The sequence below is a fragment of the Saimiri boliviensis genome, chromosome 13 (genome assembly GCF_048565385.1).
Source record: "Saimiri boliviensis isolate mSaiBol1 chromosome 13, mSaiBol1.pri, whole genome shotgun sequence".
Classification (NCBI taxonomy): Eukaryota; Metazoa; Chordata; class Mammalia; order Primates; family Cebidae; genus Saimiri; species Saimiri boliviensis.
The window spans coordinates 76,178,809-76,322,987 of NC_133461.1; the positions used below are offsets into that span (position 1 = coordinate 76,178,809).

The 144,179-nt window shown below is 38.9% G+C and overlaps 1 pseudogene; it reads left to right on the forward strand.

Moving 5' to 3' along the window:
• The first annotated feature begins 4,204 nt into the window (after positions 1 to 4,204).
• On the forward strand, positions 4,205 to 89,067 carry LOC101027418 (ret finger protein-like 4A; annotated as a pseudogene).
• Positions 89,068 to 144,179: the final 55,112 nt, after the last annotated feature.

Here is a 144,179-nt window from a genome sequence, read left to right on the forward strand (position 1 = left end):
AGTTGTGAACAAAAATTTAGTTCTTTTAATGTTGAGAAGACTCAGTTTTCTTAAGTAATCAATGACTTAATAAAAGACATCATTATGCACAAGAGGCTATCTTGATAAAACACAAAATCTTTGTTTCCAAGGCCAATTTCTTAAAAGAAAAAAAACAAAAAACAACTACACATTCTCAGACCAATACTCCAAGATAACCTTGTTATCTTAACAGAGAAGACCAAATTTTAGTTTTGCATCAATGTACTACAAAAACAAATTTTAAAAAATTGTAAATGAGTCTATCTGATCTCAATCAGCTTTGCCCACAGCAGATAAGATTTTCACCCTTTTACACCCTCCTTTTTTTCTTTATTTTTCTTTGCAACTTACATGCATCAAGCAATTAAACAATTCTTTTTTATTGTGCATTTTGATTTTAGGTTAAATTTATGGTTATATGGCCTTAAACATCTAGCAGAAACAATGCAAACCTATTTGACCAACAAACCAAGATGAAAGTGTATATCTGTATTATATTTAATACTGTCAGCTCTAAAAGACATTCTTATTTTATTTTAGCAACAATTTTAAAATTAGCTTTTATTTACCAAACATTATTCCATATTACATGAACTTTAAAATAATTGAGTCGGTTTCTATGTTTCTGAGAATTTTACAAATACTTAATTTGTTTAAGTACTCATTTATCCCTAAATCAATTTGAGTATTTTCATTTGGTGATCTACCATTGTAGGCAAAAAATATCACATCTATATAACATACAAACATATATACATATACATATACATATATATATATATACATATACATATACACATACAGAGAGACACAATGAGATCTTATGGCTTTTTATTTTAAAACTTTTAGTTATGAGGCAAAAGCATAGTAATATAAACTCACTGGTTCATATTCACTTACATTTTTTTTGAATTTTTTTAAATTGTGTTCTAGGTTTTGGGGTACATGTGAAGAACATGTAAGATTGTTGCATAGGTACACACATGGCAGTGTGATTTGCTGCCTTCCTCTCCATCACCTATATCTGGCATTTCTCCCCATGCTATCTCTCCCCAACTCCCCACCCCCTGCTGTCCCCCCCATTTCCCCCCAACAGACCCCAGTGTGTGATGCTCCCCTCCCTGTGTCCATGTGTTCCATTGTTCAATACCCACCTATGAATGAAAACATGCGGTATTTGATTTTCTGCTCTTGTGTCAGTTTGCTGAGAATGATGGTTTCCAGGTTCATCCATGTCCCTACAAAGGACACGAACTCATCATTTTTTATGGCCGCATAGTTTCCATGGTGTGTATGTGCCACATTTTCACTGGCCAGTCTATCATCTATGGGCATTTAGCTTGGTTCCAGGTCTTTGCTATTGTAAACAGTGCTGCAATGAACATTTGTGTGCATGTGTCCTTATATTAGAACGATTTATAATCCTTTGGATATGCCCAGTAATGGGATTCCAAACTGTGTTTCTGATGAAAATGGCACAGGTTGAAGTTACCTACTCAATAAGGGCTGAAGCTTTTTACCAAAATTTGTGAAGAAGCCCTTTAAGATTTTTATTTTTTTCCAGTTTATTTCTCTTTTTAGTCTTAGATATTTGTTTATGAGGGACCCTGAGTCCCTGGAAAGCCCACAGTGGAGGGGAAGAGGGCGTTAAGTTCAAGGGTCTGAGGGGCTGGAGTGGGAAAAGAAATGGAAATGGTTTGCTAGGAGTGGATGAAGAGATGACGGAGGTAGGGGTTTGAAGGGGGACATACCAAAGGATTCAAGAGACCAGGAAGGCAAAATCATAAAAAGGAGTAGACAGAGTTGGCAGAGCATGTCTTTAGCAGGGGTTCAAAACAAAAGGCTTGAACATGACAGAGATGCATGAGAGATATTCTCATGAGAGAAGCAGTATCCAATGGAGAGAAGAGAGCGGCCTCATAGCCAGGTAGGAAAAAGGACTTCCAGCCCAGGGAATCAGGAAATAATCCGAATTCAGAACAAGGAGCCAGCAAAATGACTTTCCAGCCCAGGAGAAAGCTTTCACAGGAAGCCTGGCTTCAGAGCACATACTCATACCTTGAGGATCAAAATCTGTCCTGACCAACTTCACGGGTGTTTGTCCGGAGCAATGGTTCAGGAGTCTGACTTACTCTGAATCTGCAATCAACCAGTCAGGAGTGAGGAGAAAGGCTTCAAAGGTACACATTTAGGGTCCTGAGTAACAGACCTGGGGACCCAGTGATGAATTTGATCTTAACCAAGTCACAGCACAGTAACTCTTAAAGAAAAAATTATTCAGTGATACTTGTTAAAGCCCGGTAGGGAAGAATTTACTCACAGCTATTGCCATACGTATAGGAGTCACTGTAAGGAGGTCTTGCAATAGAAGAGAAGCATTGGGCTCAACTCCCAGTACGGCATGAGCAAGTGAGAACTGATAGCCAAGGACAATGTGGAGCTCAGTGCGTGGAAAATTACTAAGAGGAAACATGAGGGATAAAGGGGATTCTGGCTAAACCAACATAACAGGATTCTTGTTAAAGACAGAAGGTGAAGGATGAGGAACCTGATCAGATATTGAGGATGATCAGATATCAAGGATGGGGGTTCTGGCTAAACTGACTTAGCAGGGTCTTTCTGCTAAAACTGGATTTTACCAGGAAGTACACAGATGGGCCTAGGGAAAGTTTCAGAAACCTGACTGAAGTAACTGAAGTTTAGCCAAGCAAAAATCTCTTTCAGCTAGAATGCAGATTTCTAAAGCTGACAGATTAGACCTTCAAATGTTGCTTTCTTTATTTGGCTAAAGCCACTCAATAACTTGTACTCTGGAATTATAATGGATAGCAATTTTACGTGTGCTTATAAAATTATTCACAAAATTCTTCCCCTTTTCTCTGTTTTTTCTTGCCTCTGACCTCTATGGCTTTCACTTTAAGATCATACTCTGTCTAGACTGTGGTAGTCAGGGCTCTGTTCACTGACTCAGCCGTGAGTGAATCTGCTTGTCTTAGTGATGACGGAAGAAAAAGGCGAGAAAAGAGATGGAGGGCTGGAAGAAACAAAGGTTATCTAAAAGGACATATTTCTATAGAAGTTACAGACATTAACAGTGTCCTTTCAGATAACCTTTTCTTTAAATTTCTAAATATAAATTTAGATGGAATTGTCCCAGAAAATTCTTATTTGTTTTTGAGAAATATTACATAGCTCCTGATCCTCGTACCTCTGCCCAAATATTTGGATACAGGATAGGCTGGCACTAGTGCCAGCAACATGGGGGAGGCTAAGGAAAAGAAATAGGGGCAGGGGAGTTGGCAGAGGGGCACGGTAGGCAGGCTCTAGGGCATTTAGCACTAAGCTTTTATTTATAGTCGACTTTTGAACAATGGAAGGGTTTGGAGCCCTGATCTCCCATGCAGTCAAAAATCCATGCATATCTGTTTGTTTTCAAAAACGTAACTACTAATAACCTGTGGTTGACTGGAAGCCTTAATAACATAGACAATTAACACATTTAAAAAAAATGTTGCATGTATTATATACTGTATTCTTATATTAAAGTAGGCTGGAGGAAAAATGTTATTAAGAAAAACCTAAGGAAAAGAAAACATATTCACTATTTATGAAGTGGAAGTGGATCATCATAAAGGTCTTCATCCACATCATTTTCTTGAACAGGCTGAGGAGCAGGCAGAGGAGAGGTTGGTCTTGCTGTCTCAGAGATGGCAGAGATGAAAGAGAATCTGCATATAAGTGGACTCATGTAGTTAAAACCTGTGTTGTTCCAGGGCCAACTGTTTAGTCATTATGTGCTATTATTAAGTCTTTAGTAAGATTGTGTCAAAAGCTAAAGGAATTTAAGGGGGTGGGCCCAGATTTCTATGCTTAGCATGAGCTACCAGGAGATAAAGGCCTTCCTGGCACTGCTGTTCTCCAGAGGCCAGGGTACCCAGCAGTCTTTTCAAAGGAGCATGGTGTTCTCAAAAGCACAGATCAATATGAAAATAGCATTGGAATAACTATCCTTCTTTCCCCTCCAAATATTGAGAGGAAGGAAATCTTGAAAGGTGAACACTAAATGCTTTATAAGAAAAGACTATGCAGCTGGTAGCTTTCTGTATTGTGCACATGCCCTTTGGATCACAGTCTAAAAATGTCCTTCTGATGTAGGTTTGCAAAACATCTAGACAAACCGAAAATGACTAAAAAGCAAGATCAATCTTTGACCAATCAAGGAAAGAAAGAAGCTGCAGCTCATAAAGATAAACCTAAAGAGCTGTAAGGAAAATCCCAATCAGTTTATAAACCTGCAAGATGCATCTTCTCTGCTGGTTAAGAAGTTAATTCATATGTGCCCCTTTCATTTCATTATTCATGCAACACAAATTAAATGGCTTAGCTGTTTCAATAGAGATTAATTACATTAGGCACAAAGCACATTTCCAGTTCAGGCCATGGTTTCTACTTCATTTAATTCATTATCCCATGTGCAATCCAGTGGCATCCTGAAGATAAAAGCTAATTTCAATCACATATGTCTTTTTCAGCACTTTTTTCGCTTGCAGGTTTTTCTCAGAAAGTTCCTTGCTAGGATAAAACAAAAATAATACGTCGTTTGACCAAAGGGATTTGATCCTAATGGATTTCTCTTCTTTTACTTTTTATGTTTTCTTTTTGTTTGAGTGTCCTCTGATTGAGGTGAAACATGGAGGCATCGCCTGGCCTCATTGAGAAAGGTACTATTTCTAATCTGCAGGAAATAGCTGGAGGAGGAACAGAGGGCTGGTCTGAAGAGCCTGGATTAGGGCTACCATTGATGTGGATAGAGGCCCACTGCCCCCAACCGCTTATGAGAGCAAGACGCTGATGTTAACCAAGGCTTTCAACTCTATGCAATCTGTTTACCTTGGCATACTCCTTGCAGGGTATTTTTCACCTGGCAAGAAGCAAAATCTCATGCACGTGTCTGTACGCGTGTTTTCCACAGATTTCTTCCAAATGGTGACTCTTAGAAGATTAACTGCCAAGAACACTGAAATTTCTTTCTCTGATGCTGTGAGCAGAGGCTGATGTCACAGAAGAGTAGCCTCCAATATAGCATTGGAACATTTATATACACCCAAGTTCCTTATGAAAATGAAAATGCCAGATGCATGGATTGCTCTTACTGAAAAGCGACTGGGAAATTGTTCTCCTGAGCTCCAGGTTTAAGATATACAAAGGATTCAGTATGGGGCGAGGGTAACAGGAAAAGCCTATTCTGTGGGATTAAGCCTTGAGACATTTGTCAGGGACACAGGAATAAAGGGAATGGCATTCTGCAAACCCAGAGGACAGCAGAAGGACCAGAGGAAGCCAAGATCATGGAAACTTTATTTGTATTCAGCTTTGTTAAAAATAAATAAATAAGCTGGGTGTGGTGGCTCATACCTGTAATTCCAGCACTTTGGGAGGTCGAGGTGGGTGGATTACCTGAGGTTGGGAGTTCGAGACCAGCCCACTCAACATGGTGAAACACCATCTCTACTAAAAATACAAAAAAATTAGCCAGGTGAAGTGGTATGTGCCTGCATGCTCCCAGCTACTCAGGAGCTGAGGCAGGAGAATTGCTTGAACATAGGAGGCAGAGGTTGCAGTGAGCTAAGATCGTGCCACTGCACGCCAGCCTGGGCTATAGGGTGAGACTTCATCCAAAAAAAAAAAAAAAAAAAAAAAGGCAAAAATTAGCCAGCTGTGGAGGCACATGCCTATAATCCCAGCTATTCAAGAGGTTGAGGCAGGAGAATCACTTGAACCCGGGAGGCAGAAGTTGCAGTGAGCCACTGCACTCCTGGGTGACAAGAATGAGACTTCCCAAAAATAATAAATAAATAAATAAATAAATAAGGTTAATTTATGTTATCTTTAAATTTTTTTTGACCCTTGACATTTAGTCCAAAAAATTCTTCCCGTATTTTCATTTCCCTATTTTGATTCAGTTTGTTTCTGATAAGTATATTTGGAAATAAAAGTATAAAGTTGCTATTACTTGGAGAATTATAATAAATTTTCCTAAAAGACTATCCTTGCTATAGGGGCAGGAGTGTGTTTTCTTAACGGATTACCTGCTTTTCCACCAGCTTCTAAATTGTATGCTATATATTCCTAAGGAAGGCTGCAAGAACAACCCCATTCCTCTTACTGCTTTGTTTATAAATCCAAAGACTTTTAGACTATTTGGATGCCTGGTCTTGGGGCTTTGAATCCTCTTTGTAACTTCTGCCAAAACATCACAAGAGAAAGGAAAAGATAATAAGAAACCATCTCAAGACAATCAAACCACCATTAATCCCCTACTCTTTCCACACACAATAAACATTAGCTGTAGCTCAATTAAACGCTACAGTTCACAGATGTTCACGATCATGATTGCCCTGCAATAGCATTCTTCTCATTAAGGTGTTTTGGAACCCTGCATATGCCGCCAACTCCTCCCCACCAGGGAACTGGGGAAGCGAGAAAAACACAGGTACCAGGCATGCCTGGAAAATGAAGTGGAAGACAGCTGCCCGCTCCTTCCAGAAAAGGTGCCTCAGCAGGATTTATCATCATGCTTTTTGCCAACACATCACCTCCTGCCCCCTCCTTGAGTCATTAACAGTAAAAATACAGGAGAACTCGACAGAGGCAGAGACCAAAAATGTGTCCCTGGAGCCTGGAGCCATCTGGAAGAAACACAAGATTTCCCCGTGCCTGGGCGCTGCGGAACCGGAGCCAGCTTGGCTTGCACACGGAATGTGCTTTTCTGTCTTGTTTCTTCAGGTACCCCAGACACTTCAAGCTATGTTTCCTTTGGGGAAATTAGTTGCATAACAGGGATATGGAAGGCACTGGAGAGGAATTTTAAGTAGTTCATTTGTATATAAAGTGCCAGTAGCTAGGTAGTTAGTACCCTCTTCCTTGAAAAGCGAAGGGATGGCGAACTTAGTGAGTGAGGTGCTTAAATCTCAAGAGACCGGGTGTGTTCCACTTTCCCGCCCATCAGTCCCACCAGAACTGAGCCAGCGGTGTACCCAGCCTGGGTCCTCCGGTCTCCTGGAGCTAGAGTGCAGCAATTGTAGGCAGTCATAATGCCACCAAGGCAACACACACCGAGATTCTTTGCACTATGAACATGGCTGTAGTTACCATCTCATGACAAGTTTTTCTTTTAACCTGACTTTCAGGCTAATAAATAGCTCTGCCTCAGGAGTTTTTGGCAAAAATGGATCATTGGCCTCGCTGTGAAAACAGCTTTTCTTTTAAAGAAGTAACATGGCCAGGCACAGTGGCGCACACCTGTAATTCTAGCACTGTAAGAGGATCCCTTGAGGCCTAGAGTGTGAGATCAACCTGAACAACAGAGTAAGACCCCTATCTCTATAAAAATAATGTTTTTTCATCTTAAAACAATTTTTAAAAAAAAGAAAGTAACAAGACCACTTCAAGACTAGAGACCTCAGCTCTAAAATATCCAGGGACATCCTGGCCAGGCCTGATCTGTGTTGAGAGGGATTGATTTCTCGAATGAAATGATGTGGAAGCACAGAAGCAGGTCTGGAGCAGGAGCATTGAATTAGGTGTTCTCAATTCACCTAATACCTGGTTTCTGATGAGCCCAGTCACCATCCTGTCTTCTGTGACTGATGGGTAAGACTCTCCCAAAGGAATCATTTAAAAAATAATCTGACAAGAATGGCTCAAGCCCAATATCTTATCAGAGATTGTTTCTAAGTGCAATGAGATGGAAACCTTCCGGATTCTATAAGACCAGATCTGAAAATCCAGTATTGCAACTAAATCTAGGCAAGAGAAAATGCCAGTGCTGCATTAATTTGTTGAAATTAGGGATTGCCCTGTGCTCAACAGAGAATACCGACTCAAGCATTTTATTTTATTTATTTATTTATTTATTTATTTATTTATTTATTTATTTTAATGTTTAAGAGCAAAAGGAATTTTCATGGTAGAAAAAAATCTCAATCTGATCGGAAGAGCTTTGGTTAACTTTTATCTAGGTAGTGTGGAAGTGCTATTGTTCTAATAATTATCCCAATTGCCTTGCAAATAACTGAGAGTTGGGGCAGATTAAAAAGTTATAAGCATCGCTTTTAACTCTGTGTAGCATTTTCCACCCACATTGGCACTAAGCAAGCTCTGCTGTTAGTGTTTCTCTCTCCAAACTCCGTGTCCGCCTTGTCCTGACGCTTGCACCTTCATCCCCAGGAAAAACACACCAACATACGCATTCAAGCAGAGTCCCTTCTGGTATGGCTGATCCTTAAATATGCCTTCCTGTTTGTGTTCTTTTCCCTCTCTCCCTTCTTCACTTCAAAGCACGCCTCCGACCCTGTCCCAGCCCGTCTAGGACGTGCGCAGGCGCACCTGTAGGGCTAAAGATCGTGAGGACAATCACTGTGCTTTCAGCATATTCATCACAGAAGTAGAACTTGCTGCGTGCACAGGCTGAAGGGAAAGACTGCTGTGGGACTGTATCTCCGTAGGCCTCCAGTCTCAGGGACTTGTTCAGAAGGTCCGAGAGGTCAAAATTATTTCTGGGTGAAATAAGCATCTAAAGTCCAAGATAGAGCCGTGGATTTTAACATAACGGAGTAAGAAAAAAGTGGATTTTAATTCTTTCAGATTGCACTTCCGTTAACCACTGCCTGGTAACTTACTTTTAAGAAACTACCACTTGTCATGTTTTGGGGGTAGTATTAAAGATCAATATTCAAAATTATCGGAAAATATTGCTAATATATTCCTCCTTTTTCTAACTATATGTCAGTGTGCGGCAGAATTTTCTTCAACCAAAACAACATAACGCAACAGGCTGAATGCAGAAACACATGTAAGCGTCCAGCTGTCTTCTCTTACATAGACGTTAAAGAGATTCGTCCACATGAAAGACAATGCCACTTTCTCAACATTTTTGAAAAAGTTATTTTTTGATTAAAACATGTTATTTATGTTAACATGAATTTACTATTATGTTAAATAAGTAAACACGTAATTTTTTTTCAGCTTTAATTTCTAATATGGTAAATATTTTTTAATATAACTCATATAAACAATCTCAGTCTTTTTGTTTGTTTGTTTTGTTTTGTTTTGTTTTGTTTTGTTTTGTTTTGTTTTGTTTTGTTTTGTTTTGTTTTTATTTCCCTGAGCCAGAGTCTTGCTCTGTCACCCAGGCTGGAGCTCCGTGGCACTGCAACCTCTGCCTCCCAGGTTCAAGCAATTCTCCTGCCTCAGCCTCCCAAGTAGCTGGAATTACAGGCACCTGCCACCATACCCAGCTAATTTTTGTATTTTTAGTAGAGACGAAGTTTCACCATGTTGGCCAGGCTGGTCTTGAACTCCTGACCTCATGATCCACACACCTCAACCTCCCAAAGTGCTAGGATTATAAGTGTGAGCCACCGCACCCGGCCTCTCAGTCATTTTTAAGAGTGTAAAGAAGTCCTAAAACCAAAACATTTGAGACCCACAGTTTGAGACTGTCTAGTTTGTAGGCACCACTGCAGTTAACTCTATTCCAAAGACCTTCAGTCTTGGCTCTACAATTTCCTAAAATTGCATGAAAAAAGTCTGTGATGGTGTGATGGCACATTTTCTAGACGGAATTTCCCTAGTTCTGTTAAGCCTCAAAGGACTTAGTGACCTATTCAGGTCAGGGACCACAGCTCTAACCAGAGAGCCGGGAGCTACCCCTGCCCCTGCTGCCCTGCAGCACACTAAACACAACCCCAGCACTCCTTAAGGGTAATTGTCAACTCTTGGTCATCTATCATCTGTCAAAATTCATCTGACATATGGTTACAAGGGTTTTGAGAAAGAGAGAAGAAAAAGAATATGAAATTTTATAAATACTGTGAAAAGAACAATATGAGGCCATTTTCACAAAAATAAAGACAGAGAATATGAAAAAAAAGGAAAAATATAACTTTTAAAGTCTAGAGAATTATTCTTTTCTCATCTTCAAAATTTCTTTAGAAACCTCTTTATGTTGCCTTTACTATTAAAAGTGATGACATGAATGCTGGCATGACATTGTGATTCTTCTTCTAAGCCTTCTGGAAGCTTAGAATAACATTTAATGCACGTATATAGTAGCAGTATTAGCCCACATACATAAGTTTCTCTCCTTCCCAGCTATAGCTTTCGTTTTAATTTCTATACTTTGTACATTTAATTTGTACATTTGATCATTGTAATTTGTACACTTTCAATGCAAGTCACTGTGGATTCTTTTCGAAACAAACTTTTCAGACAAATCTGATTGAATTAATTCTTCTTAATGTATTGATCCGTATGAAGGTGGCAGGAGGGATACAGAGCCCGTGACTACTTTGCATTGTCACAGCTTGCCTTCAAGGGCACCTCCTCAGTCAAGCTGGAGGAGAGAGACATTGGGAGGGCAACAAAAATGAGGGTCCAGTGTGAGCCTGTTTCTTGAGTGTCTTTCCTGTAGGAATCCTGCTCCATTGTAACACTAAGATGATATAGTCCTCAACCTCCTTGAAACTCTTGGAAATCAAATGCCTTGAAAGAATGCTCTTGTGTCTTTCATTTGAAAACTATTTATTGAGGGTACTGTCAGATCTGGGCTAAGTCCATCCAATTCATCTAGGGTCAGAAATCCTTGACCTCTAATGGCCACTCCAGCTTTTGACCTGGCATGTGCCATCTGGCAAAGACCACCACGTATTCTCCAGGAAGCCTTGGAATAGAGCGTTCGAGGGGACCCAGTCCTGCAATGGCAGCTCAGCTCCAGTTAAGCTAAAAGCCTGGGCGGTTCTCGTTGCTGTTTTCAACACAGTTCTTCCTGTTTGCTTTGGGAAATAAAACAATAGTTATAAATATTTACATTTAAACCAGAACATTTTGACAACAATTGCGGCTGCTAAATGATTTATGAAACTTGTGAAATGAAATCGAGAAAGCTGGAAGACAAATGAGCTGCTGCTACGAAGGAAGGTTCCATTGGTTTTAATTTAGTAGATGATGCAGGTTTCCCAGAATGTAATTATACAGTGATACTTCTTAAGGGAGTTTGGTTTAAAAATATGATACTTTTAATTGCCATTTGATCATTAGCATTTCACTGTCATTGACCTTCAGCTGACAAATTACCTACTTAGGAGAGATATATTTCAATTTAAACTGTGGAGGGGGTGGTGTACTCCCTGTATCTGGGTCAAAAGCCAGACCGATGGATAAAAACTCCAATCTGGGACTCAGAGAAGGAAATATCTCCATATGACTTAAGTTTTTTAAAAATACACAAGCAATTTTCAAATAAATAAATATACGTGCTAATCAACAATAAAACACCTCTCTTTTTGTTACCGTTAACACTTTGGTCAAAGTGTGCAAATAGCTACGGAGTGTCTGCTGGCCTTGTAAACTGAGAGTTACAAATTGAAATCTTCCTGGCGATTTTGTTCTTCACTGAGAAGCAAGCATATCCTGTGTACTATGGAGTCAGAAGACCTGGATGTGAATTCCTCCTCTGACTCTTAGTAACTGACTGGCTAGGGAAAGTGACTTCCTTTCTCTGAGTCTCAGTTTCATTTCCTGGAACATGGAGAATAGGGATACCTGCTGCATGGTAACCCTGTTAAGTATTTAATGAGATAATTCAAGGAAAGAAGCTGGCAGCCTAACAGAAGCTGGATAAATAGTAGCTCTAATTGCTATAAGGGTAAGAGAGCTTTGAAATAATGGATTTGAACTCATATTTACTTAGAGTCCAGTAGACCCAGGGACTTCCACAGAGCTAAGTGGGTAAGTTAATTGGTGAGATAAATGTTTTTCCACATAACCTTGCTTCCTGCCATCTCTGGGGCCACAGACTTATGCATAAATTTTCACATCCAGGTGGAAGGAAATCTAGCTGTGAGATAGGGATAGATTTAAAGAAAAAAAAAAAAAGAAAGAAAGAAAGAAACTGCTCAAAAAAGAGAAGAAAAGGGCAAAGAGGGAAGAGGAAGGAATTCAGACTTCTCTGTCTAGCTCAGCAAGTACCCAAAGTATTGAAGAAGAGGAATAGAACTGAGCCTAAGCAGTATCTCAAGAACAGAGCCAAGAAAGTGCAGTGACATTCAGAGAAGAATTGTGGGAGCAAGTCTAGCAGAGGCCCAGTGGTGAGCACAGGCCCTGTGTGCCCTGCGTCATGAGGGAGGGGACTGCCAGAGTGGACAGGATCTGTGACAGAGCACACTGTGTCAAGAGGGCCTGCAGCATTGTGTGTGTGTGTGTGTGTGTGTGTTTGTGTACACACATGCACTCACACACATGCATGCATGTGCCCGTGTCTAGGTGTTGGGGGTAGAGCACAGGGTCATGAAGATAAGAGCCTGCTGGTTCAGAGCAGCACAGTGCAGGTAGAGCCCCAACATGACAATAATAGAGAAGCAACAATGAAAGTAAAAAAAAATAATAATAACCTAATCCCAGCACTTTGGGAGGCCAAGGCAATTGTGTCATCTAAGGTCAGGAGTTTGAGACCAGCCTGGTCGACGTGGTGAAACCCGTCTCTACTAAAAAGTACAAAAATTAGTTGGGCGTAGTGGCTTGAATACGTTGGATCCCAGCTCCTGGGGAGGCTGAGGCACTAGAATCGCTTGAACTGGGAAGACAGAGGTTGCAGTGAGCAGAGGTCATGTCACTGCACTCCAGCCTGGGTGATAGAGTGAGACCCCATTTCAAAATAATAATAATAGCTGAGAATAACCAGAAGAAGAAGGCCTGCTGCTGAAAAACCCCAGTCTGGGGGAGTCAAGACTTTAGTAAAAACTCTGTGTTCCAGTTACCTGTGAAGAGACGGCACGCTGCCGCAATGGAAAAAATACATGCACAGGAATGATCAAATCCCTTATTTCTTCCTCAGGTCAGTGGCCCAGACAATGCTTTTGATGAACAGATGATGAGTGGCAATGCAAGGTGAACTATTACAAGGATCCTGTGTGCTGTCAAATGAATTAAGAGGAAGGAAAAATTCCTCTGGGCTGCTGAGGCCAAGACACGCTTCATTTTAAGCTTAGTCCTGAAGATGAGTGGGATTTAGATAAAAAATAAAGAACGGGAATGAGCATGAACAAAAACGTGATGGGGAAAGCATACTTGCTATTTTCAAAAGCCAGCCGCAGCGCTATCAGAGGCAGGCAAATAGGCCCGGAAAAGTAGGTTCCCAGAGAAGGCTATCTTTGAAATACAGGCTGGAGCACTTAATCCAAAGCCAGAAAAATACTCCAACATTGGCTTCAGCTGCCCATCAAACTCGATTACATACAAGAGAATTTCATAAATATATCATTTTTTTCTCATTAGAATTCATTGTCTCTACTGATTTCAAAATCAGAAAATATTTATAGTTAAAGAAAAGAAGAAAATAGATGTTAAAATCGATTTCTATAAAAACTACTGCTACTGATTTTGCCCTAAATGCCTGGCAGTGGGCAAAGAAAGATACTGTTAACATTTAGTAGCTGCTGCGGTCACCTTGGCATAATCGAGTGAACACAGACTTTAATGGCAGTTTAATTAGATTTACCACGGGGAAGATGTCACACAGGAGAGGCGATGCTTCTGTATTTAGAAACCTATATGATGACATGAATAAATAAAAAATGAACAGAAAATGAAACATTGCAAAGATCACAGCAGTTATTTCTCTTCCCTTTCTCCTACAGTTTAAATACATATGGTGCTGTTCTCCTGCGGTGCAAAAGTCTAAGTGCCTTGATTGCTTATGGGAGTTGACGGTGCATATGGAGAGGAGGGTTCCGTGCCATGTTTTATATTTTATGAGCTGGCAGCATAGCTCCAAGAAAGATTTTCAATTGATTCTACTTTTTGTTGAATGAGAAGAGCAGGCAGATTTATCCGCACTATGAAAAAAATGTAGACGTTCCCCTCCAGAAGCTGGAGAGGTAGTAGATGGTCTCTGTGCCTGAGGAAACCAATGATACATCCTAGAGACCACTTTCCCCTAACACTCCAGAGGCTGAAAACTCAACAGACCCAGGCATGTTTATTTTTAATCTGTTGCCCTATAAAGAGGCTAAAACCTTCTTTTAGAGAGGCAGGCATAAAAGAGGAGCATGTGGAAGGAATAATTTGTGAGTCATTTCCCACATAAGAAACATGGTTAGACATCCTGTAATCATTTCCACACCTGTTGTGGGTGCCAAAAAGAATCGACTTAGAGCATCCAAATGCTTCCTGTAGGACATCATTCCAGGACCCAATCCAGCAGGTACAAAACTCTGATCAGTAGCTTCTGGTAAGTTGTTGACACCACCTGGGTATTTTGGAAGAAAATGCATGGATTCAGAAATGATGACTTAAGTATTCCACTTGGGATTCTTCCAGAAAAATTAGGCAGAACCGAGAACTGTCCACACATAAGGTAGACATTTTTAAGATCTCCTTGAAGAACTTTTATCTGTGGAGAGTTCTCATCCTATTTATGTGCTGATAAAATGAAATTTAGCAGCATTTCAAAGAGCTCAGTGAGCCTAATGGCAGGCCTTAAGTGAAATGCCAAGGCTGTGCCTCCCTAAGTGAGGTCTGTGTACCACCTGCATCTGCATGAAATTCCAGCATGGAGAAGGTTGTTGATAATGCAATTTCATAAGCTTCGTCTCAAGTTTGAACATGAATCTCCTGAGAATGGGAAAAACTCGAGAATCTCATTTCAGCCGTGCCCACCACCTCCACCTCTGTCTTCCAGAGGATTTTTATGTATACAGAGTCAGAGAAGCACTCCAAGAGAAATCTGGAAAGTTAAGTTTTAAGAAAGGATAGCAAAGTAGGTTACTTCTCTAGATTTCACAGTAACCTTTTTCCTGTAAGAATGGAAGCCATCCGTTTTAATGATTGCTGTTGCTGAATTGATTGGATGTGGCAGGGCAGAACAAGTTGGCCTTGGATGGCTGATTTGCTGCCAACATTTTTAAGAACATACCATGCATCGGGCATTGCTCTAAATTCTTTCCATTTATGATAGCATTAAATTCTTATGGCAACTTTGTCTGGAAAGTAGGTGCTTTTATTATTCCCCAATGTACACGTAGAAAATGAGATTTCCTAAGTCAGATCCTGCCCAATGCAAATGACGAATCAGAGAGATCAGAGAGAAAGGGAAAGAGGAATGCACCCTCCAAAGCAACACATCTGGCTACCTTCCCTCTGAGTAGAGAGAGAAAAAATATGGGCTTTAAAAAACCCAGATAAAAGTAGGAATCAGAGAGACCTTTAAGTCCTAGAAACAGAGATATCAACTCCTTCCGGAGCTAATAAACATCTAACATCCTGTGGCTGTTTTACATTAATTTTTATGTATTTAGGAATGTGAGTTACTGTAAGGTGGTCAAGCTCCCTTTAGTTACTCGTTTCTATGTATAGAATAAAACACTGAAGCGTTCTCATTAAATACATGACACCACTCTCCACGGATTTATTAAAAAGACCCCCAGAGAAGAGAGTTATAAAATCTGATCAAGTCAGCAGTTCCAGCTGTGAAATTGATATCCATTATTTTCTATTGACTGCTGTGCAGAACTTCAATTTCTGTAGCATAAACAGAATTCCCATTTCTTTTGCAAGGAGACTGCCATGGGGTATAGCTAAAAATAAGCTTCATCAGCAAAATTATTTCATAAATTCCCAGAGACTTTCAGGAAAGTTCCTGAGAGAACGGTTTCCTATGAAAGTATTTCTTCACCATAAATCATTTTTATATTTCAAGTCATTACATTTGTTCTACATGATTATTTTCTCTTTGTAACATATAACATAGGGTACAAGCTCCAGAAGGTGGGGAAATGAATAGCTAAGAGCAAAAAGGCATGTCAGAAGATATCCAAGTCTCCATTTTTCCTTCTGTCTTTCACAGAGTCCTTAAGGTTCTCGCCCAAAACAAAGTAATCCAAATATATTATGCTTTACAATTATTTTTTTCATGATTCCAAAACATAGTTTTATGTTTTCTCTTGGGAGGGAAAGAATTAAGCATTACCCTGATAAGATTTGTAAATTTCTTACTGAGTTGCAGGAAAAAAAAACTAACAGGTGTTTTTTAAGTTCCAGGAAAAAAAAACGTAGTAAGATGTGTTAGTCTGTTCTCACACTGCTGATAAAGACGTACCTGAGACTGGGTAATTTATAAAAGAAAAAGAGTTTAGCTGACTCAGCATTCTACATGGCTGGGAAGGCCTCACAATCATGGCTGAAGGTGAATGAGGGCAAAGTCACATCTTACATAGCGGCAGGTTAAGAGGGCATGTGCAGGGGAATTCTTTGCTACAAAACCATCAGAGCTCATGAGACTTAATCACTATCATGGGAACAGCACAGGAAAGACCCACCCCCATGATTCAATTACCTCCCATTGGGTCCTCCCATGGCACATGGAAATTATGGGAACTACAGTTCAAGATGAGATTTGAGTGGGATGCAGTCTGACCATCTCATGAGAGTTACCTTTTCCCATGTTGATCCATTTCCAAAGACAGTCTGTATGGTACAGATGCTCCACAGAGGTAACAAAAGATTTGTGACCTCCTCTTTCAGCTATGACTTACAACCCTACAAGTCCTAATATTTGCATTTCTGATGGTTTTCTCAGGAAGACTGGAAGGCACTTGGGCTTTCCATTCAAATTCTTTTTGCTTTTGTTTTTCTTCTTCAGCTATTTGCATACTGTAATTTTAGTCTCCTTGGCGGGGTGTTAGTGAAAATACTTCTTTCAACTTTTTTTGGTGGGGGGGGGGGAATAGTGTGATGCTAACACAGAGCAGGATTTAAGTAAAGATATTTTTCAAGCCTTTTGACTTCAAGCCTTTTGATACTGATCCTGCTCATAATTGCTATTTCTCCTGGAGCAGACACCGTTCCATGGTGATTCGTTTCCTTAGCTAAATATCCCCAACAGCATAGCCCTTTGGGAGTGAAGATGGTTGCTTCCAAGTAGAAGTGATGAGCTCCCAGGCCTGTTAATATAGTATGTTTGTTTGTTTGCTTCCTTTAAAAGTGTTGGAAGTATTCAGGGAGAGCCCACTGGACTCCAGTCATAAAATTCATAAAGACTTAGCCCCGAGGTAAAAGGGAAATGGCAATATTTGTCCATGTTTTTGACACTTTCTTGATTTTTGTTCTCTTTATTTTCCAACCTCTTGAATGCTCAGTCAATGTCTCTTTTCTTCGAGATTTGGGACTTTATCTACTCATCCCAATAGAGTCCTATACATAACATCCTCTGTCACTCAACTCCTGCTGGATCCCCCAATCCACACTCCCTGCTGACTCTCTTCACACTGTAACCTCTCCTGCCACATGACCTCAGTCATACCCGCTTCTGTCCTTCCCTTCCCACATTCCCCATCCAGTATACCTGCACCCACACACACAGACACACACATCTGTCCCACTGTACCACACACAGTTTGACAAAGCTCTTATGACGCTACCTGGTTCACTACAGGTCCTGCATACATGTCACTAATTTATTTCCTTCCTCTTTCCCTCTTTTCACTTCTCCAGGAGTCTTCAGATCCTAAAAGAGGATTCTTGAGAAAGGTCATTGGCTAATAAATACAAAAGGAAGTTACCAAAAAATTATATTTCAGCCATAGGGTATAAGCATGTGGGTGGCGCCAGGGGTGTGGGTAGAGAAGGGTCTTTTAAAGCCACAGATTTGTGACTTTAAGAAATAGGACTTATGGCTGATGCAGTGGCTCACAACTGTCATCCCAGGACTTTTGGAGGCTGAGGCTGGCAGATCAACATGACAAAACCCCATCTCTACTAAAAATACCAAAATTAGCTGGGTGTGGCATGCCTGGAGTCCCAGCTACTCGGGAGGTTGAGGCAGGAGAATCGCTTGAATCCCAGAGTCAGAGGCTGTGGTGAGCTGAGATCATGCCATTGCACTGCAGCCTGGGTGACAGAGCAAGACTCTGTCTCAATAACAACAACAACAAAATGGGCTTTTGCACTTATGTTACTGGAGCATGAAAAATTATGAACTGTTTTTATTTTGCTCTATTATAACAGACAATTCAAGAATCTTTAGGGCCAGAAAGCAGCATCACTTGGAATGCCCATTTATGTCCCCAGTGGGGAGCCAGTCTCTCTTCTGAGCTGCTCCTTGCCGGGACGGGGCGAGCAGAAGGGTAATTTTACATAGGTCACGTGTTTTCCATTTATCCTACACTTTGCGCAGTGGTCCCCAGGAAGTATTTTATATGTATTTCTATATAATTTTCTTCCCTGCTAGGCCTCCAGCTTTTCAGCAAAAGAGCTGCTCTTAAGGTCTGATAAGAGGTATAAACGATCCTCCTGGCTCTAAGTAAAACAAAGCAGTGTGATTACCCACTTCACTTAACCGCTCTTACAGGATTTCCGAGGCTCTTATGAAGAAGGCAAAGAGAGGACAGAGGCAGGAGGATGCTTTTCTCTGCTCAGACACTAGCTATAGTCCAAAGAAAGCATGCAAGACTCAGCCACTGCAACCTGCTTACATAATTCCCTTCTCTTATTCGAGACTCCTAAAAGAGAACAAAGATGCTCAAGTTGGTTAAATTTTAAGTACGATTCTATAGGAGTAGGAAGAAACAGCAAGGACAATGCATCGTTTACGGTTTCCAGACTTTCCTTGTTCCTCCTGATGCTGGCTTCTGGTTCCTGTTTTTTTCTTAATTATCTGGATTAGCTTGCATTTCAATTGCCTGAACATAAGGGTATATGCTAACCACAGTGGCTCAAACAAATTGGGATGAATTTTTCTCTACTAACAAAAATTCCTAAAGCAGGTGATTGATCATTTTGATTTACGTAACCAGTGACTCTATGAGGGACCAATGCTCAAACTCTTCTTTGATTTCTGATTTTGTCTTTTGAAAATTGCTTTTTGTCATTGTGTTCTTCCCTTCATGAATAACAGATGTCTGTTTTCTCTTCAAACATTGCCTCCACATTCAAGGCAGGGAGAAGAGAAGGTGCCATATTCAGACACCTTTGACATTTTTAAATTAGAAAAGCCAAAACCAATTCTCAGCATTTTGTTTGTTTCATTAGTCAGAACAGTGTTGCATGTTCACCTCTCACTGCAGAGTGGGCTGGAGGCACCGTGTGTTGGTTTTCTCAGCCTTTATTACGGAGGTTGACAAAGGAGTGACAGCCACCGTACTATACAGACTCATGATCTAATTTTGTGACTCTGATCCTCAGTCCCAATTGCAGTTTCTCATTTCAGACAACTCGTAGAAGTTTTGCCCTGTGCCTCAGCATTCTTAGTTCTGAAATGTACTGAGATTCCATCAAACTCTATAGTACCATATAGCAGCATATCTTCACGGGGAACCTAAACTCTCCTAGCACGCCATGCCATTTGTGTTAAAAACAAGTCGTTCTAAATTAAAAGCTTGTATTGGTGAGGGCATCAAAAATCAAGGTCATCTCTTATAATGGGAGCATCATATATAAAAGATGGTGGATTCATTTCAGTGAGTGTTAGATTTCTCTCACCTACAAATATTTAATTATTCATGAACAGACTACAAGAAAAATGACAAGTAAGTCATCATTTGTCCAAAAAGTGATGAATCGAAGTTGCTACCTGGTCCTGTCCTACCTCCCGCAGTCAGTCAGCTCCTGGGTGCTTTTCTGATTATGTTTATCTCTGACTGTTCTTTAAGCATCACCACTACTGTCTAAGAGGAAGGGATTGCTCCCCTACACCTTTGGTTTTGTATGTCCACCCAGGGTAAGAGCCGATTCCTTTCGGAATTAAGTTCTTAACAATTATTTGCAGATAACTGTTCAATTTTGTGGCATTTTGCTGTTCTCTAATAAGCACACGATATGCTTTTATCAGCCAGCATTTTCAATCTCAAGCTATTTAGGGGATATTTCATGGCAAAGCCATTATTACAAAGAAGCAGAACACAAGTGAAATTAATGCTTCTTTTTCAAGTTGGCTCAAAGGTGATTTCCCTTAAATGTATCATCCACTGCTTATCTAAAATTAATCATAACTCAAGGTCACAGATGAAACAGGCTGTGTTTCCATAGTCCTAAATCTGCTAACAGCCCAAACCAGTAAGCTTTATACTTTAATTGTAGAACTCTCATAAACTCGTTGTGGCTTTCATGTAATAAATCAGTTCCCAAATAGTTTGTGGAAGCCAGATAGTGATAACGTGCTAGGACAGCCTGTCTCGACCGGGGTCCTGAAGCATCACTAGATATTATGAATTAACTTCTCCCCTGTTCTTTCCAATGGTACTAGATGTGTACTGTCCTTGGGAGATTTGACTAAATAATCATAAATATTATTTTTTTATTTTCTCTTGTTCAGACAAAAAGTCACTGTTGGGAAAGTCTATCTGGTAGTTAGTTTCAGGCCAGCCTACAACACTGTGATTTGAGGCAAATCATTTAATTGGAAGCCTTGGGCTCCTATCTGAAAAAACTGAATGGATTGCTTTAGATTAATTCTAAGATGTCTTCTATAGCTATGATAAAAAATTTGCTCTACATAAATTTATTCTAGAAAAGCTTAGGATCGTAGAGAAATAAATTCAATACTGTGTTCAGTCACATGTTCTTTTTGCATCCCACCCAAAAAAAAAAAAAAAAAAGAAAGTAGAGTAAAAATTTAAGAAAAATATTTTCTGTGTAACTATTCTTTTTCTACCCTACCTTCATCATAGCCTCTACCTTGCCCCACATTTGTGCTTGGACATTATAAATGCTGAAAGTACTGAATTCTTCATTCAGTTAAATACTTTGTGCTCTATAAGATGTCAAAGGGTTAAGCTCTTTGATGCTGGCTAGGTTGAGATAAAATTCAGCGCCTGCTCCTCTATCTCCACTGCTTACCTGTTTCTCTCCTCAGGGCTATCTCTCACTCTAGTTGTCCAAATATGGAAAAATTGGAGCTCTCAGTCTCCCACGACACCTCCTAATGTGCAAATAGATGCCTGGAGACATGAGCAGTGTCAGAAGCTACAGGAACTGCCAAATCTTTCTCTTTAAACAAAGCTATTACATTAAACCCCACAACTGAAATAAAAAGGAAATAAGCAAACAGGAAAGGAAGGAGCATCTAATGTAGAAATCATATTTTGTGATCAATTATCTGAGTATTGCCTCCCTGTTTCATTTATTACCCTCGTATTTTCAAGGTACACAGAAATTTGTTAATAAAATGTGAAAATAGTGAGAAACATGATTATAAGCAACTTTTCTGTTGATTCCTGTGCTATTCTGAATTAGTCCTTGCTCTTTGGTAAGTGCAGATACATGACAAGGAAGGAAGGAAGGAGGCTTGAGATGAATCAGGTGGAACCAGGAGCCAACATCACAACCTGATCTCTTGCATTGCAAGTGGGAAGAAGTGTGTATGAAGCTGAGGGTGGTAGGGAGATCTCAAATGCCCACAGATTGTCACTCTCCATTTTATAGATAAACTCTTAAGAATGTTGTAGGAAGGTGGAAAATCTGTTTTGAGAAGGATTATAAAGCTAAATATGAGCTCTGTGGGAAAATGCTATGGTTGATTACTGATAGCTGCTGTGGCTCTGGTAAAGATAGGAGTGTCATGGTTATTTCCTGGTCTTGTAGACTTTCTCATTGGCTGCCCTGAAATGAATCTGACAGCCAACAAAGCAGAAGTAATCAAATTCTGATAATGTGTAATCTTTCTTATATACAACTAATTCAGATTTACATCCTGAATCCTAACAATTATTCAATATGTCACTACAATGTTTACGTATAAAGGTATGTTCATATACCTTTAGTCACAGTGGTTCTGTCACAGAACCAAACTGGGTCCATTTGCCTGCATAGCAGAAAAGCAAACACTGAACAGTGGGATTTTGCAGTGGGAAAGGTTTACTGTGAGTAGACTCACAAGGAAACAGGAGGAAGTGCTCAAATCTGTCTCCCAGAGCTGGGGTTAGGTTGCGTTTTATAAGCCTAGGGTAATGAGATGTGATCTGATTGACTCTTGCAATGAGGTGGTGCTAGGAGTCATGATCTGACTGGATCCTGCTGTGGGGTGACTCCAGGGCTCAATCTGATTGGATCTTGGATCCCACCATGTCCTCTGCTTCCTTATTCAGCCCCCACTTCTTGGTTCAAGTACTTAAGTTCTATACATGGTTGCATCCTTGGTTCACTGGGGCATGCTCAGCTTATGTGCTGTTCAACCTAGGGGTCCATGGTAACTGAAAAACAACTCACAACTCTGTTACGTAACAGTTGAAGCCTCATTTCTTTTTTGTTTGAAACGAGGCTAGCAGTACCTTTTTCAATGAATTGTTGTGAAACTAAATTATGTTGGATATGTGTATTAGTCAGGTTTTGTTGAAATAATGCTACATAACAAGCATCTCTCAAACATTTGTCTTCTGCTCACATTTTGCAGATGGACTCTGGCTCAACAAAGCTGGGTTGGCTTTGGTTCAGATCTGTTCCATGTGTCCAATCAAATTTTTTGAGATTTAGGCTGAAGGAGCAGCAATTATCTGGAATCTGTTCATCTCAGGATGACAGGAGGGCAAGAAGGGCAAGGAGAAATAGATAATGTCTTTCAAAACTGTCACTCAGAACTTTTACACATTATATTGGTTAAAGCTGGTCACATGGCCAAGACCAAAGTCAATGTAGGGAGGCATACAGTGTCCCCTGGGAAACCATGGCAAGCCTGGAGAGAGAATGAAGTCTTATGAAAAAATACATATTCTGTTACAGTATGTAAAACACGTTACACAGTACTGAACATACTTGCCTTGCATACTTCCTATCATTGCTGTTACCAACATTCTTTTTTATTTTATTTTATTTTATTTTATTTTATTTATTTTTAAAGATGGGGTTTCACCATGTTGGTCAGGCAAGTCTTGGACTCCTGACCTTAGGTGATCCGCCTGCCTTGGCCTCCAAAGTGCTTGGATTGCAAGCGTGAGCCACTACGCCCGGCCTGTTACCAACATTCTGTCCTCTGTCCTTTGTTTCTTTACCAATTGCTTTGCTCAACTTTAATAACAATTATATCACTACTGTAAAACAAGTGTGGACCATGATAGAGGGCCAAATCTGAACATTGGCTTGGGTATGTTTTTCCAAGTCAGTGATGGGTCCTTGGAAGTGAGGTTTTCCTTCCTTTATCACAGGCATCTTATACAGTGTCCTTCTCAGCATTTCTTCTGTTAAGGTTTCTTTGATCATGAAGGTTAAAAAGTATCTCTTTTCTCTTGCTTTACATCGCATCTTTCAACAGAAATATAATATTGGCCATCTGTGTGCTATAATGTTTTCTAGTAGACATATTTAACAAGTCTTCAAAACTGTTCAACAAAATTACCTAAAATATTTTCAAAGTGAAAACAATGTAAATAATTACTGTTATTTGTTATTGAGATAATTAACATTGTTTTCTTCTATAATACATAATCAAAACCCAATGTCACAGTAATTCTCTGAGCCTGGAGTACAGTGGTACTGTGTCTCCAAGGGTGAAGTGCAGTGGTGCAATCTCGGCTCACTGCAACCTCTGCCTCCTGGGCTCAAGTGATTCTCGGGCCTCAGCCTCTCGAGCAGCTAGGATACAGGGATGCACCTGTATCCTAAATTACCCATGATTCGGCCAGGCGCTGTGTCTCACGCCTGTAATCCCAGCACTTTGGGAGGCAGAGGCGGGTGGATTATCTGAGGTTGAGAGTTCAAGACCATCCTGGCCAACATGGTGAAAGCCCATCTCTACTGAAGATACAAAATATAGGGCACAGTGGTGTGTGCCTATAGTCCCAGTTCCTTGAGAGGTTGAGGCAGGAGAATCACCTGAACTCAGGAGGCAGGTGTTGCAGTGAGCCGAGATCACACCACTGAACTCCAGCGTGGGCAACAGAATGAGACATCAACTCAAAAAATAAAATTAAAAATAAGTAAACTATAATTCAAATGCTCAGCAGCCACATCAGGCTACTGGCTACATACTGGAGAAAGGGAACTATACATTGTACCCCTGCTCAGTCATTTCTTATTTTGTGTCTTTCTACTTTCTATTAGAGTGAATGCATTTGTTACACCTTTTTCTCTCCCACACTACCTCTGATGTTTGTTTGGATGTTTATTGTACTCCATGTTTAACCAGAAAGTTTTTAAAAAAGTAAACAAACAGACACTATTTAAAGTAAGCATTAAACAAAACACTGAGGTACAAATTAAATAATGTATAGATTAAACCTCAAGTCTTCCCCACAGATGTGCAATTCTACCTCGGGTTTCTTCAGATCATTCTAGAAAGGATTTAGAGAATAGAGCATCTTAGAATGTAACACATACTCAGATGATTTTTAAAGTCATTAATTTGACCAACTTACAAAGCCAAAAGGTCTTTCTATCACAAGGTAGCTAAAGTTTATTGAATCAATTCAGCACAACTTATTTTTTATAGAGCCTACTTAACTGAAATGACTAAAACGATGTTATGTGCCTATAAATAAATCCATAAGAAGCAACAGTGCATGGAAGATAGCAAGATGAGGGAAGAACCAGTGCAGTTATCAAGTGAGATTGGATAGAATAGAAGTAGGGCATCTCATGACCTATAGGATAGGATGTATTCGGTGTCAATGACAAATGGCTGTCTACAGCCATGTAAGTTACCGATGGTAATGATTCGAAGGTCTTTCTTCCTATACTAAACTACCTATAAATGTTTTGTGAAGGGCCGGTTAATTGTGCATGAGTGAGAAATCTGTTACAAGTTTATCTCATATGTGAGACACCATAATTTAATATGAGATAGTTGGGGATAATGTTAAAACTTAAAAAAAAAAAAAAAAAGAAAAAGAAAAAAGCACATGTTATCAATCTGCTCACAAACCAAAAGAATATTCCGATCTTATGTCAGTCTCAGGATATGTGTCAGCATAAAATGTGGACACACAGCTTCCTGTAGATGCACATGAATTCCTTCCTAGTGGAGAGGACTTGGTAGAGCACACCAGCTTCGTTCGGGCACCAGGAGCTTCAAGACTGATTCTTCCATTTACCAGCTGTAGATCCTTGAACATTCAAGTTAAGCTAAGTCTGAGGTTTTCTTCGTTTACTGTTTAAATTCCTAAAATTAATATAATAATAATAAGTCCCTCCTAGGCATGGCTAGGCACTTGATTTATGTTAACTATTGTCGTTAATGAGTTTAGGAATAAGAAAATGTCTTTGGCTACTTCTGAAAAGTCAGCAAAATCTCCTTATTTGTACTTAGAAGAAAGAATAAAATACATACTGAAGTGGAAGACTAGACAATATGACTGAACACATCGTATAGTTTTGTTCATGCTTTATTTTGCCTTGACTGCCAAAACATCTTCTTAAACTGACAGATCCATGAAGATATAAGGGTCTAATAGGTACATTTAAATTACCTTTTTACAAATTTTAAAACTAAGCATTATATCTTATCAAAAAGATGGAATGAGAAATTGAAAAACTGAAAGAAGCAGAATAAAGACATGACATTTATAATCATTCCATGTTGGTGTTTATCTCAGTGGTATCTATGGTATTGACTTATGACTTTTTTTTTTTTTTTTTTTTTTTGAGACTGAGTCTCACTCTTTCTCTGAGCCTGAAGTACAGTGGTGCTGTGTCTCCAAGGGTGAAGTGCAATGGTGCAATCTCGACTCATTGTAACCTCTGCCTCCTGGGCTCAAGTGATTCTCGGGCCTCAGCCTCTCGAGTAGCTAGGATACAGGCATGCACCACCATACCTGGCTGATTTTTTGTATTTTTAGTAGAGAGGGGGTTTTGTCGTATTGGCCAGGCTGGTCTTGAACACCTGACCTCAGGCGATTTGCCCACCTCAGCATCCCAAAGTGCTGGGATTATAGGTATGAGCCACTATGCCTGGTTGATTTTTATATCTCAGTGTTGTTTCTTAACTATGCCAGAGTCATTATTTTGTTGAAATCTATAAGCTATGTGAAAGACACAGATAATTATATCACATATACATCTGAAATGAGAACAGACCAAGAAAGTTTGTCCTATAAAGTAATTAACTGCATTGTCCTTTATGAATTCAATTAAGAATTTATTTCTCAACACACACAGTCTAGTTGATTTTTCTATTTGTAGCCTGTTTTTTTTTTCTCAGACTGTGGTGTAGTAAAGGATAATTAGAGACATTTACATTTATCTTGCCAGCAAGAGCATTGCTTTTGCTACTAAGTAAATAGTCCAATCCAGTATGATTTACATTTGCATAATATCCTGTTGCAATATTAAAAAACACTTTGCTGAAAAACAGAGGAAGGTATTGAAATGAAGGTTTATGGAAGGAAAAGTGAGGTTATGAATAACCACTGGCAAAAAAAAAAAAAAAAGAAAAAAAAAGTTAGCTTATTCTATCAGTTTGCTCCAACAAAATTCAGCCTATTTTTTTTTTCCTTAGAAATGGTTAACACATAATGGAGGTAACTCTGTCAAATATGTGCTGTGTGGCATTATTTAGACACCCAGCTGGCTTCTTAAATCAGTGTTCTGCTTTTTATCTGGTTGGGTGTAATGCCAAGGAGAAACAGTATTTTAAAATTCAATTTTGCCTTCTCAACCTCCTGTGAATCAAGAGTCAACCAAAGCAAGTCTTAAAAAGCTATTTTTACAAAGGAAGTATACATTTCCACCGGAAAATAAAATAAAATTTGCAATCATTGTTAATTCTAATTATAAATTTTAAATATCTCTGTGCCTAGCTTAAAATCATGTTAATGAGATTTATGATTTAATTATACTCATTTGACTAATTCCGACTGACATCAGCCTTACAACTTGAAGAGTATAAGTTCAAGTCACACTATTTTGTTCTCATTTTAAGCATTTAGATGAACTTGGAGAAGCTGTAAGGTGACCAACCATCCCAGTTTTCCCAGGACTGACAGGCTACATTCCTGAGAGGCAAGACTTTTTTTTTTTTTTTTGAGACAGAGTCTCACTGGAGTGCAGTGGCACAATCTCGGCTTCCCACAACCTCTGCCTCCTGGGTTCAGATGATCTCATGCTTCAGCCTCCCAAGTAGCTGGGACTACAGGCACCTGCCACAATGCCTATCTAATTTTTGTATTATTAGTAGAGGTGGGGTTTTGCCATGTTGGCCAAGCTAGTCTCAAACTTCTGGCCTTGAGTGACCCGCCTGTGTCAGCCTCCCAAAGTTCTGGGATTACAGACATGAGCCACCATATCCAAGAGGCAAGACTTTCAATGCTGAAACAATGGCAGACTGAGGTGACTGACATCATAACATGAAACTCAAAGAAAGATCTTAGGAGAGCTTAGTATTTAAAATAAAAGTATTCTGCAAAGTAAGGAAAGGCTGAGTAATTAATTATGCATTTATGTAGTTATACTTTATTAAAGACCTTCTGTGAATCAGTTATTGGGCTGAGCAAGACAGTTCTTGTCCCAGGTATACATGTAAGGAGACAGATAAATAAACAAATAGAGAATTCATAATTGAGATATGCTCAAGGGGCTGTGGGACACAAAAGCATATACTGAAAATATAACTGGTATATTTCCCATATCTGTTTCCTAAGTTTGAATTTTGACATTTATACCTGTTAAAGTTTTATACGTCTTAAATATATACAACTAAATATAAGTAAACTAAAATTTCAGCAACTTAAAAATTTTGCTTTTGTAAATAATAAACTCATTCACTGACTCGTGTATGAAATATAAATAATCCCTGAAGTCAATCAGTTTTAGGGTCAGTACATAATCGATTATATTTCATAAGCAACTTATTGATAAAAAGGTCAATTCACAGAGAAGACATGCTAATTCTTTGTGGTTCCAACCTAACAAAAGAGTTTAAAAATATATGGGAAAAAAAAAAAACGGTGGGATATAGCTAACACCATGCTTTGAGGGAAATTTAAAGCTTTATATGTTTGTATCAGAAAGAAAGGAAGCTTTCAAATCAACTATGAAAGCACCTATCATAAGAAACTGGAAGGTGGGACAGGAGAAAGGTTTAAATGAAGAACAAAGCAAGGAGAAGAAAGGAAATGATTAGGATAATGGCAGAAATCAATAAAATTGAAAAAGAAAAACAATAAGAGGGAACAAAAGAAACAAAAAATTGGGGCTTTGAAAAGAGGAGTACGATTGAGAAACATTCAGGTATACAGATCAAAAATAGCAACTGGAGAAGTTTTCTGGTTACTGGTACAACAGATGAGAAGCTTGGAAATTGTTACTGTATCCTAACAATAAGTAAAAAGCTGAACACACTGAGAGAACAACTTTTTTTTAGATCTGTAAGAGAAGTGATATCGCGAGGTAAACTGCTGCTCCCAAAATGAGAGAAACAGGTGAATACAGAGAATTATGACTTGCTGGGGCAGAAACTCACAAGCAGAACACTGCATGAGAACGGTTGCCTGGATAGGAAAACCTGAACTGTAATTGATGAACTGCTAGAGGCTCACTGTGGACAATTCTGAGAATTAAAAACTCCAGGGAGGCTCAGTGTCTCAGGCAGTTTTGCATTGCTCTAAAGGAATACCTGAGACTGGGTAATTTATAATGACAAAAGGTTTAATTGGCTCGCGGTTCTGCGTATAAGAAGTGTGATGTCAGCCTCCGCTTCTGGTGAGAGTCTTGAGGAAGCTTACAGTCGTGGTGAAAGGCAAAAGGGGAGTCAGCATGTCACTTGGCAGGTGAGAGAGGGAGCAAAAGAGAGAAGGGGAAGGTCCCAGGTTATTTTAAATAATCAGCTCTCAAATGGACCCATTACCATGGGGAGAGCACCAAGCCATTCATGAGGAATCTGCCCCTGTGACCCAGACACCTCCCACCAGTCCCCACTTCCAACATTAGAGATCACATTTCAACATGAGATTTTCAAGAACAAACATTCAAGCCATATCACTCAGTCATATGGGGGCTTCCACACTCTTGTGAGTTTTACCTTTAGGAGTTCAGCCTGTTAGCTAATAAAGGCCAAAGAAAAATTCCCTTGTGCTTCCTTCATGCGGAGGGGACATTTTGAAATAGCCCAGAAAATTATAATCTTCTTAGCAAAATCTGACCTCAGGAGGCAACTGCCTTACCAGAGCCTCAGCCAATGGGATTTTATCAAAGCCTGACTGAGCTGGAGGAAGGAAGAGGTCAAGTCCAGAGATCCTGTTCTTCCAGCCATCCTGTTCCCCATGAGGCAATGAGGCGGGAAGGGCATGCAGAAGCACGTGTGGAGTTCACAGTCCAGAGACCGAGGCTCATTAGAAGACTGAGACCCAATTTAGGACTATAGGTTGCTTCCCCTCCTACACACTGTACCACCACATTACTAAAGGCCTAGCTACAGAAGTTCCTGTAACTGGTATTTAGTGCTCTCAAGAAATAGTTAAATAGCAAACGAAAAGGCAAATAACCTAGTTAGAAGAGGCAAAACGAGCATCAAAAGCAGACTCTGAGTTTTAGGACATTTCCATAGAAACAACCGAAAGTGAAAAGAGAACAAAGACTGAAAGAAATAGGACAGAGGATCCAAGAACTGTGGGGTAACTAATCTATGTACGGGTGTATCAGAGAGAAATTATCAGACGAAATGTTCAGACAATCATGACGGAGATGTTCCCCAAATTAATCTGAATAGCCAAACCACATATTGAGGAAACTCAGAAAACAAAAACAGGGTAAATTCCCCCCTAAAATCACAAAACAGAAATCCCTACACCCTAGGCATATCATATTTAAACCACAGAAAATGAAAGATAAAGAAAAAAATTATGAAGGAAGCCAGAGAAAAGAAACACCTAATCTGTACTAGAGCGAAGATAATAATTACACTTAGCTTCTCAAAATCCGTGCAAACAAGAAGAGATGGAAGGAAATATTTGAAGTGTTGAACGAAAAAAACCCCACCAATCTACAGTTCTGTACCCTATAAAATGATCCTTCAAAAGTGAAAGAGAAATAAAGACTTTCTCAAACAAACAAACAAAAAAAATCAGGGGACTTTAGTGCCGGTAGACCTATCTTGCAGGATATGTAAAAAAAACTTTTCTGAGAGAGAAGGACAATGATATAGTTTAGAAATTCGGATCTATATAAGGAAAGGAAAAGCACTGAAGAAAAAAAATACACAAACTTTCTTTTTCTTATTCTTTATGGATCTAACAGACAATTTGTTCAAAATAATAATGATAACGTATTCAATTACATATATTCATGCATGCATACATGTATGTATGTGTATATCTAATATATATAATTCAATTTAATATACATATATTGAAATGAATGCTAGCAATGACACAAGAGTCAGAAGGGAAGAATTCAGATTATTATTATTTTATTGTAATTTAGATTCTGGGGCGCATGTGCAGATCATGTACGATTGTCACATAGGCACATACATGGCAATGTGGTTTGCTGCCTTCATCCCCCCATCACCTATATCTGGCATTTCTCCCCATGTTATCCCTCTACAACCTCCCCATCCACTGATATCCCTCCCCTAACTGCCCCCTCTCAAATGACTCCAGTGTGTGATGGCCCCTTCCCTGTGTCCACCGATTCTCATTGTTCAACACCTGCCTATGAGTGACAACACATAGTGTTTGATTTTCTGTTCTTGTGTCAGTTTGCTGAGAATGATGGTTTCTAGATTCATCCATATCCCTACAAATGTCACTAACTCATGGTTTTTTTATGGCTGCATGGTATTCCATAGTGTATATGTACCACATTTTCCTTGTCTAGTCTATCATCGATGGGCATTTGAGTTGGTTCCAAGTCTTTGCTAGGGTAAACAGTGCCAAAATGAACATATCTGTGCATGTGTCTTTATAATAGAACAACTATAATCCTTTGGGTATATACTCAGTAATGGGATTGCTGGGTCAAATGGAACTTTTATTTCTAGATCCTTGAGGATACCACACTGTCTTCCACAATGGTTGAACTAATTTGCACTCCCACCAACAGTGTAAAAGTGTTCCTATTTCTCCGCATCCTCTCCAGCATCTGTTGCCTCCAGATTTTTTATTGATCACCATTCTAACTGGTGTGAGATGGTATCTTAATGTGGTTTTGATTTGCATTTATCTAATGACCAGTGATGATGAGCATTTTTTCATATGTTTCTTGGCCTCATATACGTCTTCTTTTGAAAAGTGTCTGTGCATATCCTTCTCCCACTTTTGAATGGGTTTGTTTGTTTATTTGTTTGTTTGCTTGTTTTGGAAATCTGTTTTAGTTCTTTGCAGATTCTGGATATTAGCCCTTTGTCAGATGGGTAGATTGCAAAAATTTTTTCCCATTCTGTTGGTTGCTGGTTCATGCTAATGATAGTTTCTTTCGCTGCACAGAAGCTCTGGAGTTTGATTAGGTCCCATTTGTCATTTTGGCTTTTGTTGCCAATGCTTTTGGTGTTTTAGTCATGAAGTCCCTGCCTATGCCTATGTCCTGAATGGTTTTGCCTAGGTTTCCTTCTAGGGTTTTATGGTGTTAGGTCTTATGTTTAAGTCTTCAATCCATCTGGAGTTAATTTTAGTGTAAGGTGTCAGGAAGAGGACTGCTTTCTACACATAGCTAGCCAGTTTTCTCAACACCATTTATTAAACAGGGAATCCTTTCCCCATTGCTTGTTTTTGTCAGGTTTGTCAAAGATCAGATGATTATAGATGTGTGGTGCTGCCTCCGAGGCTTCTGTTCTGTACCATTGGTCTATATCTCTGTTTTGGTACCAGCACCATGCTGTTTTGATTACTGTAGCCTTGTAGTATAGTTTGAAGTCAGGTAGAATGATGCCTCCAGCTTTGTTCTTTTTGCTTAGGATTGTCTTGGCTATGTGGGTTCTTTTGGTTCTATATGAAGTTTGAAGTGGTTTTTTTCCAGTACTGTGAAGAAGGTCATGGGTAGCTTGACAGGGATAGCATTGAATCTATAAATTACGTTGGGCAGTGTGGCCATTTTCACAATATTGATTCTCCTTAATCATGAGAATGGAACATTTTTCCATCTGTTTCTGTCCTCTCTTATTTTCTTGAGCAGTGGTTTGTAGTTCTCCTTGAAGAGTTCCTTTACTTACTTTGTTAGTTGTATTCCTAGGTATTTTATTCTCTTTATAGCAATTGTGAATGGCAATTTGTTCTTGATTTGACTCTCTTTAAGTCTGTTATTGGTATATGGGAATGTTCGTGATTTCTGCACATTGATTTCGTATTCTGAGACTTTGCTGAAGTTGCTTATCAGTTTCAGGAGATTTTGGGCTAAGACAATGGGGTCTTCTAAATATACAATCATGTCATCTGCAAATAGAGACAATTTGACTTCCTCCTTTACTAATCGAATACTCTTTATTTCTTTTTCTTGCCTGATTGCTCTGGCTAGAACTTCCAATATTATGTTGAATAGGAGTGGTGAGAGAGAGCATCCTTGTCTAGTGCCAGATTTCAAAGGGAATGCTTCCAGTCTTTGTCCATTCGATATGATATTGGCTGTGGATGTGTCATAAATAGCTTTTTTTATTTTGAGATACATTCAATTGATGCCTAGTTTATTGAGAGTTTTTAGCATAAAGCACTGTTGAATTTTCTCGAAGGCCTTCTCTGCATCTATTGAGATAATCATGTGGTTTTTGTCTTTGGTTCTGTTTATGTGGTGGATTACATTTATAGACTTGCATATGTTGAACCAGCCTTGCATCCCCAGGATGATGCCTACTTAATAATGATGGATAAGCTTTTTGATGTGCTATTGCAATCAGTTTGCCAGTATTTTATTGAAGATTTTTGCATCTATGTTCTTCATGCATATTGGCCTGAAGTTTTCTTTTTTGTTGAATCTCTGCAGGGTTTTGGTATCAGGATGATATTGATATCATAAAATGATTTGGGAAGGATTCCCTCTTTTTGTATTGTTTGGAATAGTTTCAGAAGGAATGGTACCTGCTCCTCTTTGTATGTCTCATAGAATTCAGCTGTGAACCCATCTGGACTTGGAATTTTTTTGGTTGCTAGTCTATTAATTGCTGCCTCAACTTCAGCCCTTGTTATTGGTCTATTCAGGGTTTCACCTTCTTCCTTGTTTAGGCTTGGAAGGGTGCAAGTTTCCAGGAATTTATCCATTTCTTCCAGCTTACTGGTTTATGTGCATAGAGTTGTTTGCAGTAAATGCTGATGGTAGTTTGTATTTCTGTGGAATCTGTGGTGATATCCCCTTTATCATTTTTTATTGAATCTATTTGATTCTTCTCTCTCTTTTTTTAATTAATCTGGCTAGTGGTCTGTCTATTTTGTTAAACTTTTCAAAACCTCCGCTCCTGGATTTGTTTATTTTTTGAAGGGTTTTTTGTGTCTTTATCTCCTTCATTTCTGCTCTGATCTTAGTTACTTCCTGTCTTCTGCTAGCTTTTGAGTTTTTTTGATCTTGCTCCTTTAGCTCTTTCAATTTTGATGAATGAGTGTCAATTTTAGATCTTTCCTTTCTTCTCATATGGGCATTTATTGCTATAAATTTCACTCCGGACACTGCTTTAAATGTGTCCCATAGATTCTAGTATGTTGTGTCTTTGTTCTCATTAGTTTCAAAGAACATCTTTATTTCTGCCTGTATTTCATTCTTTATCCAGTCAACATTCAGGAAACAGTTGTTCAGTTTTCATGAATTTGTGCAGTTCTGAGTTAATTTCTTAATACTGAGTTCTAATTTGACGGCACTGTGGTCTGAGAGACTGTTACTTATGATTTCCATTCTTTTGCATTTGCTGAAGAGTGATTTACTTCCAACTATGTGGTCAGTCTTATAGTAGGTGCAATATGGTACTGAGAAGAATGTATATTCTATGAATTTGGGGTGGAGAGTTTTGTAGATGTCTATTAGGTCTGCTTGGTCCAGTTTGACTTTAAGTCCTGGGTATCCTTGTTAATTTTCTGTCTTGTTAATCTGTCTAATATTGACGGTGGAGTGTTAAAGTTTCCCACTATTATTGTGTGGGAGTCTAAGTCTCTTTGTAGGTCATTAAGAACTTGTTTTATGTATCTGTGTGCTCCTGTACTAGGTGCATATATATTTAGGATCCTTAGCTCTTCTTGTTGCATTGATCTTTTTACCATTATGTATGCCCTTCTTTGCATCTCTTGATTTTTGTTGGTTTAAAGTCCATTTCCTCAGAGACTAGGATTGCCACCCCTGCTTTTTTTTTTGCTCTCCATTTGCTTACTAAATCTTCTTCCATCCCTCTATTTTGAGTCTATGTGTGTCTTTGCACGTGAGATGGGTCTCCTGAATACAGCACACCAATGGTTCTTGTCTTTTTATCCGATTTGCCAGTCTGTGTCTTTTGGTTGGGCCACTTAGTCCATTTACATTTAATGTTAATATTGTTATGTGTGAATTTGGTCCTGCCATTTTGTTACTTGCTGGTTGTTTTGTCCTTTGATTGGCATAATTTCTTCATTGTGTCGTTGGTCTTTACCATTTGATTCTTTTTTGCAGTGGCTGGAACTGGTTTTTCCTTTCTATGTTTAGTGCTTCCTTCAGGATCTTTTGTAGGGCAGGTCTGGTATTGACAAAATCTCTTTGCAATTGCTTGTCTGTAAAGGATTTTATTTCTTCTTCACTTATGAAGCTTAGTTTGGCAGGGTATAAAATTCTGGGTTGAAAGTTCTTTAAGGATGTTGAATATTGGCCCCCACTCTCTTCAGGCTTGTACAGTTCTGCAGAGACAGATCCACTGTAAGTCTGATGGGCTTCCCTTTGTGGGTAACCTGACCTTTCTCTCTGGCTGCCCTTAGTATTTTTTCCTTCATTTCAACTCTGGTGAATCTGATGATTATATGCCTTGGGGTTGCTTTTCTAGAGGAGTATCATTGTGGTGTTCTCTGTATTTTCTGTATTTGAATGTTGGCCTGCCTTGCTAGACTGGTGAAGTTCTCCTGGATAATATCTGGAAGAGTGTTTTCCAGCTTGGATTTATTCTCCCAGTCTTATTCCGGTACACCAGTCAAGTGTAGATTAGGTCTTTTTACACAGTCCCATATTTCTTGGAGGCTTTCTTCATTTCTTTTCACTCTTTTTTCTCTTCTCTTGCCTTCTCATTTTATTTCATTGAGTTGATTTTTGATCTCTGATATCCTTTCTTCTGTTTGATCTATTCAGCTATTGAAACTTGTGTATGCTTCATGAAGTTCTTTTGCTGTGTTTTTCAGCTCCATCAAGTCGTTTATGTTCTTCTCTAAGCTGGTTATTCTAGTTGGCATTTTGTCTAACCTTTTTTCAAAGTTTTTAGTTTCTTTGCATTGAGTTAGAACATGTTCCTTTGAGTCAGAGAAGTTTGTTATTACCCACCTTCTGAAGCCTGCTTCTATCAGTTCATCAAATTCATTCTCCATCCTGCTGGTGAGGAGTTTTTTCCTTGCTGGTGAGGAGTTGTGATCTCGTGGTGGGGGAGAGGCATTCTGGTTTTTGATGTTTTCATCCTTGTGCTGGTTTCTTCCCATCCTGTTGAATTTACATAGGTTTGATCTCAGGTGGCTGCTTGGGGAGGTGGCCTTTCCATTGTCTGCCTGCAGAGGCACTGCTTAGCTGCCACGGATTCAGTGAAGCTGCTGCGTACTTTTCCTGCATCTTATATTTGCTCAGGAAAATTAGGCCAGCCTCTGCAATGGTGGTTGCCCTTCCCCCTCTGCCCAAAATAATGTTTTTTCAATAAATGGTGCTAGAGCAACTGTACATCACATGTTTAAAAAAAAAAAAAAAATTCTAGATGCTGACCTTACACCCTTCACAAAAATTACCTCAAAATAAGTCACAAACCTAGATATAAAATGCAAAATTATAAAACTCCCAGAAGATAACATAGAAGAAAATCTAGATGGTGTTTGGTTTTATAATGACTCTTTACATATGACACAAAAGACATGATCTATGAAAGAAAAAATTGATAAATTGGACTTTATTAAAATAAAAATTACAGCTCTGGAGAGACACTGACAAGAGATTGAAAATACGAGCTGGCTGGGTGTTTGGCTCATGCCTGTAATGCCAGCACTTTGGGAGGCTGAGTCAGGCAGATTGCTTGAGGCCAGGAGTTTGAGACCAGCCTGAGCAACGCGGTAAAACCCTATCTCTACAAAAAATAAAACAATAACAAATTACTGGGTGTGGTGGCACACACCTGTGGTCCCAGTTACTCAGAAGGCAGAGGTGAGAGGATCACTTGAGCCTTGGAGGTCAAGGCTGCAGCAAGCCTTCATTGCACACTGCACTCAAGCTTGGTCAACAGAGTAAGACCCTACCTCAGAAAAAAAAAAAAAATGGCAAATAAAATACAAAACAATCCAACTAAAAAATGAGCCAAGAAACTTAGCAGACATCTTGCCAAAGAAGATACACATATGGGCCAGGCATGGTGGGCCACACCTGTAATCCCAGCACTTTAGGAGGCTGAGATGGGTGGATCATCTAAAATCAAGAGTTTGAGACCAGCCTGGCCAACATGGTGAAACTTCTTCTCTACTAAAAAATACAAAAATTAGCCAGGTATGGTGGCACACACCTGTAATCCCAGCTATTTGGGAAGCTGAGGCAGGAGAATCACTTGAACTCAGGAGGCAGAGGTTGCAGTGAGCCAAGATCATACCACTGCATTCAAGCCTGAGTGATAGAACAAGACTCGTCATACACACACACACACACACACACACACACATACATGCACACACACACACACGCTTCATAATTGCTACAAAGAGAATAAAATACCTGGGAATACAACTAACAAGGGATGTGAACAAGGAGAACTACCAACCACTGCTCAAGGAAATAAGAGAGGACACAAACAAATGAAAAAATATTCCATGCTCATGATTAGGAATAATCAACATCATGAAAATGGCCATACTGCCCAAAGTGATTTACAGATTCAATGCTATCTCCATCAAGCTACCACTGACTTTTTCACAGAATTGGTAAAAAAAATCTTAAATTTCATATGGAACCAAAAAAAAAAAAAAAAACCCCAAAAAAACAGAAAACAAGAATAAAGTTGGAGGCATCATGCTACGTGACTTCAAACTATACTACAAGGGTAAAGTAATCAAAAAAGCATGGTACTGGTACCAAAACAGAGATATAGACCAAAGGAACAGAACAGAGGCCTCAGAAATAATGTCATACATTTACAACAATCTGATCTCTGACAAACCTGACAAAAGTGAGCAATGGGAAAAAGATTCTCTGTTCAATAAATGATGTTGGGACAACTGGCTAGCCATATGCAGAAAGCTGAAACTGGATTTATTCCTTACACCTTATACAAAAATTAATTGAAGATGGATTAAAGATTTAAACGTAAGACCTAAAACCATGAAAACCCTAGACGAAAGACTAGGCAATACCATTCAAGACATAGGCATGAGAAAGTACTTCAGGGCTAAAACACTGAAAGCAATGGCAACAAAAGCCAAAATAGACAAATGGATCTAATTAAACTTAAGAGCTTCTGTACAGCAAAGGAAACTATCATGAGTGAAAAGGCAACCTGCAGAATGGGAGAAAATTTTTGCAATCTACACATCTGACAAAGGGCTAATATCTAAAATCTACAAAAAACTTAAACAAATTTACAAGAATAAAACCAACAACCCCATCAAAAATGGGCAAGGAATATGATCAGACACTTCTAAAAAGAAGACATTTATGCAGCCAACAAACATATAAAAAAAGCTCATTATCACTGGTCATTAGAGAAATGCAAATCAAAACCACATTAAGATACCATTTCATGCCAGTTAGAATGGCAATCATTAAAAAATCAGGAGACAACAGAGGCTAGAGAGGATGTGGAGAAATAGGAATGCTTTTACACTGTTGGTAGAAATATAAATTAGTTCAACCATTGTGGAAGATAGTGTGGTGATCCCTCAAGGAACTAGAACTAGAAATATTATTTGACCCAGCAATCCCAATCCCATTACTGGATATATATCCAAAGGATTATAAATCATTCTATTATAAAGACACATGCACATGTATGTTTATTGTGGCCCTGTTCACAATACCAAAGACTTGGAACCAACCCAAATGCCCATCAATGATAGACTGGATAAAGAATATGTGTCACATATACACCGTGGAATATCAACACAAGAACAGAAAACAAAACATCACATACTCTCACTCATAAGTGGGATTTGAACTATGAAAACACACGGACACTGAGAGGGGAACATCTCACACCAGGGCCTGTCAGGGTGGAGGGCTAGGGGAGAGATAGCATTAGGAGAAATACCTAATGTAGATGACGAGCTGATGGATGCAGCAAACCAACATGATTTGCTGCACAGTGTATAACTATGTAACGAACCTGCAGTTCTGCCCATGTACCCCAGAACTTAAATACAATAAAAAATTTTTAAAAAGTTATACATATTGCAATTAAGCATTTGAAGATATGCTTCACATAGTGTGTCATCAGGGAAATGCAAATTAAAACAACAATAAGATACTACTTTATACCTATTAGAATGGCCAAAATTCAGAAACTGACAACACCAAATGCTAGTAAGAATATGGAGCAACAGGAACTGTCATCATTGCTAATGGGAATGCTAAACGGTACATCCACCTTGAAAAATGGTTCTTACCAAACTAAATTTACCCTTACCACCACTCATACTTCTTGGTGTTTTAAACCATATGGGTGGAGAATTTATGTCTTTGCAAAACCTGCATGTAGACACTTATAGTAGCTTTATTCAGAATCATAAAACTTGGAAGTAACCAAGATATCCTTTAATAGGTGAGTGGTAAGTAAACTGTGGTACATCCAGACAATGAAACACTTAGCATTAAAAAGAAATGCGCTATGAAGCCATGAAAAGGCTGGAGGAAACTTAAATATTTATTACTAAGTGAAAGAAGCCATTTTATAAATGTGACATACTGTCTGATTTTACACATATCGCATTTGAAAAATTCAGGACTATGAAGAGCCTGAAAAGATCAGTGGTTGCCAGGTGCTCAGAGTGAGGGATGAATCAGCAGAGCACAGAGGATTCTGAGAGCAGCAAAACTCCTCTGTATGATTCTATAATAGAGGATATATGTCATTATATTTTTGTCCAAATAACCCAATGTACAACACCAGTATTGAATCCCAATGCAAGTTATGGTCTTCGGGTGATAATGATGTGTCAGTATAGATTCATTAATTGCAGCAAATGTACCACTCTAGTGGGAAATATTAATAATAGGGGTAAGTTATGCATGTGTGGGGCAGGGTGTATATGGGATATCTCTGTACCTTCCTCCAAATTTTGCTCTGAGCTTAAAATTGCTCTAAAAATAAAGTTAATTTAAAAAAGGAAGATGAAATTACCAATATCAGAAAAGAAAAAGAGAAATTATCAATATCATAAATAAAAGAAAGAACATTACTACAAATTCTATAGATATTAAAAGGATTTTATGGGAACATTATGAACAACTATTTGACAATAAATTTGACACTTAGATGAAATAAAAAAATTTCTTGAATTCCTACCAAAGTTTGATAGAAAATAATTGGATAACTGTTAAAATCCTATATTTGTTAAATAAATTGAATTCACAGTTTAATATCTTTAAACAAAGAAAACTTCAGGCCCAGATACTTAACAGGCATATTTCACTTAAAGACGAAATAAGACTAATTTGGCAAACATTTTTCCAGAAAAAAATATAAAAGGAGGAAGTACTTTCCAACACATTTATGAGGCCAAGATTACCCTGGTACCAAGAGGAGACAAAAATAGTCAAGGAAAGAAACCTCACACCTGCACTATGCAATATTGTAGCCAACAGCAATATGTACCTATTCTGTTCTTGAAATGTTGCTAGCTCAAATTAAGATGTGCTGTACTATAAAATAAACCCCATGTTTCAAAGACTTAGTATGAAAGAAATACAAAATGTTTAATTAATTTTTATATTGATATGATATTATAAATATTGGTAAGATATTAAATAAATTACATTATTAAAATTAATTTTGGCTATTATTTTTTGTTTTTGTTATGTCATTATAATACAATTTAAAAGTACATATTCGATTTTTGCTATGTATCTACTTGACAGTACTATAAACTGACATCCCTCATAAACACTGATGCAAAAAGTCTTTTTAAAAATTAGCAAATTAGGCTGGGCACAGTGGCCCACACCTGTAATCCCAGCACTTTGGGAGGTAGAGGCAGGTGGATCACTTGAGCCCAGGAGTTCAAGACTGGCCTAGAAAATACAATGAACCCCATCTCTATCAAAAAAAAAAAAAAAAAAGAAAGAAAGAAAGAAAAAAGAGAAAAAAAGAAAATTAAATTAAGAAATACATGCAAAGAATAATAGAACCTGGTAAAGTGGGATTTATCATAGGAATGTAAGATTGGGTCAATGTGAAAATCAGTAAGTTTAGTTTACCATATTAACAGACTAATGGAGAAAAAAACTATATGATCATTTCAGCTGAGGCACAAAAAGCATTTGACAAAATTTAAAAAACAAAACATGAAAAACCCTAACCAAAGTAGGACTTAAAGGAAACATTCTCAACCTTATAAAGGGTATATATGAAAAATCTACACCCAGTCCATATGAAATGGTGACAGAATGATTTCCCCTGAAATCAGAAATGAGGTAAGAATGTCATTCTCATCACTCCTTTCAATGTATAATAGAAGACATACAATAATTTTTTAAAATGCATATGTAATTAAAAAAGGTAAATGAAATAGTCTTTATTCACAGATGACAAATTGTCTCTGTAGAAAATCACAAAGACAAGGAATCTACAATAAAGCTGCTGAAACTAATAATTGACTTTAATGAAGTTGCAGAATACAAGGGAAATATACAGAAATCAATTGCATGTCTATATATTTGCAGTAAACAATTAGAAATTGAACATTTTAAATCTAACAAAGTATGTACAAGATTTCTTTAAAACTACACAGCATTGACGAGAGCAATACAAAATGACTAAAGAAATCAAGAAGCATTCTGTGCTCATATATTAGGAGAGCAGTCCCCAAACTTTTTGGCACCAGGGACTGGTTTCATGAAGACAGTTTTTTTCCACAGGGTGGATAGGGAGGGATGGTTTCAAGATGAAACCGCTCTGCCTCAGATCATCAAGTATTAGTTAGATTCTTGTAAGGAGCACACAACCTTGATCCCCTGCATGCACAGTTCACAATAGGGTTTGTACTCTTGTGAGACTCTAATGCCATCACTGATCTGATAGGAGACAGTAATGCTCATTTGCTGCAGCTCACCTCCTGCTGTGCAGCCTGGGTCCATTAGGACCAATGCTGGTCTGTGTTCTGGGAGCTGGGAACCCCTGCATTAGAAGGTTCAATCCTTTCCTAGTTGATTTACATTTTTTTTAAAAAAGTAGAAGATTCAATATTATTATTATGTCAATTCTCCCTTAGTTTACCTACAGATTCGATGAAATCCTGAAATTCCAGCAGGCTTTTATTTTACAGAAATCAGTGTGCTGATTCTGAAATTTACATGGAAATCCCATGGAACTAGAATAGCTAAAACACAAAATACAAAGTTACAGAACTCACACTACCTGACTTACTGTAAAGCCACTGCTATTAAGACAATTTGTTACAGCCATAGCAAGAGATATAAAGATCACAGTAAAAGTAAAGAATCTAGAAATACACCCACAGATAATAGGGTCAGTTGAATTTCGACAAGGCAATTCATAGAAGAAAGATTTTTCTTTTCAGAAACTTGAATATCTATCTCCCCAATGTGATCCTTGACCCTTACCCACCATTACATTAAAAAACAAACTGAACCTATAGAATTTCTAGAAGAAAACAAAAATTCTTTAGAACCTTGAGTGCGGCAAATATTTCTTAGATAAAACAAGAAAGTACAAACTGGAAAAGAACAAACAGATAAATTGAATTTCATCAAAATTAAAAATGTCTGCTCTTCGAAGAATAATGTTAAAAAAGTAGAATTTTCTCCTTTTTTAACATTAAAAGAAAGATGGTTGCAGATGCTGGAAAAACATTTGCATAACACATGTTTGATAAAAGAAGTGGTAACCATAGCATACATTCAGAGCTTTTACAACTCAGCAATAAGAAAACAAATAACCCAATAAAAATGAGCAAAAGATTTATACAGGCACTTCCTCCAAAATGATAAATGGATACAGAAGCACATGAAAAGATGCTGAACATCATTATTCAATAGGGAAATGCAAATTACAGCCACAATGTGTTACAACTAAACTCCTATTAGAATGGTTTCAATTAAAAGACACTGACAATAAAGCGCCTGCAAAGATACACCACAAATGTGATGGTCATACACTGCTAATGGAAATGCAGAATTGATACAATCACTTTGGAAAACAGTTTGGCAATTTATTACAGACTTAAAGATTTACTGATCATATGACCCAGCTACCTCACTCATAGGATTTACTTGAGAGAAATAGAAACATATGTAGTTATCCCCTTAGTAATGATGGGGAATTGGTTTCAGGACTCCCTCAGATACCAAAGTCCACAGATACTCAAGTACCTTATAGAAAATGATCTAGTGTTTACATATAACCTACACACAACCTTTTGTATACTTTAAATCATCTCTAGATTACCTAGATGATTAGATTATAATACTTCATTACCTGTCTGTCTAGATTAGATTATAATATCTAATACAATGTAAATGCTATGTGCGTTGTCACATTTTATCACTTTTTTATTTGCATTTTAAATTGTGTTTTAATATATTTTCAATCTGTGGTTGTATGAATCCATGGATTCTGAACTCATGAAAATGAAGAGCAACTATATTCACAGAAAAACTATACATATTTTTTTCTTGTAGCTTTATTGCCAAAATTGGAAATAACCTACATTGTCATTAACTAGAGGATGGATAAATAAATTATAATATATCTGTGAAATTAAATATTAGTAAAAATACATTAAAAATAAACTATTGTTAGGTTGGTGCAAATGTAGTTATTTATAAGTAATTATAAGTAATGGCAAAAACCCCAACTAAATTCAAAATAGGTAAATCTCAAATACACAGTGCTATGCAAAAACAATTGTAGGCTGAAACAGCTGTACATATGCTATGATTCCATTTATATGACATTCCAGAAATGAAATCACCTTTGCAAAAGTTGTAACAGTGAGAAGATTATGACAGAGAAAGAGACGTGATCTAACCAACCCTCATCTTGTCTTTAACCTCCAAACTGCTCATTCCTGAATTTGCGCTAACTTTGAAAGAAACTTAGTTTATAGTTTAAATGATAATAGCCTTTCCCCAAAACTAAACCACCTAGTTAAAACTATGAAAGGCCATCAGGTTAGGAGGATGAGAGGGGCCTGAATTATTTTAAGACGTAGGCATAGTTAAACCATTACCAGCCATGATTTCAGAGGTCACAGGATTTTGCAACGTCCCCAATTACTTCTGTAAATGACATCACTATGGCAGAACTGAAGATTGACCTTTTGAGATGTCTTCTTAGGGTTTTGCGTTTCGGAGGACCAGATGGTCCCTCTGGACCACAGCCTCCTCTGTGTCTCCCACCCAGAAGCAGACTTAGCGCAGGAGGACTGTTTTCCGTACCCCTATGATTGCATCCCCAACCAATCACCAGCATTCATTCCCTGTCCTCCTGCTGGCCAAATTATCCTTGAAAAACCCCCTGGCCTCTGAATTTTCAGGGAGATTGATTTGAGTAATAATTTCGACTCCTGTGTGGTGTGGCCGGCTTTGCGTCAATTAAACTCTTTCTTTACTGCAATGCTGTGATCTCAGTGAACTGTTTTTTTCTATGCGCTGGGCAGGAAGGAGTCATTGGGTGATTGCAGAAATAACAAAACAGTAAGGACAGAAAACATGTCAGTGTTTGCCATGGGCTATGACTGCAAGTAGGGGATTGGCTACGAACGTGCACAGTGGAAGGTTTGAAGGTGATAGCAATTCTGTATCTTCATCATGGTCTTCTTATACGCATTTGTCAAAATTTATAAAATTATAGACAGAAAAAGATGTTTCACTTTTGTAAATTATAATTCAATAAACTTAAAAAAAAGGAAATATGTAAATGACCATTTGTTTTCTTGCTTGCAGTCTTCCAACATGGCCTTGAATTACGTAACAGACTTTCCTTCAAATTGGTAAAAGTTAAATCACCCTCTTTAGTTTGGAAAAAATGCAGTCTTGGATGACACTGTAAAGAAAATTTTCTTGCAGTCAATGAAAATGCATATATTTCTATTCACAACTCAGTAACTAATTATCTTTATTTGGTTTTTGTAATGTAGGCACATGGCTATGCAATTGTATATGCTTGATATAAATATTAGTTGAAGGAATAAATGAATAATTGCATTAATCAACAATGAGCAAGTTAATGAACTAAAATGAACATTCTGTAGTCATGTGCTCAAGGTACACACTATGGGTGTTTGTTCTTTAAATGAACTTTATAATAAATCTTTGTGTAACTAAATAAGTGATTTAAATATGAAAATAAATACGTTTGTTTTACAAACAAGACTAATGGGAATTTTTAAAAAAATTCCAATAATACATTCAAATATTTTTCAAAACCTGATTCATTGAGATCTCATGACATTTTAGATTACTCTTTATTGTAATTACTCATGAATTTCTTTGTTTAAATAACAGTGAATAGATATCTAAAAATAATAGTTAACATTTAGGGTTACTATGAGCCTAGCATTCTTGTAAGCATTTCACATGTAGTAACACATTTATTTTTAGCATCAACTCTAGTACACAGGTTGCTGTTACTATACCATTTTACTTCTGGAAACTCTGAGGCAGAGGAGGTTAAGAAACGTCTCTAAAGTCACAGGACTATTTAGAGGTGGTCTTGAATTTAAATTAAAGAAATTAGATTCCTAATCAGCTAATCATGACAAATTACTACCTAGCTGCTCATGAGATAGCAGCAATCCCCACACTCATTCTCTATAGTCTACACAAAAATTATGGGAGGAGGGCACACGGGCAAGGAGACCCTAGCTCTAGATCCTGAACAATCCTTCAGTGTGGCTATTTCCTCACTGCTAAAAAAAAAGAAAAAAAAAAAATGCCCTCTGATTTTACCTTCATTTAGGACATTCGAGAGTAGCACTTGCATCCTGTGGACACTCTTCAAAACTTTAGAAGAATCAAATAGTATCTTTCGCCTAAAAATTTTGGAAATTTCCACCTTATTTCTCCATAGTCCTGACACTTTTAAGCTAATGTCCTCCCTCAACAGTGATAGTATTAGCAGATGGTGAGACACAGCATCTTCCTTTATCTCCTTTGCAGAATCAGTATACCTCTGTCATCTCCCCCTGCAAGATAAAGCAAAAATACGCCTTCCTTTTGGCACTGATTCTTAACCTTTCCTTCTATTAAGGATTCGTGTTATGATATTTATCTTCTGTCTTTTTAATCACTGCCTCTTACTAAAAGATAATTTCAATGTGACTTTGCTGACATTTACAGAAATGTTGTCTTCATAACTTTCTTCTTTAGAGCCAAGCATAACCAAGAAGTATAAACTTCTAACTTCTACGGTCTCCCTTCTTCCCTGAGCCCTTGTAATTGGGCATTTTTCTCTTCTTCCCTATTGAAATTGGTCTCCCTCAGGTGAAATCCAACAGTAATTGTTAGTTTCATACTCCTTGGCTTTCTCAGATAGTGCTTTCATTAAGTATCATGGCTTCCACTATCAAATGTCTTCCACTAACAATGTCTCCTCTATTATTTGGCCTCATCTTTTACTCAAGCTAAATTCTACCTTCCATGCTGCTCAGAGGATATGCATTTTAAGATATCTGATCATCCATCTTAAATTAAATTAGCTATTTAATTTAAAACAAAGCATATTCCTATCCTTTTTTTTCTAAATATCTGTCAAAGGCAAAAATTTTAAACCGGCATGAAATCCTTTTTATGACATAGTCCATGGTCATTTAATCTTGCTTATCTTTTCTTTACATTTTTCACGTGGACCTATAGTCCTAGCTACCTGGGAGACTGAGGTGGGAAGATTGCTTGAGCCCAGAAGTCAAGGCTGCACTGAGCCATGATCCTGCCAATGTGGTCCAGGCTGGGCAACAGAGAGAGACTTTGTGACACACACACACACACACACACACACACACACACACAGAGAGAGACATACACACACACACACACACACACACACACACAACACTATCTTTTATTTTGGTCAGCCCAGCTGTTCTTTCCTTAACCCCTGTGGTTTTTTTCCCAACCCTAATAACCATCCTTTTCATCCTATCCCTTGCTATAAATGGGAACAAGTACCCAGAGCTGGTCAATCGTCATATACCACCCATTCTCCCAAAACTATGACCCCAACTGAGTCAATCAGAAGCCATCCCTGAGAGGATTTATGGGCCTGTGAAAGATAAAACTCTTCCCTAGGGTTCATGAGCTGTCAAAACAATTGGTCATATGTATTTCAATGAAGAGTGTACACTGGAAGGTATATTTAAAAGAGGGAGGGAAGAGACAGAACATACGTTCTATTGTCTGAATATGTTGATCAAGGCATGTGTAATACCAGACCCACTCTTTGACTTCTCAGTTATATGAGCTGGTACATTTAATTTTTGGTTACACTTTTTATGTTGGGTTTCAATCACTTGCAACTTAACTCTGTTTATTACACAATATAGTGTACCCATTATTTGGTTTATTATTGCAAGGTCACGGATAGGACCAAGAATTAAAAACGAATCAAGTACTACATAATAATTCAGTAGCTGATTTGAAGTATGTCCTCTGTTATGGTAAATTGTGTGTATGTGAGTTTGGCAAGTGCTTCAAGAACAATAATGAGGGCTAAGAAACTGCAGAGAGTAAAGCAATTCATCGTGACTAGGCAGGTTGGGAAAGTTTCTCGGTATAACAGCATTTTAAGCTGGACTTAGAAAGATGAAAGCAGGCAATACTATCGCTAAGTTTGATATCAAACATTGTATTATTTGCTCGTTTATTTCTGAAATCATTTCCAGTACTGTTTGTTAATCTAAATTTATTTATCATAAGGCTCCAGTTCATAAGTAATTTGTCTTCTTCCTGCTTGTTTTGATATTAGAATAAATCATTTTTTAGTGACTTCATTTTGTTGTTGTTATTGTTTGTTTGGTTTTTATTTTTAGAGAGAGGGTCTCGCCCTGTCACCTAGGCTAAAATGCAGAGGTTCCATCATAGCTCACTGTAGCCTTAAACTCCTGGGCTCAAGCAATACTCCTGCCTCAGCCTCTCGAGTAGCTGGGATTACTGCCTCAGCCTCTCGAGTAGCTGGGATTACTGGCATGCTCACCATGACTGGTTAATTTTTTTTTTTTTTTTTTGGTAGAGACAGGGTCTTCCTATGTTGCCCAGGCTCATCTTGAACTCCTGGCCTCAAGTAATTCTCCCACTTCTGCCTCCCAAAGTGCTGGGATTACAGGTGAGAGCCACAGCACCCAGCCTCCATTGGTGCGTATTGCATATCTTAATTCGACCATAATCTCCTGAAAGCAAATACTATCTTATCATCTCTTTAATATCTACCATAACATTTAACACAGCACTGGGCACAAAGTACTTTCAAAACGCTAAAAGAACGCAAATGCCATGTTTTTGACAGTTTGATTAAACATCAGTATATGGTAGATTAATTTCATTCCTGAATGATGTTGAAGAGTTTCTGTTACTCTCAAACAAAAAACTAGTAGCTTGTAAAATTTCTTTCCCTTCCATGATACTATTTCGAGCATGCAGAGGAAAGTAAATTAAGTGGCGCTTGACTGACAAGTCTAAATTGCGACTGTTTCTTTACCTGCTTTGACCTTTGAGCTTTTAACTAGAATCTTGAGATTAAGTTCATTAAATATTGTAATTTATTAGGAAAATAAAATATTTGGAAAGAAGATAAAAACAGAACAAAATAAAAGCTAAAGGCATGTTGAAAATGATTAGATTGAAGATGCAAGTGAACTAAAGTAGGAGTAAAAACATGTGAGACATACGAAATTATTATAAGACGACATCAAAGCCATTAAAACACAAGAGTGTGAAGTCAAAGACTTAGAAGGCTGAAATTACTTAGATTTTAGGATTACTTTGCTGTGGGAGACATGACTGAAGATCTTTGAAATTAAATGTGTAGAAAATAATTCTTTCCACAGGAAGGGTAATGTTAACCAACATGAGGCTAATCAATGAGTAATGGTAATTTCACGAATAGGATTACTGTATAAAAATATGAGAACATGGAGCTACAGAAAAATTGTATCTTATCATGGAAGACAGAACTATTAAAGAAGAGAGGAAAATTCAGCAGTCAAATACCTGATTATTTATATTAAGGCAAGTCCAGGTTTAACGGGACCTGAAGCTCTTACAACTTTGGGGACACTCTTCAACAAACAACATTGTGGATGCCAAATTTGGTTATAGCAGTGTCTATTTAGAATGAGAAATAAAATCACAATAAATTACAAATTTATATAATGTTAAAATTATAAAATTGAGAAAAAAAATAATGGCCTGACACACCTATGTAATTAATGACTTCTGTGCATTTTTTTGCTGCATATAATTTAATTGCCTTTCCATATGACAAAGATTTTTTAAATAATATTCTCTATATAGAAAATAGAAAGATAATAACTTTTTATGTTAGCATCATTGATCAAAAAATATTCATTATTGATAGTTATGAAAAGTTTCTTTTTGCTTCAAAACTCAGTGTTGGTTGCATCTCATAAATTATTAGCATGGTAGACAAATTTGGAAGTCTTCTACCAAGAGTTTTTCATATATAAGCTCTTACAAATGTAGCTGCTATTTGTACTACTGCTAGAGGTTTAAGCCTTACAAATAAGAACTCTGATAAATTCTACTTTGCCCAATTTTTATCAAAAAATGCATGACGCTTTTATAATTGTATGTTCCTTATGAATACATTCTTGATATGAGACAACTTCTTTTTTTTTTTTTCTAGGTACTGTGATAACAGAATCCACCACTTAAAATTTTATGTAGGAAACGATTAGAAAAAAATTCCCCCAAAATAGCTTGCAACTTAAACATTTCACACTTATTTCTTCTTCACTATCCACTTATCTCCCCTTGATGAGCACTTTTATATCATGATACCATCATGATACAAAGAAGTTCAGCACTGCTTAACTCCTACAGTCACGTTTGTCTTCACATATCATTGTATGATGATACCAACTATGGCTCCATATGACTAACAATAACTTAATTATACCCAGAAGTGACTGAGAACCAAGAAAAATGTCCTATTAAACCCGAAGTAAATGTATCCCCCACAGGGCTGCCCCTTGTCAGTTTCCCCAAATGCTACAGCCACTCCAACCCAGCCCAACAGACACGAGGGAAGGCGTGACGTAAGTAATCTTAATAGATTATGGTTACATTAGGTTTGCAAGTTTTATAAAAACATGTCACCACGTGAACAAATTTCAAGGACATCTAGAGCCATGCAAGCAAAGGATCCCAAAACATAAAAGTAAATACGCCTTTATTTAGAAAAATGCCATTTAGAAATGGACCTTACACAGCTCTCTTTTTTTGTGACATGTACGAAATTTATAGAAAATTCATATTTTAAAAATTGTGAAATTTAACATATAAACAAGAAGCCTTCTACCAAGTAACAAGAAAGTGTTTGCTTTAGTTTGCTAGGATTGCCATAACAAAATGTCACAGACTGGGTGGTTTGAAAAACAGAAATTTATTTTCTCACAGTTAGGGAGAAAGGAAGCCCAAGATCAAGGTGCCAGCTAAATCAGTTTCTCCTAAGGCCTTTCTCCTTGGATTATAGATGGTTACTTTCTCACATGGCCTGTGTACATGTTTCCCTGGTGACTCTTCCTATTTTTATTAGGACACCAGTCACATTGGATTAAAGATTCCCCTTTACGATGTCATTTAACCCTAATTACCTCTTTAAAGGCCCTATATTCACATACATTGGGGGTTAGTTCGTGAACATGTGAGTATGAGGGGGACAAAATTCCATAATAGTACAGAAAACATACATGTACAATTCAATAAATAATCACAAACATACTTATAGCCACCACCTACATCAAGACATGAAACATTGCTATCACCAAAAGACATCTTGACATACCAAGATATTAGCAAACCATAGTCCACTTAAAAAGACTTAAAAGACCAAGTCTTTTCCTAAACATAACATCCTTCCTGACCATAGATGTAATCCACTCTTCTGGGAGTTATTTTCTTTGTAGTTGTTTTTTTTTTTTTTTTTTTTTTTTTTTTTTTTTTTTTTTGAGACGGAGTTTCGCTCTTGTTACCCAGGCTGGAGTGCAATGGCGCGATCTCGGCTCACTGCAACCTCCGCCTCCTGGGTTCAGGCAATTCTCCTGCCTCAGCCTCCTGAGTAGCTGGGATTACAGGCACGCGCCACCATGCCCAGCTAATTTTTTGTAGTTTTATTAGAGACGGGGTTTCACCATGTTGACCAGGATGGTCTCGATCTCTTGACCTTGTGATCCACCAGCCTCGGCCTCCCGAAGTGCTGAGATTACAGGCTTGAGCCACCGCGCCCGGCCTTTCTTTGTAGTTTGCAATCTATACATGCAGCTTTATACAGTGTTGTGTAGTTTGGTATACTTTTGCAATTTGTATCATGGAATTGTGCTCCTACATATTTTTTAGGATCTTCGTTTTTTCACACAATCTTTCATTTGTGAGATGTACTGTAATACACAAAGTTTACTCATTTCTCAGCAAGGACAAGATAGTAAATATTTAGGATTGAGGGCCATGTCTTCTCTGTCACAATCATTTCTGCAATTGTGAAAACAGCATGGACAGTATAAGTGAATGGATGTGGTTATGTTCAAAAAAATATTCACAAAAGCAGGTAAAAAGGGTGCAAACTGTAGTTTCCTGACTAAGATGGTTTGGATCTGTGTTCCCAGCAAATCTCATGTTGAATTATAATTTCGAATGTCAGAGGTGACACCTCGTGAGAGGTCAATTGATCGTGGGGGCAGATTTCTCATGAATGGCTTACTACCATCCCCTTACTGTGAGTGAGTTCTTGTGAGATCTGCTTGTGTAAAAGTGTGTAGCACCTCCCCATAGCTCTTTCTCTTGCTCCTGCACCCACCATGTGAAGTGTCTGTTCCCTCTTCACCTTCTGCCGTGATTGCAAGTTTACTGAGGCCTCCCAGAAGCTGAGCAGAAGCTGCCGCGCTTCCTTCACAGCCTGCAGAACTGGGAGCCAATTAAACCTGTTTTCTTTGCAAATTATCTCAGTCTCAGGTTTATTTCTTTATAGCAATGGAAGAACAGACTAATACATTGACTTCTCTGTAGGATCTTTCATGCCTGATATTGGTTATTTGTACTTCCTTTCTATTTTCCCTGATTGATCTCAAAAACGTTCATTAACAGCATTTGAATATAAAAGTCACTTTTGAATTGGTTGACTCTGGGCACAGAATTTTGAGATTAGCAGTACTTTTCTTTCAGCAAGTTGAAGATATTATTTTATTAGCTCCTGATTTTTATTGTTGCTGCTAAGAAGTCAATGATACAACTAACTATTGCACTTTAAAGGCATTATCTCTCTTTTTTCTTTTTGCTATAATGAAGACATTCTCCTGATCTTTGGTATTCTGTACTTTTAGTGGAATGTCTTTAGATAGGAAATGTTTTAAAAATGATTTGCTAGATATTCAGTGGGACTCTTGAATGCTTTTCATTGTGTCTGGAAATTTCTTAGCCATCATCTTCATGCACTGACTCTGCACTTTTCTCTATTCTCCTTCAGGAACTCCAAATTAAATAGACATTTTCTCTTACTTATCTCTTAAGTTCTCTTCTATGTTTCTACCTTTTCATTTCTGTATGCTGCTTTCTATTCAATTTCCTATGACTTATTTTCCAGTTCATTTATTTTCTCCTCACTGTGTCTGCTTTTAAATCCACCTATTAAGTGACTGAATTTCAAAGATTATAATCTAATCTTCGTTTTCAGAATTTCTAGTTGGCACTTCTTTGGTATGCTAGATTCCTTTTTATGGTTTCCTCTTCTAGACAGATACAAGTTTGTCATTTTTTTCTTTGTACAGAGTATCGTCTATTTTTATGATCTATGTTTCATAAATCATATCTGATGATTCTTCTGTAAGAAGTGTTGATAGATGCTCATCGATTTGCTTTTGCCTTTGATGCTGCCTGCTCAGGGTTTTCCTCTTCCTTGTGTGCTTTGTTAATGACACCTTTGAGAAACATCTTACGAGTCTTCTTTGAGGCCTAAGATAAAGTGGCATCTACACAGAATGTCTACGAGAACGATTCCTTCTCAAACATTTTACATTAAATGTATGGTTTTAAAAGAGTTTTTGGGCCACTCAGGTGATGTCAGGTTGGCTCTAAATCTGCGGAAGTTTCAGCTTTCTTTACAACTGCTCAGTGACAATATCCCTTTCCAATCATCACTTAGAATGAAGATGACTTTCCCGGAAACCCCATGGGGTTTGAGGGTGCAAGTGAGTTTCTTTTTAACTTACCTTTACTTTGAGAGGATGGCTCTCTGAGGTCCCAGTTCACTGTGTAAAGGTTATCTCTTACACTCCATAATTAGCATATTTCTGGGCACTGAATTCCTTCCCCATAAACCATGAGACCGTCTAGAGGAATGGTCAAGTGTATTTAGGTGGATTAATGTCCTCCCTTAGTTCATCAGAGTCCTTCTTTCTCTTGATTTTATCCAGATGATTCCTTTCTACCTCTCATATCTTCAATACTTTTATAACATCACATAATTTTTAACCTCTCGTTTAGTTGTTCTCAGTGGGGGAGTTGGTCTCCATAATCAGACTACATCACTAGAAAGGAGAAAAGAAGGAGAATATCTTCCCCTTAACTTTATATTTAGTTTTAGTAGAAATAAGCCTTGACTTTTTCCCCTTAACTTTATATTTAGTTTTAGTATCTTTCCCTTAACTTTATATTTAGTTTTAGTAGAAATAAGCCTTGACTTTTTCCCCCTGAGTGCAATTAGTAATCTGTTGTGAATTGAGACTGCAAATGCTTAAATTGGAAACCTACCTATTAGAGATTCCGTTTTACTTTCAAAGCTCAGTACCTGAAGCTAAAACACAGGAGATTTTATATTGTTGGTGCTTCTATTTTTGATGTACAGCACTGAAGTGGGACTACAATAATAGTGATAGTAGTAAATGTTCTGAAAAGTGTGGGTAGCCTGCATTGCTGAACTTCTCCAGTCATGTCTGTGTTCACCTTATAACTCTGCCTCTTGTATTGTGCGGAACACAAGTCCATTGGTAGAGCAGTTTCTTCCTGTGCTCCTCTGTTGAAGGACACGTGGTGTAGTCTGACTCCAGATCCAAACAAGTAAGCTGGCCCCATCATGCACTTTTAAATTCTGAACACACTATTTATTTGGCACCAAGACATGAGAACCATACAGCCCAGTCTTTTTCACCAGCTTTAAGTATAAATGCAGTAGAAACTGCCTTTGCAAAAAATATAACTGAGAAATTATGACAGTAAAAGAGATTGACGTAACCCACTCCATCTTGTTTCAAACCTCCAAGTTGTCCTTGTTCACTGCTGGGCATAGGCCAAACTAACTTTGGGAGGAACTAAGTTTACAGTTTAACTTTGAGACCAAAACAATAGCAGCTCTTTCCCAAAATAAATCTCTTTCCTGCCTGAGGACTAGACTGCCCTGGCAGAACAAATTAGCCATGAGGTTAGAGATTATGTCTTAGGAGCCAGGCAGCAGGATTCTGGACCTGGCCAAATTACTCCTGGAGATAACATCACTATTGTAAAACCTAAGATCAGTGTTTCAGATGTTTTGCAGACCTTGTACTCAATGGATCACCTGGCACTACCCAGGAGGATAAACTAGTGAAGAGGGAGACTCAGGCATCTCAGATCAACTTCCCTTTTCCTAAGACTGTAAACTTCCCCTTTTCATTCCTAAGACTGTAAACCGAAGCCCTTTTCATATGTAATTCCTAAGACTGTAAACTGAAACTCTTTTCATATGTAATTCCTAAGACTGTAAACAGAGATCCTTTTCATATGTTAAGCTATGAACCTAAGATTCTTCCACCTGTAACATCTAAAGTATAAGCCTATATAAAGAAGGAACCTTCTTTTGTTAGGCGAGCTTGGATATTAGGCAAATATGCCACCTGGCTCCCGGCCGAATAGACTCCTTCCTCCAATATTTGGTGTCTGAGAGATCTGTTTCCCGAGGCCGCTCCTGCAACACTAGCTCATCTGGTCTTGTGGCTCCCAACCAGGAACTGACTCAGTGCAGAAAGACAGCTTCAACTCCCTATTATTTCATCTCTGACCCAATCATCTCTCCCAATTCACTAGTTCCCTACCCACCAAATTATTCTTTAAAAACTTGATATCTGAGTTTTTGGGGAGACTGATTTGAGTAAAAATAAAATTCCAGTCTCCCATACAACCAGCTCTGTGTGAATTAAACTCTATCTCTATTGCAATTTTCCTCTTAATAAATCAGCTCTCTCTAGGCAGTGGACAAGGAGAACCTGTTGGGTGGTTACACAGTAACATTAAATTTACTGTACAAATTGCAATGACTTGAATCCCCCACCTTTCACTACAGAAACCCACTTAGGTTCCAGAGCTCTTTGTGCACTGAGGAAAGGGCCCACATGTCTTCTCCTTCAGCTTCTCATCAAGCCGCCATGACACTGTCCTGAAGCCAGTGGGCTGGTCTTTCCTAGATGACTGTTCCAGTGAGAGAGGAAAAAGGAAGAAACCGATCAGGCAGGCGGTTAGGGTGGGTCCTCAGTCAACTTCTCTGAAATAAAAGAATAGTCTGCAGGCACAGATAAGGGAACCTGCACAGGGGCCTTGTCTAAGATACGTCCACAATCACACTGATAAGAAAGGCTACACAGGTAACTTGCTCAGACATGCCCTCAATGAAAAATTTCATCCGCTGATGCACGTGCAGTAAGGGAACAAAGCAATATGGAGGAACTCAAGCTAAGCACTGTACCTGCATGTGTGTTAGGAAGATGGGGTGAAGATACCTGAAATTTGTGCCTTATGCAAATGAGAGGCCCAGCCCTCACAGGTTTCTTACAAAAGCCTTGCATTCAACTGTAAAGGTGGCAACCTTCTTCCTAGACCCTTATCTGTGGCAGAACACTTTCTTCTTTTGCTTACTAAATTTTTGCTCCAATCTCACCCTTTGTGTCAATCCTCATTTCTTGGACATGAGACAAAGGACTCCAGATAATATCTCACAAGGAAAGACTGCTACATTACGGTGCACTGGTGAGCCTGTAACACTAGCAGGTACTGTCAACCTATGGTGGTATCTACCACGCTTGCAGTCTCTGACCTCAGTTGGGCAGGCACTGTTCTAGGCCCTCCTACACCATCCCAAGTGTGCAAGAGACGTTTATGATAATTTTGCACTGCCTTAAGTAAATCGACTTCAAGTTCTGAAAACACTTTATGGAAATTTCGCTAATATAAGAAGGAAAGCATAACAAGGAATAAACTAAAAATGCTTCTTGGAAAAGTTACTCTCTGAGACCACATATGCAGACTCCTCAAGGACTCTTACATTTCATCTCACTGTTACTACATGCCAGAGGTCAGTTTATCCTGAAGGGAATCAGAATATTTCACCCCAAAATCTGTCTCCCTGGTAAGATGAGTATTTTACATTAAAAACCCTTAGAGGTCAAGAAGCACAAAAAAAGAGACTTTTTCTCTACACAAAAATAAGACTGACGGGTCAGGCGTGGTGGCTCACGCCTGTAATCCCAGCACTTTGGGAGGCCAAGGCAAGTGGATCATGAGGTCAAGAGATCGAGACCATCCTGGTCAACATGTTGAAACCCCGTCTCTACTAAAAATACAAAAATTAGCTGGGCATGGTGGCGCAAGCTTGTAGTCCCAGCTACTCGGGAGGCTGAGGCAGGAGAATTCCTTGAACCCAGGAGGCGGAGGTTGCGGTGAACCGAGATCGCGCCATTGCACTCCAGCCTGGGTAACAAGAGCGAAACTCCGTCTCAAAAAAAAAAAAATAAAAAAAATAAGACTGAGTTACCAAAAACAGTTGTTCTCCTTTCCTTCCCCTTATCTCATTATCCATCACAGAAAAGAAGAGCAAGATGTGACCACACATAAACAGATCCTTTTTCAAGATAATGATTGTCTCCAGGGATCATTTAAATTCTGGAGTACTATTTATAAGTTAATTTCTTTTCCTGGAGCCAATCATTCTCCCTAGTAATTATTCATTGCCCTCAAATAAAATTCCTCTTCCTTCTCTCCCTCATTTTACCAGGATGCAAGCCCCCATTCGTTCGGTAACCTTGAGATGGTAAGTAAGCTTCTGTACCTCACTGGGAAGTTGGGTCTCCATTCTGAAGGTTCCTGTGTATTTTGTTATAGGAGGTAGCTAGTCAGATATGAGCAGGGCAGGAGAGGACCCCCTCCCCAGAACCAGGAAGGCCAGGTGACCATCAGGTGATAGTCATGTGGCTGTTAACTATCTCTCTAACATAGTAATTGGTCACAGCTGGTGCCAGGGAAAGGCTGTGACCCTATGGCTAGAAAACACCTGAAACTGGTGATCAGCCGCTTCCTGATAAGATCTCAGGAGTTGGGAAAGTGGACTCAAGGATGTGCCCTAAGAGGCAAAATGGCAGAGTTTAACTGGCATGTGACCTAGGGACATGCAGCTGGTGAGTGAAGAACACCTCAGGTGAGCATGGGTGCAACGCCAGTAAACACACTGTTTGTGCTCTCTCCCAGTGCTATTAGGCCACTGGGCATGGAGACCGCCCACCTCAAGGGAGGAATCAGGGGAGAAGGAATGCAAGACCACGGAAATGTGCCAGCGTATAAAACCCCAAGTAAGAATGTCAAACCACTTGTCTTTCAAGTCACCTGCTTGACCTTCTTCCAAGTATACCTTCCTTCCTTTGGTTTCTGCTCCAGAGCTCCTCGATAAACGTTCACTCCTACTCTAATACTTACCTTGGTCTCTCCCTGTGCCTTCTGCCCCTCACTTGAATTCCTTCTTCCGCGGAGGCAAGAATTGAGGTTGCAGACCCATAAATATTCACAGAGCCATACGGATTCGCCGCCAGTAACATATACACGTGAAGTAAATTTGGATGTGTTTTCTCCTGTTAGTCAATCCGCCTCGTGCCAGTGATTTTAGCAAACCTTCACAATCCTAGCTCTCTATAAAGTTCTCACAGCTTTTCTGCATTCTTCAAAGTCACTGCCTCCCTCCTGGTCATCATTTCTGTCCTGGGATCTATGCCTTCTCACAGTGATTCTCACATTGTTGAAGATTTCCTATACATCCTAGAGGCACCTTTCATCAGAAGAAGGCAGTCAACCACCACGATGTTCTGAATTACTTCTAATAACATCAGGCACGTTTTGGGTTGAATGTCATGAATCTAGAGTGCCCGTTTTGTGGCGTGTCAAGCAGTGGGAGGTGAAGATTTTCCTAACACGTCCTTCCTGCAGTTTGTGAGTCATTTCTGGAGCTCCCACAAGAAACTGCTTGAACAAGAATACTCACAGTTTCTCTGTCAAAGAACATCAGAGCTGGATAGTGTGGTGTTTAAAAAAAAAAAAAAAAAAGCAATTTAACGAGGGACTATTGTAATAGGGGAAAAGAGACCTCTGTTTAAAACTGGGCTAAATTCTTAATACAATGTGAAAAGCGGAAATTTATAGTCAAGGATTAGAGTGAGGGGTCAGTGAGTAGAAAATCAGGAATAGGAGATTCTTGCTAAACCAGTTTGGCAGGGTTCTTGCTGAAGGCAGGCCCAGGTTATCAAATATTGAGAATGAGGTTCTGGCCAACTGACTTAGCTAGATTCTTGCTAAAACTAGGCTCCTAAGAGCAAGGCTCAAATAGGGTCTAGTAAAAAAAAAAAAGGGGGGGTTGGGGGGCGGGGGGTGGGGGCTTAAAGAAACTTGTTTAGGGATTGGTCAAGAAGACAGTGTTTATTACCACAAGGATGGGGAGTGAATTGTATCCTAAATCTACACTGGAAATGATACACTTTTCTAATAAACTTTTTTAATGGTAGATTGCAGGCCAGTGGTATTCTTGAAGTCAATATAATGAATAACCATAGACATTTTTTAGACATTAAACAAAATAGACATAAGGGAAATTGTGAAACAGGTGTCTGTTTCTTTACTTGGTCACAATGTGAACTATAAAATTCATCTCCCGGAGAGGATCTGTTGAAAAGTTTGAGAAATACTGCTTTTATGAAGTTACGCATCTAAATATACAACTTTTGCTGCAACAAAAGCAAACTCGATATTGTTATTCACAGCAGTTTCGCTGCTTTGAGCCAGTTTCTCCCACATCTTCATCTCTGCAGTCTTTTTGTATTACACTTGCAGAACTGAAAGTATCATTCAAATGATTTTCTTGAAAGGAACTCCTGAAGGAGAGTTAGTCTCCATTTCCAGGGCGAAGAGCGTTGTTTCTTGCTTTTAAATAGCTTTCCCCACTTCTGTCTTCTACCTGTCAACATTTCCAAAATTTTCTGATACAAATTTCAATGAGGCATAGTTAGATAGAATGAATAAGATCTGGTATTTGATAACACAACGATGTGACTATCGTCTACAGTCATTTATTGTATATTTTGAAGGAACTGAAAAAAAAATTGGAATGTCCCTAAAACAGAGAAATAATGAAGGCTTTAAGTGATGGATACCCCAGTTATGCTAATTTGATTTTTATCCATTGCATGCCTGTATCAAAACATCCCATGTACCCCATAAATATATACACCTTTTATGTGCCCATAATAATTTTTTTTAAATATTAAAAAAAAAAAAACAATTTCAGCGAAGGGACCCGAAATACATTATTTTTGCCATATCTTTTTTTCTCATATCTTTTTAGAGGTTCACGTCTTAATCCCCAATAATAAACTCTCTAATGATCCATACCCTATTTATGTTTATTTGAATTGCCGTTAAGAAGGTGCTTAATAAATACAATTCACTAATATAACACGGCTAAGGTCCAAAAATCAGCACGCAGTTTGGCGTCATTGAGTATCTAAGGAAACCAATGTATGAGCCAGGTCAGCTCCAGTGCGGCGGTACCAAGAGTCCATGACTGATGACCCGTCCTTGTCCGGGTAGTATTTGGCGCCACCCGGTGGTTGTCGTCTATTTCACTTTAAATACTGCTGAGCCCGTTCTGGGTCCTGCGGCCGGCTGGCTGGAGCTTCCAGGATCTTAGCGAGGACTGGTGGAATCTTCGGGTCAGCTGGTACATGTTTATTGGGGGCCTCCGTGATCAACAGAAAGGGAGAAAATTGGGAATGTGCATTCCTAACCTCTAGCTCCTGGCGTCCAAGCTGAGGTTTTCATCTTTTTCCTACCTAGCCCTACACTTCCATCCTCACCTTTTCTAACTGCACCCCAACCCCAATTGTGTTGGAAAATACCAACCAGAGGACTCACGTTGTTTCCGTTGCATTTTCGTTTTTGTTCGTAGTGGAGTTACACAGTTCCAGGGGAGGAAAAAAGCAACTTCCCCCTCTATCCTCAGGTTCTCTAGCTGTGGCCCTTGTAAATTCAACTGACAAAAGACAGACGAAAAAGACAAAAGCATACAAATGTATTCAGTACAAGTTCTAAAAACATGAAAGCCTTTTTAAGGAAATGCAGACTTGAAGAACTGGTTAAATCTGAGTGGCTTTTTGATCGTTGGTTTCTTTTTGAGATGGAGTTTCGCTCTCGTCGCCCAGGCTGGAGTGCAATGGCGCGATCTGGCCTCACTGCAATTTCTGACCCCTGGGTTCAATTGATTCTCCTGCCTCAGTCTCTCAAGTAGCTGGGACTATAGGTGCCCGCTACCATGACTGACTAATTTTTGTATTTTTAGTAGAGACAGGGCTTCACCATGTTGGCCGGGCTGGCCTCAAACTCCTGACATCAGGTCAAAGGCCTACCTCGGCCTCCCAAAGTGGTGAGATTACAGGCTTGAGCCACCGTGCCAGGCCGAACCTGAGTGTTTTTGTATTAGGTTGGGTGTAGGGTGGAAAGTCATAGAAAAGTGTGATGGGACAAAGGGTTGTGAGCTAAGAGCAGCGAACTAGGGGAATTTGGTAAAGCCTGTTTATGCAGATTTCCTTCCAAAACCCCTGACCAAGGAGGGTCTTATGACCTGCTTCAGGGGATATAGGAAAGTCAGAGAGTCTCTCGTGCACCTGCATATTCTCAAATTCCTTCAACTTAAAATATCCATCCTGCCAGTGCCGTATTTTGGGGGAGTGTATTCTGAACCCCATCACAATCCATTGGGTCAAACTTTTAAAAAAATATGAGCTTCGTAAGGAGGGATTTTATTCAAAAAGTAGTATTGCAAGGGGAGTGGGGAAGAGACTCGAAACAGGGAGAGGAGGACTTTTGCCATAGGAACCGTGCCATGACATGAAACCTACCAGGACTCAAGGGCTGGGGAAATGGATTTTTCTTTTAGCGAGTGGAGTAAACAAGGCTGGAAGCAGCTGAGTGACCATGTACATGATCAGCTGGTAGATCAGACAGTGCTTTGCCTGAGGCCAAACTACTTTCTGGTGTGTACCAGCTGGGGCTGAGGATGAGCCACAGTTGAGGGGCTTGGAAGAAGCTTGGGTAATCAGCGTTTTGTACCTATTGATTCATGGTGACAACTGGTCCAGCTAATCATTGATGAGACCAAGAGTGGAAATTTGGAGGGTCTGTGTCCAGCCTTCTCATAAGTAAACAAGAAGGAAAACTATGAGTCTTAAGTCTCTTTGCAGTAAGTTGTTCTCAGAAACTGACGGTGAGGGTGTTTTTTTTTTTTTTTTTTTTTTTTTTTAGCTTCACTTAAAAAAGGAGAGCAGGGCTCAAGTAAAGTTCAGCAAGTTCAGCACTGTCACTGCTGAGTGATGATATCTGGGCAGAGGAAGAAGTAGGTCCCTCGGAGTGAAGCCTGGAGGACGGTGGTGAAGGCTGCATAGAAATGGGGTCAAGTGGAGGCCTCACATCCCTTATGCCACCTGGTCTACACCGCTACTCCCACTTCCTGACAACTGTAGCATTTCTGTATTGATTTTCATCACCAGAAATCCTTCCTGGGAAAATAAATTACCTCCAGTGTGTTCTTCTATAAACAGACTGCAAACAGAGGATTGTCTGTCAATGATTTCCTGGGACAAAGTGATTTCAGTCTCAAGCAAGATAATTTAGTCTAAGCGACTTATTTAAGGTGATTTATTTAATCATTAGAACATTTTAAGATTGTTTTACAAATTGCCTCTTCTCATAAATCAGAGAGGCAGTAAAAAATTCCTCTAAAATACATTATGAAAAATTATATGAATTGCTTAGAAGAAATGTGAATCATGGGGTAAGCAAAGTAAGAAAAGCATTAGTTGAAAAGATTTTTTTTAATGCAGGACTATCATTTGTAAATATTAAAAAAAAATACTGCCAAAATCTGTGATTAAAATCTTTTGACAGTAAATTCTTTTTGGCATTTTTATACATATGCTACCTGAATTACCATCAAACTATGACATTTGTTTGGCAAAATTTAAGAAACTCTTTGCTTCTAGGATAACAGAAATGTTGACTTTCCATGTTCCTCTTTTTCTGCCTTCTTTCCTTACTTTTTTCTCTTTCTTAGGTGGATATGTAAGCAAAACTTGAAATTTAGGTTTTAAAATATTGCGGTATAAAGAGAAAGCTGAATGTTTATTAGTAACGAGAGTTTAACAACAGAAATAGGGTCAGTAAAAAGTCAAAGAGGATCATCTAAAGAGTGCATGCCTGCTTACAAGTCAACTGAATGGGCAAATGAATAGAAAAAGGTGGCATTGATCTTACAGTGAAATGAGAATTTAAATCCCGAATTAATGAAAATACTCTAAGGTGATGGGGGATCCTTTTCTGTCTCCCAGATAGTGTATAATAATCGGGGAGTATGGAAATCTTTCTCCATAAAGAAAGAAACTTGTGATGATATAAACAAACTGAGTTACAATAAAAGTTTGCAGCAAGGAACAATACCACACAGATAATTCAAAGATGGTATTTTGTTAGGAGAAGTGAGCATGGTTTTCATTGCTTATTGGTCCTGGGCTATGAAGTCCTTACGGGGAGATTTCAGGAGTCTGACTGATTTAAGGTCAGAGTGGAGGCAAGCGAGGTAAAAGTCGGAGCAAAGAAGAAGGCATTGTGCAAATGACAAGACTGGTTTGTTACAAGTGTCAAACTACAGGAGGTGGTGATTTGGATTCTCAGGGATTATAATATACATTCCCTTAAAATTTAAGGATTAAAAACCAGCATTCATTTAAATGGGAACTTACCTCATTTTTTGTTTTGTTTTTTTCTTTTTAGTAGTTTAATAGTCTGACATCTTACATTTAAGTCTGTAACAAAACATTATTTTGTTTTGTTTTAAAATTCAAGCTCTCTTTATTTTTGTAATCTTTAATTTTTAATTTTTCCGTAGGTTATTGAGGTACAGGTTGTGTTTGGTTACATGAGTAAGTTCTTTAGTGGTGATTTATGAGATTTTGATGCACACATTACCCAAGCAGCATACACAGCGCTCTATTTGGAGTCTTTTATCCCTCACCCTGCTCCATCCTTTCCCCCAAGTCCCCAGAGTCCGTTGTATTATTCTTATGCTTTTGTGTCCTCATAGCTTAGCTTCCATGTATCAGTGAAAACATACAATGTACGGTTTTCCATTCCTGAGTTACTTCACTTAAAATAATAGTCTCCAAGCCAGGCGCGGTGGCTCAAGCCTGTAATCCCAGCACTTTGGGAGGCCGAGGCGGGTGGATCACGAGGTCAAGAAATCGAGACCATCCTAGTCAACATGGTGAAACCCCGTCTCTACTAGAAATACAAAAAATTAGCTGAGCATGGTGGCGCGTGCCTGTAATCCCAGCTACTCAGGAGGCTGAGGCAGGAGAATTGCCTGAGCCCAGGAGGCGGAGGTTGCGGTGAGCCGAGATCGCGCCATTGCACTCCAGCCTGGGTAACAAGAGTGAAACTCCGTCTCAAAATAATAATAATAATAATAATAATAATAATAATAGTCTCCAATCTCAACAAGGTCGCTGCAAATGCCATTGGTTCATTCCTTTTTATGGCTGAGTAGTATTCCATTGTGTGTGCATATATATACACACAGACACATACACCATATATGGTATATATAATGTATATATTATATATATAATTTATTGGTTCCATATGAATTTTGGAATTTTTTTTTTCTAATTCTGTGAAGAATGATGGTGGTATCTGATGGGGATTGCATTGAATTTGTAGGTTGCTTTTGGCAGTATAGTCATTTTCACAATATTGATTCTACCCATCCCTGAGCATGGGATGTGTTTTCATTTTGTTTGTGTCATCTATGATTTCTTTCAGCAGTGTTTTGCAGTTTTCCTTGTGGAGGTCTTTTGCCTCCTTGGTTAGGTATGTTCCTAAGTATTTTACTTTTTTTGCCCCTATGGTAAAAAGGGTTGAGTTCTTGATCTGATTCTCCACTTGGTCGTTGTTGGGGTTTAGGAGATACTGATTTCTGTATATTAATCTTATATCTGGAAACTTTGCTGAATTCTTTTATCAGTTGGAGGTACTTTATGGAGGAATCTTTAGGGTTTTTGAGGTATACAATCATATTGTCAGCAAACAGTGACAGTTTGACTTCTTTACTGGAACAAGACAAGGATGTCCACTCTCACCTCTCCTCTTCAACATAGTACTGGAAGTCTAGCCAGAGCAATCAGACAAGAGAAAGAATAAAGGACATCTAAATCTGTAATCCATTTTGATTTAGTTTTTGTGATGATGATAGTCTAATATCATTCTTCTTCATGTGGATATCTAGTTTTCTTAGCACCATTTATTCAAAAGACTTTCATTTTCTCAATGTATGTTCTTGGTTCATTTGTCAAAAATAAATTGATTGTACATGCATTTATTTATTTCTGTGTTCTATATTTTGTTTAACTGAACTCTTTGTCTGTTTTTATGCCAGTGTCACACTGTCTTGGTTACTAAAGCTTTTTAGTGTAATTTGAAATCAGGTAGTGTGATGTCTCTAGCTCAGGATAGTTTTTCGTTTTTTGAAAGAGAAGTATCCTGAGTCTTTGCATCTTGCGCTTCTACATAATTTTTATGATTATTTTTTCTATTTCAGTGAAGAATATCATTAGTGTTTTAATAGGAATTGCATTAATCTATAGATAGCTTTGTGTAATATGGACATTTTAAACAATGTTGATCCTCCCTATCTGTGAATATGGAATATCTTCCCCATTTTTGATATCCTCTTCAATATCTTTTAGTAATGTTTCAGAATTTTAATTGTAGATAACTTTCACTTCTTTGGTTAAGGTTATTTCTAGGTATTTTATTTGATTTGTTGTTGCTATAAATGGAATTATTGTTTGTTTCGTTTTCAGATTGTTTGCTTTTGGTATATATACATCCTACTAATTTTTGTATGTTGATTTTATGTCCTGAAACTTTACTGAATTTGTTGATTGCTTCCAAGAGATTTTTTTTTTTTTTTTTTTTTTTTTTTTTTTTTTTTTTTAATGGAGTCTTCAAGTTTTTCTAAATATTTATTTACTTTTCTGGTTTAATTGCTCTGGTTAGAACTTTCAGTACTATTTTGAATATAAGTAATAAAAGTGAGCACCTTGTCTGTTTCTAGATTTTAAAGGAAAGGCTTTCAGTCTTAGGGCACCTCTTAGTGCTGAAACAGCTGAAATTATGGCTGGGTGTGGTGGCTCATGCCTGTAATCCCAGCACTTTGGGAGGCCGAGGAAGGCAGATCACAAGGTCAGGATATTGAGACCCTCCTGGCCAACATGGTGAAACCGCGTCTCTACTAAAAATACAAAAATCAGCTGGGCATGGTGGCTTGCACCTGTAGTCCCAGCTACTCAGGAGGCTGAGGCAGGAGAAACGCTTGAACCTGGGAAGCAGAGGTTGCAGTGACCCGAGACTTTGCCACTGCACTCCAGCCTGGTGATAGAGTGAGACTCCGTCTCAAAAAATAGAAGGATGAATACAAACAAGCCTAGTTACTGCAGAGGACAAGACAAGAGGATTATTTAAGGCCAAGAGTTCAAGACTTGCCTGGGCAACATAGCAAGACCTGATCTCTATAATTAATTTATTAATTAATTAGGTAAGAAAGTTGAAAACATTGGCAAATCAACTGGTCTAGCCTCCTAGGTAACAGAGAGGACTGGAGATTATATTGAATGCTAGAGAGATCAGAGGTAGCAAGTGCAAAAGAAAACCTCTTTCTTTCTCTCTCTTTTTTCTTTCTTTCTTTCTCTCTCTCTCTTTATAGGGAATGTTTGAAAATACATTCCCCAAATGTTGACAATATTTATTCTGAGATACTTTTTAAAATTCTTTTTAACTTTCTTCACAGATTAAATTTGTTATAATGAATAAAATAAAAATACATATATGTTTTTATAAAAGTAATAGCTCTTTTTAAATTAAAAACATTAAAATGGAATCAGAATTCAACAATAGCAACATGCAAGTAGACGCTACATAAAGTAAGTCTGTGGCTAGAACTCAATCAACTGTTCATGGAAAACTGCAGGATAAGCTGAGGAATGAAGGCTTGCTATTTGTTCAGGAAGTGAAATAAGTGGGTTGGGTGAACAGCTACTCAATCTCTCCTACAATTTCTTACAGTAAGAGAACAAATACGTAATCAGATGATTTAGCATGTAGCAGCTAGAACTCTGCCTCTCTCACTGCAGTGCTGTGGAAATCACAAACAGCTTTGATTGATATTTTAACACAATGGAGTTCATGCCGGTGTCAAGTAATCCAAAGGAAAGCTAAGAAAACCTACAGGATTTCTAGAAACTCTTTAGTTCTGCCAGAATATTAGAATTTTGGCAAACAGAGCTGATAGAACTCTCATAATAATTTCATAAAATTTTTCCAAGCCCCCATCATCATTTTTCTTTTCAAAATCTGTGTCTCCTTCCTCTACTCGGTAATTACATCTACTGCCACAAGTTGAGATCAAACTCTAGGGCTTTTGCAGAATTTCTGATCCTGCCTTTATGAGACTCCTGAGTCTCTTGGGAAAAAAAAAAAAAACAACAAATTAAAGACCTTCGCATTGTATGATTACAGGCAAATCTTCTACCAATGAGATAGCTTGTAATTTCCAACTAGTACTAAATATGATCAATGAAACATTTTGATGAGATTGATTTTATACAGGATCTTGAGAAATTCAGCCTCTCAACAGATCATCCTTTACTGGCTGCCAACAGACTATGACGGATTGTTTTCCTTGTCTTTGTGATTCATTGTAGTTGAGGACACAGACCATCAAAGAACTTCTACTGAGCATGGAAAGAAGAGGGCAGAGGCAGAAGATGCAGTGCTTGAGAATTTTGAAGATTGTATTTCTCCCATAAACATCAATCACAGGGCATCCTTTTTTTTTTTTTTTTTTTTTTTTTTTTTTTTTTTTTTTTTTTCATATTTTTTGGTACATACACGGGCACAGAGCTGTGATCGTAGGGTCATGAGTTATCTCTCCTGCTCACCACCCACACTCCTCTGTTTAGTATCACTTTTCTGTTTAATGATCCTTAATTTACTGAATGCTGTTGAATATTGACATATGTTCACAGCATCATAGTTAGTACTTTTCTCCTCCCCCTACACCAAGGGCACAACAGTCCTACTTTGACAACACTTTAACTGGGAAGCATATAGATGTATTATAAGCCTAATTCTTTCCGCAGCTGAGCATTACTGCTCCCTGAAAAAAAAGTCTTTACTCAGGTGACTCAAGCAATAACATTATGACATAGAAATCAGAATCATCCCCATGACATGCTGTTTGGTACTTTTCTATGTTTAGCAAGACCCATTACAATTATCTGGCATATTTTCCAGGGAAATGGTGTATTTCATTAGTTAGGAACACATACTTTGGTGTCAGATTGCCTGAGTTTGCATTTGCCAATTACTAGCAGTGTTTGCAGAGTAGGGATATTATGAAAATATTTATTCCGGAGGGGTGTTGCAAGGATTAAATGAGATAATCTATGTAAAGCTTCAACAATATCTCACCACATTTAAATGTTGATGGCGATGAAATCCTAATTCCAATTCAGCATTCTGTTTCATTTCAATATCAAACAAGGTATTTAAAGAGTTATACTTAGCTGCAAGTAGACTGAAGCCTACAGAACATGTTTGAGTGTGAGGTATTATAGCGCACTGGTTAATAACATAATCTCTGCAGAAGCCCAAATCACGAGATTCAAATCCTTATTCCACTATTACTAAATATGAGCCTTGGGCAAGTGACTTGCTTATTCTGGGTTCCACTTTTCCTAACCATAGGATCAAGAAAATAATGGTACCTTCTTCATAGAGTTCACCTAAGCTCTGTAAATTTTATTTATACAAATTAAAACCTGTTGTTTGAGGCTGAAACTTTTCTGAAACGTTTGAGATAAAGAAACCGTTGCTTACAACCATTAGATATCCAGCCCAATTTTCTACATCAGACATTCCCCCATTCCAGCTTTGATATGCTTCATCGCTGTGTGTTTTTTTCCTTCCAGGTAAGCATTCATTTATTAACTACTATGTCCTGAGTGCTGTGACGGAGTGGTGGCAGGAATAATCAACCATGGCTATTTCACTGACAAAGCTTCCCATATAACCTGGAATAAGATGGGTAAAGCTGAGGAAATCAAAATACAGCTTTGTCTCTCCATCTCTGCATGATCTTGAGTATGTTATTTCACCTTGGTTGGATCATGTTATTTCACCTTTACTTGTTGCTCATGCTTATCTATTTGGGGACCTAATCTTCAGGTTACACTTCTTAAATATTCAAAAAATCTCCATCTCTACTGGCTGTACATGATTTCAGGCTTATACCATGATTTCATCTTTTTCCTTCTTTTCTTTCTCCCTCCTTTCCTCCCCTCCTTCCTTTCTTCTTTCTTTCTTCCATGCTCTCTCATTTTCCCTCTGTTTCTCCCATTCTGTCTTTGTGTCTTCACTTTCCATTTTATATAAAAACATCTCCAAAAGATTTTAATAAATTCTATCAGGCAATTCCAACCTTACATAATTTAGGTTCATCAGAGCTTCACTACTGAGAAAGAGCAGGTGCTTGAGGGCATCAGACTTTTTCTAGAAGCAAGAAAGTAAAGGTGTAATCTTAAGTTGAGGCTGAGTTCTTGAAGGCACAATTTGAGGGGAAACTGATCAAAATTGGAATTTCTAGAGAATATGAGGATGACTCAGAGTTCTTGGAGAAGAGTAAACTAGTCATGTATGGAAAAGAAGTGAAGCATTATTGGATGTGTAATTGCCAGACAGATTCTTTCTGCCTACTGCAAATACAAAATCAATTCACTGAGAATGTGCTCTTGCAATAGAGAGTTTTATTTATGTGAGGCTGCTGAGTGGGAATACTGCAGTAATCACTCAGATCAGCCTCCCCAAAGGCTTGGAGGTTAGGGTTTTTCAAGAATAGTTTGGTAGGCAGAGGACTAAAGAATGGGTGCTGCTGATTGGTTAGGAATGAAATCATAGGGGTGTGAAAAATGGTCTACATACACTGAGTCCACCTTGAGGTGGGGCCACAGGACCAGCTGAGTCATGAGTCATGAGTCCAGGTGGGATCAGTTGCTGGGGATGCAAAAGTCGTCTCAAAAGACCAACCTTAAATTCTACAGTAGTGATGTTATCTATAGGAGCAATTGAGGAAGTCACAATTCTTGTGACCTCTGGCCACATGGCTCCCGTGCAGTAAGGGATTATAGAAACTACACCTACATTTTAGGTGTAGTTCAGATCCCTCCCACAATCCTTATCTTGTGGCCTTTTGTTAGTTTTCAGTCCCTGAGCAAGAAAGGGTTTAGTTTTAGGGAAAGATCATTATCCTTCTGGTTTGCAAGTTAAACTATAAACTAAATTCCTACCATGTCTAGCTTGGCCTATGCCCAGGAATGAGTAATGACAGCCAACCTGTGAGGCTAGAAGCAAGATGGGGTCAGCCATGACAGACTTCTCTTGCTGTCATAAACTTTGCAAAGGTGATCTCAGAAGGACTCAGAATTATGTTTTTTTTCAGTTCAGTAATTTTGAATGCTAACATTAGAGAAAAAAGGGTGGTAGTGAAGAGGAGGAAAGATCTTTTGTTTTGTTTATTTTGTTTTGTTTTTTGAGGGAGTCTCACTCTGTTGCCAGACTAGAGTTCAGTGGCACGATCTTGGCTCACTGCAACCTCTGCCTCTTGGGTTCAAGTGATTCTTCTGTCTCAGCTTCCCAAGTAGCTGGGACTTTATTGCCAGCTCTGTTATCAATATAATCTGAAATTTAATTTTAAAAATTTTTATTGATCATATATTATATGCGTAGAGGTGGAAAAAATAATTTTCCCTCTACTCTTTCTGAGTTCTTAGCAGGAACTCCCAGTGACAAAAGACAGATTAATAAGAGAAAAGCATGCAAATATGTATTACATGATACCTGAAATATACATGGAAGATACCCAGAAAAATGAGTAAATCTCAAAAGTTGGCTTAGAATTCAGGCTTAAATATCATCTTCAGTTGAAACAAAAACAAAAATGTGTGTGGGAAACCAATTGTGGGGAAGTAACCAAGAAAAGCACAGTAGACGAGAGTAAAGTATATTATGCAGATTTAAGTTCCTTTTCCATTGATAAGATTCTCTTAGGATTTAGAGTCATGCTTCTCTTCTTTGTAGAGAGATGGAGACACCCTCACAAATGAAGATTTCCTTTATAGATGGAAATTCTTCTTACAAAAGGAAACTTCTACTCTGTTTTCAGAATTTCTCCTGTCTTCGCTGTTTCCCAAAATAATCAACTCAAAATAATCCTTATGCCAAAAAGGATATTTTGGGGTGGCATATTCTAGTCTTCCACTGTGCAAGGCACTCTGCCATGTGTGGAAGATACAAAGGTAGAAAAGCTGGTGAATGTGTCCAAATATATACACTGTTCATTTCTCTTTTCTCTTTGATGTAGTGCAGAAGGTCTCAAACTTTTCTGTCCTCTTCAACATTATGGAAGGATAAAACGTATACTTTCAGGCTTGGTGTGGTGGCTCACACCTGTAATCCCAGCACTTTGGGAGGCCAATGTAGGTGGATCACGAGGTCAGGAGATCGAGACCATCCTGGCCAACAGAGTGAAACCTTGTGTCTACTAAAAATATATAAATTATCTGGATGTGGTGTGTGTGCCTGTAATCCCAGCTATTCCGGAGGCTGAGGCAGGAGAATGACTTGAACCTGGGAGATGAAAATTGCAGTGAGCCAAGATCACACCACTGTACTCCAGCCTGGCAACAGAGGGATACTCTGTATCATATATATATATATATATATATATATATATATATATATATATATATATATATGTAATCACTTTCAGAAAGAGCAATTCAATTAAAGCAATGATTTTCAATGGAGAATTTGGGGAAAGGGTATCTGCATACTTGGAACTCGGTCAGAAGGTGCAGTTGGGACATATGAGGTATGCATAGTTTGGAAAATGGTCCCTATGATTTTGATGTTTATCCTGTGAAATAAATAATTCAAATTAAAGCTGTTGGAATCTAAAATTATTTGAGCCTTAAAGAAAATGTGATTGTGGGACCTAAGTCATGTAATAGGCAGCTACAGTCTTTGTTTCTCTGACAATAAATTCACATTTTCTTTACCTAGATTGTTTTGTAAAATATAGTAAAAGACTAAGTGGCACGAGAAGTAAGACATTTCCCCTCTTAATTGTTGAACCTCATTGTCGGTTAACTTTCTTATTTCTTCTCTCACACCTACTCAGAACAGATAGCGTAAAAGACTACCATAGTGCTCAAGAAATATTATATATACCTTTTTCAGAAAGGACCAAGCTGTAACCAATTATATAACTGTAACTTGTAGAGCAGCCTTGTATGTAAAATGTTGTAATTCTGCTAAACTTCTTTGTTTATACCTACGTAAGCAAAACCTTAACTTTTTCTCTTCACAGCACTGAACTTATTCTGTTAGAGTCTGTATTTTCCAGGTGGTCATCCTTAAATTTTGTGCTTGAATAAAGTTGTAGAACTGGATTATTATCTTTCTGATTATTTCAGGTTGACAGTATTTATGGGTTGGGGTCATGGGGTCAGTTCGCCTCTGTTACTTCCTTCATGAGGATCACTGTCTGTGAAAGGCAGCAGCTCTCATAAACCCCAAACACCAAATTTCTACACTCCTGGTCTTTTTTCAGTGTTCCATATAACTGACTGACTTTGTTCAAATAGGAAAATAAATAAGCAGAAGCTTCAAAAATCATGAATTCAAAGTCTGTGCTCTTTAACCAAACTCTTCCCTCTATCTGGCTTGCTTATTCCCTTGTGTCAACACCATCAGGAAATCTAGTTTATTGCTCTTTTAAAACCGGTCTAAACTTTTACTCCTCTATTTTCTTTACTTCTATCTTTATCTAGTTTAGATTTCATAGTTCAACATTGTAAAAACCCGCCTGCCAATGTCACACCCACCTGACATCAACCCCACTCAAGAAAAACTCAATCCTATTTTTCCTCTGCCAAAGACAGAAATCTTGCGGTGACTTAACACTTTCATCCTTTTCCCCCCATACCCCAGTGATATCCAATCCAGCATCTTGTTAATTTTGAATGAATTGAGTCACTCTTAACTTTTTGGCTGCCATTTTTAACATCTCTATCTTTTTATCATATCCCATATATTTAACTGATTAGCAGCTTCTATTGATTTTTTTACGCATCCGTACCTTTGGGGAAAAATATCTACAATTTGATTTCTCAAGGTCAATTTGGCACCAATTATCCCTACCATTCACATTTCCGCTAGATGATTTTTTTGCCCTAAATTATAGTTATAATTATACGATTCTTAGGTATAATTTGCTTAAATGGAAGTTTATTTCATTTATAATAAAGATGAGAATACTTACCATGGCCTTCAGGATGCTCATGACCTGGTGTATACCTTTTCCAACCCCGTCTTACTGGACTTTCTCTTTCGCTCTCTGTACTTGAGCCCTGTGGGTCTCCTTTCTCAAACGTGACATTTTTTCTTCCAGATCACTTTCTTTGTATACTTACTGCCTCTGTCCAGAATTCTCTCTCTTTTTTAAATTTGATCACCTCCTACTCTTTCTTTAGACTTCATATCAAATATCATATAAAGGTGACTGGAATTTTTCCCTCCCTCTCTAAAGTTTCAAGTCTGCTAAAATAAACTGACACTAGATTAACAGAAGAAAAGGCATACAAATGTACTGATGTGGAAGAGTGCATGGGAGCCATGTAAAATATGAGACTCAAAGAAGGGCCAGATGGATGAGTTTCCATATATTCTTTATAAGGAAGGAGAAATGGGGTCTGTAGGAAATTTTGAGAGGTAGTCAAATGATTTTCAGGGGCACTGAATGGGCCCAAAAGACAGACAGGAGTTTGTAAATGATTCTCTCTAGTAGTTAAAGGGACGAAAGAGCAAAGAACAGTTTGTAACAAAGTCTGTCTAAGTGTGATGACATTCTTTGGTCTTGCTTTCTGTAACGTGAGTTTAATATCCTCCGGTTCATGAAACCTCAGGGAGTGAATCCAATGTAATTGTGTTCCTTTTGGAGGAGGTTCAGATGAGCAACTTCAGGGAGAGTTCAGTAGTGCACTTGGTGAGAGAAACAGGAGAAGGTCAGAAAGTCCTTGGTTCTGACGCTGCTTCTAAGATCTTTTAATTTCCTTTAGCCTAAAGTGTGCAGCCTGCCAAGCACCCCACTTTGGGGTATCATTTTCTGAGCCCCATGGTCACTCTCTCAAGAAGCCTTCTTGTATCCAATCTAGATGGGGTTCTCTTCATGTACTGTTACAGATTCGATTTTCTTTACTTTGAATCATAATATTTTATAATCCTATACACATTGTTTTAATTATATTAGTTTTTTTTCTTCTTGCTACAATGTCAACTGCATGATTTAGAAGCTATATTGAATTTGTTTTCCATTATGTCTCCAGTAAAAATTACAGTGCCTGCCACAGAGTAGAGGTTCAATATCAAGGAGAATCTGCTATTCAATATTACATTTGTCGTATTTTTGTTTCTGGTCTAGTACAGATTCTACCAGTATTACACCCTTGAGAGGATTAGTCACTGTGGAAACATGAAAGGTTCAGTGGTGGGTGGGGAATTAATTTACTTCCCTATTTCAGAGATCCACTTCCTTCCCACCACATACAAACCTACCCTTTGGGAAATTAGCTGTACTGTCCAAGAAGGGGTATGTACAGAGTCTTTTTATCAGGAATCAAAAAGTTAAGGCTGTCAGGTGAATATCTGCTCTGCTGACAAGACAATCAATAAATAAGCTTCTATTTTTGTTTCAGTCCGTGCCCTGTTGGAGTTGCTCAGTTGAAGGGAAGTATTAGAACCTTTTTAGATTTTGAGGATTAGAACTATATAAATATATTCCTTGTAAGACTCCTCATGATCAGGAAAGCAGAAAAGGAAAAAGCTGAGAGTTCTGTTTGAACAAAACTGTTACCAATCAAGACAAAGGGCATGGCATGACCAGGCAGATGTGTGAACAAAAATATGAAACATTAAGAAAATCCAGCAAAGTGAAACTAAGGAAGTGAAGCTACATTTCTCCTAAAGGCTTTGTTATCCTCGAAGTTGAGTAAGGGAGACTGCTGCTAGGTGGTCCAGCAGGAAAGGAGAACTAGTATTTATGAGAACCTTCTGTGCCAGCAATGACTGTACCTGATTCTCAAAAGAGAGTTCAAGAAACATCATATTTGGAAATGTCTTCAAATGCTGGGTGGCTGCTTCTCCTTATACCTTTGAAAAGTGCAGGCTTTGTTTCACTGTTACTGAGACTTTGTCTCACTGCTACTGAGGCTTTAGTAATTCTCAAAAGGTTGGTGCCATTGTCATGCCCAATGAATCAGAAAAATATTTGACTGGAGAAACCAAATTCTCAGGCTTATTAAGGGTGCCACAAAGTCCCTTTATGATGAGAGATTCACAGGGATATTCTCAGTCCTAAGCCGAGAGAATTGCTAAGTTCTTTATATTTCATTTTAAAAACCAAAGATAGGCTATGTGGCAGATCAAAGATGTCACCATATTCTTTGACATTCTTCCCTTCTAGAAGTAGTGTCTATTTCACCTCACCTTTACCCTGGGCTGGCCTGTGACTGCTTTAACCAATAGAGTCCATGTAAATGTTGCTATTCCAATTCTGAGGCTGATTTAAAATGATGATCAGTTGCTCCCTTGCCCTCTGGGGAAGCTTAGAGCTTCCCCAGAGGTCTGACTATGCTGCAAAGAGATCCTATGGAGAGATCCTGAGACTTCGGGGAAAGGAAGACAGAGTGATCCGGGGAGACACAGGAACCAGGCATGTGAATAATGCCATCGTGGACCGAATCAGATGGATAGCAGATTGGCCATCAGCAAAATAGCCCTCAGTTGGTTATCCCAGGTGGTGTAGAAGTATAGCTCATCTGAGCCCCACCTGAATTTCTGACCCACAGAATTGTGACATTAATAAAATGGTTATTATCTTATGTCACTATATTTGGGGATAGTTTGTTACACAGGAATAGTTAAATGGACCCATCTGGGTAGAAGTTGAAGATTGGTTATGAATCACCAGTGTTCATGAGACTCATCTTTTACTATCTCTCTGCCCATATTTTATCACTGAGAGATTCTTTGTAAGATTGAATATCTCAGATCTAGACTTTAGAGGTTTCAGACACTCATCCCTAAAGAAGGCGTAGACTTGTAGCCTTGCATGCAATTTTATGCCCTGAGATTCTAGTTCAGCAGCTAACTATAAATGTGTGTGGTATACTGTGTATATCTGTTGAAAATTTAAAACATAGCACTGATTAATTAATGAAATGCCAAAGCAAATTGATAAATTGTATGAGACGGGATCAATTTCTGGAATGGCAGTAAGAACATGGTGAACTTGCTCTCCCTCTAAAACAGCTAAAATACATCATTTTTTTGGTCAACAACAAATTGCATATAGGAGAGTGGTCTTATAAGATTTTAATACCATGATTTTATTGTATCTTTTTATGTTTAGCTGTGTTTAGATTAACAAATGTTTACCATTGTGTTACAATTGCTTACAGTATTCAGTACAGTAACATGCTGTACATGTTTGCAGCTTAGGAGCAATAGACTATACCATATAGCCTAGGTGTGTAGTAGGCTATACCATCTAGATTGGTATAAGTATACTGTATGTTCTCACACTGAAAAAGTTGCCTAACTACACATTTCTCAGAATATATCCCTGTCATTAAGCAATGCATAACTGTACAGGAAAAAATATTGAAGTCTACCAATTCAAAACTCTTGTCAATTGACCCAAGCACATAGCAACCTGAAAACCATCTATCCAAGCAAAAGTATTAAATTTGGGTTACAGGGAGGGAACTCTGTGAAAGTTTAACTTGGAGATATTCACATGTGCCTTCCTGCCCCAACTCGGTGGCATGGTAGACGAAAGCCAGCAATAACTAAGGCAAGAGAGAGCTGACCACGTATAGATCTTCTTTAAAGGCATCACTTCCAGAATGCAGTCAATATTTTGTCCACATTTTCAGCTCCCTGTGAAATCTTTATTCTCAGAGCATAATGGTGATGTGATTTGACTCAGCTGAGCTCCTTCCCAGCAGCATCTAAGTTGCCTAAATGAAAGGCTATGATTTCAGTTGAGGCAAACAAGAGGCTGGCTGGGAATTAAAAAGAAGATCCAGAAAAATAGACAACCATGGGAAACTTTGAAAAGTTTCCACATATTTCTGGGGGGTTAAAAAGTAGTGGGAAAGCCCAGAAAAAAACTGGGAAAGGAGAGGCACCAGCCATTCACCTCTGATTGACTTTGAGGCCATGTACAAGCAGGAAGTGAGAGGAAGGCCATTTCCTTAATTTTCTGCAGTTTGATGGCTTGCTTTCTCATGCAGATTCCTTTTGCAAAGGGTGGTGATAAAAAGGCAAGGAATTTTTTTAAAAAATCTGATTATTGGCTGACCACATATAGATCTCAGTATGATCCCTAGGAAGCCTGCCTTAAAAATAAAAACAAGAACTTAAGAAAAAAAATTACTAGAGAACTCAAACACCATACACTGCTGAGAATACAAAATCTACAGTATTAGTCCAGGGAAGTCACTAAACAAATAATCAGAAATAAGAAAAACAATAGCAAAAACCATAAATCGGCTACAATAAACCTATAGGAACAGGAGAATCTGATACCAGCATTGCAATGATACATCTAAAATGTCCAGTCTTCAACAAAAAAAATGAGAAATAGAAAAATATGGCACATTCATAGGAAAAAAAAAGAGCCAACAGAAAATATTCATGAGGATGCCCAGATTGTGTTTCTAGAAGACAAAGACTTTAAATAAGCAATTATAAGTAAAATATGTTTAAAGAACTGAAGGAAAGTAGGACAATGATGCCTGTCCAAATAGAGAGCATCAATATAGACAAAAATTATCTTTATAAAACCTCTGGAATCCAGAACTATAATAACTGCAATGAAATATTTAATAGAGGCACTCAACAACAGATTTGAGCTGGGAGGAGAAAGAATCAGTGAACTCAAAGATAGGTCAATTGATATTATCCAGTCTGCAAAGATGAAAAAAGAATTGAGGAGAAAAAGAATGATCAAGAAATGAAAAAGTCATCAGACATTTGTCAGAAACCATTACGTGTTCCAACATATAAATGAGAACCCCAGAAAAATAAAACATAAAAGGGCAGTAAAATATTACAAAAGTAATGCCAAATGCTTTTCAAATTTGATGAAAAATATGAATCAATACTTTAAAGAAGCTCAAGCTTTAAGTAAACTCAGAAAGATTCATAGCTAGACATGTCATAATCAAATTAATAAAAATCAAATAAAAAAATAAAATCTTGAGATTTGGAAGAGAAAAAGGACTTACCACAGGCAGAGTAGCCTCAATAAGATTAACGACTAACTTCTTAATAGAAACCATGAAAACTAGAAGACAGTGGAATGACATCTTCAAAGTACTGAAAGAAAAGCACTGTCAACCAAGATTTCCACATCTAGCTGAACTCTCTTCAACAGTGAGGGAGAAATAAAAATATTTTCAGAAAGACACAAGCTAAGAATTTGGCACTAGCAGATCTATACTATAAGAAATAGTAAAGGGAGTTCCTTCAGACTGAAAGAAAAGGACTAGATGGTAACTTGAATCCACACAAAAATACACAGAGGACCAATAAAATTAACTGCATGGGCATGATAAAAGACAATATAAACATATGTATTATGCTTGTATCACTTTTCTTATCTCTTGTTTCAAAAGGCAACTGTATGAGGCCATAATTCAAAACTGTGTTTATTCACAATAGCAAAGGATGTGGAATCAACCTAAATGCTCATCAATGACAGAGTGGATAAAGAAAATGTGGTACATATACACTAAGGAGTGTTATGCAGCCATAAAAAGAATGAGAGCATGTCTTTTGCAAGAACGTGGGTGGAGCTGAAGTGTATCATCCTTAGCAAACTAAAGCAGGAACAGAAAACCAAATACCACATGTTCTCACTTATAAGTGGGAGCTAAATAATAAGAACTTATGAACACAAAGAAGAAAACAACAGACATTGGAGTCTATTTGAGAGGAGAGGATAGGAAGAGGGAGAGGAGCAGAAAATATAATTATTGGGTACTGGGCTTAATACTTGGGTAATGTATATGTACAACAAACCCCCATAACACGTGTTTACCTGCCTAACAAACCATCACATGTATGCTCAAACCTAAAATAAAAGTTAAAAAAAAATAAAAAAACTTGTGTTTATTTACAACGTTTAACAGTATAATCTAATGCCAGGTGCAGTGGATCACACCTGTAATCCCAGCACTTTGGGAGGCCAAGGTGGGTGGATCACCTAAAGTCAGGAGTTCAAGAACAGCCTGATCAATATGGTGAAACTGTATCTCTACTAAAAATACAAAAATTATCTGAGCATGGTGGCACGCACCTGTACTGAGACAGGAGAATTGCTCAAAACCAGGAGGAGGAGGTTTCAGTGAGCCAAGATCACACCACTGCACTCCAGCCTGGTTAACAGAGTGAAACTCCATCTAATATATATATATATATGTATATACACATATATATATATATATATTCTATATAATAATAATTATACAAAGTAGGAAGCAGAAAACTGAGATAGATTGGAGCAAAGCTTTGCATTCTATTATAATTAAGTTAGTATTAATCCTTACTCTGTTGATTTAAGTTACACCATCACCTCATATTGCTGACTAAAAGTCTCCATAATTGTATGAATTGATTTCTTATAGTGATTCTGTAATTCCTATTGATTCTGTTTCTCTGGAGAACCCAAACTTATACATTGATACACAAATTAAATGCAATCTAAGTTCTATGAAAATCCTACCTTTTTTTAAGGGATGAGTTCATGCCCTCTGCAGGGACATGGATGAATCTGGAAACCATCATTCTCAGCAAAGTGACACAGAGCAGAAAACCAAACACCGTATGTTCTCACTCATAGGTAAGTGTTGAACTATGAGAACACATGGACAAAGGGAGGGGAACATCACACACTGGGGTCTGTTGGGGGGTTGAGGGGCTAGGGGAGGGACAGCAGGGGGCAGGGAAGTTGAGGAGGGATAACATTGGGAGAAATGCCTAATGTAGGTGATGTGGGGATGGAGGCAGCAAACCACCATGGCGTGTGTGTACCTATGCAACAATCCTGCAAGTTCTGCACATGTACCCCAGAACTTAAAGCATAATAATAATAAAAAAAGAAAATCCTATCTTTTTTAATAGAAATCAACAAGTTGATTATAAAATTATTAAATTATTATATAAAAATACAACATATCCAGAATAGCCAAACAATCTTGAAAAAGAAAATCAAAGGGAGAAATCACAATTCCTCATTTCAAAACCTACTACAAAAGTACAGTTATTGAGAAAGCATGGCACAGGCATTAAAATAGACATGTAGATCAGTGGAACAGAACTGAGAGTCTAGAAAATATTTATGATTGATTTTAACAAAAGTACCAAGACACATCAATGAAAAAAGAATATCTTCTTCAACAAATATTCTCAGACAACTCTATATCCATATGTATTCAATAAAGTTGAATCTTCATCTCACTCCATACACAAAAATTATCTGAAAAGGAATCATAGACCTAACTTAAATGCAAGAGCTAAAATTACAAAACTCTGAGTGAGCTTAGATTAGGGTATGGCTTAGTTGATATGACAACAAAAACATGAGTGACATTTAAAAAAAAAGGTAGATACATTTTGCTTCATAAAATTAAAAACTTTTTTATGTCAAAGTATACCATCAAGAAAGAAAAAATTACCCACAGAATGGGAAAGACATATTTGTAAATTATATATCTAATAAGGCACTTATATCCAGAATGTATAAAAAAATTCTTAAAACTCAGCAATAAAAAGATGAGCCAGTTTAAAAACAGGTAAATAATTTGACTAGTTAGTTCCCCAAAGAATATGCACAATATATATTTCATGTGTTCATTAAACACATAAAGTATGCTCAACATCATTAGTCTTCAGAGAAAGGCAAATTAAACCAATAACAAGATACTATTTTGTACCCACTAGGATGGATACAATTTAAAAATCTTACCAAGTATTGGCAAGAATGTGGCAAATCATTACTGGTGAGAACATAAAACGGTGCAAAAATTTTACAAAATAGTTTGGAGTTTCTGAAAACGTTAAACATAGATTTACTGTGTGACCCAGAAATTCTGCTTCTTGTTATATACTCAAGATAAATGAAAATATATGACCACGTAAGACTTATACACACATGTTCATAGCATATTTATAGTAGCCAGAAGGTAGAAATAGCTTAAAAGTCCATCAACTGATGAGTAGCTAACAAAATACGGTGTATCCAGTGAAATATTATTCAGAAAAAATTTTTAAAAGTGTTAGTGAAGTACTGATACATGCTACAACATGAATGAACCTTGGAAACATTAGCTAAGTGATAAAAACCAGTCATTAAAGACCACATACTATGTGATTCAATTTATGCCAAAGGTTCTGAATAGGAAAGATCGTAGCAACCGAAAGCACGTTAGCTGTTACTTAGAGGAGGTAGAGGCAAATGGTGGGAGGCAGGGAGGGGCTGCTACTCATATGGGGCTTCTCCTTGCCTTGTTGAAAATGTTCTATACTCAGATTGTGGTAATGGCTGCTCAACTCTGTGAATACACTAAACACACTGAACACTAATAGATTCATTTTATAACGACAAAAATATCTGAATAAAGCTATCAATACTGTATGAGAAAGGTGAACTAAAGCTGAGTTATAGTATCAGAATTATTTAACTGATTAGTAAATTGTATCTGGCTTTTTCCCTGACAAAAATAATTTTGAAATAAGGAAATACATAAAGATCCGGTTGTATATTCAGTTGTTTATCAAGTTTGACATGTTTTTCTTTTCTTTTCTTTTTTTTCTTTTTTGAGACAGAATCTCACTCTGTTGCCTAGGCTGGAGTATAGTGGCTCGATCTTGGTTCACCGCAACCTCTACCTTCTGGGTTCAAGTGATTCTCCTGCCTTAGCCTACTGAGTAGCTGGGATTACAGCCCTTAAATAAATGTTTATCCAAAATGTAATTGTTTCTTCTCACTTTGGCTTCATGAACTTTTTTTCTTTCATATTTTGCTCTTTTTCACTTCAGTGTTCATAGCTCCATTTCTGATAACACCATCCAAAACTCATCTATGCCCTGGCTATCTCTCAACTTTTAATGCCTTGGTTACGTTATCTGCTTCTCAGGTTGTCAGCTTCAATAGGACCTTTCATCGGTGGCAAACTATGAGGACTAGAAAATCAAGAGTTAACACTGTACCTTAGTCTAGACTGGAAAATTTGTTCACATGGATAGTTTTGGTTGTTTGATTTTTAATCCTCTCTGGCAATTGCCATTTCGTAGTTCTATTTCTATAATGTAATTTATAAATGAAAGAAGAGAATCAAAATTAAAGACAATGGTGACGAAGGTGCTTCAGAAGCTTTTTATTCTGTTCTTTTTCTTTGGCTATACCCTTGTAGGGATGTGACCAGAGCCCAGCTCACTTTCTAGATAAGAATTTTATTGAACTGAAGAGGTATTGTCTTTGATGGCATCTAAATAAATAAGTCACTAGATTTACAAAAATTAAAGAAATCCTAATGGGGCATCATAAAGAGCCACAACAGCTGTGAGCCAGAATTGATTTTCCATGCTTCGAGCATGCTCCTTAATGGTCAGGGATAGATGCAGCTCTTCCATTTTACATTGGATTATGTCAGAAACAGTAAGCTCAGAATCTGATTTAACTTAAAATATAATAAAATTATATTTGTCTTCTGATTTGCCAGGTGATAGAAGTAGATGAGGAAGAGTTTTTTGATTTTTTTTGCTTTTTTTTTTTTTTTAATTTCATTTTCCACCAGTCCTCCCTAAGTTAATTTGACAGAAATGGCTTTCACAACAAGACAGCATGTGATAGGAATCGCATCAAGGATAATGAAAGTGTCAGAGAAATGGCAAAACATAATTGGGGTAGCTTGTTTTCTTTTCTCCGAAATTGTAATACATTTGACAAACCAACATGTTGTGTCTGCTATGAAAACATAAGTAGGGCAATCGTCTGGTAGTCCTAGCTAGTTGATACTAATTAATAACAACAGGAACAATATTTCAAACAACATGTCTTAGAGATATATAGGAGAACAAAATTGTATGACCAAGGCTGAAATTGATGTTTTTGTTTCTCTCAGGATTAAAAAAAAGTTGAGATTTGGGTTGAGGACATCTCAAAAATAATTGAGACAGGCATGGTGGTTCATGCCTATAATCCCAGCACTTTGGGAGGCCAAGGTGGGAGAATCATTTGAGCCACGAGTTCAAAATCACCCTAGGCAGCACAGTGAGCCCCCATCTCTACAAAAAATTTAAAAAAATATATTGAAAACATGAAGGCTTCTGTTTAGTTCTGAGGCAATTGACTATGTGACCTTAAGTAAATTTCATTTGAATAATTGTTGCATACATTCTTTTTAGGTGCACATATGCATATATAATAATGTGTATTTTATATATATATATATATATATATATATATATATATATATATATACACATATACACCCATTCACAGATATGTTTGGGTTTGGGGTTTTTTTTTTTTAACTGTGTGTCAGGCCTTTTTCTAAATCTGGTTACAAAAAACCATTAGATATGTTTTAAGAATTTCAATTCCTGATTGAAGGAACTGCAGTGTTTTGAGGGATTTTAGAGGATCCCCTTTACATCGAATGCTGATATAAAACATTTTTTAAAAATAGATCTAATTGAGGGATTTAAAAGAAAAATTCTACCATTTTATTTCTCCCTCATGTCCACGTGTCAGTGAGATTTGCCCAGATCGATGGAGAACTGTTGATTACAGTCTTGGAGGGATCCAGGTCTCAAGTCACCAGCATGCCATGTTCTTTATGGTAGGATATTAGTCTGTTTTCATGCCGCTGATAAAGACACATCCGAGACTGGATAATTTATAAAGAAAAAGAGATTTAATGAACTCAGAGTTCTATGTGGCTGGGGGTGTCTCACAACCACAGTGGAAGGCAAAAGTTATATCTTATATGCCACCATACAAGACAGAATGATAGCCAAGTGCAAGGGGAAATCCCTTATAAAACCATCAGGTCTCATGAGACTTTTTCGCTACCACGAGAACAGAATGGGGAAACCCCCCAACGAGATTCAGTTATCTCCCACTGGCTCCCTCCTTCAACAAGTGGAAATTATGGGAGCTACAATTCAAGATGAGATTTGGGTGGGGACACAGCCAAACCATATCAGGTAATGTTGTTGTCTACACAGTGGAAGCTGGGTCACTTCACAGGAAGAGAATGTGTTCAACCAATGACCGAAGACCTGGGCTTAGAAAATGTACATGCATATCATTCCTATTCACAGTCACATAGCCAAATCCCAAACTAAGGAAGTCTGGGAAATTTACTCTGGTTTGGCAGCTATAATGCCCAAGAAATGAAGACATGAGATTTTAGTGGTAACTAGCATCCCTTGAGAAAGAAAGGAAGTCCAGAAAGCACGATAATCACTGTATTTTTTCTCATCAGTAAAATAAAATATTAAATTTAAGTTAATTTAAGTCTTTGAAAGGAAGGCCAGGAGCGGTGGTTCACACCTGTAATCCTAGCACTTTGGGAGGCCAAGGCGGGTGCATCACCTGAGGTCAGGAGTTTGAGACCAGCCTGGCCAGCATGGTGAAACTCCATCTCTATGAAAAATACAAAAATTAGCTGGGCATGGTGGCGTGTGCCTGTAATCCCGGCTACATGGGAGGTTGAGGCAGGAGAATTGCTGGTCCCTAGGAGGTGAAGGCTGCAGTGAGCTGAGATCTGGCCACTGCACTTCAACTGGGCAACAGAGTGAGACCTCCTCTCAAAAATAAAATAAAATAAAATAAAATAAAATAAAATAAAATAAAATAAAATAAAAAAGAAAGCCTTTTTTGTATAAGACAATCTCTGATGTGCTTCCTTTGCATAAAAATGCAAAAATGTACAATAAAGTATTACAAGTTTGAAAGTACAATACAAACACATTTAAAAATGGGATTCTTTATACATTTTCTTGATTTACTTATCCATTTATTTATTTAATTTAGATTTAAGAGGTGCGTGTGCGTGCTTGCTGCATGGAGATATGCATAATTGTGGAAATTTCACTTCTAATGTAGCTACCTTTTCAACCCTAGGCTGTGAATCCACAAGATACCTTCTGTGGCTAATTTATTTTTCTTTCTAATCATGATCATCAACAGTCACTCATAAATAACTAGAGTCTAAGTTCTGTGACATTCTATGCATATTAGTCATCATAAATATTCTTTCCTGGCACATTTAAATGTTTACCTTAAAACATTTTTAAATGTTTAGCTAAGTTAAGTGTGGCTCTACATTCCATAGCCTCACACTTACATTGTTTCTAAGACCGGAGGTCATTTTAAAGATCTTTTAAATCATCTCTAGGTCCCTTTCCATTCAAAGAGACTCAAGGTGTAGAAGTAAGAGTTTAATGTTAGTTTGGCCCTTATTAGTATTAATAATAAATGACAAGTGATTATTGACCAGGAGGAGACATCAGAATCACAAATGCAAAATTCAAAATATATACACTTGTTCAAAGCCCAGAGACACTGGTTCAATAGCTCTCTGCAGTTCTCAATGGCTTCATTTCTTGTAAATTCATAAGCCTCATTGAGAACTATTCTTATTGTAATTCCAAGAACAGAAAAGAATAAAGAATTACTTTTCCCCAAATCTGAGCTCTTCTAAAGGTCTTCAAAGACTAAAGTGAATTGGACTGAGGCCTTTAGAACTGAGAGTTGGAGAGAGGAAGAAAACAGAGAGAGAGAACACCTTTGCCAGCTAACCTTGGGTCTCCTTTTGAGGTTGCGCCCCTGCCTAATTCAGAGAGTCTGGAACCATCCCCACTCTGAAATTTCTGTTTTGAATCAACTTTGGGAAATGTTTCCCCAAGAACCTTTTTCTCCAGGTTATTCTGTTACAGTTAGGATGACACTACTTTTCTGAAGGAAATCCCTAAGCTTCCTGGGGAAGATTTGCTAGCTTTCAGCAGATTTGACACTTCGCTGTTAGGTCAGTTCTACGGAAAATAGGCACGGTGAAACAAAAGATGGCATCCCACTTTCCTATCATCTGCTAAAGATGCTAGGAGTTCTTTAAGTTCTTTTGAGTTCTTTAAGAAGGTAACACAGAAAGAGAGGTCTTTTCATTATTCAGAACTTGTCACTGTCAACCAAGGAACAAGTCACAGCATCAGGGGAATGTTTAGGTCATCAACTTTTATCCACGAAGTCCACTTAGCTGTATTAGTTCAATTTTTCATGGGCTTTATACACAATTTAATAAATCCATTATTAATTTTAACATTTTATTAATTGCTTATGAAAGGAAAATGTTTAAATCCTTAAAACCAACTAATTAGATAAACTTACTTTGTACACCCATCATAGACAGGGGAAATGTAGTGGTTAAAGGAACTGAGAAAAATGGAGTAAAAAGGCCAGACCCCTTCTCTCCCCCTCCCTCCCTTTTACTTTTCTTTACTCTACACCCCTCTCTTCCCTCTCCTTCGTTTTCTCTTCTTCTGAGCTCCTTTGGAGTCTGCCTCCCAGGAATGTTTTTCCCTACTGGATTGTGTTTCTACTTAACACCAGCGGTACGATTTTCGTCCAAACAGATCATTTAACAAGCTTTGCCTATGGTGCTCAATCACCTGAATAGAAACAATGTTTAATTTGCCTTCAAGAGAACCTATCCTACTGTGGAAGATACTGATCATATTTACTTATATAATTTCACCTTTTCATTTAATATTAAAAGCGAATTTTTATTGTGTCAATAGTGATGAACATGCTGTTGTCCACGTAGAGAAAGACTATTTATCATTCAAGGTCCAGTTAAATGCCTCTTACATTCCTATGCCTTCCCTTGAATATTTTCATTCCCTGACCTGAGCAGAAGTTGGTTTTTCACCCTTGCTATATTGTATTCTGCGCATTCTTCTATTACATGATGACTTTTTTTGTATGCTCATCTTCTACCATAGACTGAGTGATATCTAATTTTATAATTTAGCCATAAGGTTGGTTTGATTTTTTTTTTTGACTGAGTGATTAAACAAATGAATAGACATGTAAAGACTTTTTTTTTTTTTTCTTGGCCAGAAAGCAGTCAAAGTAGTATAACTATAGCCTAATTTTTCTCTTTTTCCCTTCAACTTTATTTAATTAAATACAATGTTTACCAAGTCTTCCAAATTTCAGGGCAAAGGGCTGTCACTGTTAAATGTATTCTTTGTTCTTTCTGTGACTTGTAAAGGCAAATTTTAAAAGTTGTAAATAAAGAACGTACAGATATTCAAAAGTAGTGTTTTATGTGTTCAATGCATTATACTTTTTGATCTATTTCTTAATTTGACCTCTACAGCCACTCTTTGAGGGAAGTAAATTAAGTATTATCTCACCATGCTATAGACAGAGAGGGCAGGGACATTAAGGAACTTGAGTTGCATAGCAAATGGTGGTGCCAGAACTATTCTCAGACCATTGGTACAGTATTCATTTCCCCACATCTTTTTACAGATGACAAGTGTGAGGAGAGAGTTGACACACTTGATGAAAAACGGCAGATTTTCTCCTTTTAATCTGGAGTTTTTGTTTTGCTCTGTGTGTGTGTGTGTGTGTGTGTGTGTGTGTGTGTGTCTTTGTGCTTTAAATGGTCTGGATTTCAACTGCCCATTTGAGAATTCAACAGTTGTGCCTGAAAGCCCAGTAGGCAAAAAGAGAACAGAGCAGGGGTTTTGTTTTGTTTTGTTTTGTTTGTTTGTTTTTTTAACAGCCATGCAGTCCTGGAACTGACTTCACCCAGCTCTGCAAGGGAGTGTTCTTCCCTGCAAGGGACTGATATTTGCAGGGTGCCCTAAATCTAAACATGTACTTTATGATATGAGGTTTTGAAAAGTGGCTCTTTTTTCAGTTTTAGAAGCTGCCTTTTACATTTTGCAAGTTTCGTTTAATTGTCTCCACTGAATTGCCAGAGATAAATTATGCCACCTGGACCTTTTCATTCTGGCGTCTCTATCATCATGGTATTTTATTAAAATAAATATCAAGAATAACCTCAAAAGGTGAGGTCAGCAGAAAGGCTGACTTCACAGGGCAGCAGGCCCTGATGGAGAATTGTGGAAGGGGTGAGATACGCTTGCAAAGAAGCTTGGCTAAGCCCCATTCCTGTGGCTTTGGTGACTTTGCAGGTGTCTGTGTAAGTGGAGGTGATCATACTGGTGGTGGCCAGGCCACAAGGAAGTGGAGAGGGAAATACATAAATAGCAAAGAAAGGTTCTGTGGAGGGCTTTGAGCCCGCAGATGAATGCCTGTTAAGAGCCATCTACGGGAAAAAGAAGGTCAGCACTGTGGTGAGCTCCAAGGAAGTGACTAAGTTTCAGACGGCTTATTCAAACCTACTGAGAGCTAATACGAATGCGCTGGAGAAGAGGGGCAAAAAGAACAAAACTAAGAAGACCAAAGCACCAGCAGCAGCAGCAGCAGCACCACCACCACCACCAGCAGGAGCACCACCAGCAGCAGCAGTAGCACCACCAGAAGTACCACCACCAGCAGCAGCACCACCAGCAGCAGCAGTAGCACCACCAGAAGTACCACCACCAGCAGCAGCACCACCACCACCAGCAGCAGCACCACCAGCAGCAGCAGTAGCACCACCAGAAGTACCACCACCAGCAGCAGCACCACCAGCAGCAGCAGTAGCACCACCAGAAGTACCACCACCAGCAGCAGCACCACCAGCAGCAGCAGCACCACCACCACCCCCAGCAGCAGCATCCCCAGCAGCAGCAGCAGCACAGTAAAGGACACAAGTTTTGTGCTTTCACCAATTAACCACTAAGTTGCTATTGTTTCCTTTGGGTTTTTGCTTTTGGCCACGTAGCTAGGTTTCTGGTTCCCTCACAGTAGGTGTTTTCACAGGAGATGAGGGTCCTTTTGGAAAGAATAGTTGCAATATTTATAGGGTAGTTGTAGTAAGAACCTAGTTTATTTTACATTTGGCTAATTGGTCTGTGCTGCATAGTTATATACTCCTGGATTATAGACTAAAAGTCTCTGTAGTCATCTCTGAAGAGCAAGCTATCACTAAACATGCCTGTTTATAAAAATAAAATAAAATAAAATAAAATAAAATAAAATAAAATCAGAGATCTGGGCTGTCAGCAGAAGCAGCTGAAGCTGGGTGGCGTTGGGGGTGGGGGTGGGGGAACTCGGGAAGGAGAGACATTTGCATTGGCGGAACCCTTCATACAAGTAATTAGATGTCTGTCTAAATGATCTTGAAGAACCGGTGCAACTGAAATCTGGATACGCCTGCTGCCTCCAATGCATCAATTCATTGCAGAAGGAGCCCCATGGGGAAGGTGTACTGTGTCCCTGATGTACTGTGGCCTCTCAGAAGAATGACATCAAACCCAGGTTCAAACTGAGGGCACCGGTTTCCATCATCAAGGAACTAGAGCCCAAGCTGAAATCTATTCTAACGATGAACCCAAGGATGAAGAAGTTTCAAGTGGATATGACCTTGGATGTGGACACAGCCGACAACCATCTCATCATTTCTGAAAATCTGAGGAGTGTCCGATGTGGGGATTTCAGACAGAATCGGAAAGAGCAAGCTGAATGGTTCAACTCTGCACTGTGTATCCTGGGGACCTCTTGCTTCAATTTTGGTCGCCATTACTGGGAGGTGGATGTGGGCACCAGCAAAGGATGGGATGTGGGCATTTTTAAGGAATCTGTAAATCAACAGGGGGACATTGTACTTTCTTCAGAACTCAGCTTTTGGACTGTGGGTTCCAGAAAAGGAAAGATCTTTGCCACCAGCATTATGCCTTTGACTTCTCTCTGGGTGAGTCCCCAGTTGCAGAGTGGGGATTTTCCTGGCTGTAGGTATGCGGTTCACTTCCTTTGCTAATGTTAGTGATGGGTGCCATATCTACATATTCAACAAATGTTAGTGATGGGTGCCATATCTACATATTCAAGAAACGGGGTTGGGGCCTGACTGGGCTGGTCACCAGGGGCTGCCCTGCAAGCCATCCATGGGAGGAGAAAGGGTGGACCCGGAGGACTTCCAGGGCCCTACCCCAGCACATGTCTGTTATAGAGCCACTACGCCCTTTTTTTTTTCTGATAAACATGAAACTCAAGGTGATCAGAGCTTCCTATTTGTCCTGTGATCACTCCAGACAGTGCCAGTCCCCCAATTTATTCTGGGAAAAAGAAATAAACATTTGAACATAATCATCGATACAAAGTTTCTGCATGCATGTAGTCAAAGCTAAGAACATTTCTGCTAGATACACATAGGTACAAAGGGATAGAAGGGAAACATCAGTCATTTTGCAAACCATGAACAGCAAGCAATTATATTAATTAGGGGAAAATTACATTTTACTTATAAAGTTTGTCATATTTTCTTTTGGACTTATGTTTATATTTCCATTCAATAAATATTTTGAAATTTCAGAAAAAAAAGAAAGAGAAGAAACTCCAGCAACTTGGGGCTCACAGTGATACAGGCAGCCACTCCAGTTTACCAAGACATTGAGATAAGTTCATTCAGAGGAGACCCTGAATCCTTGATTGGCTTCTCAAGCAAAAGTGTAGTTTCCTGATTGTGATTAACAAAGCTCAGAGCAACTGTGCTGTGAGCTAGTTTTTTTTTTTTTTTTTTGTCCTAAATTTTCTGGTTACTATAGGAAATAGCTTACAAAACAGAAAATTTTTTCTCGTTCTGGATGATTTCTCAGACTTATGTGCCGTGAAATGTCACCTTCTCAGGTGAGAGAACAGAATTTATCACAATTAAAGAAAGATTTGACATGTGGCTGTAAGTGGTTCAAAAGTGTCTCTCAACTTTCAAACTCGACAGCATTTTTTAGACATGCATATGTGCATGGAAAATTTATTACGACTGTAAACGTACATGTTCTTTAAGAATGATTATAGCATTTTTATTGCTTTCAGCAGTGTCTGCTGCAAGAAAACTTTCTCGTCTTTGAGAAACTAATGAACCGTGTTTATGATCTACAAATGTGTACTGAGTAGTAAAGCAATATTCACTGACCTGCCGGGGCCCTATTTCTCCACCTTGTGCTGTATTACTACACAAAGTGAGCAAAACAAATTAGAATAATTATTTGAGAGCGAGGCATATGATGCTTCCAAGTATAATTGTCTCCAACCAATTGATAAGGTATGCATACATTAACATCTAATGAGATTAGATTAGAAAGGGACTGCAATTAAGTCCCTGAACAACCTTCTACATCTGGGACTGTTACATCCGCTTTCTAGCAAACTTTAGCAGAAAATATTGTTGCCCTCTAGTTAAGTTATTAGCTGTAGAATGTGGTTTTTGATTGTGTTGGCTTCTGTTAGAAATATGGAGGAGCTAATGGCATCATTCTTCTTTATCTAAACACATTGAGAAATAATCAAGGAGGCAAATGGGAATTAAATATGGTGCTAGTTTTATCAGTGGATTCCTGATTTCTCTCAAAGCAGAGGGCTCCCTGGTAACATTAAATTAGAGAAGGTATCAGGGCTGACTACCTCTTTCCTCCAATGAAACTTTTCCAATGAAGCTGGAGAAAGTAGAATACTCCTGAAGAGAGAGACCTTTCCCTGGTGAGTTTATTACGTGAAGACAAGAAACAGAGCAAAGTGTTAGCAAACCATGAAGAATCAAGCAACTGGCCCATTTGTTACTTCAGTGCAATGACCCCCGTTCCTGCTTAACATTATCCAATGGAAAGCAATCGTTTACCTCCCTGATCTGTGGGAAAAATTGAGTAGTGGGACAAAGAGAAGAACCAGATTTGTACCTCCCCACCCGGCTCCTTCTTGAGGAAGAGAAGACAACACTCTGGTTATTAGCTCTTTTCAAAGGATCCTCTTTGAAGCTTCAAGTACTCCTGTTGAAGAAATCCTTAGACTGTGGTTTAGTCTTAAATACAAATAAAGAAACAAAACTTGGCGAAACTTTCCAACTATAATTAAATTCCATGAAGATAATTAAATAGGTCATCTTTCCTCTTTGCCCCTGGAAAATCAAAAATCATCAAGTCCCACCTCTTCAGCAGGAATGAAATCCACGTTCTTGTAAAGCAGTACTAACCCAAGACAGAGTAGACCCGGGGGGTGTGGGTGGTGGTGGTCAGAGTGGAAGTCCTTCTACCCTAACCTTCACACTCACATAACAAAGTTTGGTGTTCCTTATTCACGTAAAATATTTGAAATTAGTTTAAAAATGTTTCAATAGCATACAACAATGAGACTAAGACAATTTCTTTAGTCTAAGAATAAAATAAAATAATGATAAGGTAAACCAAGGTCTGAATTTCACATTCTCAGTAATAAGCAATATAACCTTGTGGGAACACCTTGCAGTATGATTCAGGGACTGAAGTCCTTCTCTATGCTAACTAAATATATGAGCTTGAGCAAGTTTCTAAGGGCCTTTGCCCCCATCTGAATGCACTCTAAAAGAAAGCTACAACATTTCAGTTTTAGAAGAAACTATCGATAACCTATTCAAATCCCTTTCACTACAGATTAAAGGTTTAAAAAAACCACTAAGGACAAAGCTTAGGGGTCTTTCCCAATATCAGATCAATTAAAACACACACCCATGGTGGCTCACGCCTATAATCCCAGCACTTTGGGAGGCCGAGGCGGGTGGATCACGACGTTTGACGTGACCATCCTGGTCAATATGGTGAAACCTCATCTCTACTAAAAATACAAAAATTAGCTGGGCATGGTGGCACAGCCTGTAGTCCCAGCTACTTGGGAGGCTGAGGCAGGAGAATTGCTTGAACCCAGGAGGCAGAGGTTGCGGTGAGCCGAGATCGCGCCATTGCACTTCACCCTGGGTAACAAGAGCGAAACTCCATCACACACAGACACACACACACACACACACACACACACACACACACACACGCACATGAATACGACCAAAAGCTCTTGCTTTACAAGCCTTTTCCATTGCAGAGCCGCGAAGGGGACAAAATGAGAATGTGCTATGCCAAAGAATGGCATTGTATAAATCTGAAACTATTACTAATGCTTGCCTGCATATCATTGAGGAAAAAGACCCATGAAAATCGGATTTTATACATGGAACAGAAAGCTGAGAAACTGAGTTTACAATTAAAAAAAAAAAACACACACGGTAAAGATTTACTTTAGCATTTAAAGGGGGAAAGGTCCTTGGAAATGTTTTAAAACTGCAATTGACGGTTTCTTCCCATTCAGCATCATTAGGACGACTTTGTCACTTGTATTAATTGTGTTTCATTGTGTTAATTCTGGCTCCCTTGGTCACTGCCAGTTTGGTTGAAAATAAAATGAACAAAGAAAAGCTGGGATACAAAAAGTTGTCTAAGATATGTGTTAATGATAGGATCTAGAAGAAAAGAAGAAATAAGACCAGATCTAAAAATCTGCACTATAAAGACTCTATAGAAATAGCAGCACTTAAACATACGTTAATGAGGGCTGTTATTACCTGGTGCTTATGACCCTTGGCCCACTGATAATTCACCATAGATAAATTAAAATGTAATAGTGCTTTTCTGAGGAGACTGCGGTAACCGTCTTTAACAGGCATCTGTAATGTTACCGTGATCTGCAGTTTCCTGGTGATCGCCCTTCCGATGTCCTTCTGAAGAACAATCAACTTCTGCCCTTCCTCCAAACCAGACCGACTCAGACGATCTGTCCTCATTGAATTCAGTGCTGTCTAACCTTTAGGTGTCCTGTTCTTACCTCATTTCTGTCCTCTAAACCTGCCTACGTGCAACACCCACTGATACTTAAGGAATGATCACAGCACACGTAGCCTCGATTCCTGGTTTACTTGATCAGTGTCTCCAGAAATTGTATACACAACAAAATCTGGTGAGTTAAATTACATCTTAAAAAAGCTATAATAACTCATTGTTTTAAAAAGGTCCACAGTAAATCTTTCCCCACCAAGTCCTTAATTTACCTGAATTACAGCTCTAAATTGTTACATACAATATTAAGTCTATTTAAAAATCAGCTTAACTGCAAATATCCAATACAGTGAACAGTTTAGGGGAAAGAGAAAGGTATGACACGTTGAAGAAATCGAAAGTTTTGAGTTTTGAAACAGCTTTTGATTTTGCACTTATTAAGTAAGGTTTGTAGCCCCATGCCTGACACTGGTTCTTGATTATATAGTTTATTGCACAACTAGTAATACATGAATAAAATAAATTCAAAAAGAAAGAAGTGAAATTGATCATGTGGAGGTAGATTCCCAAACAGCTTTCAAAACTGAAATGCCATCTTTATGTAATTTCATTTAAAGTAATCATAACTGTATTATTTATTACTAATGAATTTAATCTGCTTTTGAAAATATTTTACTTTATTTAACTGTGATGATTGTAAAAAGTTGCAGAATTTGCAGAAATATTTCATGATATTTGGCATTTATCATTTATTTATCATTTTGCCAACAATGTGAGGAGGTAATTAATTCAAATTTGAAAATAAACATTGAATGTGATTAGGCTGAATTGTTTGCTTAGCATGAATTAAATTTAAAGGACTATTCAATTTTATGTGAGGTAATGGAAATACCATTCTATGTCAATGGAAATATTAAGAAGAGGCTGGTTAAGGAAGATGGTTCTAGATCATTGACTTGAAACCTTTGTTAGACTTTGGAATGACAAAGTTTGGTAAATAACACAATCAGGAAAAGAAAAAAGAAAAAGAAAAAGAAAAGAAAACCAAAGAGAAAATACTGGTGTCTGTACTCCACTCCTGATTCTCTTGTTTGTATTTAGATCTGGGTATAAATATTATTTGAAAGCTCTCTAATATGCAACTATGGTTGAAAACCGTTCCTCTAGAAGATTTCATTTTTTCCTTCCAGCTCTAAGATTTTGCCTTTCCTCAGAAGTGCTGTACTTTATTGTAACTTAAAGAACGGGGAAAAAAAAGAGTGCATATTTTAGTTTTGCTAGCAAAGATATTAATTGGGATTGAATGAATCTTCTGTTGCAAGTGTCCTAAATTGACTTTTAATGGAAAAAAATAAATCTTAATCCAGATGTCTGCTATGTTCCAGGCAGGTATAACTAGCTTACATATATAAACTCATTGAACTCTAAGATTATAGGCTACTCACTACTATTAGAATGATTATATGAGGATAATAGCATCAGCAGTATCATCATTATCCCCATTACAGGTAAACCGATGGGGTTGTTAAGGAATATTTTTGTCTACCAATAAGTGAAAAAACTGAAACCAGGCAGTTGGCTTTAGAGGCTACATACTTACCCCAAACACTGTACTGCCTGTCACAGTTTTACAAACAGGACCAGCCACAACGTGTACACCCAAATCGTTCATCCAGCCCGGTGCCCTTTTGTTAGAACATTATAAGGCACTTGGGAAACATTTGATTTGTTTTCAATGAATAACTGATGAATAAGTGTGCAGCATTCAGCCCTGTCTAAAAGAAGGAGCTATAGTCTCCAGCATCATCTTGGCATTCCATTAGAAACACCTTGAAGACAGATGGAAATTCACCCCCCTTGTGAAATCTTCCAGAAAATGATATGACACAATATCCCTGAGGTCATGCATTTTAATAACTAACCTCTTCTTCCCTCAAGCTGCTTCTTAGATCTAATCCAAATGTCTCATATTCTAGTTTTAACTGTTTTATCTTATCTTCTTTGTCTAGAGAGGAGCTTAAAAAAAAAATTCAGTTGAAAAAGTTTTATTTTCCTTAGCCAGCAGCTGGAACATAGGTGGAGCTTTGTGCTCGGTTCCTACCAGATGGCCGAAAGTGCTGCCCCAGTGGCGGTCAACCATGAATGGGTGCCAGCACTGCTCAGGAGCTTTGAAAAGTGACCATGGCCAAGCCCCGCCCTAGACCAATTCCATGCCATGGTCATCTCTCCATGTCAAAATAGCTGCGACTTCCTAACCGTTAATATCTCTCCATGCAATGTCTTGTATACATTGCTGGTGATTTTAATAACCTTTGGTTGACCCTTTAGATGGCATTTGCCAGTGTTGAACAGCATTCCATAGGTAGCTACTCACTCCGCCTCCATGGGGGACCAGTTCACTCAATGACTATGATCTCTTGCCAAAGGGTCACAGACTTCCATAGACCTCGGAGGGCAGAGGGCAGAGGGCATTGGGCTAAGTCTTTCCATTGCTGATGCTCAAAATACTGCACTCATGTTGAAATTCCTCTGCTTTCGTCAGGAGTGGAGGTTCTGTCTGACGTTATCGGTTATCTTGGTTGTGGCTGTAAGGTGAAAGAGGGCTGAGACACCAGGAGAAGGGACTCAGATTCTTTGCACATCTGGGTCAAATTGCTACTCTGGGTCAAATTCTAACCAGAAAGCAGAGGACTGCGATGCAGTAGCTGGGCACCAGGAATGCAGCCCGCACATGGTGGCGCAAACTCAAGTAGAGTTAGGTACTAAAAATCAGTGCTTATGAGTATGAATTATGAAAATAAGTCTTCTCATTCCAATTGCTTTAAGCATTGTACTTTACTCATATAAATGTTTTATGTCTATCCCCAAAATGTCAGCTGAATCCATTCCTCCCTATGCTCTGTGAAAGTGAGGCTGAGGAGAATGTCTCCGCCACTTCATTGTGCAGGGTTCCCTTAAAACATGCATATGTCTTCTCCCTAAACAAAAAGCAGAGGCTCTCCTTTATCTTCAGAACTGCACCAAGTGATTGATTGCAAAGCTGTTCCCACATTGTATAGGTGAAAATAATTAGACATGAACTATAAGGTTAATAGATTGGCAAGCAGCTAGATATTTTATTAAGCTTTTCTATTTATTTACTAGAAGTATTTTTGAAAATCGAAGAGTATAGAATATATGATTGTGCCAACCAACAATCAATGCACATGTGTTGTAATGCAGGCTGTTTTGAAAAGGAAAAGAAAAAGGAAAAAAAAGACAGAAGAAGAACTTTGATAGAACAACAGAATCAAAGTAACGACTTGGCTGTTTCAAACAATAGACCCATTTATTTTCATTTTGAGAACATTGCTGTCATTATTGACTTAAGCCAAAATGATTCCGAGGTATAAAATAACAAACGAAAACACCCCTACCTGTTCCAGGGAAAGCAAAATATCAAGAACACAAACTCAAACAACACAAACATCACAACATTGACAGCAATAACATTAACAACGGGACACGCACAGTCTCGGAGTCAGAGGGAGCAGCTGCCTCTGAAGGATAGCCACGTCGTCTGTGCTGCGCACCGCGCGGGGTGAGAACAGGGAAAGGGGTCCACTTCTCATTTCTACCTCAGCTTTTGTTTTTCACAAGAGCTACCCATTCTCTCTTCAGTGATGTATTCCTGTCACTTCAAGGTGGACATTTAACATTTGGTTTAGGAAAATGGCATGAAGTTAAAGTATACCGAGAAATGCTAGAAGCTTCTCTGGGGATGGGAGGAGCAGTTGGGAGGTTTCTGTGAACTGCAGTTTTATTTATTGGATAGTGACAAATTTTTACAAAAAAAAAATGCTTTTTAGTTTCAACTTTTCCTTTTCTGTTCTCAAAGGAAGAATAAAGGGGTTGGGTGGGCTCTGTGAGGAATCAAACCTTCCAAACAGAGCTCATTTGGAGGCAAGGGCCACTCTGCGAGTGTGGCCAGCATCTCTGGGAGGGTTGTGTCCCTCGTTTTTGTTAGACGGTCCCACAGCAGCCTTGGTGTTCTCCTGCATGTCCAAGCTGTGACAACAGAATCTCTGGCAGCCATCGCCTCTCAGCACCCAGATCACCCATATCAGCATCTTCTGGTGTACATGGTGAGGACAGACCTACATATCAGTTTTCTGTATTAGGAGCTAAGAATCTAAATTCAGACAACTTTCATTACTTGTGGGCAAACCACAGTCTGTCCGGGCCACCGTTATCCAGCTGAGGTAGAAGACCAGCATGACTTATTTCCCCATCCGGACAGGATGAAGCAAAAACAAACAAACAAAAAAAAAAAACAAAAACAAAAACAAACAAAAAAAAAAACAGCAGGAACCAGCAGGTAGCAAAGATGGCAACATCTAGTCACTGTCACTACTCATTAGCATAAGATGCTGGAAGTTACCGTCCCTCTTCATGGAAATGACCTGGAACTTACTTGCCTTTCCTAGAAAGTTCTGAATAACCCACCCCTGCAATTTGCATTAGCCTGCCCCTTAATTTGGATGTAATTACAGGTGGATATAAATACAGCTGCCAAGAACCCATGAACGGTTGACTCTGGGCGCATGGTCTGTGAGTTAGCCCAGCTCCCCAAGGAGCAGCACCCTTTAATAAAAGATTACTTTAACACCTCTGGCTCACCCTTGAATTCTTCCCTGGCAAAGCCAGCAACCAGCCCTGGCTAAGCCCCAACCTGGGGGCTTGTCTCTTCTGAATCTTCTGGAACTTTCTAAAATGACAAGAAGTCAATGTGCAATAGACACAAGAGGGTACTTTTCCATTGTGTGAACCCAAAAACCCAGGGACCCTGGGTTACGGAAGGACCTGTAGAGATTATTTTAATTACCCCCATCCCTAGCCATTGTTTTAAAGGTTAAAAGACAGAAAACCAAATACCACATATATTTACTTATAAGTAGGTGCTAAACACTGGGTACTCACGGGCACAAAGATGGCACCAATAGACATTGAAGACTACTAGAGATGAGAAGGATAGAGTCTGGGAGGATTGAAAAACTAACTGTTGGAAACTGTGCTTGGTACATGAGTGAAACATTCATACCCCAAACGTCAGCATTGGCAATCTACCCTGTTAACAAACCTGCACATGTACCCCTGACTCTCAAGTAGAAGTTAAAAAAGAAAAAAAAAAAGTGCCAGGAAGAAACAGCCTTGGTTACAGAGATCCCTGAGTTAGAAGTGCACTTTGGGCGGATGGATCACGAGGTCAAGAGATCGAGACCATCTTAGTCAACACGGTGAAACCCCGTCTCTACTAAAAATACAAAAAATTAGCTGGGCATGGTGACTCATGCCTGTAATCCCAGATACTCAAGAGGAGGCAGGAGAATCGCCTGGACCCAGGAGGTGGAGGTTGGGGGTGAGCCGAGATCGCGCCGTTGTTCTCCAGCCTGGGTAACAAGAGCGAAACTCCGTCTCAAAAAAAAAAAAAAAAAAAAAAAAAAGAAGAAATGCACTTTGGTTAACTCCATTATCGTAGAAAAATCAGTGCCCAAGGCAAAGCTTACTCACCATGTTCTATCCGTGTGATGTGTGTAGAAGCATGATCAGCAGCTGCCTTACTCCGCCTGTCAGCAGAGAGCACAGTGACTCATCCAGCTGGTTCAGAGTAAGTCCCGTTTTGCCATTGTTGGAGAAGGTACTGCTTTGGGGAATTATTCCCAGTGACCTCTTTACCTGCTGCAAGTAATAAGATCCTCTTGTTAAATGCTCCTTAGTTGTAGTGATTGGACAGTTACCCACCGAGCAATGGAACCCACCCATTGTGTGGGTAACACTTCCAGCCTTGACGTTGTGTAATTAGTGACTTAATTTTCACAACAGCGGCCCAAGGGCGGTGGGATAGCGATCTTCCTTTCGCACGCTCCCATGCACACACACGTAGTTCCACAGTTGGAGAAGCCATGCCGTAAAGTGTTATGGGCTGTATTTTTTTTTAATCTATATGAACACTGAGCTGAGTCAAGCAGATAGAATTTTCTATGTTTCATATTTGCTGATTCTATTTTAATGTGAAGCCTCCAGGATAGCTTCCCCTGTACCTATAGCATGCGTAAAAACAACAGGATACCAGAATTTTTTTCAGCCACTAATTACGATTTCTTTTGTATATTTGATCTATATTTAGATGCAGCAAAGATTATTAACTTGTAAGTGTTCCCATCCTTCTACCCACACCCAATTTAATCCAAGGAGAGTTTCATTTTTTGCCTTTTCAACTTCTTGGTCATCCTCAGAAGCCCTCTCCCCTCTTCTAGGTCTTTGTCACACTTGAGTTTTTATCATGCAAAAACTGGGAACATGGTTGAGAGAGAATTCCAGATGCCAGAGGAACAGAAGGAGGATTAAAACATGTCAATTGTTTTTTGATTTGTTTTGTTTGTTTTTGAAATGGAGACTTGATGTCTCACTCTTTTGCCCAGGCTGGAGTGCAGTTGTGTGATCTTGGTTCACCGCAACCTCTGGCTCCTGGGTTCAAGCAATTCTCCTACCTCAGCCTCCCGAGTAGCTAGGATTACAGGTGCCCATCAACACACCAGGCTAATTTTTGTATTTTTAGTAGAGACAGGGTTTCACCAGTTTGGCCAGGCTGACCTCAAGTGATCTGCCCCCCTCTGCCTCCCAAAGTGCTGGAATTACAGGTGGAAGCCACCATGCCCGGCCAAAGCATGTAAATTAAATTAAATAACACAGAGATAATAGAGAGAGCAGAGCAAACTTATCAGGATTGGAATAGGAAGTCATTCTGTTTGGAGGCTTTTAAGAGAGACGCATCTCAGTAGTGACAGAGTATAATGGAAGAAATAGGAAAGAAGTGGAGACTTTTTTACAAAGCTATCTTGGACGGTGTATTTGGATCTTCTTCGGGCTTTTAAAGAAAGTAAACAAAAGATTTGAGCTGTTTTTGTATTCCATTGACTGTTTCACAGCTCTGAGACTGAGCCACATAACACCTGGTAATTATAAGGGTTTTGGTTCTTTTTAACAAGAGGAAAAAGAAAAGGAGGCTCTGAAATGAAAAACTTTGTTTAAGGCTTGGCATGGTGGCATATGCATATATATATATATATATGCATATATATATATTAGCCAGGTGTGGTGGTACACAAGCCTCTGGTCCCGGCTACTTGAGAGGCTGAGGTGGGAGAATCTCTTGAGCCTGGGAGGTCAAGGCTGTAGTCAGCCATGATGCCACTACTGCACTCCAGCCTGGGTGACAAAATGCAAGACCCTGTCTCAAAAAACAAAATCAAACACCCAAATTTTGTTGAGCTCACAATTTGTGCCAAACTTATTTATTATAAAAACATAAACTCCTTCACCCCAAAGGCAAACTGAAGCAACTAATATTTATTAAATTCATTAACTCTTGATTTCAGATCATATTCTCCATGCTTAAGGCATAGAGTTATAAACAGAATGCCCCCTTTGCTTCTTTCAAACGCTTTTTTTTTTTCAGCTAAAAAGTGATAATTACGATGGCCATAGGAAGCTACTTTGTTATTCATGCTTTTGGCACAAATACATGACTGTCATTACACAAATTAACAACCCAAGGCAAATGCTATTAAGACCAGTGTGGAACTCCGTCCAACCTAACACAGTGTTTCCTGAGTGATGAGGCCCTGACTTGCCATTTGTAATTCAGTATAATGACAGGGAAGTGATCCTCGGAGTCTCAGCAGTGTCTGATTGGTTGAGAGTTCAACAAGATGGGGAGAGAGAGATCCAAGATGGCTGATCACTAGCAGCTTGGGATTGCAGCTCCCAGTGAAAGTGCAGAGAACGGGAGGATGCCACACTTTCAGATGAATTTTTGTTGCTCACGCACCAGGAGATTCCCAGCGGAGGAGCCCCACGGGTCGCCAGCGCGACTCTTGTGACCGGCGAGGCGGTTTTGCTGCTGCCTTGGTGCAGCGGTTCTTGGTGCAGAGTCAGAAAAGCACCATCAATCTTAACGCTGCTGTTTTGGCCGGCGCAGTGTGTTGCTCAGATTTTAGCACTGGGAATCAACAAGCTGGACATCCACTCAGAAACCCAACTATAAAGACAGTAATTATAAAGACCACAGATGGATAAATGTATAACGAAGGGAAGAAACCAGCCTAAAAAGGCTCAGAATAACCAGAATCAGAATGCCTCTCCCTCTACAGGGGATCACAGTTCCTCATCAGCAATGGAACAAGGCCTGATGGAGAACGAGTGTGTTCCATTATCAGAAGCAGGATTTAAAAGGTGGATGATAAGAAACTTCTGTGAATTAAAAGAACTTGTTCTAACCCAATGCAAAGAAACTAAGAACTTTGAAAAAAGATTTAATGAAATATTAATAAGAATACACAATTTAGAGAGGAATATAAGTGAATTAATGGAGCTGAAAAACACAACACGAGAACTTCACGAAGTATGCACAAGTTTTAACAGCCGAATTGATCAAGCAGAAGAAAGGATAGCAGAGGTCGAAGACCAACTTAATGAAATAAAATGAGAAGACAAGATTAGAGAAAAAAGGATAAAAAGGAACGAGCAAAGTCTCCAAGAAATATGGAACTATGTGAAAAGATCTAATCTACGTTTGATAGGTGTACCTGAATGTGACGAAGAGAATTAATCCAAGCTGAAAAATAAGCTTCAGGATATTATCCAGGAAAACTTTCCCAACCTAGCAAGGCAGGACAATATTCAACTCCAGGTAATACAAAGAACACCATAAAGATATTCCTCAAGAAGGCCAACCTCAAGGCACATAATCGCCAGAATCACCAGCATTGAAATGAAAGAGAAAATACTGAGGGCAGCCAGAGAGAAAGGTCAGGTTACCCACAAAGGGAAGCCTATCAGACTCACAGCAGATCTCTCAGCAGAAACCCTACAAGCCAGAAGAGAGTGGGGGCCAATATTCGACATCCTTGAAGAAAAGAATTTTCAACCCAGAATTTTACATCCCAGCCAAACTAAGCTTCATAAGCGAAGGAAAAATAAAATCTTTTGTGAACAAGCAAGCACTCAGAGATTTCATCACCACCAGGCCTGCTTTACAAGAGCTTCTGAAAGAACCACTACATGTAGAAACGAACAACCAGTATCAGCCTTTCTAAAAAAATACCAAAAAATAAAGAGCATCAGCATAATCAAGAATTACATCAACTAATGGGCAAAAGAGCCAGCTAACATCAAATGCCAGTATTAAACTCACATATATTATTATTAATTCTAAATTTAAATTGACTAAATTCCCCAATCCAAAGACACAGACAGACAAAAAAAAAAGCCAAGACCCATCGGTATGCTGCATCCAGACCCATCTCACATACAAGGATACACAAAGACTCAAAACAAAGGGATGGAGAAAGATTTACCAACCAAATGGAGAGCAAAAATAAATAAATAAATAGAAAGCAGGAGTTGTAATTTTTGCTGATAAAATAGACTTTAAAGCAACAAAGATCAAAAGAAGCAAAGAAGGATATTACATAATGATAAAAGGATCAATGTAATAAAAAGAGCTAAAGATCCTAAATATATACGCACCCAATACAGGAATACCCAGATATATAAGACTTATAAAGAGACTTAGACTCCCACACAATAATAGAGGGAGACTTCAACATCAATATTAGACAGATCAATGAGACAGAAAGTTAACAACGACATCCAGGACTTGAACTCAGATCTGGAACAAGCAGACTTATTAACATTTATAGAACTCTCCACTTGAAATACAGAAAATATACACTCTTATCACATCACACCTATTTACAGGTTTAAATGAAATTTTGGTTGGCTGCTTGTTAGTTATTTTCTTCCCTCATTTTTTTATGTCTCTATTATTAAGCACAATTATAGGCATACCCATCTTTAGACTGCATTCTAGCCCGGGCAATAAAGCAACACCCCCGTTCTCTCTCCCTCTTCCTCTTCCTCTTTCTTCCTCTCTTTCATTTTTTTAATTCTTTTTCTTTCTTTCTCTCTTTCTTCTTCTTAAAAAAAAAAAGAGAGAGAGAGAGAGAGTTCACCAAGATGGAGAAAAGCAGGTCTACATGGAAAGGGTTAGGAGTCCGCCTCCCTATTTGGAGCCATGGTCAAGTTAGCTATGCAGACAAGGGTGAGAGTTCACTGTTTCTGTGAATTAACTATCTGCAAGTGAATTCTGTTATTTCATGTCTTTGGAAAGAAAAAGCTATTATATATTAATATATTCATTAATAAATTCATCATTTATAAAATTAGAACTCACTGAATCACCTCTTTGATAACATTGCAGGGCAAGCCTTAAAATGTTCAAAGAGGCAGAATTACTTACGTGTAGTTGACAAGGATGGTGTTGGAAAACCGCTAGAATTATCGGCCAATGTAGATCTGGGAAGATTAGTCCACTTGAAGTTTGAAGAAAATGGATAAGGATATTCACATGATGGATTGTTCAAAAGGAAATGATCTGGGCTTAGAAAGATGAGCGAGGCCCTTGGGAAAATTGATGTATCCACTGAAGGCTTTTGTAAACATCTTCTACGCTTGTTGTGTTAAACTTGAAGTGATTGGCATTGCATCTCCCTATTATATAATTCTGTTTGAAAATCATGCTTTTAAAAAAATCTACGTTTAGTGTATCCTTTGTTTATTCTAGGAATAAGTACAGAATGGAATTATATCCCAAATCTTTCCAAATATACAACAAAAACTTCTTTTTCTATCTGTAATGTTTCATTTTTCCATGAAAATATCTGTTAACAAATTCACCCGTGTGTGTGTGTGTGTGTGTGTGTGTGTGCATTTGTATGTGTATATATGACTATTTTCTCTGACCAATTATCCTACATTATCCCAGAATATACCACTTCTTTGATCTGATAACTAGTTTTTGGACTAGCAGTAACGGGACTGATAACGACGGGGTGGATTGCAGGAAACTGTACCTCTCCTTGTCCTCCCGGTCCTCACCGCTCACACTGATCTTAAATTGCTTCTCAAAGACTGGCTGCCTTAGAATCCTAACTGCAGCTTTCCCATCGGGACACATGAATTCTGTACCCTGAAGCCTCAGGTAGTGTCAACCGATAGAGGGCACCAGCTTTGCAGAATGTGTCGTCTGTTCCAGACAGCTGGAGTCCTTGGCATGCAGCACTTTTTGTCAGCGTTTTTCAGAAAAGAAGCAGTTGGCTTTTAATGCTGGCAGGTGACTGCTGTATGATGTGGCAAAACTTTGCAGGTGATCATTAGTAGCTGACTCTACTATGTAGCAGAACTTTGACCATTCATTTAAGATAAACAAATAAAAAGCATGGCTAATTCCTAAATCTTAAATCCCTTGCTTGTCAATGATACTAATCCACACCCCACCAGACTCTTTCAGCTTTTACTTACAAGGGCCACCCTGGAAAATTCCATGCTGTGGCAGGGACAAGATATGACAGTGTCATTAAAAAGATGAGGGAGGATAGAAGGGTGTGTCCCATTAAAGAAAGTATCTTCAATATTGATAACCGGGAAACTAGAATATGTTTATTTCTATGAATGAGAAAACAAGTATGTTGAAGAGATTGTCAAAGTACATCATTTCAAGGATTTAGTGGCCTCAATGTTAAATTAAAGCCTCACGCCAGTGGGCTTTGAGTGGAACCAGTCGATTAGGAGATTAGGAGGCAGATGACATTCCTTGTTGTGGTGCTCATTTAAAAATGTTTCATTTTGGGTCAGACACAGTAGCTCATGTCATAATTCCAGCACTTTGGGAGTCTGAGGCAGGTAGATCATGAGGTCAGGTGTTCAAGACTAGCCTGGCCAACATGGTGAAACCCCATCTCTTCTAAAAATACAAAAATTAGCCAGGCGTGATGGCATGCACCTGTAATCTCAACTACTTGAGAGGCTGAGGCAGGAGAATCACTTGAACCTGGGAGCTGGAGGTTGCAGTGAGTAGAGATCTTACCACTGCACTCCAGCCTGGGTGACGGAGCGAGACTCCGTCTCAAAAAAAAAAAAAAAAAAAAAAAAAAGTTCCATTTTGGTAATGCAAAATAATTAAATTAATGAATGTGACAGTAAGCAAGTGATGCCCATTAGCAACAGTGGATCATTTCCTCTGCAGATTATTCATGAAACACTTTTTATTAGGTAGTCTGACAAATTTATAAGAGAGAGCCCATAAATTTTAATGGTGGTCTGAAAAAAATGAATTTGGAAGAATGAATTTTCTTTGAATTACCATTATAACCCATTCCAAAGACTAAAAGTTAAAATGACAATTGGATTATCTGTTCCACAGTCCCGTTTCATTAATGCAGACAACTGATATTTGAATGTAATTTGAAAATGTTACTTGAAAAAAGTAACAGCCAAGCAGAATTAAGAGCAGATAGATCAATAGATAAGCCATTAGGTTTTCTATTCGAAATGTCTCTGCGCAGTGATGTGTCCCACGTGTTTGGGATTCTCTGTTCTTTTCACTGTCAGTTCATTCTCTTGGTCTCCTTTTCAGCTGATTAGAAGAGCATGGCGCTAAAAATAAAACCAAGGTCATGGGTTTGACTCCCGTACCCTCAGGAAACTGAGGGTTTAAGGCTTCAAGTTGCTGCATTTTTACAGTCTCCTTGAAGAGACTAGTACCTTCTCTGCCCAGCTAGCAATGGCTTCTCTGTAAAAACCTTATTCCAGCAAGTCCAGAATTGATGTTTTTTTCTTGTCTGTGGAATCTTTTTCCAAACCTGATATCTAGTGGTGAAAGTGTATTCATCATTTCAGGTGAGACACCACATTCTACAGAAAGCCTTCCCTGATCTCCGCCGCCTCACAAGGCATTTTCCTCCTTTGATCTCTTTCTGCACTGTGTGTCACTTCATGAAAGCTGTCACATAAGTCACTTGCAATCACGTTTTATCTTGTACTATATTATTTATGTATATTTATGTCACTTGAGATTTCATATTTTATCTTCTAATATGTCTTCTAATATACTACTTTTTGTACTTCCCACACTACTGACATGTTGCTTTATGAAAATTAGAGGCTCCAAAAGAAATTATTGGTCAGCTGCAGTGGCTGACTCCTGTAATCCTTGCACTTTGGGAGGCCAAGGTGGGTGGATCACCTGAGTGAGGTCAGGAGTTTGACACCAGCCTGGTCAACATGATGAAATCTCATCTCTACTAAAAATACAAAAAAATTAGCTGGGTGTGGTGGTGTGCACCTGTAATCCCAGCTATTCAGGAGGCTGAAGCAGGAGAATTGCTTGAACTCGGGAGGAAGAGGTTGCAGTGAGCCGAGATCGTGCCACCGCACTCCAGCCTGGGCAACAAGAGCAAAACTCTGTCGAGAGAGAGTGAGAGAGAGAGAGAGAGAGAGAGAGAGAGAGAGAGAGAGAAATTATTGCTCATATTAATACATTAGTTAACAAATTCATTGATGTTGAGAGAGATTGGCCTGGTTCAGCTCTTGAAAAGCCAATTAAATAACACATTCATGTAGCAATAGGTCTGTATGTAAAGGAAAGGGCTCTTTGTATTTTCCTTTTTCCTTAAATGACAGTTGCTGTGTGTACTCTGGACTGAGAGGTAACGAATTACCGTGCTGATTACAGCAAACAAAGTCAGGAATAAAATATGAACACCCTCTATTCATACATGCTTTGAATTATCCTTAGCACATGCAGCATGCAAAGAATGAGTGGCAAGCTGGTTATTTTACATTCAGATCCGTATTTTCTCTCTGGAGAGGAATAGAGGGAATTCTTTAGGAAGGAAGGCAGTGTGTATGGTAGACGACTGCATTACACCGAAAGAACACAAGAGGGAGTCCCTTTTCAACTCAGACGTAGGAGAAAATAAAGTCTGTCCTTAATTTGAAAAGGCTGAGTTCTCTAACCCTTTTGAGGGATTCTCTTTCCCCCTTTTTAAATTTTTTTTAAAAAAAAATGGAAAATAAAAAATAACAGTGATATTATGATATATAGTGAGTTTTGAAGAAGTATGTTTAGCTTATATCTAATAAAAATATTTTCCTTAAATTTTGTTTTTCCTTTTTTGTGCTGGAAGCAACAAACTGAATCCATTTTGTTTAGCAGTACATATGGATCTGTACTTACAAGTATGAATTTACCCTGTGTTTGCGATCTGGCAGTTCATGTGGTTTGTTGTGTGCATTATGATTTAAGGGAAATTCAGGGAATTTCAAGGGAAATTCAGGGAGATCGGAATTTAATATTATTTACCCCATTGCCTGACTTGAAATGACTAATCATGTTCTCCCGTTTCTCAGTTTGCATAATCAGAAGGTCAAATTAGATGATTTCAAAGGTTCTTTTCAGGTTAGTTTACTGCATCTGTGAACTATGACTGTTTTATTAAATCTTTAATAAATATTTAGGATTTTTAGAATATGGCTATCAAATGGATATAGTTTAGTTTACTTAGTAAAAGAGTCAGGAGAAAATTAAATATGTTGAAGATACAATGTTTTAGCAACCAGGAGGGAGTATATAGGTATCTGGTGGAGTTTGAGGTCAAAATATTTTTGCGTGTTTTCTAAACAAATATGTTACTCAAATGGTCTTGAGGTGATTCATTTTTGGTTGCTGGGTTAGTTTTATAAATACGTGAAGACATTGTTTGATCTTTCTTTTTGATGAGAGTCTTGGGTTAAATGACCCAAGGAAATGATCGTTTCTTCTTCTTTTTTAAATTTTTTTATTTTTGGTAAGGAGGTCATAATGGCTAGGTTTTGTTGTTGTTGTTAGCAGTATTATTTAAGTGTCTGTATTTAGAGGAGTAAACACAGCTTCCCTAGAGTAAGATGCTGTTCAAAGCACTTGGGTAATAACTGCCTGTACTGTCGGAACCGCTCACCGTCACGCTGAGCCGAACCGCCTTGCGGGTGTCTTCAGCCCGGGGGCGTGGCCTCACGCCAGCTCTGGGACTCGCGCCGCGCCGCGGTTCGCAGGAGACACGCTTCTTTCTCCCACCACCTTCCTCGCCTCGTTCTTGTTTTTTTCTAGGCGCTGAGAATCTCGAATTCCCCTATCAGGGCGAAAGAATCGTTGATAGTAAAATGGCCTGACTAACAAGCACAGTAGAGACTGTCACAACATTTGAAAGGATGAGCGATCAGGAAGTTATTTCCGGGAGGAAAGTAACAGAAACGCAGTGGCTTCGGTAGTTTTGGAAAAGGAAAGGCGGCAGGATAATCTGGGGACCACATGAGTGTAGCGCATTGGTTATGTCATCGGAAGAGGAAAGTTGGCCGGGCGCGGTGGCTGAAGCCTGTCATCCCAGCACTTTGGGAGGCCGAGGCGGGTGGATCGCGAGGTCAAGAGGTCGAGACCATCCTGGTCAACATGGTGAAACCCCGTCTCTACTAACAATACAAAAATTAGCTGGGCATGGTGGTGCGCGGCGGTAGCCCCAGCTACTCAGGAGGCTGAGGCAGGAGAATTGCTTGAACCCAGGAGGCGGAGGTTGTGGTGAGCCGAGATCGCGCCATTGCACTCCAGCCTGGGTAACAAGAGCCAAATTCCAACTAAAAAAAAAAAAAAAGGAAAAAAAAAAGGTGGGGGGAAGTTACATATGGAAAATAATGTACAGTATGTAACCATTGTGTAAACAATTTGGAGCAGATAGATAACCTAGGGCTTAACGATACACTTCCTCCTTTCACTCACTCATTGCCCCAGCAAGTACTTGAGCACCTTCTGTGTGTCAGACACTTTGTACCAAGCCCTTAATATTGACATTGAATTCGACCGGTTTCGTGGTTGTAAGATTGTCGGCATCTGAATAGGAAAGCAAACAGGTAAACACATTAAACTGGAGAAGAATAGGCATATACCAGAGAGAGTGGGGTCACACTGGAGGCCTATTGGTTTTTCAGGCAGGTTTAGGCAGGAATGGCATTGCAAGCAAAAGAAAATGTTTTGCAAACACGCAGGGATAACAATGGCACAGCATATTCAGGGAACTAAAAGTTGTTTGGAATTGTTGAAGATCGAAGCTCAAGGGAAGGAGTGGAAGGGGGTGAGGCTGGAGAATCAGGGCTGGATCAAAACGTAGGAAGCTTTGTGAGCCATGTTAAAAATGTGTGCCAGTTTATGTTAAAGGTGACATGTCTCCTGTGGGGAAAATGTGTCTCATATGGGGGGAAGGAATGGTAAGATGAACACTTCAGGGAGACCCCGGGGGAAGCTCTGATAGATAGATGTGAGTGGGTAAGAATGAAGGCATGGAGACCAGATAAGAGGCTCTAGACCAGAACTGATGAGGAGTGGCTGAGAATAAGTTTTCAATAAGAGCAAGCTGCACCCTACCTACCTTTACTGTCTTGATTTTGCACAAATATACTACTTATCACAGTGATCTTACATTCTGAGTTTGAGACTATTTTCCTAATTTTAAATGCCTTTCTTTCCCCATTTTGTCCTCTTACCTGGTAAGAGAAGCAAAAAGCCATCACTAAGCTCCTTTTCCATATGGGGAGACTAAGCAGAGAGTCAGTGGTGAAACTGGGATTAAAACTTGCACTATTGCCTCTGAATTTGTATCATTTTCTTTCTTTTTCTTTAATTTTTTTTAGAAGCCCCTCTCCCAAGCTGCCAGAGAAAGATGTTATGTTGAAGTGAAGCAGGAGCCAAAATGCCATTCATATGGTTGCTTAAAAAACAAACAAAAATCAGGAAAGTGATTTTCACTGGGTGAAAACCTCAGCTGCCAAACACATACACACATGTACATATATGTGCGTGTGTGTGTGTGCATATAGGTATGTGCTTTCTTTTTTCTTTTCTTTCTTTCTTTTTTTTTTTTTCTTTTTTTTTTTGAGATGGAGTGTTGCTCTGTTGCCCAGGCTGGAGTGCAGTTGTGCGATCTTGGCTCACTGCAACATCTACCTCCCAGGTTCAAGCAATTTTCCTGCCTCAGCCTTTCAAGCAGCTGGGATTACAGATGCATGCCACCATGCCCAGCTAATTTTTATATTCTTAGTAGAGACAGGGTTTCACCATATTGCCCAAGTTGGTCTTAAACTCTTGGCCTCAAGTGATCTGCCTGCCTCGGCCTCTATAAGTGCTGGGATTACAGGCCACTGAGCCCGGCTGGTTAGGTGCTTTCTGATACAGGTGAATGTGGGTGTACATGGTCTAACTTTGTTCTTGATTTCCTTCATGCATGGATTAGGAAAAAATGCTGTAGAGTAAGTTCAGAGGCACCTGGTCTCTTGGAAATGGAATTCTGTAGGTATATTTCAAATGAAAAGCACTAAACAAGAACTGCTATTGCCAACCACGTGTTTCTCTGCTGCTGGCTGACAGAGTCTAACCACCAGTCCTACTAAGCAGAAAGAACAGTCCTATTACATTTCTTAAAGTCCAAATTTGTCCATGGGGATTTTTTTAACATTTTTTTGTGTGTGTGCAAAACCTGCCCAACCTGAAATGTATGTTAGTGTTAGTGCCTGGTGACAATTATACTTTTTTCTCCTATTATTGGATATAAAGAGGCAGGTTGTATCAGCAGGTATCGTTTTCCTTGCTGAAAATAACCTAATCTCCCTTACCAGGTCTTTGGGCACGGAACAAGGAAATTTCTACTTTGGTAAGTTTGCTTTTTGCTTATCTGAAGTCATGTCCCTGGAAGGGTCATCAGTCATGAGGATTCTGGCACTGAGTGCTAGCAGTATCTGTAACCACGTATGCTAAGAAATAAAATTCTCTGGAAAAACAAATAAATGCCTTACAAGCTTCCCAGATGTCTCAGTATGCCGTGGAATAACCAGCACCAACTCCTTTGACCTCCTGATTGAATCAGCTGTTGAGCCCCTGCTAATGTATGTTGGAATTATCTCAGAAATGCCACAGAGAAAAACAGGGATTGTCCTGGAGGTGTGCTGAGTGTAGCCTCTCTTTCTCTCTTTATTCTAACTGCAGTTAGATCAGAAAAGAGTTTATTTATCTGATGAAGGTGGACCTGGCTTAGAAACACATGCTATGCTGACTTAAATATGTCAGGCACGATTTCTCTAGAGATAAAAATATGCAGGGGAACCACAGCTGTGAAGCATGGGGATGAAGATTTCTGCACTTTTAGGACCCTTTTTACACCAAGATCAGAATTAATGGAGCTGTTCACTCGAGCTCAATTATAGAGCGCTCACCTGAGAAAGTGTAAGGAACAGAACTGTAAATCTTATAATCAAATATTGAATTATGTCTAATTATTTACTTAGGGAATTGAGAGCCCTGAGTTCTACCATCAAATGTGTAAAGATTTATGATGAAAGGACACTTTTAGGAGCAAGAGGAACAAAGCTTGTAGTGGTTTTTCTACAGTAGAAATGTCTCCTAAATGGCAGAGTTGTTGAAAGCTAAACCTAATTTAGAAAGTAGAAACGAAGCTGCCTCTCTATGCCAGCCTACAGGACGCTGCAGCAAAATCACCTTCAAAAGTTATTGCCAACACTCTCTGGCCACCTGTCAAAAATGAAATGAGAACATGCATCTTTTCCTCATATGTAGAAACCAAATAAAGCCGGCCAGAGACTCCTATAGCATTGGTTTTACTCTCTGACCTTCGCGTGTTAAAGGAACACATAAATTATCCAAGACAGTATTTTCAACTATGTATCATGGGCCTTTGAGATGATGTAGCCTTGATAAGCTTACCATATGGCTTTGAGAATTGTTTCTTACTGCCCATGTTTTATAATCTTCTAATAGAGTAGATAATTCTGACAACTGTGTATTTGCTTCTTCTTGTTTCTTTAAAGGTACAGAATTACAGAGAGTGCTGGATTGGCTTTTTCAGAGGATCGAAGATTAGAGAATCAAAGGTATTCCACGTGCCCTCTACTGTAAATTTCACTCCTACAACATCTTGAATTTAAAAAGCCAGACCATATAAAATGTTCACCAACAAGAACTATACCAAGCTACTCCTTAGATTGTTAGAGGTGATTAATTATATAAAATATTAAGTGTAGCAGTTAAATGTCTTAGTGACAAACAGTGGAGCCTCAGTTTACAGAATATCAACAAGAAACAGTTGCTATGAATCTCGTACTTGTAAAATAAAACCGAAGTTATGATCGACAGATGAAGATGAAGTTGTGTTTCTGAATCACCAGTGAGACTTCCTCACTGCTGGTGGTCCAGCATCTTAGCAGGGAGGGGAGGGATTGGAGGATGTGCTGAGATGGAGGCCATATTGTTAGAGAAGATCCCACAGCTTATGCAGATGTGAACACCTACCCCCAAACCCACACATTTGAAACTTCAGTAATTTACATCAGTGGTTTTTCTGATGTCGTTTCCCAAGGGACACTTGGCAATGTCTGGAGACATTTTTGGTTGTCAAGTCTGCAGGAGGTCTGGGTGGGAGTGCAACTGGTGTTTATTGGACAGTGAGTAGGAATGCTGCTAAGCCCCGGCTCAAGACAGCTCCCACAACAAAGAACTATCTGGCCAAAACACCAATAGTGCTGAGGCTGAGAAATCTGATTTAAAGAAACTTCAGATCAAGGGTTGGCAAGCCACCATCTGTGGGCTAAGGTCCACTGCATATTTTTATAAATAAAATTTTATTGGAACACAACCTTATGCATTCATTTTTGTATTGTCTGTGACTATTTTCATGCTACAAAAACACAGTGGAGTAGTTGTGACAAAGATTATGTGACCTGCAAACTCTAAGATATTTATTATTTTGCCCTTTACAATCAAGCATTTTGTAATGTAAATAACCATTTAATTTTCAGATAGATGTAAATGATAATTAGGTGATTATTAGACAATTAAATAGTTCTGGATTGTCTATCTGTGAGTCATTTTTAATTCTTAAATTTCTTCTCTTAAAATTTGTTCTACTAAAAAATCACAATAATATTCAATGAAGTCTATAGGCAAGAGGTCCTGTGGTTCTAGGTAGGGTGGGGCCTCAATTGTGTACAATTTTACATGATTTTTTTGCGAAAAATATTATAGGCCAGGTGAAAAAATTTATGGGTTCACGCCTGTAATCTCAACTTTGAGAGGCCAAGGTGGATGGACCACCAGGTCAGGAGATCGAGACCATCCTGGCCAACATGGTGAAACCCCATCTCTACTAAAAATACAAAAATTAGCTGGGCGTGGTGGTGGGCCTGGCACCTGTAATCCCAGCTACTTGGGAGGCTGAGGCAGGAGAATCACTTGAACCCCAGAAGTGGAGGTTGCAGTGAGCTGAGATAGTGCCACTGCACTCCAGCCTGGTGACAGAGCAAGACTCCATCTCAGAAACAAAACCAAATCAAGTTATAAGGATAAAATTAGGTGTAACATTGTATGTTTCCTTATAATGAAGAAATAAATCTCAACAAATTTTTGGAGACTTGCGTATTCAAATCCCTTTCTTCCAACACCTGTTGAGTCAGTTTTCCAAAAGTGCTTGCCTAAAGCTGCTTCCTGATTGCATCCTGGCATACCTGCTTCTAGAACACTGCATCACAGTAATTCTGAGCACCTACAGGGGCTGGTGCAACTCTGGGGCTTTGTGCTATTCACCCTCTTCCCTGTATATTTAGTTCTGCGTAAATGCGTCTGGCAGAACATTTTTTTCAATGATTAACCAGCACCTGAAAACCTGGGCTTTGATTCTGACTTTCTGCTCATTCGCTGTGTGATCTTGGGCAAGTGAGGACATCTCTGTGTCTGACTTTACTATAAAGTGAGAATGTAGACTATTCCTTTAAGTGTCTAATCTCTATAAGCCATTGCTCAATTTTTTTTTCATTTCAAATATTTGAATTATCTTGAATTTGTCTTAGAAAGTTTTTATTATCTGTTATATTGCCATTTTCCTCCTAGTTAAAGGAAAATTGGTATCTTAAGACCAATATTCTTATTCAGTTTCAGCTCTATTCTAGTCCTACACATTTAAATAGTCCTAAATTGTCTTTCTATGAATCATTACTATTCCTTAAGGTTTCTCTCTTACAATTTATTCTACTAAGGCTGCTCCGTCAAAACCTATATTTTCGTCTTTGTGGCTTATTTTTTATGCTTAGAAATATGCTTGAAGACCTTTATGTAAGAAGATCAAATAATTCAGCTGTGAGAATCTAAGAGAAATATCTTCTTTCTCTTAAAATTTTTCTGGACATTCAAAGGACCACAAATCTTATCTATTTCTACCAGATCGTCAGCAGATTATCAACTCCATTGTTCATGTTTTAAACATCAATTATCCCTTCACTGGATTTTTTCATCCAAATGAGCTCTCTAACACATAACTTTAAACCAGAGTCTAAGTTTAGTTTGGGTATTCAGCTCAAGAACTAAAGAACCGCCACTTCCGAGTTAGGCCAAGGATTCATTCTGCCCAAATTACTATCTCTGACAATGACTCCAAGAAACAAGGGTTAGGGGGAGATACAGCATCAGTGCAGAGTGGTGAGATGGGAGAAACAGGGGCTGTAATGGGGGCAGAGAAAACAACCATCATCACCAACTGCCATGTCCATGACATTTCTAGACATTACGCAAGATAAATTTACATGCCTGTATCCCTTTCTGAGACCTGTTCCCATCTAGCCCTGGTTATATGAGGTTATGGTAAAATCATAGATGGTGGGCATTGTTATAGAGCACCTTAGAGAGAATTTTCTATAGGGAAACTAAAGTGCAGATAATTTTAAAAAACTTTAAAAAATATTAATTGTATCTGTTATCACAGTAATATAAGCATATCAATAAAAAACTATGGAAAGACCTTAAGCACACAATAGCTTCCCTCCCCTCCCCTCCCAAGCCTTCAGTCACACTCAATACTTTAGCTGAACTGTTGTTTCATTTTGTGTTTGCCTCTGTAATGCTACAAGAGATGCTTATGTAATCATTTCTTGATTTCCATTTATGGACGTAAGCTATTACTTGCTGGCTCTGCTAGCGGACTAGAAGAACAATACCGGGTAGAAGATATGAACAAGAGCAGTGGAGCCAGACTGCCTGGACTCAGCACTTGAGACCACTCCTTCCCAGCTGTGTGGCTTTGAACCAGTTACTTTATATATCTCACGTGCCTTGTATGTTTGATGCATAAGAGCTATACTCATTGGGTAGTTGTGAGAGCCAAATGAATGAGAACATAAAAAGCATCTAGAATGGCTTCAGTACACAGTGAGGGTCAATCAACACAAGCTGTTTTTATTTTATTTTATTTTATTTATTATTATTATTATTATTTTTTAAGAGGGGGTTTCACCGTGTTGGTCAGGCCGGTCTTGAACTCCCGACCTCAGGTGATCCACCCGCCTTGGCCTCCAAAGTGCTTGGATTACAGGCGTGAGCTACCACGCCTGGTCTGTTTTTATTTTTAATTAATAATTTTTGTTTTTAGAGACAGGGTCTCACTCTGTCACCCAGACTGGGGTGCAGTGGTGCCATCGTAGCTCACTGCAGCCTCCAACTCCACGGTTCAAGCCATCCTCCCACCGCTGCCGCCTGAGTCACTGGGAATACAGGTGTGAAGAGGCTATTTTTAGATGTGACTTTAGCGGTTATGCACCACTCCCCTGCCTTATGTTCCATTCTCCCAATGCCATATAGACTCCCACACAATGATAGTGGGAGACTTCAACATTGATATTAGACAGATCAATGAGACAGAAAATTAACAACGATATCCAGGACTTGAACTCAGATCTGGAACAAGTAAACGTAATTAACATTTATAGAACTCTCCACTTTACACAAAATATACACTCTTATCAGTACCACATCATATCAACTTAGAAGTTTAAACGAAATGTTGGCTGGCTCCTTGTTTGTTACTCTCTTCCCTCATTTTCTTTCATGTCTCCATTATTAAGGACAATTATAGGCATACCCATATTTAGACTGCATTCTAGCCCGGGCAACAAAGCAATACCCCCATCCTCTCTCCCTCTTCCTCTTTCTCTTTCTTCCTCTTCTTTATTCTTTTTCTTATTATTCTTTTTCTCTTTCTAAAAAAAAAAAAATCTCTAGTGAGTGAATATGTTATTATCATCTAAAACTACTTATGAGTCACAAGCTCTGAGACTCCTGCAGTTACATTTCCATTCTTGACCAATGTATTGAGTTGTTTTTTTTTTTTCCTCAAGAAATACTTATTCCCACAAATCAGTAGCACCTTCATCGATTTTTAAAAATTTTTAAACATTTTCATGACACTTGCTATTTGAAATATTCCTAACCAACGTCTGTTTACATTAAAGGTTAAAATCACAGCTTGGTAAATGCTCTTTTATTGCTATTTAGAATATTCTGTTTTGTGACTCCCATGCCCTCTTCTTTCTTGTTGATTTCCTCATTTTATGGGAGCATATTTCCCAGTAACCTTCACAGAAAGTGTTCGGGGAATATTTATTTTTGGCAGCAAGAACTGCATTTTTTTCTATCATCATGCTTGACAGACAGCTTGGGGTATATGTGGAATTCTAGATTGAACATCATTGTCTTCAGAAAGTTGAAGATGATATTTTCCAACTTGAAAAAGAATTGATTACTTTACTGATTAGTAGTCTTTGTTTTTAACCTGTTTTTCTTCTTCTGAAATCCTGTAAAACCTTTATCCTCTGTGACTCCTTATAATAATGCAGCAGATTTTGTTTTTTAATTCATTGTATTTGATACTTGATGAATCATTTACATTTGAAAATTCATGTTCTTCGAATTCTAGAAAACTTTCTTGAATTATTTCTGTGATAAATTTCCTCCTGTTCCCCTGATCACGGTGGCTCATGCCTTTAATCCTAGTACTCTGGGGGGCTGAGGCGGACAGATCACCTGAGGTCAGGAGTTCAAGACCAATCTGACCAACATGGAGAAATACCATCTTTATTAAAACTACAAAATTAGCAGAGCATGGTAGCGCATGCCTGTAATCCCAGCTACTCAGGAGGCTGAGGCAGGAGAATCGCTTGAACCCGGGAGGTGGAGGTTGTGGTGAGCTGAGATCGCAGCATTGCACTCCAGCCTGAGTAACAAGAGCAAAACATCGTCTCAAAAAAAAAAAAAAATTCCTCCTGTTCAATTTCTCCATCCTCTTTATGGAACTCTCAATAGTTAAATAATGGACAACCTGCAGTGATTTTTCTAACTAACTTTTTTTCTTTTTTTTTCCTGCCATGTTTTTTGTTCTTTTTCTAGCTAACTTCCTCAGCTTTATGCTCTGATTCTTCCACAAGCGTCTCCTGTTTTTGCAATCGGGTATTTTATTTTCAAGAAGCCTTACATATTCTCTGAGTTTGCTTTTACTTAACATCCTGTTCTTATTTCATGGCCTTGGTGTGGACAAGGACTCATTGAGGTTTTAAAGAAGCTTATGTATCCACCCAGTTTCGTATGATGGTGATTGCAGTCCTGCATGTGACCCTCCGCTTTATAAATTGGAGAGTCAACAGGGTGTAAGAGATAAGGTCCCAGGAATAAAATTCATAACAAAATCCATTTACAGAGACTGATCTGCTTGGATAAGAGAATTGAGATATGCTGGCTAGGGCAGTCTTCCCCAGGATCAAGATTCATAGAAACATCATCTCTAAGTTTGATAAGAGATCATCTTATCAAACTTAGAGATCATCTCTAAGTTTGATAATGGAATTTTTGAGCAAATGAGTTGTATGGTATGAAATAATAATAAATTTTATTTACACATGAAAATGTTTAAATGTGTATTTATTTTCTACTTCTATTGTCGTCCTAGAGATATGGATCTACTTTCCAATTCTACCTATACTCAGACTTGAAAACAGCCAAATGAATAGAACAGAACCTAACTGGGCCTTAAGATGACCTGGGAAATTAGTTAAAATTGCATGTGTATACATATATGCATGTGAGTAGATGTGTGTGTACGCATATACAGTATACACATATGCACACGTCAGGCTACATCCCAGACTGGCTGAATCACATTTGTTAGGCATGGATCTCGGCATCTATTTCAAGCATGGTGCCTAATTCTGGTCCCGTATGCCTGAAAATTCCTGAAATAAATGTTCAAACTGGTCTCTATCTAATGTTTGCGCCAGAGAGAAGAGTTAACCTCAAGCCATAGCCTCTTGGGAGCTCTCTTTTCCTTAAAGCTCTGAATCTACTTGGCTCTGAGCTACTGGTCAGACTGACTTTATTGTCAGACAGAGATGGATTTTCATCTAAGTTCTGCCAAGATGGGTGATCTTGGCTAGGTTATTTAACCTCCTTGAGCCTGAGTTCACTCATTGGCAAGCAGGGAATAATTAGTACCAATATAGTAGAAAAGATGCCTAATATGTGGTTGAACATCAAAAAATGCTAATTTCCTTCCTTTTTTGATGGCATTTTGAATGAGTGCTTCCTAATGAGGGAGGAGACCGTAAGCTCCCTGATAAAGTGTCTCCAGCTACCCGACATGATGACTTGCTCTTGGTAGATCTCTTGCACGTAGTGGTCTCCATTCACAGGGTGTGGGTCTTCCTCAGATTCAGTCCTAGACAGCGGCACTTCCTGATCTGAGTGCCTTGTTCTTTTCCTGACTTTGTCATTTCCCGACCTTGTACATCTGAAGAGGCAGTTGTGGTAGAGGGGAAATAGCATTAGGACTTGGAGATTGCCATGGCTTTCTTCTCTGAATAACTGAATAACCTTGGAAGTTTCAAAGATTTTCAAGTTTATATTTTCTCTTTGTGCATTTTTATACCACTTTTCGTCTCTATAACACGATTGAAGTGCGCATGTGGTAATTACTGTACGTAGCATGTGATTATTGGTTTAATGCCTGCCTGTTCTTTGGAATGCTAAGCTCCATATCCATTCTGCTCAGCATTGCATCCCCAGCACACCTAGTGCAGGGACGATCACCTAATAAAATCTCAAAACATGTGTGTTGAATGAGTGAATGACTAAATGAATAATATAAAGTCACCTGCTCTTTCTTCCTCATGATAATTATACAGATCAAATGAGATAAAGTGCATGCAAATACTTTGGAAGCTATAGTAACACAACTGTAAAATACCTCACTTTTTTTTTTTTTTTTTTTTTTTTTTTTGAGATGGAGTTTCACTCTTGTCCCCCAGGCTGAAGTGCAGTGGTGCAATCTCAGGTCACTGCAACTTCCGCCTCCTGGGTTCAAGTGATTACCTTGCCTCAGCCTCCTGAGTAGCTGGCATCTGCCACCTTGCTCAGCTACTTTTTTTTTTTTATTTTTTAGTAGAGACAGGTTTCACCGTGTGGACCAGACTGGTCTTGAATCCTGACCTCAGGTGATCCACTCACCTTGGCCTCCCAAAATGCTGGGCTTACAGGCTTGAGCCACCGCGCCTGGCTTAAAATACCTCAATTTTGTTAACCTATATCTCTGCCATTTGTTAAAAAAAAAAAAAAAGCATTAAGCCTATAAAAGTATGCTTTAATAGCCAGCAACAACACCAAAAGATGTATAGACCCTACCTAACACTAACTAAATTTGAACCTCTGAAGATGGAACCCAGGTATCTGTGTTTTCACAATCCCGCTAAAAAGCAATTCAGACACATACAGAAGTTTACAAATTATTTATTATCCTATAGGACATTCTTGACAAGGCTATTAGCATGGCGTAAATTACCATTTAAGATTATTATTTTATTAACCTAAATATTTCCTTTAAATTTCATCTTCTTCTGATCATTTTGATCTCAGGAAAGCCAAATCATCAGAAAGGCGTTCCTTCCCTAGACATCTATTCTGGACATTAGTTCCTTATTTATTAACTTCCTAGATCATAATTTATATTTACTTTATTTTTTCTGGTTTGTTTACTTTTTTAGTCTGTTTCCTCAAAATAGGTAAGTTTCCTACAAGAAGGGATGGAGTTTTTCCTAACCAATAATTGTCCCTGGTTCTTAGCACAGTGGTGCCTAACAGAGTTCGAGGAATATTTGTTAACTGGAAATGTGCTCTTAACAAATACTAATTGGCAATGAGTGGCTGTGGATTGATAAAATACAGACTTCATACTGAGTCATGGTTAGCCTCATGTTAAAATTCTTGCCTGCTTTCTGAGAATCCATACAGATTTAACAGACTCTCAAATCTCTAAATTTTAACTTCCTTTTTTCTTTCATAAAGGAAGTTCAAATTTCATCTAGTAATAAGGACTGAATGGCATCCCTGCTCTGTTGTCAATATCATTCAATCATTTTTTTATGCAGTAATTTGGGGACTTTCTCAACACATTGTCTCCTGTAGAGTTAACTCTTGATTGTGCATAAAGTATTTTTGAGGAATCTTGCTTTGAGGTCCCTGATGAAATTTTATCTATCTGTCTATCTATCTATCTATCTACATACATATATACATATATATATACATATACATATATATACATATATATACATATACATATATATACATATATATACATATACATATATATACATATATATATATACATATACATATATATACATATATATATATACATATACATATATATACATATATATATATACATTTTTTTTTTTTTTTTTTTTTTTTTTTTTTTTTTTTTTTGGAGACAGAGTCTTGCTGTGTCGCCAGGCACCAGATTGGAGTGCAGTGGCGCAATCTTGGCTCACTGCAACCTCCACCTCCCAGGTTCAAGCAATTCTTCTGCCTCAGCCTCGCGAGCAACTGGGACTACAGGCACACGCCACCACCACGCCCAGCTAATTTTTGTATTTTTTGGTAGAGACGAGGTTTCACCATGGTCTTGATCTCTTGACCTCGCGATCCGTCAGCCTCGGCCTCCCAAAGCGCTGGGATTACAGGCCTGAGCCACCGCTCCCGGCCTATCAATTTATATTTTTAATCCCTCCATCAGTCTTAGCAGAATTCAACCCATCGGGGTTTCTTTTTAAATAAGTAATCACCTCTCCTAAGAAATAAGTGTATGTATAATAAATACAGCAAGCTTATTCAGACTGGGTTGAGAAGAGCGACCGCCATCTGCACTTCATTAGCCGGTAAATAGGGAGCATCTCAACTGTTCGTATCAACCAGACAGTTGCTATCTTTCTGGCTCTGCTTATTTACCTCTTTCCCCAGTGTAAGCTGTTTGTATTGAAAGAATTAGGCTCTAAATAGTCAGTGAGGATACTTTCCATTCAGATTAGTTTTTTTAAAAATATATTTCCCACTGGATTATAGGTACGATGACTTTGTTCTATTTTCTGATGTCAAGGGAAGACAGTTTTTATAAAACTGTATTTTCATTATTACCCCAAACAAGAAGACACACCTTGTATTTAAGAATAATTCAATTAGGAAGAAAGAAAGCAATTCCTAAGAAACCCGGTAGTATTGTCTCCCTAGGGAAGGAAATTACCTTTCTTGAGCCTCAATGTTAGGCAGTTTACTTAGGCATCGGTAGCCCCTTTTCACCTTGGAACCAGGACAGCTACCATGACTTTTTTTTCCTCTCAAGCTACAGAAATCACCTCCTGGTCATTAGCCTGCTTCCCTTCCCTTCTTTCTAGGCTGCTGCCATCTATTCAAATCCGTATATGTTGTTTTTCCAAGATAGGCCATGATATTCTCAGTATCTCCTAAGGCAGGCACTGAGCACTTTTAGAGTGAAGAGTTTTAACTGCTACACTCTACAAGGAAAAGCAACAGAAAATTTCAAAAGTAACAGGTACAGATAAATTGGAGCATGGCTTAGAGCTCTTGAATTCTGGCCTGCAGTCCATGCTTCTACATTGGTAGCTGGAATCACACTTAGAATATTGCTTCTTGTTTTTATTCATGATGTTGTGTTTCATCAAACTTAGCCTTTTTTTTTTAAATTGAAGATTTGAAGAAGAACCTCATTTTTCAAGAAGATTCCAAAGTCCAGCCTAAGGAGGAAGCTTGAAGGATTTGCCCTAATGGATAAATCACATTTCTAATAACCTTTAGATTAGGCAATACTTACCTTAATAGGACTCTGCCCCCAACAGAAATTATCCCTCTGGGATATTTTTGTATACTTAATGAAGTAGATGTTATCATTCCAATTTTATAGGAAATGACATACCAAATACACAAAAAGCTTCAACATATTGACCAAAGTCACAAGTCGATTTTCTAAGGGAGGATGGACTCAAATGAGGTCTGCCATGTTGCAACTCAAAGGAGAATCAGCCCATAGTCTATGTGGGTGTGCCCGTAAGCCTGGGCAGAGCCTTCGTCCATTTAGATTGCCATCACAAAGTACCATAAGTGAAGTGGTTGATACATAAGAGAAGTTTGTTTCTCATATTTCTGAAGGTTGGGAAGTCCAAGGTCAAACTATCAACAAACTCAGTGTCTGCTGAGGGCTGCTTCCTGGCTCACAGATGGCCATCTTCTTGCTGTGTCCTCACATGGAGGAAGGGTCAAGGGAGCTCCCTCAGGTCTTTTCACTAATTTCATTCATGAAAGCAGAGGCCTCATGACCTAAGCTCCTCTCCCAATGCCATCACCTTGGGAGTTAGGATTCCAACATAGGAATTTTGGAGGGACACGTTCGCCATGGCAGGCAGCGTGCACCCTGCAGAACCAGTGTGCTGGGCCTGGTATGACCCGATGCCTTGCCATGCCACACTGTTTATTGCTTTCTAAAGCAGGCCACTCCACAAATTGTTTGCACAGTGGGAAGAATCACTAACAAAAATAAAAGGAATGAGCAACATTTATCTATCATCTATCTACCTACCTGTTTATTTATTCCCATTTAGTTAATAGACTTTATTTTTAGAGCAGTTTTAGGATCAAAACAAAATTGAGTAGAAAATACAGAGTCCCTGTATGCCTCCTGACCCCACAGACACAACCTCCACCAACATCAGTATCCCCCACCAGAGTGGTACACTTGTTAATGATTGATTAACCAAGTTGACACATCATTATCGCCCAAAGTCTATAGTTTACCTTAGGAGTCACACTCTTAGTGTCGTAAATGCCACGGGTTTGACAAATGTATAATGACACATCCACCATTATATAGAGCAGCTTCTCTACTCTAAATATCCTCTGTGTTTTACCTATTCCTCCCTCTTCCCCTACAACTGCTGGTAACCATCGATTTTTAAAATCTATTCACTGTCTCTATAGTTTAGCCTTTTCCAGAATGTCATATAGTTGGAATCATATAGCATATAGCCTTTTCAACTGAGTTCATTTACTTTGCAATATACACTTGTTTCCTGCACATTTTTTATGGCTTGATAGTTCATTGCTTTTCTTACTAAATAATATTCATTTTACGGATGACAAAATTTGACAACTTTTTTTTTCTGAAGAAATAGATAAGTGTTACTATGAATTAGAGTATTAAAATGAGTTACTTTAAAATTCTAACTGCTTAACAATAAGTTCATTAAAGTTTCTTCTTTTTCCCTTTTGCTAAGATTATGTCACAAAATAATATGTTTATGGTCCATGTAACTTTTTTAAAATACTTGCAAAATGAAGTAAATGCCAGACTAGGAATTAGAAGAACAGAGATTAGTATCCCTTATACAATGTGGCATTGGTAGAGATCAAACCAAGCCACCTATTTGGACATAAATTTGTTAATTTGTCAAAAAAGGGAAGCTGAAGATCTTTAATATTTCTAATGGGCAAGAAATCTAGTCCACAAACCTGCATTTCATGATAAGTGAATATCGAGTACATTTTGTTTGAGTTATCTAGTAATTTTTGTCCATTATTTCCCTGGACTTCTCTTAAAATGCCAAACTTTTATCCAGAAATTAAAGACAGTATACTATAACATTTCTTCACCATCGAATGTTTTAGCTCTTTCTAAATCCATTCAACAAACAAGACTCGTTCAGCAGAGATGTTGTAGATACTAAAGCACCTCAGTAATTTCATTTCACATAAAGTGGTGGGTTTCTTCAGAAATAATAAAACTAGCATCTTCAAACTACTGAAATGTGGTGCAGTATCCTTCATGAATTCCACAATACTTATAGAACACCTACGGTATACTGTGCCAGGTAATGTAATTGTGAAGGAAACAGACTGGTGAAGTGTGAAACATTGTGTGCAAGGAGGCACACAATGAATACATAATTGCATGGTGTGAAAAAAACATCGTGAGAGAGAGACGACGCAACAGAGAGGCTTCATTTAGACCAGACCAGTGAGGCTTCATTTAGACCAGGCCAGTGAGGGAGACTTCTCTGAGAAAATACGATTGAGAACTGAGTGTTAAGCAGGTTTCAAAAACTTTCAGTTAAGGTTAAGAGGGCTGGGAGTGGTGGCTCACACCTGTAATCCCAGCACTTTGAGAGGCCGAGGCAGGCTGATCACTTGAGGTCAGGAGTTCGAGACAAGCCTGATCAATATCATGAAACTGCGTCTCTACTAAAAATACAAAAAAAAAATTAGCCAGAGTGGTGGTGGGCGCCAGTAATCCCAGCTACTCGGGATACTAAGGCAGGAGAATCACTTGAACCCTGGAGGTGAAGGGTACAGTGAGCAGAGATTGTGCCACTGCACTCCAGCCTGGGTGACAGAACAAGACTCTGTCCCCCCCCCCAAAAAAAAGAAAAAAATAAAGATTAAGATGTTGATTTTGGATAAGTCTGAAGGTTATTTTCCTGAGCTATGGAAGTATAATTAGGAAATCTTCAGCATCATATAAAAGAAGCTTGGAAGAAAGATCTACTTTAGGGCAAGATCCACAATAGAGTAAACATATCTATGTACTCAAAGTTTAGCCTAAAATAGAGTTTGGACAAATATTTTAAAGTTGCAAAATTCTATTAAAATATACTACTTGAGGCCGAGTGCAGTGGCTCATGCCTGTAATCCCAGCATTTTAGGAGGCTGAGGTGGGCTAATCACTTGAGTTCAGGAATTCGAGACCAGCCTGGCCAACATGGTGAAGCCCCACCCCTACTAAAAATACAAACATTAGCCATGTGTGGTGGCAGGTGCCTGTAATCCCAGCTACTTGGGAGGTGGAGGTTGCAGTGAGCTGAAATCGAGCCACTCTACTCCAGTCTGGTTGACAGAGCAAGACTCTGTCTCAAAAAAAAAAAAAAATACTATTTGAAATGGACATTATAGGAATATCTCAGCAAAATGGGCAGAAAATACTGTATTGCTTGGCAGAAAATAAAAAAGATCTCAATAAAAGTAGCACATTAGCATTGATGGCTGCTTATTTCACCCAGTATAAGCAATGCAGTGTACAAAGAAGTATATTCTGCGTACATTATTTCCATTCATTTAGCACAAACAAATCATTTGGTTTCACTTTGTAGTGGAACACGGGGTCACCCTTTTCTTAATACTTGCAACATCTTAATATTTGTTCTTCAGCAATTGCTGTTTTGTACTTTGATAGTAATTTTTATGAAAAAAAGAAGAAAAATTCCCTTTTTTGAAAAATTAGCAAATTTATGTCCAAATAGATGTCTCGATCTGATCTCTACCAACGTTAAGTTACATTGTATAGGAGATATCAATCTCAGGAATCCTAATTCCTAGTCTGGTATTTATTTCATTTTGTAATTATTTTAAAATATCTACAATAGAGCAAATATCTCTATATAATCAAATGTTAGCTGAAGCCAGAAATGACCAACAGACCATGAGCAGCAATCTAAACTGCACTTAGAACAGTGTGGCGGCTTACATCTGTGATTCCAGCACTGTGGGAGGCCCAGGCGGAAGAATCACTTCGGGCCAGAAGCTCGAGACCAGCCTCGGCAACATGGTGAGTTTAGCTGGGCTTGGTGGTACACTCCTGTGGTCCCAACGACTGGGGAGGCTGAGGTGGGAGGATCACTGGAGTCTGGGAAGTTGAGGCTTCAGTGAGCTAGGATCACTCCTCTGCATTGCATCCTGGACAACAGGGAGAGACCTTGTCTCAACAAGAGAAAACACATAAATAAATAACTATAGTGTCTGCAGACAGTCTGAGCCATGGACATCACTGGCTGTGCATGAGGCTCTTCTGCTTTGAATTTCCTTCAAAATTGCAGAACGGGAGAAGGGGTGCAGCAGCTGTCCCGGGTGATGGTCAGCCAGTGCGAGCCTGCCTAGATCCACTGTCTCCTCACCCTCTCTATGCCCATATCAAATCTGTCCACTTTGGAGATTTATTTCATCCACAACAAATAAACATCTGCTGCCTCTAGAGATAAGTATCTGAAGCTCCTGAGTAACTATTCTGTAACATTGTATGATCATTTACCACTGAAAACACAAAAACACTAACAATAATTTAAATGTGAGCGTTTTTACTTTCAAGACAGTGATCCAATCTTGTTAATGACCTAAAAGTCATGTACTCTCAAATATTTACTTCTTTTAAAGGATGCCAAAAAGTACTGTCGGCTTTGCTGTAATAAAAAAGCAAATAGATAATCACCAGGATGCAAAACTCTGATTTTACAGGTGAAGGAACGAAGGAACTGAGAAGTTATGACTCCTTTAAAACCTTGTTACTACAGGAACTGTAACCCAAATGATCTATTTCTTCTGGATATATAGGCCACACTACATGGTTTACAGCGTTGCACAAGAGCATGTATTTGGAGCAGAACAAACCAGTGTTTGAATCTCACCCCTGCTGTGGACTTGTTTTACCACTTAAGCCCAGTTACTTACACCCCTGAATCAAGTTGTCAACTCTACACCTAGAGTATATCCTCTTTCTTCCTTGCTGCAGAATTTCATTTTGTTCACGTACTCATGGTGAGATTTAGGAAGAGCTTTTCCTAAAAGGGAGAAACAATTCTTCTAAGCACTGTCTCATCTAGATCTGATTTCTAGAAATGTGGCAACCATCATGTGATATCGAAAGGAAAGGCTTAAATACCAAGGATCCATAAGCAAAAGATGGAAAGAACCCAGGTGCTTGGCACATCCTTGAGCCATCAGATTAGCTAGCAGTGCAGGGCCCTACCTCTGGGTTAACTACTATGTAAAATAGGACTGGTTTCTGTTGTTGAAGCCATTTAGGGGTGTGGGTTGCTCTGTTTCTTCCTGTAGAAAGCTTCCAACTAAACCACATATTTAGCACACCATTCTAGATGACACCTTTTGAAGGTTTAGTTCCCTGCTTTATTGAATGACCAAATAGCTCTATCATTGAGTGGTTGCAAGAGGTTAATGAGATAATGTTTATAAATTATTTGGGCCAGACGCGGTGGCTCGTGCCTGTAATCTCAGTACTTTGAGAGGTCAAGGAGGGTAGATTACTCGAGGCCAGAGCTCAAGACTAGCCTGGCTGACACGGTGAAACTCCATCTCTACTAAAAAATACAAAAATTAACCAGGCATGGCAGGTGCCTATAATCCCAGCTACTGGGGAGGCTGAGGCAGGAGAATTGCTTGAACCCGGGAGGCAGAGGTTGCAGTGAACTGAAATCACGCCACTGCACTCCAGCCCAGATGACAGAGTGAGACACTATCTCAAATACATACATACGTACATACATACATACATACATACTTTAGCATGATGTCTGGTATAGAGTTTCACACATGATAACTACTATCACCCAAGGTCAATATTCCTTTTATTGTAATATCCTGCCTTCTAGATAATTTCAGAGTATAAGCAGACATTAAACTGGAAATTACATTTGCGACATCAAGATATAATAGATATGATATTCTAAAGTAAGGTAACAGATGAAGATGCAGATTTTCAAAGGTTTTAGGTTTTATTTGTTTTTAATAAAAAGCAGTTCCCTGACTGCTGAACCCCTCCTCTATATCTAAAGTACAAAAGCTTGAGGAAAGAATGTTGAGGAATATTTACCTGGGGAGAGCTGTGATGTGAGTTCTGCCCCTTCCCGTAAAAACATCCACACCCCAGATGGGAGGACATTTTTCTCACTCTCTCAAGTCAAGAGAGGAACTTGAAGGAAACTGACCTGAGGACAGAATGTGTATGGTCTGAAGTATTTAGCAGGGTGGGGTGAGGGACAGAATCGACTGGTTTAACAAAGAGAAAGGTGGAATAAGGAAATTCCCTGCTGCTGAAAGATGAGTAGAAGCAAGGCTACACTGAGAACCAGATGTGGACCATCCACACACGGTGATATCTAGAACTTTCCAATAGGGCCACCAACCAGGAGGGGTGATCTGGCTGAAGAGTTGCTGTATTCCTAGAGGTTAAGGAGGGATGAAGTGACAAAGCAGAAAGGGGTAAATCATTCATGTCAAGAGAAATGTAGTCACTCAGTGATGGGGGAGATAAACTCTCTAAAGAACCTGTAGACCGTCGTGGTGGCTCACACCCGTAATCCCAGCACTTTGGGAGGCCGAGGCAGGTGTATCACCTGAGGTCAGGAGTTTGAGACCAGCCTGATCAACATGAAGAAACCCCGTCTCTATTAAAAATTTAAAAATTAGCTGGGCCTGGTGGTGCATGCCTGTAATCCCAGCTACTTGGGAGGCTGAGGCAGGAGAATTGCTTGAATCCAGGAGGTGGAATTTGCAGTGAACCGAGGTTGTGCCATTGCACTCCCGCCTGGGCAACAAGAGCGAAACTCCATCTCAAAAAAAAATTAATAAATAAAAACAAAACAACCACCAAAAAAACCCTATAAAAGCAGCCACGAAAGAAACAGGTTGTAACCACCATCCAGGTCTAGAGAACACAGGCCCATCTTGTCAGAGCATCCGTCTTATTAGGCCTCACCAGCTTCCTTGCACCTTATCTGTCCAGCCCTTGCACGTTGCTGGCTGGTCGGAGACAAGACTCTACTTCAGTGAAGATGAACCCTTTCACTCTTACATAGGTTTAGTCATGTAAGTACTGAGCTGAGGCTGTTTTGCAACATAAAGAGATTCTAAGGCTTTTAACTTCTTGGGGGCCTATCCAGATTTTTAATCTAGGACTATTTCAAAAAATACTACCACAATGAGCAGGCTTAAAGGGAAAATAAAAATCAAACACTACGTTGCTTGCATGTTTATACCCCATGAGTTCAGCTCTTCCAATGTACCAGTACACAATCCTGCTGTAGACTCACTGTATGCTCTGCACTGGGAGAAGTCTTGCAGAGATTAATAGAATCAGACACAATCACCAAATTGTACTGTATATTGCACTAAATTGTATACGGCTGGGATACAGAGACTGGCTTGTATCTGTTATTGAATCCATTACAACCGTTAGTACAAGACCATCTCTCTAAAACATGCAAACGATTGGTAGAGATGGGAATGGCAGTTATAAAATAATTAGAAGAACTGGGTTCTAGTTAATGTTTTGCTACTGAGAAGCACTGAGACACAGACTATTCATAGCATTTTTGTGATGCTTCATTAACATATCTGTAAATTGAGAGGAATGGGCCACATAAGCCATATGGCATCATCTAAAATTTTATAATTCTATAGCAACGTTATTCATGATAGCCAAAATTTGGAAACAACTCAAATGGGTAAATAGAATGTGGTCCAAATAATAATGGAATATTATTTGGCAATAAAAGGAATGAAGTACTGGCCCATGCTTCAGCATGGACAAACCTTGAAAACATGATGCTAAGTAAAAGAAGCCAGAGACAGATCAGGAGCGGAGGCTCATGCCTGTCGTCCCAGCACTTTGGGAGGCTGAGGTGGGCAAATCGCGAGTTCAGGAGTTCAAGGCCAGCCTGACCAACATGGTGAAACCCCCGCCTCTACTGAAAATACAAAAAAGTAGCTGAGCTTAGTGGCACAAGACTGTAGTCCCAGCTACTGGGGAGGCTGAGACGGGAGAGTCACTTGAACCTGGCAGACTGCGGTAAGCAGAAATCGTGCCATAGCACTTCAGCCTGGGCAACAGAGAGCAAGCCACCATCTCAAAAAAAAAAAAAAAAAAAAGAAGAAGAAGAAAAAGAAGCCAGAGACACAAGAATACATATCATATGATTCCTTATACATGAAAGTCCGGAATGGAGAAACCTATAGAAACAGGAAGTAGATTCGTGGTTGTCGAGGGTTGTGGAAGTGAGGAAGGGAAGCTGAGTGTGTAGGAAGGATGGGAATTTTTTGATAGGTGATAAAATGTTCTCAAATTTATTGCGATGGTAGCTGTACCACTCTGTGCATATACTAAAAATAATTTCATTTGCATTTCAAATCGTTGAATTGCAGGGTATGTGAATTTTATGTCAATAATATCATTACTTAAAAATTCTAAAATTTTTCATATAAATGAGAGTAAGAAAGTCAGAAGACACATTGAATGTTGAATAATGCAGTAACAGTACAAAGGCAATTAATGCAATCCAATTATTCTCTAACGACACTATATTCACTAAAAAAGAAGATACCTTCACTAAAAAGTAAATATGTTTATTTATTGCATTTGAGTAATCCAGATTCAGAGATAATTTACGAAGGGATGAAAAAAAAAAAACTTTTAGGATCACCAGACTGATCCTATCATTCTCCTTTTAACTTCTAAGTATTCACAGTAAAATTGTTAATTATAATAATTTATTAATTGATGAATCATTAAAATATACATGTAATTATTAACCTTGTCTTTAATTTCACCTTATTCTTCTGTGAAGGAGAAAGAAGAGAACACATATTAAGCCACTACTATCAGGCCCTGTGCCAACTGAGTTTATTCATAGCATCTGATTCATTTCTCAGGGCAACCCTTAACAAAAGTAAAATTATCCCAGTTTCACAAAAGAATAACTGATGCTTGGAAAGTGTACATTATTTGTACAAAGATATACAATAATATTAAGTAGATTTTGGATTTAATTCTAAGTCATTAAGAACAATATAATACAGAAATCAACTTGAGTTTTAACTATGTTTGTCTTCAGTGGCTTTATACGGAGCCTGTTGGGCCTAACACTGAATGCATTTGCTAATCTGGTTCAGTTTTTAAATGATCTCTCAAAACTTTAATCACAAATTCTCCAGCCCATTTTGGGGGGTTTCATACTGTTCTTCAACTGGAATTTCCTTTTTACATATAAATTTTGTATTTCTTTAGCAGAGGGTCTTAAGCTGATACTCTGATCTATTTGAACACATTTGCTAAATAATGAATGAGGCCTTCAGGGATTGATTTTCATGAATATGTGGGACTGGAAGAGACAGGGAAACACGGCAATACTGTTTCACCTGGAGAAAAAAAAAAAACCCTGCTATGTGTATGAACATGAGTATTCACACACAGAACACCGCTGTCACCAGCAGTGATGAGTGATCTCCCCTAAGTGGCTTCACAGGTGGCCAGCATCTAGAAGTTACGAACTGACGGACCCAAGAAGGTGATGGGGAGCTGATGTGAAATCCCTGCTCACCCACAGAAACGTCAGGATGTGATTTTTCCAGAGACCGAGTTCCTAATGAGAGAGCACACAAGCTCCACGTAAGTCGCTTCTCCAACTTGCGTTTTTCTTTCTTTTGTGCAGTTTCTAAAAGATAAATTATCTATTCATCAGGGTTAGTAGTGTGAAAGAAAACAGAACCGTGGGACCTCAAACACGCTATGCCAAGAGAAGGTCAAGCTTGGGAACTGATACTGTTTTCCTTTCGTCCCCAAACAGGTGTAATTTCACAACCCTGTGCCATAGCCCCATTTCCTCTGCTCCCTCTTCTCATGCAGTTACTTTCGCTTATGTCAAATGCAGTTGACTGAGAACAGGACAATGCATCATTGACTTTTTCCCCTACTCCCTCTCGTTCTTATGTAAAATGTAGATGTACTGAATTTAATCAGAGCCTCACAAGAATGTCACCATCTGCCTCACTGCCTATCCTCCCTCTCTTCTCTCCTCTCCTGCTTCCTTTTTTTCCTTTAAATACTGAAGTTCTGAAAGCTCCCTGTTGACAAAAGGAGTCAAACTCTGTAAAATATTTGAAGAGATTTATTCTGAGCCAAATATGAGTTACCAATGGCCTCTGACACATTCCCAGGAGATCCTGACAACCCGTACCCCAGGTGGCCGGCTACAGCTTGGTTTTATACATTTTAGGGAGTCATAGGCATCAATCAATACCTGTATGATGTACATTGGTTTGGTCCAGAAAGTCAAGACAACTGGAAGTGGGGCTTCCAGGTCATAGGTGGGTTCGAACATTTTCTAGTTAGTTGCATTATTATCTAAAGATCTGGAATCGATAGAAAGAGATGTCTGGGTTATGATAATGGGATGTGGAAACCAAGGTTTTATCATGCACATGAAGCCTCCAGGTAGGAGGCTTCATAAAGAACAGATTGTAAATGTTTGTTATCAGACTTAAAGAGTCTGTTTGATCAGTTTTGACGTCTCTATGTTGATGTTAATACTAGTCAGCTGTGCCTGAATTCCTAAAGGGAGGAAGGTGTAATGAGGCACGTTTGACTCCCATGATAGAACATCACCGCCTGAACTAGCTTTTCAGTTTAACTTTGGATTGTCCTTTCCTGAGAGGACAGGTTAATTCTGATGGCTGGGGGAGCTTAGGATTTTATTTTTGGTTTACAACCTTTTGGGAAAAAACACAGATCACAGATACTCTCGGGACTTATAGTTTTTCCCAGGTATGTCTTTAACCTTGGTAAAATACACCTGTATGGATTGAGACCTCCCCCAGTCACTTTTTGGTTAACAGTAATAATACACATTGCTTCCTTTACATCAGTGAAAATGCCTGGCTTCAGGATTATACGCTCCAACCTTCTCAGTTTATGGTCACAGCTCAGGAGTTACATCTCTTCCCTATGATAAATCACACATCTAAGTTTAGAAGAAGCACCTGGATGGTTTTTGAGCTCTCTTAATTGGAATTTTATGCAAATGTCACATTCTTAGTCTATTCCTGCTGATCTGCAACTGAAAGTGCTATTGGTCCACAACATGGCCACAAAGCAGCTAGTACAATGGAAAAGGAGAGGAAATTAACATCTGCTAAGTGCCTACTGTGTATAAAAACCTGTTCTAGGCAATTTGCATGTTAAACTTGCTTAGTCTTCATAACAACCCATAGGATAGTTGTTAATAGTGCTGTCTTATAGACGGATAACAGAGGCTCATAAAGGCAGTTTACCTACTCACTCAAGTCATTATTAAATGGTAGAACCAGACTCTCACTCCAGGTCTGTCTGATTTCGATTCCTTGCTGCACCGGGCACGGTGGCTCATGCCTGTAATCCCAGCATATTGAAAGGCTGAGGTGGGTGAATGACCTGAGGTCAGGAGTTCAAGATTCCTTGCTGAAGAAGCCATAAAATTCATTACCTGTCTTTGAATAATCGGGAGGCACCATGGATACAGAATTTTATCGTGTCTGAGTTTAAAAGATCTGTAGATATCTCAAAGAAGTTCAAGTAGCAAAAATCCATCAAACATTCCTCTAAAGTGCATATTTCCCGAGTAAACCCAGTGGCTATTAAGATTTGGCTGGAGATTTTGCCAAAAGATTGGGATGAATCCAAAAAAAGACAGCATGAAGAACTCTTAAATTCCTGTCACATGTGTATCATTTTTATGTTAGCAAGGGAACCACTTTGATCCTACCGTCAGATAACCCAGGAAGTGATGTGGAATTCTTTTAAATATCTGTACCATCCTTAGGGCAGGACACAAGGGCATGTCTTTTATTTTGATCCATGTGAAAAGACCGGGGTGGACTCTAGGCAGTATTGAGCTCTTCAGCTTCGAATCTGAACAGGACAGGAAGTAGCTAAAGATTAACAAACTAAGCAAACTTGTTTTCTGTGCAAACTATGCATAAGTTTGAGGCTATCTTCAGGAATTCTGAACCCTCAGGCTGTGCTGGGTAGTTTCCATAACAACTGTGACAGCAAATGAGGCAAACAGACGTGACTCACACAAAATGTTTCGGTCCAGTTCTCAGAGGCCAAATTTGGTCATTGGAGACCTTTAAAGAATAGAGTCATCTCTGTCTTACTAATCGCATTCAAAGGGCAAAATGTTCCTCAGTAAGAACAGCTGTCTCGATGGGCCACCAAGGAGGTCTGTTCAATCATCAGTGCAGAACAATGGGGAGTCTCTACTGTTCACACACGGCTGCTCCCTGCCAACTTCCCCGTGTAAAGGGGGTGCTCTTCTGGGCGTTTGAGAACGTCAGAGTGTTACCGCTTGATGGTATTGTACATGGTGACTGACTGCAGTTAGCTCCACAGAGGATTGGACAGCAAGCTGGTGCCGTGTTTTGATGGTTGGGTCAGCATTGCTTCGTGGGCTAGATTCACATGCAGTGAATCAGGAGTGGGACAGTGGGGGTAAGGAAAAAAATGAGGGGGCTCTTCTTGACATTTTTTAAAAAGTGTCTGAAGTTCACAAACGGTCTACAAACCACTTCCTCCCCACCCTTGTCCTGCAACCAGCACACGTTTGTATAAAGGCTGCGTCTCCGGTTGCTGGCCTCACGGACCTGTTTTGCGATATCCCAAGGGCCTTGTGCACAGCCTGTCTCTCAGACAGGTTCTTTGCCCATTTGCACTTCCCTCTACTCCTCCCATTAATTTCATCCTTTCCCACCATTCCCTTAATGCTCATTGCCACCACATTTCTCTCTCTTTTTTGAGACAGGATCTCACTCTCAAAGCTGGAGTGCAGTGGCATGGCCTTGGCTCACTGCAGCCTCAACCTCCCAGGCTTAAGTGACCCTCCCACGTCATCCTTCTGGATAGCCGGGACCATAGGTGCACCGCCACAGGGTAATTTGTGTCATTTTTTTTTGTAGGGATAGGATCTTGAAATGTTGCTCAGGCTGGTCTCGAACTCCAGGACTCAAGAGATCCTGCTGTCTTGGCTTCCCAAAGTGCTGGGATTACAGGTGTGAGACACTGCACCCAGCCCCACTTCTCTTATTCTCTCCATTTCTGCTTTTGCTCTTTATCTTTCCCACACAGCAACTCAAATGATCTTTTAAAAATACGGAAATACGGACCCCGTTTGCCGTTTCCCATTGCAATGCTTCACTGACTGCCTTCCTCTGAGAGTAAAACTAAAACTGCAGGACTTCCACTCCTCAAGCCTCCAGGCTACTTTGGTCTCAGTCTTTTGCACACCCAGATCCTTCTGTTTCTTCCTCCCATTTTTCGCCTGGCTGACTTGCTCTTTCCATCTTTCTTTTAATACCTTTTTCTCAGTGAGGACCCACGCAAACATAGTGGAAGAGCACAGAAAAGTACTCCTAAGAGAAGAGGGTAGGAAGTACTCCTAGGTACTTGCTTCATCCTGCCTAGACACTCCCAAAGTTCACCATGCAAGAGACATCCCTTATTTCACAATTTTTGGAACCTGTTGAATCACCGAGTAGGCTATTCAGGGAAGGTTGGTAATGCAAGCTCGTCATTATCCCATGCACAGAGGCAGCTAACACACTTGCTCTGGCTAATTCTGGTCTTGAATCATTTCTCTGTTAGCTCTTGAGACTCCCTGAGTGCAGTACCGGCTTGCTGAGCGATGATCTCAGTTTTTAGCCAGTGAGTTTGACCTCAGTGGGTTTGTCAGTCCTGTGTGGTAGAGCCATGATCCAAGGAAGTTTCCCAGGGAAGCCCTGGGATTTGGAATTGGTGAATCAGTTGAGACTGACAAAAATCAATGTGTCAAAGAGAGGCTCTTTGAAAAATATTCTGCATGGTGATACACTGCCTTTTTCTTCCCTTAGAGCAATGCGAAAATTATAAAACAGAAATTGATTCAGAAGAAATTTTAATCATAATAAAAGATGAAAACAGAAGTATTTGGAACCTGAAATGTTGATTGTTTCTGTTCGATGCCTTCAAATTTAAATCAGGGTGTGGAAGGAGTGGAAATTCCTGGAAAAGTTACTGACAGGCTCATGCGTAGAAGAGCAAGCCTCTGAAATAGGCAAAAGTCTCTCCATCATGCCAGTAAGGAAAGCGAAGCCAAGAGAGGTTAAACGATGTGCCCATTGTCACAGAGCTAGAGAATGATGCATGAGGATGGGTCCCCAGAGCCCAAGCTCATGCAGGGGCCAGGATGGTTCTGACTGCCATGCTCTCAAGAGAATACAAGCTTCTTATAAATCAAAGAAACTTTTATCTGCATAGCTAATATAATCAAAATGCTGGGAAATCACAAAGAAATCTGTTTACTTTTCTAAAATATTAAGTTGGAATAATTAGAATAAAATGTGCTATTCTCTTTTTTGGATAACATGTTTTAGTATAAATCATATAAAGTTGACATGTTTGTAACTCAAAAGCAGCAAGACATTAGCAATTTGAAATTGCTTTTGTCTTTGAATTGCTGTCTCTCCTGATTCTACGGTATTTTATCTCTGGTTTTAGCACTCAGCACATTGCCAAGTACCTAGTAAAAACCCAGGAAATGTTTATCGATGAAGTGAACAAAATGAGATTCTGTTATGTAAGATACAGACAGCCTTGTGTGTTACGCTTCTTACACGGACATGACATTTTAATAAAATAGATGGTAGCTTTATAAAGGCATCTTAGTAGAGAGGGATGTATACAGGCTTTAGCAATAAGAAGGGAAGTTAGATTTTCACCTTCAGTACTTACTATGAGAGACCACAGGCAAATTACTTAGCCAATCTGACACCAATTCCTCACTGCAAAATGGAAATGACGATAGATAACTGCAAGGATTATTATGAGAATCAAATGAGATTGTGTTTATACTGAATCAGTCTTACAGTAGGCACTCAGCAAATGTTATTATTGATTCCAAATCCTGGTATTAAGTTACCATTTAATTCTTTACATAAAAACGTGGAGTTCTAAAAAGGTTTTTTTGTTTTGTTTTGTTTTTTTTAAATACTGGCTTCAGCTAAGCAGTGCTGACGAAAATCCTTCTTAGGCAATAAACATTTTTGAATTATTTTAAAAACATCATTCAAATAAAAAATATACAATGAAACAGCATTTCCCAAGTATTAATGCATGAATGCCTTACTATATTAATACAGCATAGTAATATTAACAGATTGAAGAGAGTAAAAATTCGAGTTGCTTTTCCTTTGTGGGAGAGGCATCTGTATAATAAGAAATTCTATTTTAATACTGAGAAATGGTAAACTTCCTGTGTTCTAGTTCATTATTATTGTGCTGCCCTTTGAAGATGATAATGGTCTGCAAAACAGAGCTATTTTGGTACCAAGTAAAGCTGCAAAATCTCCCTCATCAGCGAAATTGAAGGAGAGGCTAGGAAAAAGCGTTTATGTTTGCAATTAACTGGATCTCTCTTGATATTCAATAGTAAAAAAACAGTCTTTGTTGATCTAAAACAATTTGGTATTTTAGGCAAAAAAAATTCACATGAAAATAATGTCTTCAATTTTGTTTTGCTGTCATGTATAAAGATATTTTTAGTGAAAAAAATGTAATGTGCATTCACTATAGGAGAAGATTTTCAGATTTATTTTTTGGCCTGTCTTTATTATTGTTTATTTTTGTTTTTGTTTTAGATTTTAACAAAGCTTTAACCACTTCCTTTTCCAGGGGTTACAATTGTATTTATTCGTAGAACTGAAGTTCAGTTCCTTCTCCCTTTATTCATTTAGAATTCCACAAATATTTATTGATTACTACAACCTACATGCCACGGGCCTAGACGAAGGGGACTCAGTGACCTACCAGAAAAAAGTGTTTTGCTTTCATCAAATTTATATTGGAGGTAATATCTGCCACCCTGATAATTATCATCTATATTAATTTGTATTTTATTATAATTCATGGTGACACAATGCTAAAATAACCTGGTTTGTCTATGTATTCTGATATGGTCACTGTGTAGTACATTGTACATATATACCGTATCTATAGTATATTGAATATATACGTTTTATCTATAGGTACACTGCATATATACATTGCATCTATAGTATATAGTACATTGTATAGTACATTGAATAAGACATATGCACATACAAACACACTTACATAAGCACACAAGTACACATTTAATACACATGCAATAATTTTTTTTTTTTTTTTTTTTGAGACGAAGTTTCGCTCTTGTTGCCCAGGCTGGAGTGCAATGGCATGATCTCGGCTCACTGCAACCTCTGCCTCCTGGCTTCAAGTGCTTCTCCTGCCTCAGCTTCCCGAGTAACTGGGATTACAGGCACCTGCCACCGTGCCCAGCTAATTTTTGTATTTTTAGTAGAGAGGGGATTTTGCCATATTGGCCAGGCTGGTCTCAAACTTCTGACCTCAGGTGATCTGCCCGCCTTGGCCTCCCGAAGTACTGGGATTAAAACATGAGCCACTGCGCCTGGCCTGCCATTACGTTTTAGGTACAATTCAAATTCAACAGAACAAATATTTAAGGCCCAACTCTGTAACAGACACCATCTAGGGGTTTGTATGAATGTGACCAAGTCCTTGCCTCAAGGAGCTTTCAGTTTATTGAGGAAAAAGATTTGAAGAGAAAGATTTGCCAGGGAATGAAGAGAAAAACAGCGCTGATGCCGCATCCTGAAATTGAGGTGATATCATCACAGGGAAGACATTCGGCTTAGCTCACAGAAATGTAGAGGATTTGAGTAACAGTGTGGGGAGGGAACAGAATTTCAGGGCAGAGATGGTAGCCTTGCTGTTCTAAGGTTTGGTTTGCAGAGCGGCAGCTTTGGCATCACCCAGGAGCTTGTTGGAAATGCAGATGCTCAGGCCTCAGGGCTCACTTCCCAGACCAAATCAGAATTTGCATTTTAGCAAGACCCCCAGGTGATACATAGATGCTTTAAAATTTGAGACGCACTGGGCTAGAACACAGAGAATGAAAAGCCGGCGCCCTGTTGGAAGATGGTAACGTGGGCCAATGGGGTTGGAGCACAGCCTCCCAGGCAGGGCGCAAGGAAGAGGCTGGAGAAGCAGAGGGAGAAAATGATGCAGTGGAATCCAAGTTGGTTTCTTCAAAGTGGGTGAAGGTAAACTCCAGGCGGTCAATACTTTCTCCTGGAAACATTAACCACTTCCTCCTCTGACTGATGATTGTATTTTTCCTTGGTTGTACATGGACCTGTCCAGTCCATGTTAAGGCAATTGGTTTATGTGTCTGCCTTCCTACTTCCTCCCACTTTCCCCTAATTCCACTATTCATATTTTAAAACAGACCTATTTGTCTTTGCATCCCTTGAACCTAATACTCAAATGACTGAACTGAAGTGAGTTGTGACTACGAATTACTGAGTCACACATTAGCCTATCCTCAAGTTACTAATAATTCAATATTGTAGACCAGACAGAGCTGTTGATTATTCCCTAATTCACTTGTCCAACAACTATTCATGGTGTGTCAGGCACTTTCTACCTCCCTTTCTGGTTCCTGAGAATATCTCCCTGCCACCACCTCTCAACACCCTGGTCCCTCAGGCCATCTGATCGCTCTTAACAAAGCACATGAGTATTAATCCCATCAGCAGTAACAAGCTCTGCATACCATGCACCTTCTCAATAGAAAATGAGATTTCTGCTTCCACTGACACTTAAAAAGATGACTAGCATTCACAACAGAATGTACTGGCACCCATGGATAACAGAGACAATGTTAGCTGTACTTAGTAAGAGCTAAAAGCTTCAGAAAAATCTTTCTAAGTTCTGGCCCAGGACAGAGGAAGAATAGTATTCAAGCAACAATAAGGGCAAGGACATTCCAGGAAGACAGCATGGGAATAAATATAAAATCCAAGATAATGTTTAGGGGACTATGGGAAGAGGAATCCGAGCACACAAAACTTCAGATATATTTAAAAGGGTCTAGTCTTAAGTCAGATAGTGTTTTTTATAGTAGTCTTTAAGCTGCACCTATATCTTATATTTTTCCTTTATACATATGGTATATTCTATGTATTTCTAAAAATCAAATATAAATAAGACAGAAAAAGAAAATGAAGCAGCAGGAATGCTTTGTAACAAGTTAGTTAATGTGGCCTGTGGCAGATGCTACAGATTTTTTTGATTGACTGAGTCCATGTTTATTGATTTAATTTATGCTTTTGCAACAGGGTCTCACTCTGTTGTAGTGGTGGCGTGATCACACTCACTCCAGCCTCGACCTCCTGGGCTCAAGCTATCTTGATCCTTACCTTAGCCTCCCAAGTAGCTGGGACTACAGGTGAGCACCACCACACCCAGCTAATTTTTGCATTTTTGTAGAGATGGGGTTTTGCCACATGGCCCAGGCTGGTCTTGAACTCTTGGGTTCAAGTGATCCACCCAACTCTGCCTCCCAAAGCACTGGAATTACAGACATGAGCCACTGTGCCTAGATAGTTCATGTTAAGACAATGTGCTAGGTAGGTTTAGAGAGACCAGATCACAATGGACCTTGAATGCCCGGCTAAGGAAGTTGGATTTAACACTGTAGGCAATGAAAGTGCTGAGCAGGGAAGTGATGTGTGTAGAGTGGCACTTTAGAAAGCTCAATCTAGCTGTAATATAAAAGACACACTCAAGGGTAAGAACAGAAGACAGTGAATTCCTTTAACCGTGGCAACCCTCTAGTGAGATGGTAGGGGCCCAGTGAAGGTGACTGTGACCCTAGCAGGAAATGATTAATTTGAATAACATAATGCAGAGGATGAAGCCAGTGCATCTCCAAATTCTGGTGACACTTCCTCCCAAATTAACACTCAGCTACTTTCCATCTCTTCTTCATGTGCTCTAATCTACACAACTACATTAGGTGCCTAAAGCATGAGATGTTCTCTACCCTCTGGTTCTTCCCCAAAATGCTGCCAGTTTGATCTTTTAAAAACACAAATAAAAACATTGCTCTTCTCTAGCTTGAAAGTCTTCAACGGCTCTATTAGCGTTATATAGAACAAGATGTAAACTCTAAGCCAGCCTCAAGTGCTTCAGCCCTGCCCGTCTCCATTTCCAGCTCATACTATTCTTTTTCCTGCTCTCAGTTCAAGCAACATTGCTCCAGAAAATTGCTCTAATTTCATTGAACACGTTACGCTTTTCCCAAAATAGAATCTTGTTCTAAACTAGTTCCCCTCTTTAAATTGCTCCTTTCTCTATCTTTTGCCAGGATAACTTCTCATGCTTCTCACTGTGGCTTGTATTCTGTGTGCATGTAATCTTAGTCCCCCTGCAATCCTGTAAAGAAGCAATATTTTAAAGGTCACTAAATAATTCAGAAATTGTGTGATGGTAACATTCCTAAATAAAGGAATTCTTTTCTGAATTATTATGTTTTGTTACTGGAATTCAAACCACATTTTTTAACTTCCTTTATAAAACTGTAGTTTTATTTACCACTTCAACTACATTTAGGTATATGATTTAGGGGTATAAGGTACATTTAACTGCTGAGAAACTATCATCTAACTCCAGAGCGCATTTCTTTTCCCAGACTGAAACTCTGTACCCAGTAAACACTAACACCTCACCATTTCTCCTCTCCTGAGACCAGCCTCTGTGAATTGGCTACTCCAGGTATCACATATTAGTGGAATCACACAGTATTTGTTATTTTATGATTGACTTATTTCATTTTGCATAATGTCTTTACAGGTTGACCCATGTTGTAGCTTGTGTTAGAATTCTCTTCCTCTTTTTTTTTTGAGATGGAGTTTCACTCTTGTTACCCAGGCTGGAGTGCAATGGCATGATCTCGGCTCACCGCAACCTCTGCCTCCTGGGTTCAAGTGATTCTCCTGCCTCAGCTTCCCTAGTAGCTGTGACTACAGGTATATGCCACCATGCCCAGCTAATTTTTATATTTTTAGTAGAGACAGGGTTTCACCATGTTGACCAGGATGATCTCGATCTCTTGACCTCGTGATTCACCCGCCTCGGCCTCCCAAAGCGCTGGGATTATAGGCGTAAGCCACCATGCCTGGCTCTCTTTCTCTTTAAGTATGGATCATATTCCATTGTATGTATATACCGCTTTTTGTTGATTCCTTCATCTGTTGATGAACAAGGCTTTTGTTCTCACCTTTAAACTATTGTGAATAATGCTGCTATGAACACAAGTGTATCTATTCAAGTTCCTAATTACGTTTTTTGGGGGAGATATAACCAGAAGTGGAATTGCAGGAACCTATGATAATTCTATGGTTCATGTTTTGAGGAATTGCTGAACTATTTTCTACAATGGCTGTACCGTTTTACATTCCTGCCAGCAGTGCACGATGGATCCAGTTTCTCCATCCTCTCTTCAATACTTATTTTCCATTTTTTTAGTAGCCATCCTAATGAATGTGGAGCCCATACCATATTTTGTAACACAGTTATAAATTTAGGAATTAGAAGGACTGTAATCTCATTTAGTCCTAGTCTCTTGTCTTCCAGAAGAAGCTGAAACCCAGAATGTTAAGTGACTTATCCTATGTCACTTACCAGAATGGGGCTAGAAGCAGGTCTCTTTCTTGCCAATGTTGCATGGAGTCTCTTAGACATTGTACACAAAAGTAGAGGAAAAAAGCAGCTAAGCCTCAGACTTAGGAATACATCAGAGCTGAAATAAAATCATATGTGAAATTGAGATAGCAGTCTGTCTTTGCACTCTCCTACCTTAGAAAGTTAGGCTAGCACAGAAAAGTTGGTGAACCTCCAGAGCTTCAGTTTCCTGATCTATCAGATGCAGATAATACTTGCCTTGCAGCAATTTTGAAAAGATTAAATGAAATTATTCAAGATCCTATATAGTCCTGAAGCTATTTTGACATTGAAAAAATATTAATTTTCCTTCCACCACCAACATCTAGCATAATTTGGGATACATGTTAGGTGCTAAACCAGAACTCTGACAGCAGGGTCTAAAACTGCTTTAGGCTTCAGATTTCTTCTGGCAGTTTCTTTCCAATTTAGGGTGGGTGCTAACAAAAGGTCAGAGGAACAGCAGAAGCAGATGGTCTTCCTGAAGCGTGTGCCAAAAGGATTTGTGAGTGTCTTGGGGTGACGTCTCCACCCATCGCACAGCTTGGAGGCTCAAGGGCAGATCCCCAACATTGTACTGGTCTCTTCCTGAGCACTCCCTGGTGCAGACTCCAAGTCTGACAAGGAAAATGTGCTGTGATCATCCTACGGGGGACAGAGCAGCTGCTCCAAGGTGGAGTCTATTGTCAAGGTTCTCCGGGTAACAAAAAGAGGAAAAGGTCTATCAAAGCATTTCCTGCCCGCGGGAGCCATGTGCTTCCATTAATTCTTTTCCCTGAGTCAGTCCGTCTCCCTCAGCTCATGTCTCTCCATGTCCACTGTCCCAGGAAAAAGAACAGACATTTTTAGCAGCTGATTGAAAAACCTTTCCACAAAGTGAGGTTAACAAGAGGAGTAAGCTCAGATATTCAGTGACGTGCACCTATATATTTCATAAGGAAGCTGGCACTAAAAAAGGGTTTTGGGCAGTTACGATTTTTCAGAAATCTGCTTATGGTCTTCAGCTGCTTTGGCCATGGGTACCTGAGGATAAGAGTGACGTCTTTGCTATCCCTGTGCCATCAAGAAATCATAGAAAAACAACAATGAATATTCTCTTAGTATTACCCTGATAACATTCACACCTTATAGAAGAAATTAGCTAGTGATGGGATTGAGTAAACAGTATTTCTAAATGAGTGATGGAGTTTCGTGAATCAAATTTGCTAGCCACGGGAGTCAGTAAAAATATATTTCTAAATGGGTGGCTGAGTTTCATGAACGAATCTGAATCTCAGCTCAGGAAAGAAGGCCTGGAGTGTGACTCTCACGAATAAGGTAAAATGTGGTCACTTAGAGTGCACCCTGTTCTGGAAAAGATATTGTCACAAAGAGAGAGGATGGTGAGCATGGTGTCTACGAACAGAGCAGAGAGAAAGATAGAATTTGACAAATGCCAGTCCAGCAGTGTTATGATGAAAGCCCCTAAGTGCTAATATGGGAGACTGCAAAAAATGGTGGAAGAGAATCGAGATACCCCTGCCAATGACCTGTCAATTGAACATGTGAGTGAAGTCATCCTGTGTCACTCAGCCACCACCTGACCACAGATGCCTGAGAGAGCTCAGCAGACAATCACTGAGTTGGCCCAGGCTAGAGGAACCTGAGCTGACCCACAGAACCATGAGTTAAATTGAATGCTTGTCACTTTAAGTCACCAAGTATTGAGGCAGCTCGTTATGCAGCAAAAGGTAAACGTAATGGTCAGTGGCTAAGAGCTGTCTGCTGCAAAGTTAATCCTTCAAACCTTGCCAAAGTTGGGGAGAAATTGTCCTTAAGATTGTCCTAGATTTTGCTTGGTTTTCACTTATAAATTTTCCTCCTCCTTGGCTCTTATAAATGAATAAATTAATGGTTTTATTTTACTTATTTATTTATTATGTTTTGAAACAGGGTCTCATTCTGTCACCCAGGCTGGAGGGCAGTGTCATGGTCCTGGCTCACTGCAGCCTCCAATTCCTGGGCTCAAGCAATCCT